Source organism: Eupeodes corollae, chromosome 3 (genome assembly GCF_945859685.1).
Source record: "Eupeodes corollae chromosome 3, idEupCoro1.1, whole genome shotgun sequence".
In the NCBI taxonomy this organism is placed as follows: Eukaryota; Metazoa; Arthropoda; class Insecta; order Diptera; family Syrphidae; genus Eupeodes; species Eupeodes corollae.
The window spans coordinates 80,547,717-80,691,895 of NC_079149.1; the positions used below are offsets into that span (position 1 = coordinate 80,547,717).

The 144,179-nt window shown below is 32.7% G+C and overlaps 4 protein-coding genes across 15 annotated transcripts; 1 reads left to right on the forward strand and 3 right to left on the reverse strand.

Annotated features, from left to right (window-relative positions):
* Positions 1 to 1,980: 1,980 nt before the first annotated feature.
* On the reverse strand, positions 1,981 to 18,288 carry LOC129950028 (serrate RNA effector molecule homolog). 4 transcript variants are annotated; one of them, XR_008782078.1, is made up of 10 exons: positions 17,995 to 18,288; positions 17,775 to 17,905; positions 11,691 to 11,839; positions 10,276 to 10,555; positions 9,626 to 9,692; positions 3,760 to 4,881; positions 2,762 to 3,480; positions 2,587 to 2,703; positions 2,240 to 2,427; positions 1,981 to 2,124 (listed from the first exon to the last, which is right to left on the reverse strand). XR_008782078.1 is itself a non-coding variant. In XM_056061793.1 (9 exons), the coding sequence occupies exons 2-9, from the start codon at positions 17,900 to 17,902 to the stop codon at positions 2,055 to 2,057; spliced, it is 2,652 nt and encodes an 883-aa protein (XP_055917768.1). In that variant the 5' UTR covers positions 17,903 to 17,905; positions 17,995 to 18,288; the 3' UTR covers positions 1,981 to 2,054. The 4 variants fall into 4 exon arrangements, 3 of the variants coding, with proteins under 3 accessions (XP_055917768.1, XP_055917769.1, XP_055917767.1); XM_056061793.1 differs by lacking the exon at positions 2,240 to 2,427; XM_056061794.1 differs by lacking the exon at positions 1,981 to 2,124 and having other exon boundaries at positions 2,167 to 2,427; positions 11,691 to 11,827.
* Positions 18,289 to 27,706: 9,418 nt separating this feature from the next.
* LOC129949263 (zinc finger protein ZFP2-like) lies at positions 27,707 to 87,205 on the reverse strand. Of its 9 annotated transcripts, none has more exons than XM_056060608.1 (13): positions 86,940 to 87,205; positions 60,587 to 60,951; positions 57,645 to 57,875; positions 57,444 to 57,588; positions 49,379 to 49,558; positions 48,217 to 48,387; positions 47,921 to 48,088; positions 38,213 to 38,383; positions 31,380 to 31,449; positions 29,772 to 29,933; positions 29,370 to 29,522; positions 28,730 to 28,842; positions 27,707 to 28,678 (listed from the first exon to the last, which is right to left on the reverse strand). In XM_056060608.1, the coding sequence occupies exons 2-13, from the start codon at positions 60,821 to 60,823 to the stop codon at positions 28,353 to 28,355; spliced, it is 2,127 nt and encodes a 708-aa protein (XP_055916583.1). In that variant the 5' UTR covers positions 60,824 to 60,951; positions 86,940 to 87,205; the 3' UTR covers positions 27,707 to 28,352. The 9 variants fall into 9 exon arrangements, with proteins under 9 accessions (XP_055916583.1, XP_055916584.1, XP_055916582.1 ...); XM_056060609.1 differs by having other exon boundaries at positions 27,707 to 28,666; positions 47,921 to 48,091; XM_056060607.1 differs by having other exon boundaries at positions 38,213 to 38,380; positions 47,921 to 48,091; positions 86,940 to 87,204.
* A 4,576-nt stretch (positions 87,206 to 91,781) lies between these two features.
* LOC129950638 (focal adhesion kinase 1) lies at positions 91,782 to 113,173 on the forward strand. The gene is made up of 19 exons (XM_056062566.1): positions 91,782 to 92,126; positions 94,959 to 95,062; positions 95,123 to 95,550; positions 95,626 to 95,897; positions 95,967 to 96,076; positions 102,857 to 103,137; positions 104,024 to 104,318; positions 104,385 to 104,642; positions 104,708 to 104,840; positions 104,895 to 105,027; positions 105,097 to 105,238; positions 105,299 to 105,503; positions 105,563 to 105,696; positions 105,764 to 107,292; positions 108,751 to 108,837; positions 108,908 to 109,003; positions 111,865 to 112,337; positions 112,410 to 112,520; positions 112,582 to 113,173. The coding sequence occupies exons 2-19, from the start codon at positions 94,999 to 95,001 to the stop codon at positions 113,171 to 113,173; spliced, it is 5,343 nt and encodes a 1,780-aa protein (XP_055918541.1). The 5' UTR covers positions 91,782 to 92,126; positions 94,959 to 94,998.
* An 11,891-nt stretch (positions 113,174 to 125,064) lies between these two features.
* LOC129950988 (mitochondrial inner membrane protease subunit 1) lies at positions 125,065 to 125,753 on the reverse strand. The gene is made up of 2 exons (XM_056062968.1): positions 125,607 to 125,753; positions 125,065 to 125,545 (listed from the first exon to the last, which is right to left on the reverse strand). The coding sequence occupies exons 1-2, from the start codon at positions 125,706 to 125,708 to the stop codon at positions 125,105 to 125,107; spliced, it is 543 nt and encodes a 180-aa protein (XP_055918943.1). The 5' UTR covers positions 125,709 to 125,753; the 3' UTR covers positions 125,065 to 125,104.
* Positions 125,754 to 144,179: the final 18,426 nt, after the last annotated feature.

Genomic DNA, 144,179 nt, shown 5'->3' on the forward strand with positions numbered 1-144,179 from the left:
TCTCCTGCTATCAAGAGATGGCTTCTTTGGTGCGAAAAGGTTGGGATCAATCCTAGATCCCCTAAGGGTTCTAGCTTAGCGAGATATTTGGCCAATCTTTACCTGAAGGATAAATTTGCTTCCAGTACTATCCTTGTGCACAAGTCTGCGATTGCAACCTTTTGTGATCCAGCGTTAGTTGATAGTCTAACAAAAGACTTTTTTGTACGGCGTATTTTAAGAGCTATCTGTTCTTCTCAACCACCTTCCGAGAAACCACCCATTTGGGATCCAAGGTGCGTGTTTAATTGGTTAGCAGAGAATGAGTTTAAAAATGAAAACTTATTTGAGGCCTCGAGGCGAACAGTTTCCATTCTACTCTTAGCGTCAGGTAGAAGAGTTCATGACCTCACACTTTTGAAAATATCATGCGATAACTACATAGAGAATGATGGCAATATAATTTTGCATCCCTCATTCGGATCCAAGACTGATTCAGCCAGACACAGGCAGTCTAGTTGGCAGTTAATTTGCCATGAAAATAAGAATGTCTGTCCTGTTTTTTGGATAAAACAGTTGATTAGACTCTCTCAAGCTAGGAGGGCTCTCCAGAGCAACTTAGATAGCTTGTTCATAACCATTCATGGACCGGTAAAGCCGGCATCAAGAACAGTAATTGGAAGCTGGATTCGCACTGTCTTAAAAGATGCGGGCGTTGGTGCTCCTCCAGGAAGTTTCAGAGCAGCGGTTGCTTCATTGGGTTGGCTAGAGAACCAACCATTAGATGAAATTTTATCAAGAGGAAACTGGAGTATTGAGAATACGATCCGAAAGCATTACTGCAGAGAGATAAGTTCAAATACTAACCTAAGTTCAACTTTTCTTTTTAAAAACTTTAAGCCAATATAATTATAAAATTTTAAGTTATGTTATATGATAGTCACGGAGACTTTTATGTTATTAAAAATGAATTTCTTTATTTGTAATTAGTTGAATTATTTATAAAAATAAAAAAAAAAAAACATTCATCATAGCGTTGTGGGCAAACACCAGCAGATAACAGACAGGTCTTCAACAACGACGCTGTGTGTTTCGGTAGGTAAATAATATGTCGGTTTTACACTAAAATAAAACCGATATTATTTGCCGCAAAACACACAGCGTCGGAGCAAGTTCCTTGCTGGTGAAGACACTATGAGGAAATTGCCGCGATGGCGCAGCTGGTGAGTTTGACATCTACAGCAGCTCCGTCTATGCTTCAGATATTACAACAGAATTAGTAAGATTGGTAATAATTAAAGGCGAGTATACATCAGCTTCTTCAACAACGACGCTGTGTGTTTTGCGGCAAATAATATCGGTTTTATTTTAGTGTAAAACCGACATATTAAAGTTGTAATGATCCCTAACCGACCGTGATTTTGCTTTTTCTTATATTTGAAAAGTTTCCATATTACAGCTATTTTATTTTTTTTAATGATCTTTCAAATTTGGTAGTTCTGTGAAGTGGTGGTTGGTGCGTAGGACTGTCATACCTGTTTTATTATAAGACAAAATAAATGCGAAACAAGAAATTAAAAAGAATGTTAAGATTTGCTAATTTGGTTGTTCTAGTTTTAAGTAGATTTAGTTAGTTTTATTTTTTGTTTTAGAGACCTAATTTTAAGTAAGTTAAAAAATGAAAATGTTCTCACCAAAAGAAATGAATTTTTGTCTACCTTTAAGAATGAATTAAAAAAAGTTCTTTTGCGCTCAATTTCTGACTGTGCCACCTAAAGTTATTTTTTCACTGGTACTACCTCTTGCGAAAAATGTACAAATCCTCAAATTAACCGTTCGGATTCGGCTTAATACTGTAGGTCCTCTCCATCCCTGACAACAGTACTCGCACACAGGAATGGTTGAGGGTTGTAAGTCACTAGGCCCTAGTTCTCAACGGGCAGTTGCGCCACCAATTTTATTTATTTATCTTTCACATTTGATTAAATAAAAGAAATTACGGATTACTATAAGCTTCGAAGCTTGTCACAATACTTTATTTGTTCATATCAAAGTAATAGAAAACATCATTGAAATTAATCTAGGGCATCACGTGGGGCATCCAAGTCTCTATATTGAATAATTGGCCGATAATCGTTGAATGGTCTGTAAACATAGTCAAGAGAAACATAATTTTAAAGCTGTAGCTTCATCCGAGTTTATTAATGTATATTTTATTGTTTAAAAAGCACTCAAAAGAAAGATATAATACAGCATTTACATAACAAATAATGAACTTTTTTTAGGGATTCATTTTATTGTCAAATAAAATCGAATCAAAAAATAACATCTTGTCTGTCTATTTGCATTTATTCTTATTCATTCATTTAATCAAATATGTCAAAATTAGTTGGGGCATCCAGATCATGGTAACCTATTACCCGACGTTGGTGTTCCAATGGCAATTCTCTGGAAAATTGTAGTGTTGCCATAATCATAAATTTGTTTATAATATTTTGTTTGTAAGAAAAAAACAAAAAGAAAGTGGAAAATAATCGTAAATATACACATACTAATTTACACCATAAACTTAATAATATTCATTGAAATGAAAAATAAAATATTTACCTTCTGCCACCACCAAATCCTCGTCCACCACCTCTAGAAGGCAAAATCAATGGTGGAGCATACGCACTGTATGGAGTTTGATAGGATGCTGGCATATATCCTCCCCCTGGTCGAAATCTTTTGAAGAAATTTTATTACTGTCAAGCATATTAAAAAAAAATAAAAAGTTTTTTACCCCGGAGGACCCGAAGACTCTGAATTAGTGCGTCTGGCGGTTCCAGAATGCTCTGGCAGTTGCGGCCGCTTCGGATCTTTCAAGTAGTTGTTAAAGTATTCCACTTCTTTACGAACTTCATCAACCTTATCACCGTGCTTGTTAAAAATGTGCTTTCTAATAAATTCCGGACCCTTGAACTTTTTACCCGACAAGGGACACAACCATTTATCTTTCGCAAGTTCCTGAGTGTTGGCTTGGACAAATTTCTCCACTTCCGTTGTTGGATCTTTAAGCCCAAGATTCTTAAGTTCATCTTCTTCAATTGGTGTTGGCTTCGTCAAAAATGCTTGCATTTTGTTTTCAAAGTTTTTAATGTAATCTTGAATGTCATTTATCGAAACTTTATTCTGTGGGATTGGTCCGCGTGTATGGATTATTCCACAACGATTAGGCATTTCGTCTTCGTACGGATATTCACAATGATTATAAAAGTCAACTGAATGTACAATGCGCAAATATAATATTAGCTTATCTAGAACAGATAGTATTTGTGGCTCTCTTTCCACAAGTTCTCCTTCAGAAGAATCTTTATTTTCAACAGCAATTCCAAGAAGTTCATCTTCTTCAGCAGATGCTTCTTCGATGAGAAAGTCTGTTATGTTTTGCATAACGGGATTATTTGATTTGAATCCATATGAATCCTTTCCATTAGAATTCTCATTGTCTTTCTCTTCATCCTTTAAAGATAAAAAGAAGTGCAGGTTTTAATTATTGCATTTGACCTAACAAGCTTTAGATATACAAAATTGGAACGGAACAACGGTCCACTCACAAATAGAAACATAAATAAAAGAAAGTGTATGATTAGAATTCTAATTTGTTGTAGGTCGCATAAGGCAATAAAGTTCTAAGAAACTAATAAAAGAAAAGACCATGCAAGAACTTAGAACAAATTGGTTTCTTTACATTTGTTTCTCGTACATATTCAAGTTCTCATTTTCATGACCCAAACTTACCCATAGATGGAATTTTTCATCCAGATTCAAAGCGATTTTGGCACACAATTTTATATCACTTCGCACAATGGTCTTGTGAGCTGTTATTCCATTAATCGGCCTTACTCTTCGACTTAGATCTCGGTTCACAATTGCTCCAATTTCACAATCCCTTAACCGTGTATTATTTAAATTCCAACAAATTTCCTTGATATTAACATCCCGTTTAAATGTGACCCAGCCTCTACGAAACCACCGACGCTCTGCCAAGGGATCAGCTATTGCAACCCGCAAAAAACCAGCAAAGCGCTGGCATATAGCTTCAATTTCAGCTTTAGTTATGGTAGGGGCAAGATTACGTAAAAATATCGAACTTGTGCGATGGAGCGCCTGCAGTTGTGGAGTAAATTTTTCTTTTTCCACATTAATTGTTTCCGTAGTATCATCAATTTCTATTTTTTCAATGCTGTCTTCAGTTTTTTCTGGTTCTTTCTCTTCCGGTTCTTTATCAACTTCATTCTTTTCCTCATTAGAATCTAAAGTTTTCGTTTCATTGTCGGGAACTGCCTCCTGGGGCTTTTCATTTTCTTCAGCTTCATTTTTTAGTTCTGGTTTGACTTCAGATTCCTGCTCGTCAGCAGAGTCAACTTTTTTGCTTTTTTCTTTCTCTGTTGTTGAGCTATCTGGTTTAGTATAATCAAAAGCATCATTTTCGTCACCCGAGTTTGAAGATGATGAATTACTAGATTCTGAACGCGATCTTTTTTTTTCTTTGTCTTTATTAAACTTGGAATCAGTGGATGAGGGTTCAGCGGCCTCATCTTCATCCCAATTTTCTTCGTCGTCATTAGTTGGAATTTCTCGGCGTGGTGATACTCTCTTCGGTGAACTTCGCACCTCTACTTTTGGTTTCACTTCTTTAGATTCATTACTTTCTTCAAATGGATTTTCAACGGTTTTATCGGGATATTTTAATTCCGGCAATGGTTCATCCAAAACTTTTAGATCTTCGTCTGTACCACCTTCTAATTTAATCACAACCGTGTCAAGTAAACGCAATAACTGATCGGATTGCGATGAATCTAGTGTTACACCAGAAACTGTTCCATTTTCTAATAGCTCGTTGAAAACATCAGCACGTCTCTGTAAAAATGTAAATCAAACTATTACTTCGAAATTAAATGTTTATTGATTTCTTTATTATATCGAGTTTTTGTCCTTAAATATTATTTAAACTAAAATTAATCAAGTATTCTCATTCAATTGTAATCCCTAATACAATTATTTTAAAACAGATTTAGATAACAAAGTCAAACATGTTTAATGTTTTTTCAATTATAAGCGCACACTCATTATACAAAGGCACAGTGCGAACACTAGAAAAGGAAAAGGGGGTTGAAAGGATTTGTGTGCAAATTCTAAATTTCTGAATATTGCAATGGCTGGGAAATAAAGAACGAATCTCGGTACTTGACAGTACAACCGAAGTTGGGCTCTAGGGTATACTGAAAATCATTCCTAACAGAGAGTATTACGGTTGAACTGTTAAAGAGGAGGAATGCAGCTGGCTATATATATATATAAGTACAAACCGTTAAAATGAAGGTAAAACAAGAAACTTTACGACCATTTTCGAGCGACGTAAATGATCCGATGATGGTACAACCACCAATCAATCTAAATACTCTGTATTTACTGTATAATACTGTATAAGAGGTTTAAGTAAGTTGCAGGAGTACTAGCCCACAGAAGGAAGTTATACTCAAGCTTTAGACGTATATTAGTCCTCTAGATAACAGCCAGATCAGAGGGGGAGAAAAAGTGGGTTTTCGAAGTACTAAATTCAACACGATTTTTAATTCCCCATTGAACAATGTTGTTTAGGTCGAAATTTAATCAGCTTATCATAATTTGTCGTTGCAGTTCCACATCCGAAGAAGATTTATGTGAGTCTGAAAACGAATATGAAAAGCTTAGAGTACTATCATCAGCGATCGAAACATTGTATTGGAATAGACATTGGAATTATGCATGTAGGTATTTGATTTTGTATTTTTTTTAGAAACATTTTTTATTCATTCATTTTTCCATTTCCAACTTAAAACTAGTACAATAGCAAGTGTAAAAAAGGAATAAATAATAGCTATCATTCTTTAACTTGAGAGTTAGTATTGAATGATACATTGTGATTTAATTTTACAATAATTAGAAACTGTTGTGGGGTGACAATCAGCAATACAAATAATAAAAAAATGGTTCATTGAGTTAAGTAAATCAATAAATATTTCAAAGATAGTATAACTGAATATAAAAAGAGTAGGTATATACATATATTTATAGGTACTAAATAATTCATTATAAAATTCTGGCAAAAATAGCAACAAAATGGTACATTTTATATGATTATAAAACTATGATACAAAATTCAATAATAGTTATCAATAGAATTTAAATCAATTGTAAAAAGCCAGTCCTTTACTTTTTGTAAGAAATAGTTTGAGTTTTGAACATGTCTGATAGACAAAGGTAATTTATGAAATGAGTCTTATGGGCAGTGGGTTCATTGACAAGGTGCATGTTGTTTATTCTTAGATTATATAACTGCGAGTTTCTACTAGGAATATTACCGCTTTGCTTGAAAAATTCTTTAAGTACTTTGAAAATATACAGATGTCTCAAAGGTAGAATTCGCAATTCCTTGTATAAAGGCCAACTTTCGGTTTAACGATTTTTGTTGGAAATAATTCTAACAAGATGTTTTTGGGCAATCAATAACGGTCTTAAAGTACTTGGATAGGAACCACCCCAGCTAGATAACCCATATTGTAAATCCGAATTAGGCTGGTAGGTAAATGATATATCATCAGCAAATGTCGTTGAAAGGCCATTTAATCGAAGCTTAAAAATTGAGTTAATATATATTAGGAAAAATAAAGGGCCGAGTACAGATCCTTGTGGTACTCCGTTTTTTAAAAAACGAGCTTCACTTATTGTACCGTTGATAATAACTTTTTGAACTCTTCCCTTTAAGTATGATTTTAACCACTGAAAAACCTAAAAGTAAATCGTGGTCAACCATATCAAATGCTTTTATCATATCAATGAAGAGAGCCATTGTAGATTTATTATTATTCAAACTGCCATAAAGATGACTTCATAGCCTAATATTTGCATCTTCGGTTGATTTTCCCGAACGAAAACCAAATTTATTTTCACTAAAAAACCTATTTTTATTCAGGAAAGAAGTAATTCTTTAATCATAAGTTTTTCAAAAAAATTTTAAAAAATAGGAAGAATAGAAATAGGTCGGTAGTTAACCATATTTTTCTTATCTCCCTTTTTAAAGAGGGGAATAACCTCAGCGCATTTAAATTGTTCAGGAAAACAGCCCTGTTCAACACTTAAGTTAAATATGTAACTCAAAACATCTGAAACATAGAATGCATTTTTTTAAGTACGTTACTAGATATTCCATCTGAAGTGCAAGAATTTTAATTTTTTTAAGTTAGAATTATTTTGTATGTTTCAAAAGAGGTTATAGAATTAAACGCAAAGCTATTTGATTGTATGAATTGAGCATCTGGACAATATTGATTATAACAATCACAATCATCACCGGTATTACTAGATGGCTTCAATATTTCAGATATTTTAGAAAAATATTCATTAATTTTATTTGATATACAGTTAACATCAGTTTCTATTACGTTTAGCTTTTTTGTTTTACCTAAAATGCTGTCAACAGCCTTCCATTCATGTTTTATATTGCCTTTTGATTTTTCAAACAAGTTACAATAATACTTTTCGCGAGCCAATTCATCATTTGTACTAACAGCTTTACAAAGTGTGAGGTAATACTTTTTTAGCTTTACATTAATTGGATGTATTTTCAGCTTAATACTAATTGTGTTCTATTTTTAATCTGCTTAAGAAGACTCTTATTCATCCAAGGCTTTAGACATTTTTTTTATTAGAATTTTGTATCGACACAGAAGTACATGACTTTATATGTTTATGCAAGATTGTGATAAGAATAGCAAACGAAATTGATGGGTCCGTTTCCGAATAAACCTGATCCCAAAATTCATGCTTCAAAATATTCTGCAATAATATGTAATCGGTGGTATAATGCCCTTTTCTTTGTGTTACTGAAATAGAATTCTGATTATTTTGTAACTCATTAAATAAAATGATCGATTTATGATCAGTAATATTTAGGTCAAGAATACTTCCAAAAAATTTGGATTTATTGCTGACTTTAAAACGAGTAAAAATGTGGTCAATGCAAGTACTTGAAGATTTAGTTACGTTGGTTCATTAATAATTCCTTTTAGACCATTAGAAGCCATAAGAAACAAAATAATTATCACTGTCTTTGTCGGATACGTTTAAGATATCATAGTAATACCCCCAATCAAAATTAAATTACAAGTCTTATTTATACAAAGAATTTTTGCAATCTGTAGAAACATAACATTGTATAGTTTTTTTGTTATCAAAACGACAACTTTACAACATCCGCGCTGCAAATGTCGATTTTTTTAAAATTGGTGAACGAAATTTGCATCAATGTAAACTGCAACATCTAGAGGTTGACGTTTTTCTTGACTTGGACAGCCATCTACTAAAAAATAGTAATTCACATGATTTGATTTTTGAAAAGCTTATTTGCATCAGCTTTCCGAACACCTGTTTGCTTGTGATATTGAGAATATACCAATTTTATCCAACTTAAGGTCAAAAAACGTTCATCCATTGCAAGAAATACAGTTCCGTCAAATGTTCACAAATCTTTCATTGATTATAAGAATTTCTTTCGGACTACCTTTAATAATGCTTAAATGGCATTAGAAAAAATCATTACATTTATTGGTCTTACTTATTATTCCTCTGAAAGCGAAGGAATATGGAAGAAGGCATTTAAAAAGGGTAACAAGTCTGACATTAGTCAAAACTCTAAACTGCCCAGTATTCCCAAAGCTTTTGAATAAGTTGTTTGTGATGGTTTAAAATTAAACTGCAAGAATATTATATGTGAACAACAACAACAAGAACGTTCGACAGTTACTAATCTCTTGATATATTATTCTAAAGTTTTTAACCATCTTTATTAAGATGTAATCACATTTAAACTGAGAGCAATTGGGTTTCCTCTTGGATACATCACATGGATTTTTTCTTGTATTTAAAATAGGTCGTATTAAGATAAATTCAGACGATCTTTCTCCAACCCTTTCATTGCCAAATCAGGAGTTCCCCAGGGTGGTCATTTAGGACCTCTACTCTTTATCTAAGTTATTAATGATTTATCCTTTTGTGAACGACAAAGTATCACTTTGTTTTATGTATTTTGTTATTTGGTGGACAAAAGTTTCACCCAATTACATGTCAGATAATGATTTTCTTTTTAAAACCTAGTTTGATTGATTGTAAAAGATCTTGGATTTCTTTTTGATTGAGGGAGCATATTAATTGGATCGTTATCTAAGCCAACTCTTTGTTAGAATTTGTACGATTCCAGATATGCACACCTTTTTATGAAATCGACAAAAATAGAATAGAATCTGCATAACGCAACATCATACGCTTCGTCTTAAGAGGGCCACCATGGTCTGATCCTTACACCTTTTCCTTTCTCCTTATGAACATCGGATAAAGCTTCTTCAACTGCATTGTTTTTATTCATCAACTTTGAACATTTTTAAATTCCTAAAAACACAATGAAGCCCAGTGTACCACACACTTCATTGTTAGTTTACCTTTATTTGTAATTTAATTTGTTTGTATTTAATTATGTTGTATTCCATGTTATTGTATTTTTAAAGTGTATTATTTTTGTAATGTATTATTATAACAAGTGAAAAAAAAAACACTAATATGGACTTACTTTTAAAAATGATCTTTGCTCCTCTTTACGTTTTACCGACTCTGTTGGATGGTATTTGCTTTTGAACCTGTTAGAATTCAGAAAAGGGAAAATTAGATTATTATTGATTTTTTTAATATGTTTTATATTTTTGTGCTCAGTAAGTTTTTTTATGGAAAGCTTAACACAATAATATTATATTTTCCCGCTATTCATTTATGGATCGATAGGACTGCACCGGTGCAATCGACAGATTATAAATAAAAAAGTACATCTGTCTGATCATATTAAGTTTTTTACACTCATACAAATAAAGTGAACAGTTAAAATAAAATGTTTATATAATTAAAAGATTACTTCCCAAATCTTACCTCAACTTCAATTATTTTAATTGCTTATTAAGTTTTTTTTTAATTAATTATTATAACGAAATGAAAATGTAAAACGCGATTCATTCAACACACTGTGGCATTGCTCGCCAAGTGCAAATTATCACGGTGCAGCAACAAATACATATTTCAAATGAAGTATTTTATAACCATACTAACGGCAAATGATTAAACATCGATCGTAAGTAGCTGTTGGGAGAACTTTTTATATCTTTTATACAACAAAATAAGAGACTTATGGATCTTTGGTTATTAAAAGCATATTTCTGCTAAGTTTCTTACCATTCTTCATCTTTGTGAGTTATAAAAAACTCATTAAGCTGTTGACGTTTGAAATCCAACTTATATTCGCTATACTTGCGAAGAACGTCCGAGTCGGATATGGTGTCTTCTTGAGTGTCAAGAAATTGTTTAAGCGTGAGCATTGCTGGTTGAGTTTGTAAATCGTTCATTGACGCTGGTGCTTCTCGAGGATGAACGTTTGAAGGAAGATGGTAACCATGTAATCCATGATTGGGATAATGATCATGACTCCAGTTGTGCAAAAGATACTGGTCATAGCCTGGAAAAAAGATAAACAAATTCAAATACTTGTGTACTTGGATATAGCAAAATGTAAGCCTTCTTAAAACTATTTTTCAATTATTAAGTCTTTATCTTTACCTGATAAACTAAGTCTTTGGATAAAATTAAAATATTATTGAGTGCTTTTGTATAAATTGTGTACTTTTATTGTAATAGATTGATTAAGTAGCACTAAACTACGAAAAGATTGTGGTTGCAGCTAATTTTCTTTTGATAGTTAATGTGAAATTTAGCTTTTTATGGTTTAGAGGATAAGTTTAAGTCGTTGCAATTATCTTAGCACATTTCAAGAGTCAAGAATCACTCTTTCTCAAATTAGCGGTTTGTATTCGGCTTAAGACTGTAGGCACCCTCCATCCCTGACAACATTACTGGCACACAGGAATGGTTGAGAGTTGTAAGTCACTAGGACCTAGTTCTCAACCGACTGTTGCACCAACTAATTTATTTATTTTTGTTTTTCTGATGCATAAATAGTAATTTCGGTTACCAAAATATTAACTTTAATTAGCTGCAGGCTTAAGAAAATGCTGGCCATAAAAATAGGAACATTTGATTTAAACTCAAAAAACAAAACTTTTCACAATTTATTTTATTTAATGATAAATTATATTTGAAATTTAGTTGAATTTTTTTGTTTCAATTTAATTAAATTAATTCTAGTTTGCATATAGCCACCTTGGAGCTTGAGTTTTTGTAATTCATTTTCCTAGAAATTGTGTCTTAAAATCTTTCCTGGTGCGTACCAAGTTAGCAACGTAGACATTTAAGACAGAGTCATATTTTTAAAAGCAGATATAATGCAAGCAATTTGAAACTATCAATTACGATGGGATTTGTTATTAACCTGACTAAATGAACAATAAATGTCTCTTATTTATTTATTCTAAAGAAATTTGTTTTTGAAATATTCATTCTGAGGATCCAATAAATCTTCTTGTAAATAAAATAAATATAAAATCTTCTTAGTATTTCTACCAAAAAATTCACAAGTTTCGAAGACGGTCAAATGTTTTTGAGATACAAATATTAAAATTTTGTTTTAAGACTGCTTTGTTAAAGCAAAACATTTTTTATATTTATATTATATTTGAAATAAACTTTAATCTTACCACCATAACGCGGGTTCGGCCGAATATCTTCTCCCCAATCCGGTCTTATTCTCTTAGCAGGTGGAAGTTCTCTGCCAGGTGAATATTTTTCTCGTGGTCCTCGATAATCACGATAATCTGGTCGTGCTCTGCCACTTCTAAAAGGGTTTCTAGATATGAATATGAATAAAAAATAAAAGTTATTTGTTGCAATAGACCCTCTCAACTACGTCCAGGTTTAGATATTCCATTTGTTTTTAATTTTAGTGAAAAAAAAAATAATAAAAAGATACTGAAATTATTAAAATACTAACTGCAAAATAACAAACGTTTTATTGCATCATTCACTATTTTTAAACTATTTATTTGGACAGATAAAGAATTGGCCAATGATATATGGCGTATGAGTAAGCTCTAAAAAAAAGTAAACATTTTTTGAAGTAAAAGAGTAATGTAAGAGCTGACTTTTTGTCATTTATTGGGAATAAAAAGAAGCTAACTTTGGTGTACTCCGACCCATGTTAACGGTAATTGTGATATTAGTACTAATTTTCAATTTTATTAAAGAAAAAAACCGCCCTCGTAATTGAATACAATAAATTCGATATCGTGCCTAGGTAATATGATATCTAGTTTCTAGCATGGGCCGTGCTAATTTTGTTTTCCTTCAGGGCCATAAATTCATAAACACAACTTTTTTTTAAATTAATATACAGAAATGGACATTAAAATAGAAACACCAAACAGTGTTTTAAAAATTCAAATTTTTAATTTAAAATAAGAGATTTCTTTTTTTAAGTTAGGTCTTCATTTTTGTATTTATTTTTTAATTCCAAATTAAAATTACCCTTTATTTATGGTTAAATTATAACTTAAAATATTTTAAATACATAATTGCAAAAAAAAGAATACATTTCTTGGACTTTAAATAGATACAAAGATTTTAAAAATTTAAATTTAATGCAAAGCTATTCTGGATTTTAAAGTTATTTTAATATCTGGTAGCCTGGCCCTTAGCTTTAATTACAGTGTTACATCTGTTGAACATAAAATAAAATAAATTAGGGAACGCAACAGCGTGCGAGTAATGTTTTCAGAGATGGAGGGTCCTTCTGTTTATATGTTGAATCCGAACGGCTAATTTAAAAAAAAAAAACACTTTTCATGACAAGAATTACTCTTGGAGGATTTGTCAATTCCTCACAAAAGGCAGTACCCGTGATTTTTTTTATTTAGCTGGCACAGGCAGGGTTCGAACCAAAGACCTCTTGCATGACAGTCCAACGCACTAACCATCACGCTACGGGTACTACATCTGTTGGACATTGAGTCAAATAATCTGCGACATCTATTGAATTGAAAAATTGTACCAATCCTGTTGAACAATTCTCTACAGTCCGGCTTTTTTTTTGTTAAATGTTTCCAAACCGCGCATTTTAAATCGCCACCAAAATGTTCTATGGGATTCAAGTGAGGCAATTGGGATGGCCACTCCAATATGGTGATTTTTGGTCTTTAAAATACTTTTGAGTAGATTTAGATGTTTGCTTAGGGTTATTGGGATGGCCACTCCAATATGGTGATTTTTGGTCTTTAAAATACTTTTGAGTAGATTAAGATGTTTGCTTAGGGTTGTTGTCCTGCTGTAGAACACATTTGAGAGGCATGTTCTCACCGCATAAGGCAGCATCGCATCGTTCATGATATTCGCCTTCATATTTTGATCCATTTTACCCTCAATCAAATGTATTGGTCCAACGAAATACCAAAAAATTAACCCCAAAGTATGATACTGCCGCCACCATTCTTGACCGTTTTCTGGTGTTTGGTATTTGGTATTTAGTTCTTTTAAAGGAAGCTTTCTAACGGTTTGTCTTAAATCACTTCCGAACAAATGTATCTATGTTTCGTCCATCCACAAAACATTTCTCCACTTTTTCCTTCCTTTAAGGCCATTCCAATTAAAATGATCGTGTGCGAATTGAAACCGTGTTGTTATATTTTTTCTTCCTTAGAAAAGGGTACCATTCTTGGGATCCCTCTGAGCAAGTTAGCTTCAACAAGTCTTCCACGAACAGTTCTGGAAAGTTATTGGAAGCTTTAGTTTGTTTTTTTATTTTCCTTAAAGACTTCTTAGGATCTTTCAGTCTTCTCTTGGGGTTGTTTTACTTGGTTTTCTCTTCTTTTTTTTTGCTTAAAGCGGTCAAATTGCTTTTGCAATTAACTTGAGAGATCTTCTCATTATTCTCAAAGATTTTCCCTCACTTCGTAGAACTAAAATTATAGCTTTATTTTCTAGAGAACAATGCTTACCGCGACTAATGTTTTCCTTAGAATCAATTGTAATATTATTGAAATAATTTTAATTTACGTCTTAAAGTGAACTTATTGTTTTATAAAAGTAAAAAAAATATTAAAAAGTAATATTTTTGATACTAGTTAAATATTAAGGTCTGTGTTCCAATGTGTTTCTATTTTAATGTCCACCAAAAGCACAGTCTTACCTTAGAAACGATTCATCTCCAAACAATCAACAAGCAAAAAAAAAAATAAAATCCCATGTTATTTTGCATAAGAGTCTAACTTTCTTTTTTGATAACGGTTAAAACTACTTCTAATGCATGTTGTTGTTGAAAACAACACCAGCGCTGAGATCAAACTCAGAATAACTCTTGCTAACCGCTGTTTCTTTGGACTAAGAAAGCAATTGAGTGGTAAAGTCCTCTCTCGAGGGACCAAAGTGTTGCTATATAAGACCTTTATCATCCCCGTCCTGCTATATGGTGCAGAAGCATGGACTATGACAAAAGCGGATGAAAGCACCTTGGGTCGCTTCGAGAGAAAAGTTCTTCGTGTGATCTACATCGAAGGGGAGGGGAGGAGAAAATGGAACGACGAGCTGTAGGCTGTACAGCGAAGAAGACTTAGCGAGAAGGGTAAAAGTCCAACGACTAAGATGGCTGGGTCACGTAGAGAGCATGGAAACCAACCTTCCGGCCCGGAAAGTCTTCCAATCCACACCCACAGGACAGCGCAGTAGGGGAAGACCGCGGATCAGGTTGCGCGTACAAGTGGAAGGTGACATCACCCAACTTGGAGCGCGAAACTGGAGACATCTAGATAGGGACCGAGCTAGATGGAGAAGTTTGTTGGGTGAGGCCCTAGTTCATACAGGACTGTAGCGCCACCTTAAGTAAGTAATGCATGTTGTTGTTTTAATTTGGTTTTACTCTTATCAACTGTCTCTGTGTCTATTTTAATGTTCATGTCTGTATATAGTTATTAACAACGTTTTGAAATCCTTAAAAAGTAATATACATGTTCTATGAAAACGAATACAATTATTACTTAATTATAAAAAAAAAACATAAGAAAAATTTAACCCGTTGTTGTGACGTTCAGTAAAAATAGCTCCTGTTGCTGTGATTAATTAAAAAAGGAAAGACAATCAGAAATAAAGCAATACATTTCAATTCAAAAAAACGCATAGAGGGTAATTGTCTTAAATATGCTTTATACATTTCAAATCACAATCTATTTTTTTTTGGTAATTTCTTTTAACTTTTAAATACAATTTTCTTATGATCTTAAAATAACCAGAGTTATGAATGTTTAAATAAAACACGTAATACCATTGACAAGTAATAGTTAAACATTGAGATTAAATTTCATTGTTTGCTTTACAATATAATTTACAGATGTGATTTAATACAAAAGTTGAGATAGACCAAATGAGAGCTTTGAATATGTTTAAAAAAAATCGTATCTTAAACAAATAAAAAGAATTATGAAAACAAAAATTCATTTTAATAAATATTTATAGATCACTGGCCAAAGGTTTGAAAAAAAAGGGTTTTGAAGGTGCTTGTGTTGTGGGTTCTTCTAAGTTTGACAACAAGCGAGCAATAGAAAAGTAAGGTAGGATTATAAAGGAGATACCGATGAACAGTAGTTTTAAATTTGTATACGTTGTAATGGGTGAAAAATATTGAGACGTGTATTCCACGTTCGTCTGGCATAACTTTATACCAAAAAATCTGAGTTGAGTTAACAGTCAGAATAAGAAAGTAAATCTTAAAATACATATAACCAACTAAGAGCTCTATCATTGGCAAACCAGTTAAATGCATATTAGATTTAAAACAATTCAATATTACTAGAAATTAATGATCTCAAAGGTAATTTATAACCCACCAAAGGAGAATCTTGATACCGTATGTTCGTATTTCTGGTATGGGAGGAGCTCAATCAAATGCCTTTGAAATATAAAAAAATAGATTATTAAAAACTTTACGACTAAAGCGATGCTGGTAAGAAATACAATATCGAGAAAATAAGGAATGTTCAAAGAATATATAGTGTCGGCCACAGGAAACCTACTACTGCACCTCTTCCTTAAACCTCAGTGAAAATTTTAATGTCATCTTTCCTGTCAGATAGTATTGGAAGGATAACATAGTTGCGAAAGACTTCGATACTACTATCTTTAGTGACGAGTGTGGAGTCCGTAAATATCTCTCAGTCTTTTCGGCTACCTAATTGTACCAGTGTATTCCAGGCCGAATTACAAGCAATCAGAGAAGCAATCAAAATACTCAAATCAAACTTAAACCAAAATAGAAACACGGCTATCTACACTGACAGCCAGTCGGCTATTATAGCTATCAATTCGTACACAACGTCCTCTATACTGGCCCAAAAATGTAAAGATGAACTATCCAGCCTCAACATCAACCTCATTGTCACTCTTACTTGGGTTTCAGTTCATAGTTGCATTGATGGAAATATACAGGCTGATGAGTTGGTCTGGCAAGGATCGGTCCTTCATATCTCACTTGCGGAAAGGGTAAATATGTACCGGATATTGGCCTATAGGAGACCATGCAGCAAAGCTGGGTATCCCTCACAATACTCACTGCCATAGCTGCGCAGACAAAATTAAAGTAGCATGTCCATTTGAGAGTACTTCTACTAGTTAACTCTCTAGAGCAACTTTTGGGAGACTGTCCATTTGAGAGCCAAATTTTTAAAATTTTGCTATGACGAGCTCTCATCTAGAATATTGATACATGTATTCTTACAAGCGAAGGGTTGCAGCTGGTTTAATTATCAGTACTGTTATTAAAAAAATAAAACAATGTTGGGTCAAACCGTGTGTAGATAGTCTTAACCAATTCGGTGCGCGGTCTGGTCTTTCAAGAGAGCTTCAAATGGAAGATCCTTAACAACATAATTTTTTAAAAAGTTACCCAATTAAAGGAAAGTATACCCGAACGCGAGCGTATACTTGTAACCCTTAGAATTTTACAGACTTATAAGCATATGAATCGCAAAACTAAAGGTTAATTGTATGATGGTTGGTCTACAATGTCCACTGTTTTGCCATGTTCACTCTCGACAGCTTTTCGCAAAATAAGAACTGTGTTGGTATTCCGTGAGCTTATCTCGGATAGTGTTAAACACATCTGTCCACTTGCGAGTGACTTTCAAAAAGATCGAATGTCGAGAGTAATTAGTCAACTCTCCGCGAGGTACTCTCCAGCCTATGTCCACTTGTCCTACTCTGGCCAGTTCTAGAATGTTAAGCTTCGGCGGGGCATTTCATAAATATCTTTTGGAACTTTCCGAAATGAAAATCCCCTGATTTTTTTTCTGAATGCGGCGAAATAGCTCAAGGAATCGCTGATTTTATCAATATAAACTCGTCATATTATCTTTTAATTTTTCAATTGATCAAGTTTTAACGAAGTCTCAAACAAAATTAATGGTTTAAATAGGGATGTCCCTTATCGGCTACTTCTTGTTAGAAGGAATTAGTACGATCAAAACATACAAGACTGGTCATTGCTTTCACGCCGATGACGTATACATATTGTGTAGTCATACTCCAAAAGAACACCAATCTCTTATCAGAACTACCGGGTTTAAAGCAAGGTCTCTTTAAATTCAAATGACAAAGTTACTAAGCTCTACATAATAGTCTTATTTATATAACTTCACTTTTAGGTGAATTATTTATTTGTTCTTTCTGAATTTCAAAAATAATTTTTGTTGGTTACTCATCATAAATATACAAAATGAAATTTCTGACAAAACCGAACTTACCTGTCTGACCATTCATCACGCCGGCGGTCATCGCCCCGACGATCCGATCTGTAACTATCACCCGAACTTCTTTCTCCGCGGAATTTGTCGCGTCGCTTTCTGTCGTACTCATCATCAGAATCTGCCATTTTCTGTAACCCAATTTATTTCATTATATTATTTCAATTGACCACTTAGAAGTAAAATTAGAACATAGAGAATATAATACTCGGAACTTTACCTTGATTTGTAATTTGTATTCAACTAATACAATATGCTTGCACCTTTTTCTATAAAAAAAATTATTTCAAAAATTCATGCGCATACATAAAAAAGTACACTCAATAATATTATTCTTTGAATTAATAAATAGAACTGGTGATAAAAAATAGCTGGGACTCTGATTTTGAATTTTATATATCTCCAAAATTATATTTAAAAAGAAAGTTTGAAGTTAGTGTTTTTTTTCTAGGAGTTTCAATTTCGGCTCGGCGACTTGGCGTGTTTTAGATGAGGAGATGTAATCTGTAATCTTAACTAGAGTCAAAGAGAAGAGTCACAGACACTAAGTATAAAGATCTCAAGCCTGGGCTGTCATTCCATTTTCCCTTCGCTTCGAATCTGAAAAGTCATCAGACACGCACACATCTAAAGCAGTGACAATTTCACCTCACCAAACATACGTTCTCTGTATTACATTCCATTTTAAAAAAATATAAATAATGTAAAGTGATGAACGCCTTATAAGGAACTTGCATATGTGACCAACATTAATCGCTTCCTATACCAACCATAGAGGAAATATATTATCTAGAGTCCCGACTTAATGGGTTTGCTCTCTTTCTGCCTACAAGCTCAAGAGCAGCTTGAATTGGGAGGATTTAGACCACGCCATTCAAGTTGTGTATTTGTGACCACATTGCTCGACCGCGGGGGAAAAAACTATGAGGTGAACTCAGCCGTTCAAAAAAGAGATCCGCTGAATTTAAAAATTGAAAAATGAATGCAATATTTTAAGAACAATTAATTTTGCAACTTCTTTTTAGAGAAACTGTGCTAAAAATAATATTTGACTGCTTTTGGCAAACAAATTCTATGATTTTTATGAAAAGTTTAGCTAAAAACAGAAAAAATCATGCAGAAAGTATAGGCGCACCCTAGAACTGCAACGTGAACGTGGCCTAACTTGAGTTGTTCCCAGTTTTGTCAGATCAACAGCGAGGTAAGTATTTTGACAACGAAAATAAAAAATAAAACAAAACACAATTTTTGCGAATTCAATGAAATTAATGAAAGTGAAAATTAATGAAAACAAAAGTGATATTTTACAGATCAAAATAGAAATAATTACAAGACTAATATATTTGCTGTTTGGAGAACTTTTATATTTATTTTCAGGTAAGTTTTGTTAAATACACAACCATTTATATTCAGTTTTGTTAATTGATTGTCTGTCAACAAGTATAATTTTCTTAATTTTATAACCCTTTCTTTTCTTTTTTAAATTTGCTTTCATCTGCAAAATTAATATCTTCTCACCAAATTTAACATCTTCTCTACATATCTTAACTTAAAATCTAAATATTTTTCTACTGAATTCCAGTTTGTTGGAAACATTTACTGTTTTGCAATTTTATAGGTGTTATATTTTTATATAGGAAGATAGTCCTGGTGATAGGGAAATGACCACTTTCGTATACGTGATCGTAGACTACCATGATGATATTATTACATGAACCATAAACTTGTCGCCAAGCGAATTACATTTCTCGCCCTGTACTACAACTATACTGCGACACTTTGTCACAACCATCGACTGAATTGTGTGGTGTGGTTGTTATAGGGACGGGAACAGGACGACACGACACACGACGAGACTTATCACTGGCGTATGTACGTACTGTAACCAACCACAGCCAACAGGACACTCGACAACACGTTCATCTAACCGACAGGCAGAAGGGCCACTTAAAGTGTCTGTTCCTGCACTCGCCTAAGCTTCTTTCGTATGATATTAGGGTCAGAGATGGTGAAACGAAACCCCGGTCAACATGGTTTGTTGGGGTGTTCGGGTGGGAAAAGCTGTGGATTTGAGTGTGGCTCCGAAAATAGTTAAGAGGTTTTTAAGTTCTTATTTAAATAGATTATTATTTTTGACAAACATAAAACAGAAAATTAAAGTAAGCCAATTTATACCACAATCCACACCAACAACCAACCAACCTACTACCTCAACCCACATCGAAGAGAATGTGTGTCCTGAAGTGTCTTGACTACCATTCTCTTCATAGATGCCCGCAGGACGATGCAAGGTAAATTATAATACATTCATTATATATTTAATATATTGATAATATATTTCCTCTATGATATCAAAAGAGAGAAAAAACTAATCGAAAGAGTCAAATTTCCTCGTCTCCGTATCTTCGAAACCCCTTAAGCACATTTTTTTATAGCGTGTTGAATTCGTATCGTTTACATGTTTTCACCTCGAAAAGCATAGAGAGAGAAATAACTTTAGTTGAGAGATTGAGACATTTGACATTTCTCGGCGAATTAGAAAACAGAACAATTTCGTTCATATTTTATTTTAACCCATTATTTAAATATATTTGAATGTAATAAAAAAAAGGAAAAAAACACTTTTTCATTGTGTATATCACGTAATAAGAAAATACCACTTCAAATCATCACAGTAAAAGGATGATACCTTTGTATTAACCACAAAAAAGGAAAAGGAGCAGAAGCAAAGGCAGCACCCAGGTCGCACCACCAGCTAGGCCTAGGAGGTAACAAATTTAGTTTTCTTTGTAGCATTTTGTTGGTGGTATTCCAGGTGGCATTGCAGAGCTTCTTTGCATGTGAAAGATTTGGTAAATTGCCGATGGCTGGGAACCTTCAGCAGATGTGAAGTTATCAGTTTGGGTCGCATACCAGCCACTTTTTTGAATTTTGTATTGCATTAAAGAACAAACGAGTCAGAAAAGTAAATTATATGCTAACCGTATGTGTAATGTGAATAATAGGATCCAATCCTACTACAGAACAATATAAAACTTACCTTTCATCTTCGTCGGGAACCTTAAAAGTTGTTTGAAAGTCTGTGCAATTCAATGCATATCATCTTTTCCTCCTTTTTGAATGTTCATGGCTCATTTTTATTTATTTATTTTTATAAGAATCACTTCACTGAACACTTTTTAATTTAAAACTTTTACTCAAAAACGTTTTAACAAATTAATTCTATCAAACATTTTTGTTTGTCAATAAATTAGGTAAAAGTTATAACGGTAGACCGTGGTGAATTTGTTTTTTCCTTCTCTTTCTCTGAGTTGCAGATAGATGGCAAGAACAACCAAAATTAGAGAGAATGTGTTTAGAAAAAATGTAACAAGGTTAAGTTTTTAGACTGTATTTGTTGTTACCAAGCCCAGAATGAATTAAGCATCTTGCACATGAGCTACGAACTACGAACTGCGGATGTTTATATAATTTGACTTTTCTTTAAAAAGAGCTTTATTTAGATTCGCAGACAACGACGAATTGTCAGTTCAAAATTACCCTTACAAACAAAACAAGAGTGGTATAATTTTTAGGTTAAGTTGAGCGCAAACAATTTATCCGTTGCAGAGTGGATGGTATGTGGAACGCGAATAGAGTTTGACAGTTCGTAACAACCATACTGCAATTCGTTACTACCAAATTATTTTTACAAAATTGTCTTGTTTTGGAGAACAAAATGCAAATTGTATTATACTTACATAAGTGTCAATTTGTTTCTTATAATATAAATGTGTTTTTGTTTGAAATGTGTAAAATCACGTTTGTTCATCCAATCGTTCATTCGTTGTTCTCACTCATGTGCAAGGCCCTTTAGAAATACAACCAAAAATACTCCATTTAACAAGATGGGAATCTTAGACTGACATTTCGGTTTTCCTATAAGCTGCTGAGGACTAAATATAAGAAAGTGTGTGTGAAATGAAAAAATTAAACACATTCTCATATTTAGTCCTAGGCGTATCAAATTGCTTCATTAATAAAGTTTCATGGCTGCGTTCAAAAACGAAACAATTCTAACCAACCGAATATGAAGTGCTGACATGGTCTTAAATAGAAGATTTGTAAAGCTTTTTAGTTTCAATCCAAATAAATGTTGTAAATGTATATTAAATTAATTTAAAATGATTATTAGTGCTGTATTTTGTTTCTATGCTTGCGTAAAGTTTTTTTATCAATAAAGTATTCAAACATAGCAAATAATTTTAAGCACTAAGGCAGTGTGGGAATGCATTTAATTGTATCTTTTGACTAATTATACATTCAATTTTTTAAACTATGAACAATAATTTTTAAATTGAAGGTAAGTTTTTAGTTATAAGGTAAGTTAAGAACATCTATGTGTACTTAAAACCAATTTGAATATTTAAAATTAAACTCAAAACCATATGAATGAGCTCAATGTTGTCGTTAGAAAATAACATCTTGCATTAAGTAAAAATGACGGGAAAAAGTTTTTTATTATTTTTGGTGAAGTGGGTACATAAATCATTTTGTGATTGATTGGTTGAGATGTTCCTAAAGTGCAATTTTAGACTTAAAAGTAATTACAAAAGCTATTTTCATTGAAAAAAAAAAATTATATAAAATTATCTGTATTAAAAGTATTAATTATATTAAGAAAAACAAAAACATATACGTTAAAGTCATTATTCTTTTCTATTATTAGCAGCATTTTTACTTGAATTTTACTATTAAACAATAATTAGTAAACTTGAACTTTTGCAACTAAACATTTTTAAGAAAAGAATGATAATTACATTTTGCGTTTAACTGTATGAATTCATTTAAAAATACTTCTGTACGTAAACAATAAACATTCATGTTGATTACATGATCTACTGAATGAGTTATGCATGCATTCAGAATTTTTTTTAATTTAAAATTTATTAATCAAAATGCAATTGAAAAATAGTTGCAAGCTTAAAATAGTAAACTATTAATATAATTGGATTAATTAATTTGATACAGATTTTATTCACTTGCAACAAAATGTTTAGGCCGTTCACTAACGAAAATTTAATAGAATTCAATAAAGTGCGCTCGCATCCTTAATAATCCGAGGTGAATTCTGAAATTAAAAGAATTTTGTGGTGATTATTGTTAATTAATGAATTTACTATAATTAACATCCTTTTTCAAGGCAAAAATGTTCGGTTCGGTTCGCTATCAACAAAATAACTGCAAAAGTAAATGGATCATTTTCGATTCAAACTAACCGAAACCGATCATCCTTAAAATATGCAACGAAAATAATTCACCATACAATCTAAAAATAATCGTTGTAGATACGGAGGCTGTAAAGTGGAAATGTTGGTTGAGCATCTTAGGATGAGTGGAGTTTTTAGGACGCAACATTTCCACTTTACACGAAAATATCAATCCCCGCTTGGTGTGTTGGTGGGTTAGAGAACCATCAACGGGATAGGAGCTTTGCTGGATGCTATGAAGCCTAGACTCTTTTTAAAACAGAAAGCGTTAGAGTAGCATCCGCAGCTAAAACCACAGTCGTTCATATGACCAAATGTACATTTGAAATATAATATATAAGTCTAAACCCTTTGTTCAATTTAATAAAGTTTAAGAGTTTTTTTTTACGGAAACATTTTTAAAAATTTCATTATGTGTTCCTTGACAAAAAGAAAAAGGGAATTATCTAACTGATAAGCTTCCAAAAAGTATCCTGAAGGATAGGATTAAAAATGAATAAGGTTTTTCTCGAAAACGATCGCTATATAGTAAATCCCAACAAGATCACGTGGCCAAACTCATTTTGAACCTTCAATTCGCAATCGAGAAATAGTGTATTTTATTGATTGGGTAGAAAAGCATAATGGTGAAGGAGAGGAAAGCAGAGGTATTTGCTGAAAAAAAGCAGCAAATAGATGCCAACAACCAAAGCAGCAACAACTACAGCCAAATCCCGCTACCGAAATCACTGGAGTGGAGAAAAAATGAAGGCTTCACTACCAGTGACAGGCTCAATGTTTGAGGGCTCATCCACTTCGGCTAAGGCCAAGCAGCAGCAACAACAACAGCTACAACCAAAACAGCAGCAGAAACAGTAACAACAACAGAAGCAGCATCAGCAGAAACAGCAACAATAAAACATCAATCTATTGATTGAGGAGAACTACAGGTTATCAATTAACAAGTACTGGGACCGCGAGATCCGTTCAGTTAATTCCTGCCCTAGTATGTTCCCTAAAATCAACAAGATATTCAGAAAAAAAAGAACGGTAATGACCTTCCGTGTCTGAAACTTCAAAGAACAGAGACAGAAGGAAAAAGTGGTGGGGGTGGGAGCTGCTTTCCAGCAAGTGTACAAGTTGAACGTTAGCATTCGCCCCAACCACGACCTGGAAAACAGAGTCCTACTTAATCACTTTCACCTTCGAAGTGATAGAACACAATGCGGATCTGGGAACCACAGTTTCACGTGGTTCAAGACGGTTCCTTGGCAAATGTCATAATCACTGAGGAAACGGTACCAAGTCTCTTGTTTGTGACGAATGTTGCATTTTAGCTCATCTTTAATTCAATAAAAACAAAAAGTCAGCAGGTGTCCATGGTACATCCAACGTTGTTTACCGTTTGAGGCAATTGACATTTATACCGCACTCTTCAATAATGCATATTACTGAGGCTTAAGCGGCTTCGTTCCACTTGCGGTAGATGCGTTCTGATACAGGGTAGATTGGCAGTTCCGCTAATCTACCACGTCAGACGACGAACCGTGGATAGGCGACTCCTGTTCAATCGGGACGTCATGGCACAAGGCAGAGCAGAGCTCCTTCGGTTCAGTAGGGCTGAGTCCGGACGGGACTGAACTGATAGGGGAACCAATTTTGGTGGCTTCAATCGGCACTTGATCGTGGGTAGTCGGGATGGGGTTCAAAGCCTTGGCCGGCTTACATACTTGTTTTATGGTTTTGTTTTAAGTGAATAAGTACGAAGCAACAGTTATATTTGTATTAGTAAACAGCTGTGTAGGACATTTAGAATAAGGGCACCATCTAGTGGTTAAGAGGAGAACTCCCTCGTTTTGAGAGATACACTAAGTCAAAAAAGTCTCCATACTGCAGCCTAAATTTAGTGTTTTTTGAAAAAAATACTAGAAATAAATGTAAAAACCAAAGTGGTAATATTGAAAAATATTTAGTTTTCACCTTCAACTTTTTACCAAATTTAAAAAAATTGGGATTGTGATTTTCAAAATTCTTGTCTTTAATTTATTGTTTAGTAAATACTTATCTCAGAATCAACAAAAAAAAGCTGCAGTATGGAGACTTTCTGGACTATGTGTATAAATAGGTGCTCGGAAGTTAACTGGGCCAATATTGATTGTGAAATATTATAAAGTAAAGATACTGTGTTTGAAAAGTAATAATAAAAAGTGTTAAATAAATAAGTTTGTGAGCGATTTGAATAAGGGGAAGTCTCAACTTTCCATTACCGCAGCACGAATTTCGACCAGCGGTTTTTTTATTTGTTAGATATGTGCAAATAAATAATAACTAACAATTTTAGAGCGAGGAAACATTTATTTCTATTTTTAATTAATTTTTAAAGATCACTTTTTTACATACAAAAATGGTTGATTTTGACATTCTTGTTTTTTTTTTGGTGATTTCTTTTATTTTAGTGCTCAAATGAAAAAGTACTTTGCATATACCCAAACTCGCACCCACCCCAAATCCTCTAGTGATCCCAAGCAGCTGTTAGTACGCCATGATATCAACTAAAAAATACTTGTTTAAGGGCCAAAAAATGCAATACAAAAAAAGTAAGGTTAAGTCCCAAAAAGAATATATTTTTTTCTATGACTTAAAGTTGTTTCTTCGCCTTAATTTTTAAACATGTTCTATTGAGACCCCTACCTAACTGTAAGAAAAAAGCAGACGGAAATTCGTGCTACGGTAATGGAAAGTCGCCCCAAAGTGAATTTGTCTTCTATTTACAAAGTGTGAATAAGTTTTAATTGACAGACCAAGTCTAATATTTAAATAGTACTAATAGATTTTACATAAACAGATATCGTTTTCCAAAACGTATATTTCCAAGATTTCAGAAATGTCAGAACAAAATTTGTGTGATTCGATTACTCAACAATTCTTTATCGCAAAACAGAAAAAGGAAGTTTATTTATTATATAATAATATCCTTTAACTCTCTCAAACAGTCCACGATTGTCGATCACCTCTGAATGAGATGAAGGAACAGTTTAACATTCACCTTATTTGGGTGACGGGCCTCACAGACATTCCGGGAAATTGTAAAGGCGATGAGCTCGCCAAAAACGGAACACTTCTGCCTCATGTTAGACAAAACTATAACATAGGAACACCACTTGCTACATGCAAATATCTTCTCAAGCAATATGCTCTAGAAACAACAAGTGCTAGATGGTCACAAAGTACCACCTACCTAGCAACCAAGCAAATGTGGCCAAGTATTGACTTAAAACGGTCAAAAAGCTTGATATTACTGAGCAGACAAAGTATAAGCTCTACAATTGGAGTAATAACGGGACACTGCCTCATAGGAAGACATGCTCTGAGGCTAGGGGTCTACACAAATGACTTCTGTAGAAGCTGCATGGACGAGGAGGAAGAGGAAACTGTCCAACACCTTCTATGTACATGTCCAGCACTCTCCATTAGGAGGAATAACTTCCTCGGTAATCCCTTCTTCGATAACACCAGTGAACTGGCAACGATTGACACAAAACGTCTCTCTAACTTTATTTAAAGTACAAAATGGTTTGTTTAAATTCATTACTCTCCCATGAGTAATCTCATTAGTGGTATCACAATGGACCCTTGAGGTCTACGTGCGTCAATGACATCTGGACAGCCATTCTAACCTAACTTAACTAATATCCTGTAAATTCTTTTTTTCTCAGAAAACAATGTTACCCTTAAAATGCTATTGAAAGATGTCACGGACACATTTGTTTTAAAGCTTAAATATTGCAGTGGTAATTTAAGGTATTCTAAATTCGCGTAGTACGTTCAAAGAACGAATCTCTGTACATGACAGTACAGAAATTGGGATCGAGGGTATACTGATGGACATTGCTGAATAGCCAGATGAAAGATGATTCCACCTCAAAATGAAGAGTTCATTGCACTCCTTTTTCAAACTTGAAAAATGTGTCCCTAAAAATTAATCCGTTTTGAAAAAAATGTCTTTTTTACAGTTTGCCCACAAACAAACCAGTTAAGGGTAATTTGCTTATCTCTTTTCTAAGTTTATAATGTTCCTTTATTATTATATTTAATTTCCTTAATTTTAATAATTATGTACAAACATTTTTTTAAAATCTGTTTCTAGCATTCTTTCGCTAACTTACACACATCACATAGATTCAGTGTAGAGTGTTCTATTTCTGCTATTAATACAATATCCTTCTTCGCATGCATATCCGTTAAGTCAAAACTATATCATTAAAAAATTTCGCAAATAATATATGATTTTTGCAAAATTTGTGCCCACGAAAACAGATTTTGCATTCGAATAAAAAAAAGGGTTTACGATAGGCTATAGAAATCCACATTTCAATTGGTTTCAAAAACTTTTCAAAATCAGGCAATTCATCAGTAGTACGAGAAGATATTTCAATGTAAAATCGATTTATTTCGAGTTAAAGAGAAATGAAGAAACTATCTTATAGACTTAGTTCACCCAATTTTTGTGATTTGGATAAGTCTTTTTGCATCTTTATGTTTTAAAAATACTTACATTATGTTGCTCTGATTTATTAAATTAAAATGAATGAAGAACAATCAGAACCAAAAATTTGTTGCCTTATGAGTTTTTTTTATAGTCAACATACCCATTCAAAGCTGTCGGTCTTTGGACCTGTAGTAATTTTAAACATCATGTTGGTATCTATTAAAAAGCATTTTAGTTATATTGCAAATAGCTTAAAGCATTTTCAATCAATTTTATGGGTTATTAGTAAGTAATTTTCAATATAATGAAAAATCGTTTTCAAAAAAATTAAATTTTTCCTGTGAAAATATTTTTCTTATAAATATATAATACATACATATATACAATGTTACTTAATATATGTCAAGCTTTTACTTTCATTAAATGAAATAAAAAAAAATACGTTTTGAATTTGCTGATCTATATAGTCTTGGAAAGATATAAAATAACAACACACGAGTTTAAATACGAAGTGTATTCTATATAATTTTTTTTTAAAGAAAATAACTTAATAAAAGACCATAGCTACTAGACTACATATTTTATAGATAACCGTTAGCCTGGATGTCTTTCAGGGCTTATTTTCTTTATATTTCCTCAGTCTGGATATAGAAAATGCATTTAAGTTAAGGACTTAGCTCTTACAAATATAAATATTGATGAATTTTTAGTGTTTACTTGTTGTATTTTTGTAAATTAACCTTCCGTTTTCTATATAGATAAGCAAAAAACGTCTTATAATAAAGTCTACATAACTAAACACTCGTCTAGAAGAATATTCAAAATTTGTGTGACTGCCATTTTATTTTATATTCGTATAATTTAAACTGAACCTGGGCTGATCACCGTAGATTTTTCTAATATATTGTTACGAGCTAAAACATGGCCTTGCTGTAAGCTTAATGATGAATGGGCAGCTGCTGTTTGAATGATTCGCTCCCCGTTTGCACTCTCCTGGAGAAGTCTCTCTTGAATAACGTGTTGATCCTGCAATGCACGTTCCTGAAATGCACTCTCTTGCAGTAGTCGTTCTTGATTAGCCCTTTCTTGTATGGCACGTTGTTGTTCTTGAACTGCTCTTTCATGAATCACCCTGGCATCTTGAATTAAGCGTTCGCTTATATTCATGCTTCTTACTTCATTGAGGCCTGAAAAAATATAATGGAACCATACAAGAGGTATGTTTTATTATTTTGTACTTATTTGACTGCGATTAGCTTCCTGATGATTCATTGATATTGCATGGTTACTTTCCGATGGAGATAACTGAGAGACTGCTGGTGATCTATTCATCACCAAGTTCGGGACGTACCTTAAATTTGGAAAAAAATTTGTATTAATTGCAAAAAAAAACTTGAATGGCTTTCTTTCTAAGAAAGAATATATATGTATGCACGTTTAAGTACGCAGATCACTCTAAATTTCTTCTTTCATACAAAAAATGAAGCAATCTTAAATTCAGCTAAGCAATTAAGAGGTGAATCGCGACCAAGTTCTAATTTAATAGAAACAAAATTGTGTTGTCTCTTTTTGTTTAAATGCTAAGGCAAAAGGAAATACTAAGTTCTTTGAAAGGAGTTAATTAATTGTTGTGTTGCAGTTTTATAAGCCCTTCACCTGGAAAGATTTTATGTCGGAACTTAAGATCATGCAAATTTTAGCTAAAATGATGAGCGATCTGCGAACTAGCTTATATATAAGGACAATGAAAGCACCTCCTGCTTTATAAAAAAGGATATTTAATTGAATTAAGAAAATAAAAACACCTGAGGCACACAAGTTTTAAGGGCCTCCATTAAATAAAACTATCTAAAAATTGCTTAAGAAATAAAAAATAACCTTAAATCACAAACTTGGGAGCTGTTTGTTTCGAAAACATCCACACGGTCGGGTGTGTTAGCATTACCAATATCTTCTCCAGTTGCCACGCTATTTATAGTTGCTATACTGTTTGCAGTTGTACGTTCTTGACGATGTACTCGATTATGATGTCTGTATATAAAAAAAATAATAATCAACAACACATTTTATAAAAGAAAACAACGTTCGATACTTAAGGGGCCTATGCAGACGGAATGCAAACATTAATGTTCAGTCTTTTTATTTTACTTCAATTTTGTGCGGCTTAATATGCCTTGTCTGCACAGGCCCATAAGATTAAAGCTCGATTTATAATAACGATAGTTTTTTAAAAAGCCAGAATGGAGCTTTAATCTTCCTTTGAACATATTATAAACAAACCTTATAAGGTAACTATCACGAATAAATGCTCGCCCACAAACATTGCATTCGAAATTTTGACCTGCCGAATGTGTACGAATATGAACAGCGAACTGCGATTTACTAGTAAAGGTCATCGAACAACGATCACAGCTCAAAGGTTTTTCTGAGACATGCGACCAACTAAAATAAAAACGAAATCAAATTACTATTGTTTGTCGAATACTTGTTGGCTTGAGACTAATTTTATGATCTTAGACAAAATTAACAACGTAATGAAAAAAATGTAATTCGAATTTATGGCTAAATCTACAATACTAATTTTTTTTTTAAATACATGTTGTTAACTTTTAACCAGGTACCATTTGATGCAATTTCTTTCAAAATATGTAATGATGTAATAATTTTAAACATTATAATTGTATTAGCACAATACTCGTAATATTTATGATTTTATTATGTTTTTTTGTTGTCATGATCTTAGGTTAATTTTGAATTACTTAACCAAAATCATTTATTTAAGGTGTCGATCAATCCTAGAGCAACACCTGCTATAACCAAGACAGTAGCCAGTTAAATTTTGAAATTTAGTTAGTTCTGCGGAAAACATTCCAACTGCTCATGATAGTGTACCAGAAATAGCAAAATGATAACAGACTGATATGTGGTCAGAAATTAAGGACCAAATGTTGTTCCAACATGATTATGTCTCTTGGCCTACACCCAACGAAACAATGGGCAGGTTCAGGGACTTGAAAATAAGGCAATTTAGGCGACTTTATTGGAAAGTTGACTGCGAAGTTAGCCAAGAAAAATTTCCCTACCTACTAAGTCAAGTCAACTTATCTCAAAATGACAATTGATCATGTTTTTTCACTTAACTTAAAGTTAAACTTTATTACTCTACGATTTATTTATTGTTAGCAAAATTGCATGTAATATGTGCTGTACAAAGAACAAGTAAAGGTATGAGTTTAAAATGTATGACACTTGAAAAACTAACTAGTTGACTTGGTCAAAATTAAGGTTAAAGGAATGCAGTTCACTGCAAATGAAGTCCCGTGTATTGTCTGAACCTAACTAATGGATCTCACTCTCCCTCTCTCTTACACGAGAAGAGTTCAATTACTATGTTATCTTATGCCGTGACGATGACAAAGGGTCCCCACGATCACGGGTCTTAAAACTTTTGGATTAATTTTATTGGGTATATTTTAAAGATAAAGTTTGCGTCAGATAGCACCGAAAAATTCAATTAAAATATAGACCATCGGATAGAGGTATGCCACCGGAGTAGACATTTTATTTCCCGCATAATTGTTATAATAATAAAATAAGATACATCTGTACAAATTGTTTAGTTTATTTACAATAATTGATTGAATTAATGTCGTGGATTATTTATGGACCATCCTTTATTTTAAATAACCATTAAAGAAGCCATGTGTACCGGCAGAAAGGAGGTTAGGACGGAATTAACTTCTTTTAAAAAAATCTGACTTTTAAACAAAATTATTATTATTGTATTTTTTTGTTTACCTTCCTTGATATAAATAAATTATGTATTAATTCAAATGAAACGATTTACATCTTCACAAAAAACATACTCATTTTGTATGTCCTACTTACCGATGTGCAGTAACATAACTTTTAACAGCAAACGTCTTGTTGCAAATATCACATGCATACGGCCTTTCACCTTAAAAGAGAATTACAAAAATATGTTACTCGGGTATTGTACAATTTAAATGTACTTCAAATTTTTTGTAAACTATAAAATGGGTTGGGTATATCCATCATAATCGAACTCATCATGTCCCAACTCATCGCAACACGGGGTAGATAACTCATCACAAATCATGTTTCAACATTTACAATAAACAATCAAAGATTAGTCGTTCGATGTGATGAGTTATCCCATGTGATGAGTTGGGATAAGCCTTTGACAAATATTTCAAAAACACTCAATATATATCGAAATTTATGTTGAATTTGAAATTGAATTGATTTTAAGCACCTTTACTGTTAACAACAGTTTTAATTCTTAATACAAATAATAAAAAGAGGAACCCAATAATTAATTTAAAAACATTACAAAAGATTGAATTAAGATCAAAATTAAGCAAATTAGAATTATCTGAATCTGTTTAAAACGATGAGTTCGAACTCAACTTATTTCAAAGCCTAATTGGTTCACACCATACAATATACAAAAGTTGTAGTAAATTATAAATGGTTCTTTAGGACATGAAAATAATAAAATTGTTGTATGTGCAACAAATCGGCTAGGTTCCCAAAACCCAGTGAAAATAAATCGAAATTGAAAATAAAGTAATCAAGTTCTATCATTTGAACACATTTGGAAATCACTTTTAGTGAAAGTAAAGGACCAACTATAATAGGCATAAGCTAGCATATGCGCGCATAAGTAAACGTGCGAATACAAAGAATCTCAATACGAATGAACATTATGGAGTCTAGAGCTCAGTTTCGTTAACTTAAGCAAGAGCGATCAAAGTCGCTCGCCGCATAAGTAAAATGTACAGAACATCCTCAAATACAACTTCAGCTAACATTATGTATCTTTTTGTATACCAACAAATACAAAAAGCTGAAATCAATCACGTTTCTTGAAACCATGTTCAGCTGTTCTGTCAGATACCTACATACTCTAGAAATTCTTGGACACCTTTTTATTCCTTTCTTGACATCTCGGCTCTTTTTGATCAGCTGTTATTTGACACGTAAAACATTAACAAAAAGGTATCCGGATACCCCATCTGTTTGAGATTGAACGCAGCCATTGTTCTGGTGGAAATGACAGCTAGCTGCAGATCTGCGTTCATCCGTTTCCAAATATCAGTTGCGAAAGACTCGTATCGAAATCTAGTTTTTACAAGAACATTGTTTTAATCAAAATGTTATGGAGAAGACAATATTGTTGTGCTGAAAAGCAAATACAAAGTAGAAGCTGCAACTTCTCATAAAGGGACTTGAAAATAGGGCAAGTTTCTGGTATCTGATTGGCTAGCAGCCAAAAAATGTCCTTTCAATTAAGGCAACTTTATTGGAAAGTTGACTGGAAATTTAGTCACGAAAAATCTCAATAACTATCAAATCAAGTCCATTAATCATGTTTTTTTATTCAACTGAAAGCTTTACTTTATTACTCTATAATTTATTTATTTTATGCACAATTCCATTTGATGTTTTGTGAAAAAGTGTTCCTTGTCAAATTGGAAAAGAATAAGATATTTTTTTTACAATACAAAATACAAGTTATGATGGACTCGTCGCTTGCCTAAGAAGTGTTTTGTGGACAATAATTGTTTTTCCCACGACAATCTGAAGGTAGAGTTTTGTGAAGAAAAGGTAATTAGTTGTCTTGTTAATTTTGTACTCTAGAATTACTTATTATTTTCTGAATCTTCAAATTGTTGAAGCGTATATTCTTTTATTTGAATATATAGAAACTTTTACAAGGTTCTGCGCCAAGCCAGATAGAAAGAAAGTCTGCGAAAGAAGCATGAAATAATCTGTAACGAGCTTTTAAGGATTCACGACTGACGCACAGAGTTGGATTGCGGACTTTAGTCTCTTATTAAATATAAAACAACTTTTAACATGTTTGGTCGCAATTTAAGTTCAAAGAATGCAGTTGGCTGCAAATGAAGTCCCTTTTGTTGTCTGAATTTGCCCAATTTCAGAAGTCCTATTCATAGCTTAATTCTTTTGAATTTTATTTCGAGTGAAAGTGAAATGTTGTTATAAATTGAGCATTTGTTTCCAGATTTAAAAGATATTTTTAGTATTTAAATAATAATAATAGGAAACAATAAGTTGTAGAATTGTTTTAGTAAAAAAATACTTTATTTAACCCAGATATTTTCTCTTAGTTCATTTCTAATTTTTCAATGTTGTTGATGTCACATTTAAAAAAAAAATCGTTTCACTAAAAGCGTACATTTATTTTGCATTCCCACCTGTCAGTTTTAATTTTAATGATGAGCTCTAACCTCAAATGTTTACTTCCAATCAAGAAATATTTATTCAATGACAGAAATTTTCAATGAAAGCTCCATAAACAAATTGTCAAAAAATTAAAATCATGTGTTTCAATGAAAAAGACAAATGATAACTATAGCTGGCCCCTTTATCACATTAAAACTCCATATTAAGATCCAAATTTTTCGTATGTTTCATTATCTAACACCAATTTGTTAATGTTGTTGTATTTTTAATTTATTTATTTTTAAGACTTATTATTACGCGGGTCCTTAGTTAGTTTTGATATACACTTAGTCCAAAAAGTCTCCGAAAAGCATCCTAAATTTAGTGTTTTATGGAAAAAAGTACTAGAAATAAATGTAAAAACCAAAGTGGTAACATTGAAAAAGATTTAGTTCCCACCTTCACCTTTTTACCGAATTTAGAAAAATTGTGATTGTGATTTTCAAAATTCTTGTTTTTAATATATGGTTATAGTAAATACTTATCTCAGAATCAACAAAAAGAGAGCTGCTGTACGAAGACTTTTTGGACTATGTGTAGGTTATAAATGAAAAACTTTAGTTTGATTGAAACTTTATTAGCATATAAGAACATCAGTTGCATTGTTCTTAAAATGAAAAGTTTACCAAATTTTAAGGAGCCAAAAATATGAGTCGAAACAACTAACAAACAAGTTTCCGCAAAAAGTGAAGAGTTCAGGTGGAATGGGCTATGTGATAACTGATTTTCACATATTTTATGTGACTAACACCAAGCTTTGAAATGTTCAATAATATATCGAAATTTAAATTACCAAATTGCCTACCATGTGGTGATATCCTTACTTTTTCTTATCACTTTTCTTTATAAAGCAAAAAAATTGTAAATTTAAGGTCAGGTAAGCATTTTTAAATTTGTTGTTCTCATTTTGATACTTTTTGAACACTGCCATGAATTTCTGATACATTTTTGGAAAATTCATTTCAACATTAGATGGGCGCTTTTATATATACGTTTCAGGGTTTTGACAAACCAGAATGACAGTTCTGTCAGTTCAGACCACAGCCTGAACTATCAAACAAACAGAGCGCGCTCTGATGGCAGAATAAAATAACTGAGTAGTAGGAGCTGAATGCTGATGCTGAACACAAACATCAGAATCTTCAAAAAATAATGGAATGCTTGTTCCATTATAAATTATTTTTTCCATTTTAATTTAAGTTTTAAATTGGTATTCTTCTTTTTGTAGCAGAAAATAATAAGTAAATTGACACCTGTCAAAAACAGCTGTGTTTAATAATTCTGAGCGCACTTTGTTCAGAGCATGTTAATAATAAAATATAACAAGGCATGTTTGAAGATTCCAGGATTTTTTTTTCCTTTAAATAAAAATTAAAGTTTTATACGGGAGTTATAATTGTATTTGGACACTTCAAATTAGTTGAACCTTTCATCAGCCTTAATAGACGATAAATTAATCGTTTGAATACTTACAAGAACTTGATTGTGCAACCATAAGGCTGGAATTACATATGCTATACTGGTGCCAACCGATAATCAGAATCCTTTGTTTGTGGCACTTAGTCTTTGGTTCAATTATATTAATAAATTTTCAACCGTCATTCACTGGGATTGGAACCCTGACGATGCACTACGCATCATGCCATAGTAGATTATTGATTGAGCTCCTCTCAATGCAAGTTTTTAAATTTTTCGATTGCAAAAACACACTATCATTTTAATTAGCTAGCACAACTTTCATTGTTGTAAATTCGGGATATTTCTATATTTTTCTCTTTTTTAAAAATTGATGTATGTAAGTCAATATTTGTTTATTAACCAAGCCAATATTTCGTTGCAACGGACAGGGAGAGAGGTTTTTATCGAAATTTATTCATTTCATTAATATAAAAACGTAAATTAATTTTAATACACATATGGCAATAACGGTCTTGTTTTCCATTTATACTGCATACTTCTTCATCAAACTCCACCCAGCAGCACAAAATCAATAGCTTCATCTTCCTTTGTGTCCTTGCTATGCAAGTAACTGTTCTCTAATTCACCTACTTCTCTCATTTTAATAAGGAAATTGGTCTTTTTTTCCCATGTACTCTCAAAGATTTGTTTATACTGTATTCTCGTGCTACTCTTGTCGACGTATCTTTCTTCCGGTGTAAACTCGTTAAGTCAAAAATTTCTTAACCAGGTATTGCGTCCGTAATCTTCTCGTTATAGTTTTATAGGCTTATATCGTATCCGTTTGGGAGATCTTAAGTTTATAGAATTTATTCTGTTAATATTAACAAAATCGTTAAGAAAAGAAATGTTGCTTTGTTTTGATGCCCAAAGTTGGCATCAAATCAATTGTACAGCTCTTTGATATTTTGTTCTGCTTAAAATGTAAAACATCACCACATGTAAATAAAGGACAATGTATACTTAGTAATCCCAGAGCCGACAGCAAGTTCTTACCCATAATCTTACTGACTTCGAAATCATTCGTCTCGCAGTTTTTGTCACCGTTGCAGGAGGTTTGAAAACATTATTGAAACTTCATTATACCAGTTTAACCTCACTATGCCTGGAAACATCTCTCTCGGAAAAAACATAACAATGAACTAAGTTTGAAAATATTAAAGTGTTCTTAGTGACACAATTTAAATTAAATTAAAAGAAGAATGTTTGTCATAGTTGAAATAAATTTGATTCCAAGTATTTTTTAGAGAAATTGTTTTCGGAAGCATGCAACTTTTGGGGCAAAACACATTCCGAGGCAAATCTATCTCATCAAGCAATAAAACAGTAATATGGACCCAAAGCTCAAGTTCATTAATTTTATTTTGACAGCCTTTTATAAGCCTTAATTAAACAACCAAAACTAACTTTATATTTTAGTGGAATATTCCTTTAAATTTGCACCACTATTTTAACTCGTTTCAGCTATCATCAAGTGATTTATTTTTAGCTATCTCAGTTTAGATATAACACTAACAATCAATGATAACCTATCCAACACGAAATTGAACGCAGCCATCACTAAGGGACTACGTAGTCAAGTCATTCTGATTGTTTAAATAAAACTACAAAATTAGTTTAAATTTTACATCAGACGTAGTGTAAATATTTCGTCTACAAAGTCAGTGGACATTGAGTTTGACACTGACTAACTAACTCTTATTAGGTAGAGTTCGTATTTGTAATTTGATTTTTTCACGTTTATTAAAAGTGCAAGATTGCATTTACCATGTAAAATCCACATCTGGCGTTGAAGCCCAATCCTGTAGCACCCTTACATCCTTCTTTAACAAATTCACTCAGTGACGAAATTGAAGAAGGTAATCCAAAACCTGTTGTACCAAAAACAATAGATGTTCTTCAAAATCTGGTAATGCATGATCGAAAAGCATTTATTAGATATTGCTATAACAGTTATTTACACATATTAAAACACTCGTTCAAAAAATTACTAACATTGATTGGCGTTGGAAATGCTCAAGAAACTCAATTGAAGAGCCGTGTACAATATCATCACATGACTGTATGTGAATCAGCGTGAAACTAAACAGCTGTCTACTTTATAGGTGTTTCAAGAATGAACAGAATCTAACAAAGGTTCCTTGTTTCGAAACACTTCTAAACTAACCTTCGCCTACTTCCTGACACGTGATCACCATATCAATTGAGAAATGTAAAAAGATCAATTCGAAATACATTTGCTGGCTGAAAGTGTGGTAAAATTAATAAAACCAAAAAGGAAAACGATTTTCTACCCCCAATTAACATGTCTTAAACATCTCTCACGCGGTTTAAAAATTTGGTAGAAAAGCAAAATTTATTGTGAATATGCGAAAAGTAATGACATTTAAAATTCAATATTTTGTTATCATTATTATGGTATTATGCAAGTACTTAAAAAAAACATCTCTGAACAAACTGACTAAGTCGACACATCAAATTTAATTTCTCATCTAAAAAAGGACAAAACATTAAGCCAATCAAACCACAAAATGCTAATGAATTTCGTTTCGAAAAACCAAACACATAATCATCACTTGTCGGTCGACTTGAGCCAATCTCGATTAAATACAAATTAAGCTGGTAAGTTATAAATAATTTTGAAGAATAATAAATAAAGAGTTTAAAAGTTACATGAAGTGTTTTTATTGCATAAATTAGGGTATTAATACATGTTGTCTTTTTACCGATCCTTGAAAAAGTATTTATAATATTATAAAAAAAAGTATTGAATTTGATAGTTCATTTACAATTTGTTTATTTATGGGTATGAAAAAAATTAATCTTTAAATAAATACATACATTGTATTAAAAAAAAGCTTCTACCAAAAACATATGCAATACAAAATAGTGAAAATATTTGCTTTTCCTATGTTCTTAGTATTTAATTTTTGGCAAAGTTCATAAACAATGAACCAGTTATAACAATTTAAAAATTTTATTTTACAACTGACCTGTATGAATTCGTTTATGTATATTTAATGTTGATCGTTGTGAAAATCGTTTGGAGCAAATTTCACATTCAAAAGGTCTTTCTCCAGTATGAGTTCGCTGGTGAATATCAAGATAAGGCTTCCGTACGAACGCGGCCGGGCAAAGTGTGCATTGAAAAGGACGTATGCCTACTAAAATTTGAAAAAAAAATCAAAAAGTAAAACATGAATACATGATTAATTGAAACGTAGAGGAAAGTTATGCATTTCTGAATTTACATTTCAATGTGAATCTGATTTGAATTCAAATCAAGAATAATTTTTTCTTTTATAAGCAAAAGGAACTGGATGACCAAAACCAAAAAAAAACAAAAAGTCTGGGTATAGAATTATCTCATAGTAAAAAAGTAAGAAAACACTTTTCAGACAATTATTTTAAACTCAATAAGTAATTCATGATAATTAATTATTTTAATAATCATAACCTCATATGAATGGTATCAATTTGCAATACTTTTATTTTAAAATGATTCAAAATTCATAAGTTAATTTATTGGAGTTTTTGTTCGACCGACATTGGAACTCAAGATGGGAAACATTTTATTGAGCATTTTCTCTAGTACAGGATTGCACATTTTTTGCATAAAACGGCAGGGTGAAGAATAAAGTTGCTACATTAAGAAACTTAACTAACGGATTTATACATAAATAGGTCGAATATTAATATCTTATGCAGCACAGTGTACATGTGCATTACATTTATAATTTGATGCCGATTCACATCTGAATTATGGTATTTATTTTACTAAGAACAATATTATCTTTATTTTTAATCGTATCTTTTGAATAAATGAGCTCATTCATGAGGACACAAGCGTCCACAGGTTTTTTTTTCAAAACCCGCCTCTGTCTATCAACTCCTACTCTCACCTCCCCGCGGTGGGCTTCAGGTGCCTAGTACCTCAACTGGAGATTGGGTTCTAACCCCAGTGGAAAGTTCTAGGGGGCAGCAAGGGGGGGAGAGGTGTTTCCACTAAGGCATCTCTTCTTAGCCAGACGGCAGCGGACGAATTCTCAAGATGGACAATACAGTTCCAATAAGGTTAAACTACTAAGTGAACACCTTATAGGGCTTCTACGGCTTATTCATAGTCCAGGCCTATAAGGAGAGGTTTATTCGGCTCCCCGTCCTTGGAGTTATACTAAAGATCTGGCCCTTCAGGTTGGGGGTTGTGCCGTCGAAGCACCAACAAGCTTCGGATACGAACGGATTCACTGTTGACAACCCACGTAAGCGAAATAAGGACAACGAACTTCGGATCTGTACGTGGAATGTTAGGCCCCTTAACAGACCACGTGCAGCCGAACAATTAGCGGACTTCCTAAACTGCTGCCAGGCAGATATTACCGCCATCCAAGAAGTGCGAAGGCATGGACGGGGAAAATGCAAACTAAAAGACTGCGATATATACTACGGCGACTGCTACCGAGAAAAAAGACAGCGTCTATTTGGGTGTGGATTTGTTGCTGGAACTAGACTCATGCAAGAAGTCTTGAGTTTCAACAATGTGAGCGCATCCGCATCCAGGCTAAATTCGCCAACATAAGCCTAATAGGCCGCATGCCCCAACAGAGGAGAAAGATGAAGACACCAAAGACATATTCTTCGAGCTCTTGGACAAGACATATGAGCAGTGCCCTGGCTTTGACATTAAAATTGCCTTAATAGATTTTAACGCCAAGCTAGGAAGAGAAGACATCTTTGGTGGCACAATCGGAGATACAGCCTGCACGACACCACCTCCGACAACGGATTCAGGCTGATCGATTCCGCTGCGGGGCGAGACGTTCTGGTAGCTAGTATGCAGTTGACACATCTCAATATCCACAAGAGGACATGGAAATCTCCTGATCAATCAATCACGAGGTTTACACCCAAGTGGTTTGTGGTGTCTTCATGTCATTTCATGAGTGATAAAAAGGATGCAGGCACTTAATTAATTTATGTAATTGAGCAAAGCCACACATCGAGACAAAAAAAAGAGACAACTGGAATAAATGATGCTAGAGTTTGTTGAAGAATATAATAGTCATTAGTAGATCCGTGTTCTTAAGAGGCTAAATCCAATAGGTATAAATGTTATAAAGGCAAAAGAATCACATAAAATTAGAGAGATTGGAATCACATTAAACTTTGTCTTTGTAAAATTTGTCTAGTTTTCAACATATTCTGTTGTTTTGTGCATACAGTGTGAAATAAGTAACATAAACGATCTAAATTGTATTGATAAACGCCATCTATGAAAGAGTTTCGGTAACATTTTTGTCCGTCAAACTCGTCACAAAGGGTACAGTACGAGAAACGCGTGTTTGAGAAATTCAAAATTGTATTAAAAAAAATATAAAAATAAAATGTAGTGCTTGAAAAAAAAAAAAATACCAGTAAAGCAAATAATATAAATATTGTTAAGAATGTGAATTTTTTCGATTTTATGAAATTACAAGTACTTATAAGTTGAGAAAACGGTTTGGATCAAATATGGCACACCATGCAGAAATATACGTTCATTTTATACCGAGAAAACAGAATTCAGATATGGGCCCACATCGGTTTTACCGAGGTATCCTACTTCTATACAAAATTTTCCCGACGACAGCAGTGCCGAAGATTTTTACGATGATGAGCACGAGGTAAACAGATGCAAAAATATTCCGCCTCTATATATTCCACAGTCTGATGTACCCGATTGGGATTTAGAAGATAAAGTTTCTCTATTTTAGATGGTATCTCCCTCAAATAGAAGTGCGAGAGTTGAAAAAACTCAGAGGCGGGATGGGTTTTTGGAAAAAGGTGATAACGAAACCGCATTCACAGGTGATACGCAAATACAATTCTACAAGTACTAATTTACAGACGAAATGTTGAAATATATAGAACAAGAAACAATCAGATACAGCAATAGAACTTGAACAGTTTGTTGGAATATTCACACATTTCAACACCAACTCGACGCAAATACCCAAAGGACAACCAGGACATGAACCCCTTCATAAAATAAGACCATTCTTGGATCAAACAAGGCAGAGACTCCTTACTTCGGATTCCGGGTTATAAAGTTCCTACCGAAAAGGAATTGAAAAAGAAAGGAAGGAAAAGCTGGCGACACTTGACAACCTGGATATTTCTGTAGTAACATGGTTTGACAACAGAATTGTGAATCTTGCTTCGACATATTTCGGCAGCAAACCGTCTTTTGAAATCCAACGCTTCAACAAAAGAGGAAAAGGGCTACCAAACTGTATCATGTCTAAAGGCTGGTGGAGTTGATCTTTTGCTCTTCTTGGATACTATAGAATACAAATTAGATCACAAAAATGTTACCACATTATATTCTTCCACATGATCGACATAACAGCCTTGAAGGCGTGGCTGCCACTAACAGATTTCAAGTGCGCGGTAGTCAAAGATCTATGCCATGTCAGCAAACTAAGCACAACTAACAAACGTGGACGACGCTCTTTTATGTCATGGAGAATAATTTACAATTCAAGAAAATGAAGGGATCTGTTGCCATAATGCCATCGCAGGACGTTCGATTAAATCAATTAGGCCACCTTCCTGTTTTGACCACAAGACAGCGGTTTAAAGTTTCAGAATGCCATGGAAGATATTATGTGGAGTGCCGAAAATGAAAAGTAAATCTTTGGTTGAATGAGTAAAGAAACTGTTTCACAATATTCCATACTTTTTGTTACTTTTCTGCTCAATGTGCCATATATGATCCAAACCGAAAATCACAAAATAAATTCCTGAAACACGTGTTTTTTTAAATTATATTTAACGATTACATATATTTTTTCATGAAGAAAAAAAAAATCATGCAGAAAGGGGTTAAATGTCATTAAAATTATTATTTTTTAAATACTATTTTGGTTTGATTGACATCTATGTAAGTCACATTAAAAAAAAAAAAATTGAAACTCAAAATCCCTTAAAACCTACATATGTACACAAATATGTTGTAAGAATAGTTTTGAAGAAACTCAATAATATGGGCGTAACAGTTCATGAACCATACCCCTAATCTCCAGTGGTTTTGAAACTTGTGTGCCATATAATAAAGTAATGCACTAGTAATAAGCTTATATACAAATTTGTTTATTCTTCTATTTCTTTAAAATTAGTATAACACTCATTTAGTGAATTTTTTTTATAAAAACTATTTGCAGTAATCACCCTTATTACTATAGTCGTTTTATGTAAAAGACTGGAAAACGACAAGACTCTGCAATAATATTGTTTTCACTACAATGGAAAGAGGGGTGAGAAAGGTAAAAGAAAACCGAAGTTTTTATTTGATTTGATAAATGTTTAATCCTTCCCTATTCCGCGTTATTAATTTTGCTATCTTTAAATTATGGGCCTTTTAAGTCTTGTCTGGCTTCCATGACTGTACAATGATTTTAGGGTTAAGCTTTAAGTAGAATAGGCATTGTGGCACAATTTTAAGAACTTAATCTTAAGTAGTATTTAAGTAATTTAAAAAAAAAAAAAAAAAAAAAACAAAAAAATTAAAATATAATACAATTTAGATAGATCTTATAGCCGAAAGGCATTAGTATTAAGTATTATAGTTTAAGTGTCCGTTTGGGGCCAGTGAGTTAATTGTAAATTATGATTAATCAAGCTGGTTATAGCTATCATTAAAAGTTGTTTTTACAAGCGCATTCAATCACACGATTTATGCATGGATTTGTACACTGCTGTTAAAAATATATTAAATTTATTTGTATAAAACTATTCAAATGTATTTGCATTTTTATATATGGTTTTGTAAACAACTTAAAAAAATATTACGACCGTATTCTGTACTTTTGTCATGTATTCGATGGAACTTTGAGTCTGTCATACAAATATATCTGTAATGGACTTAATTTCTTTAAAAAAAAAAATTGTTTTGTTACCAACACATTTTTACTTTTTACAACATTAAAAAATACTTGATACGGAAAGGTCACAAAAAACTCAAATTTATATTGTTGTCTTAAAATAATTGCATTAACTTCTTGTTTTCCTTGCGAAATGTTACTAAACCTAATTAAATAACATAAACTTTCAATAACCAATTAGTTCACATGTCAACAGCCTTAAATAAAGTATAAATACTAAATTAATCGAAGGTTTTCACTCTACCTCATACATACAATAAATACTTTCTTCAACGTTGTGCTGTCTATTGTGTTTATCGTTCAATTAACTGAGGACTAGATCCTTCGTTAGTACCCGTGGCATGATGGTTAGTGCGTTGGACTGACATGCCAAAGGTCTTGGGTTCGATCCCTGCCAATGCCATCTAAAGTTTTTTCACGGGTATTGCCTATTGCGAGGAATTGACTAATTATCCAAGAATAATTCTTGTCATGAAAAGTGCATTCTCAAATTTGCCGTTCGGATTCGGCTTAAAGCTGTAGGTCCCCTCCATCCCCGACAACAGTATTCGCACACAGGAATGGTTGAGAGTTGTAAGTCACTAAACTGAACATGGTAGTAAACGACCTACTTACAGCATTGGAAGCAGAGGGTTTTAAGGTGATTGCCTATGCTGACGACGTTGCGATATCTGTATCTGGGAAGCACCCCCAAGTTCTCTCGGAACTCCTTCAAAATGCCCTAAACAGGCTAAGCAATGTGGATTGGACGTCAATCTACACAAAACAGAATTAATACTCTTTTCGAGAAGATATACAATTCCTCAGATTAGCCCACCCAAGATTAGAGGAATACCATTAAGCTTTTCCGACCAAGCTAAATATTTAGGCCTCATTTTAGACAAAAAACTAAATTGGAAGGCAAATATTGATGAAAGAGTAAAAAAGACTACTGTAGCGCTTTTTACTTGTAAAAAGGCCATAGGATCAAAATGGGGCTTCTCCCCAAAAATAACCCACTGGCTATACACTTCGGTAATCTGGCCGATACTCATTTATGGAGCTGTCGTATAGTGGACCGCACTGGACAAGATGGTAAATCTAAATAAGCTCATCAAAGTTCAGCGGTCAGCAGGTATGTGCATCACAGGAGCACTTCGCTCAACACCAACCGCATCACTGGAAGTGCTTTTAAACCTAACACCACTTGACATCTTCTCCAAAAAGGTGGCTGCCAACTCATGTGTAAGGCTTAGAGCCACCTCTCAATGGACCAGTAACAATACTGAACATACTACTATTCTAGACAGTTTTAGATCTATCCCAGATCGCTTAGACTATACCACCCCAAAAATGGTATTCGGTAAAAGCTTCCATGTGTCCATCCCTTCAATATCCTCCTGGGAAGAAGAGAGACCCCTGGAAGACGATGTGGTACACTTCTATACAGACGGTTCAAAGACCGATCACGGAGTTGGAAGTGGTATCTTTTCGGAACAACTGAATCTTAGTCTATCCTATAGACTTCCCAATCAATGCAGTGTATTCCAGGCCGAAGTAATGACGATTAAAAAAGCACTATCCTGGCTCAAAGAAAACGTTATATCTTGTAAGGATATACGAATCTTCTCAGACAGCCAAGCCGCTCTTAAATCTCTCGCGTCTGTCTCCACAAACTCTCAAACAGTCCACGATTGTCGATCATCTCTGAATGAGATGACGGAACAGTTTAACATTCACCTCAATTTGGGTGCCGGGCCACAGAGACATTCCGGGAAATTGCAAAGCCGATGAGCTCGCCAAAAACGGAACACTTCTGCCTCATGTTAGACAAAAACATAACATAGGAACACCACTTGCTACATGCAAATATCTTCTCAAGCAATATGCTCTAGAAACAACAAATGCTAGATGGTCACAGAGTACCACCTGATTAGCAACCAAGCAAATATGGCCAAGTATTGACTTAAAACGGTCAAAAGGCTTGATATCACTGAGCAGACAAAGTATAAGCTCTACAATTGGAGTAATAACGGGACACTGGCTCATAGGAAGACATGCTCTGAGGCTAGGGGTCTACACAAATGACTTCTGTAGAAGTTATTAAAAGTACGAAATGGTTTGTTTAAGTTCATTACTCTCCCATGAGTAACCTCATTAGTGGTATCACAATGGACTCTTAAGGTCTACGTGCGTCAATGACATCTGGACAGCCACTCCAACCTAACCTAACCTAAGTCACTAAACTGTTGCGCCACCCAATTTATATTTTATTTATAGATCCTTCGTTTACAAGAGGAACCGTGAAACATGGAAGAGGAAACATCATGGTCTAGAGATGCTTCTCTGGATAGAAGGTAGGGCCTATTATAAAAATAGATGGGTTAATGGATTGCTATGTATACAACGACGTTTTGAGAAACATCATGCTCCTCTACGCATAGGAGAATGTTCCTCTTTAATCAATTTTCCAACACAACGATTCAAAACACACCGCCAAGGGTTTTTATTGTAATTAATTTTTTAAGGATTAAAATATTTATGTTTTGTTTTTATAATTTTGATTTTCAAAGTTCAATGATTTTTGTAAACTATTAGCGAGATATCTCTATGCAATTACAAAGATTTATTTTAATAAAAAAAGTTGCTATATTTTTTTTGTACAACACTGTATACATACAATACATATTGGGATACGTACTTTCTTCAACGATGTTCCGTTGCTTAGGATTTATATTCAAATTAAATAGAAGTTTATGTTAGTTATTTACAATAAAAAGAACATATTTGTTTCCATTTAATACATTTTTAATTACACTCATCTTGCGGAAAAATGGGTTCACAGTTCTTGACAATATATAGTCAAAATCGGTTATAACGACATCGGTTATAACGAAATATCGGTTATTACAAATATATCTCGAAGTCCCGGCCGAGGTTTATACAAAATGTACTAACCAAATATCGGTTTAAACGATATCGCCTATAACGAAAAAATTTATCGCTTATAACGAACATATAAAAAAAATAAGTAGGCATTGAAAATTTCGCGCATTTAAAATGATAAATTATTTAAATTCCCTTTTTTTTGTTGTGTTTATACTCGAATTTCTGTTTCTGAGAGGAACTGGAATAGTCATACTTGGTTAAATGTGTTACGATTTTTTTCAAAATTAGTTCAAAGCGTAGAGTTTTTACGATTGAAGAAAAATCTGCAATGATTTCAAGGCTCTAAGTTGGTGATTCCAATAAAAGTTTGGCAGCAGAGTTTTCTGTGTCGGCGTCAACAATCTCTACCATTTTCAAAGACCGACAGAAAATTAAGAAGAATTTTGAAGAATCCAACTTAAAAATAAAAAAAGTTGGATGCAGTCAGCATCCCGACATAGATGAAGCTTTGCTAACATGGTTTAAAGCCCATAGAAGCTTGAATACTCCACTTAGCGGACCAATTCTACAAACTGAGGCAGAAGACCTTGCAAAAGGGTTGAGCAAAAATAGCTTCAACTGCTGTACAGCTTGGATTCAACGATTTCGACAAAGATTTAGAAAATCGGTTTTAACGAAACACCGTATATAACGAACGGATTCTCCAGTCCCATCGAGTTCGTTATAACCGATTTTGACTGTATGTGTTAAGTTAATTTTGTTTTTCCTTTTGAATATTCAACTTCCCTATTATCTTCATTAAAATTGACAGAATTCAAATAAAATACAATAGGGCAAGTAATTTTTTAAGAACGCCACACTTACAAAAATGTAGGTTTTGTAAAATATACATAGGTATTGCATCTCAACCTTACCAAGAAATGTATTGTTTGATTTTTAATTAAAAACAAAAAAAGATGGATTAATTTAGATCACCACATGTTTTTCAATACGGTCTACACAAGTATACGATATCAAATTGGATATTGAACACCTAAGAACCTTATCATTTTATAAAAATGTCACATTTGTATGTGTACCAAAAGTAATAAAAATTAAAATGAATAAAGTAAATACTTTTTAAGTATGACTTCTAGAATAGAATTTTTGGACTTTTTACAATCAGGACAAACAAATTATTTTCAATAATGTAAAGATGAATTATTTCACTATTTAAAACATATCACATTTTGTAGTCGCTCGCACTGTGTTCAAAAATCAAAAAAGGACACATTAACTAGTTTATTTTATGTCTTTTGGCATCATCTGGAATAAAACCATACTTAAACCTAACACAATGAACTACGAAGTTATGAAAATTAGCGTTACATTTTGTTTGAATTTTTACTCGGTCATCCTTGTTTCAAAAGTTGTCATATGCAAATAATAAATAAATATAGCTAAATGTTACATTTCATAAACTTATTTCAATAAAAATTGAATTATTGCAACCGATCAGAAAAGCTAAAAACATATTCGTGATATAAGCGTTTCTGTCTTCAAAAAAAAAAAAATGGAACGAAAAATGTTTAAGAAGTCAAGTCCTAGTGATTTTAATGAATAATAATAAATAAAGAGATTTGCTGTTACATGAAATGTTTTCTTTGTATAAGTATGAAATACTTAACAACATGTATTTACATATTGCAAAATATTCGAAAATGCATTCAAATTTTGTTTATGTATGAGCAGCAAATATGCATCATTTAAAAAGGTATGTATGGAGAAAAAAAATAAAGGTTTTAATTTACGCAACACGAAAATTTGAAAACGTTTGCTTTATCTTCTTTTAAGTACTTAATTTGCGAATAAGTGGAATAACCCAAAAAATGAATCAGTTATAGCAATTTAAAAATTTGATTTACAACTGACCTGTATGAATTCGTTTATGTATATTTAATGTTGATCGTTGTGAAAATCGTTTGGAGCAAATTTCACATTCAAAGGGTCTTTCTCCAGTATGAGTTCGCTGGTGAATATCAAGATAAGGCTTCCGTACGAACGCGGCCGGGCAAAGTGTGCATTGAAAAGGACGTATGCCTACTAAAATATTGAGAAAAAAAAAATCAAAAAGTAAAACATGATAAATTGAAACGTAAAGAGAAGTGAAAAGATAAATTACCTAAAAAAAATATTCTCAAATTTATTGAAGTTTAAAAAGTTCTTACCGTTGTGAACAGTTTTGTGAATATTAAGTGATGACTTCTGAGTAAAGCGTTTAAGACACACATCGCATTCAAAAGGACGTTCGCCGGTGTGTGTCCTCATATGTATATCAAGATAAGGTTTACGTGCAAATGTTGCTGGGCATTGTTCGCAGTGATAAGGTCGATCTTGAACTTAAAAAAAAATTGCAATTTATACACAAGAATAAGGAACATTCTTCTTATGAAAAAGAAGTTTATATTACTTTATACTATTTTCGGATGTAACGCATTTAGGGTATGAAATATCTTCGTACATTTACATGTTTTAGCTTTCAAAAAAGTCTAGTTTAAAAATGACTGCTTATTTGAGGAAGTATGATATGCAGAAACTTGCAATAACTTCATATAGAGCTATTAACTTGTTTTTATCCGTCGTTAGGTATAAAAAGTGGGGTTGTGTTCTAGTTAGGTCGTATTTAGAATTATTTATATGCATGTAACAGATTAAGCTAGCATAAGCAAAACTGATCACCATTGTTTTAGAACCAATGTTTTTGAATTGTTAAGTAGACCTAAAGTTTCTTTTGCTATTGCAATGCTGAAAATGTTGCACCACACTGCATAAAACAATAAATACAATTTATGCGAATAATAATAATAATGGTATTGGCACTGTGTTAAAAAATATTTATTCACTTTTAAAATATGATATATTTTTTATGTTGGAATTGAAATTGTGGTAAAATATTTTAATATAATGAATTTTATTGCAATTATAAAGCACCTGTCTCTATAAACTAAAAGATGCAACTTAACTAAGCTTTACAATTAATTTGTATACTTTTCAAGTTTTAAAAAATCAATAAAATACTTTTGCTCATCTTTAGGGGTTGTATTAATATGATTTAATTTTCTATTGAGGATTTAAAACCCTATTAAAACAGAACATATGATCATAAAAGCGAAGAAAGCGATGTTTTTTTTAATTGGTTTAAGCACACAATTAAAAAATGAAATTATTTAATACGTAATGTCAAAAACACCCGAAAATAGTCAATTGTAATAATGAACACAAAAAAACACACAAAAAGTTTTTAATTGTGAGTGAGTGAAGACTATCATTAAAAAAGAAAGTGTATTTTTATAGCATAATTAAGTAAACTGACAAGTCAGTGAAACTAACCCGAATGAGTCCGCCTATGGATATTCAAAGTAGATTTTTGTGTAAACCGTTTCAAACAAATATCACATTGAAATGGTTTTTCGCCAGTGTGTGTTCTCATGTGGATATCTAAATAGGGTTTCCGACAAAATGATGAACTGCACTGGCTGCACTGGAACGGTCTATGAATGCTCCAATAACCTAGAATAAATAGTAGTAGGTTAATATTGACAATAAAAATTGGAAGATTTTATAAAACTCAACTTTTATTTAGAGTTTTTGTTTTAAGTCTCTATAAAAGATATTTTCGAATTGGATACAGCTTGTACTAATTTTCAAAAATTGTTTTTTTAGTACTAAAAACTATTTATTCGTCATATCATTACGATGCACTAGCTTAGCTCACATCATTGTTCAAATGCTCCCTCCAATTTATTTCGTTTAGAATTCACTTGTAAAATACTTTGTATAACATAACTCGAGAGACATTTTTAAATGAGGTTTGTATTACTTTAGTTCAAACGAGTTTAATGCATACAGATGCAATTTTAAGTTTCAATAAATTGGAAATGAACAACTGATCCGATAAACAATGTGCAGTTTTATATTTTTAACGTTAATTTTATTTAAGCCTTTATACCCTATTTCTGTGCATTTAATATCTCATAGGCGAACGATCAAGTTAAAAACATGAAATATTTCATGTATCTAAAGTGTTTCAGAAATGTAAGGGCTTTAAAATAAAAATTACTTCTTTTTAAATTTAAATATACAGTTAATGATTTATAAGATCGTATTGGGATACACAAGCGCATTAAATAATTTCTCGAAAACAAAAGGAACATTTTTAAAAAGGGAAAATTAAAAAAAACGCAAATTTTCGTCTTAGAAAAATATGCTGTTTTTTCATGCAGTTCCTTATTTGAACAATTATTATTTTTAAATCGATGGTTTGCATCATTAACGCTCGAACTGTCTTTGATCAACATAATACCATTTAGCTGTATCCACACTGTGCCACCCGACATTGTTCAGTTAAATTAAGGTTTATAATAATTAATGGTTAGTTCTTGACAATATTTTCTTTATCAATCAAGCCTTGTTCGCTTTATTTATATCTCGTCACAGCTTCTGCAAAAATCATTTAAGAATACGCCTAGTCGCGTGGCGTGCTTTCCTATAAGAAAGTGTCCCGTAATAGCACCTATTATCGATCTTATATGCGACCTGCTTAGAGATAGCAAGCACCTTGAACGTTTTAAATCCAGTTTTGGCCAGATGTTTTTTGTGACCCGACACGTGGTAATGTTGTTCCACCTGGTGCCTGCCCTCCTCACAGCGTCTTGCATTAGCAACAGTTTATAAGTACTGATTGGTATGCCAGTACGTGCCAAACGTGGTAGGATGGGCTGTACTGTTCCGTTCCTGGCGAGTTCATCTGCCTTACAGTTACGTGGAATGTCTCTTTGGCCCGGCACCCAGCAAAGATTATTATTAAACTATTGTGCCATCTCCATTAGAGATGATCGACAGTTATGGACTGTTATAGAGTTTGTAGACAGAGTCCAGTGATTTGATAGCAGCTTGACTATCTGAGAAAATACTGATATCAGATGTTGATATCATGTTTCTTCAAGTCAGGAAGTAGTAACATAAAATTATTTACAATGTATTTTGTGGAGCAATTGAAATATGAAATACAAAAATAGCCTAATACCTTCTATGTTCATACTAAAAATATGGCAACAAAACCTACAGGTTAAAGGTGATCAAAGAGTCTTAATAGAGAACAACTTATTTTAAAAGTTCCTTAATATAAAAATTATTACGATTTGTTGAACTGTCAAAATGAAATATTTGTTTAATGACAAGTAATTTTTATTTGTTTGGGATTATGTCTATAAACTGACAATTAATGTGTTTCGTTGATTCTTTCTTTACTTTTGGTAGGTTGACAGATCTACAATTTCTATTCTTGATAACTCTTAAATAATTCTAACAAATGCCAAAGGTTCTTACAATGACACTTTATCAATTTTTTTTGACATAACGACAATAACGCATTTCAACATGTCGTAAGGTGTTAAAGCGAATTGCTGTAAAACAAACTTTTTCCAATTGACTTAGCTCATTTCTGTCACATCTTTGAACTTTGGTATAGTCAAAGTCAAAATGGTCGAGTTTTTACTTTTCGCTAGTGAACCAATCGCTTTCTAGGTTCACAGTACAAACTTTAAACGACTAAGGACCGATTTTGTCACGCCTTTTTTATGAATGTTCACAATTTTGGTTGCTGGTACGTGTATTTGGCCTAATTGGTTCTTATTCACACTCTTAGACTTATCTAATGCTTTTAATTTATCATGACTTTTTTGCTTTTCTGATTACATATTTTAACGAATCGTAAATTGCTGGAACCCAATTACGGCCTCCGTATTCGTATTATTTTTTTGTTTTCAAAAGGTATACATAAGTTATATCAGAAAATTAAAAAGCAACAGCTGTGTGAGTAATAAAGAAATATACAGCGGTGGAGAAATCATTAATTTATAATTGTTAAGTATTAAAAAGGGATGCAAAAACAGAATATTCAGCAACTTGCTCTTAAGTGTATTTTACATGAATTATTTGAATTGTTTTTGTGTGAACACCTTTAGTTAGTTTATACTCAATTATTAATAATTTATTGGCAAGAATATGATATGATAACTTAGTTTTATTGTTCCCTAGAATGTTTGTTTCCCACAAAACTATTATTTTCCATATTTGCAAAAATGCTGATTACGCAAAAATTTTAACGAATCTTACGTTATGCATAAATCTCAAACTTTCATCCCTATGACAAATTTGTAAAAGCGGCTCTTATTATATTTTCATAATAAGTCAATCTTTCTGAAGTGGGGCAATAAAAATTGACTTACTGAGTTTCATATTTTGAAGATACATGTGTCGAAGTTTGTTTCCTTAATTTTTTTAAAAGTTAAAAACAAAAAGTATTTGGTCAAATTAAATTATATTTTTTTTTAAACAATTGACCATTTATTCACATTCTAGGTTAGATAAAACAATACTTTTTTTTAATTCATTGATTATTTACTAAACTTTATATACAAACAATTGTATGCGCTATCCCATAGTAAAAAAGTTATGAATTTTTTATAAACCAAAAGGTAATTAAATTATATATATGTACATTTTATTCCGTAAAGGATGGTCCAAACTGATTATGGTGATAGGCCAAATTTGGTAACTTCTTCATGCTGAATCATAACGGAATTCTAGTATCGGATGTTTTAACGAAATTTGAAAAACACCCACCTTTAGTCGGTTTTCACTAACATTGTCCAGAATTGTTTTTTAACACTGAAGTACACGCGCCCTATTTTTATACAACAAGGCACGCGTCGCCTACTATGGTAGACTATTTAATAATAAAACCTGATTTTGTCCTAAAAAAATATGACAAACATTTCGACACGCGTTCAAAAAAATATAATTCAAATTTAACAAGTACATTTTTAGTGACCCACTTCAGAAACTTTAACTCAATAAGGAAGATAATGAAAAGAATGTTAGTAAATGTGCAACTCATGCACGTTTACAGGGTGTGTCCGTCAGCAGATTTATATTTCCAAAATTTAAAGTAAACAAAATTATTTAATATTCATTTGAAATATTAATCGACAGATTAATAATGCGGATTTCTTTTTTTTTAACATATTTCATCCAATTATTTTCCGTCGAGTTGCACGCACTGTTTGTGCAGTTACCTTGATTGGATTGCGCTGATTTCTCGTCAAATTTTTTCTTTTGGGTTCACGGATTGTTGCTGTAAACTCTCTCTTTGAGGTAGTCCCATAAAATAAATCCATAAGGGTTACGTCGGGGGACCTCGGTGACAAGGTATGTTCCCAAAGCGACTGATAAGTTTTTGAGGGAAAGCTTCCCGAAGCAAATTCATCGCACCAAACAGTTACCCTGTGGCATTGCAATGGCTTTTGTTATTTTAATCGAGGGTTAGGGGTTCTTGGAGTCCAGTAACGGCAGTTTTGGTTATTATCGTGCTCAATTAAATGAGCCTCACCGCTCTTAAAAAAGGGATTCACAGTACGAAAACGCTCCAACATAGTCTTGCAAAAATGTTTGCTTGATACAAAATCAGTTTCTTTGAGTTCTTCAACGATTTGAATTTTGAATGCATGAAACTTTAAATCTTTTTTAATATTTCATAAATAATTGCTCTTGGAAGTCCCAGTGAGGCTTCCCTTTTCCGTTTGAGAAAGTCGTGGATTTTCACACTCACTTCACTTGCGACTGGTAGCGTTCCTAGATATTGAAGGAGCTTTCAACAACGTCAGTTACCAGGCGATCACAACAGCAATGGATAAGCTGAAATTAGAGAAGTCACTCATAGATCTTATAAGTCTCATGCTCAAAAGCAGGACAATAATTTCTAACATGAGAAGTTTTACTACCACCAGATCGGTGAATCGAGGCACTCCCCAAGGTGGAGTCCTTTCGCCTCTTTTATGGAACATGGTAGTAAACGACTTACTTACAACATTGGAAACAGAAGGTTTCAAGGTGATTGCCTACGCTGATGACGTTGCGATATCCGTATCTGGGAAGCACCCCCAAGTTCTCTCGGAACTCCTACAAAATGCCCTAAACAGGCTAACTAAATGGGCTAATCAATGTGGATTGGACATCAACCCACACAAAACAGAATTAATACTCTTCTCGAGAAGATATAAAATTCCTCAGATTAGCCCACCCAAGATTAAAGGAATACCATTAAGCTTTTCCGACCAAGCTAAATATTTGGGCCTCATATTAGACAAAAAACTAAATTGGAAGGCAAATATTGATGAAAGAGTCAAAAAGGTTACTGTAGCGCTTTTTACTTGTAAAAAGGCCATAGGATCAAAATGGGGCTTCTCCCCAAAAATTACCCACTGGCTATACACTTCGGTAATCAGGCCGATACTCATTTATGGAGCCGTCGTATGGTGGACCGCACTGGATAAGATGGTAAATCTAAATAAACTCATTAAAGTCCAGCGGTCAGCAGGTATGTGCATCACAGGAGCACTTCGCACAACACCAACCGCAGCACTGGAAGTGCTTTTAAACCTAACACCACTTGACATCTTCTCTAAAAAGGTGGCTGCCAACTCATGTGTAAGGCTTAGAGCCACCTCTCAATGCACCAGTAACAATACTGGACATACAACCATTCTAGACAATTTCAGATCTATCCCAGATCGCTTAGACTATACCACCCCAAAAATGGTATTTGGTAAAAGATTCCATGTGTCCATCCCTTCAAGATCCTCCTGGGTAGAAGAGGGACCCCTGGAAGACGATGCGGTACACTTCTATACTGACGGTTCAAAGACCGATCACGGTGTTGGAAGTGGTATCTTTTCAGAACAACTGAATCTCAGTCTATCCTATAGACTTCCCAATCAATGTGGTGTATTCCAGGCAGAAGTAATGGCGATTAAAGAAGCACTATCCTGGCTCAAAGAAAACGTTATATCTTGTAAGGATATACGAATCTTCTCGGACAGCCAAGCCGCTCTTAAATCTCTCGCGTCTGTCTCCACAAACTCTCAAACAGTCCACGATTGTCGATCATCTCTGAATGAGATGACGGAACAGTTTAACATTCACCTCAATTTGGGTGCCGGGCCACAGAGACATTCCGGGAAATTGCAAAGCCGATGAGCTCGCCAAAAACGGAACACTTCTGCCTCATGTTAGACAAAAACATAACATAGGAACACCACTTGCTACATGCAAATATCTTCTCAAGCAATATGCTCTAGAAACAACAAATGCTAGATGGTCACAGAGTACCACCTGCCTGGCAACCAAGCAAATATGGCCAAGTATTGACTTAAAACGGTCAAAAGGCTTGATATCACTAAGCAGACAAAGTATAAGCTCTACAATTGGAGTAATAACGGGACACTGCCTCATAGGTAGACATGCTCTGAGGCTAGGGGTCTACACAAATGACTTCTGTAGAAGCTGCATGGACGAGGAGGAAGAGGAAACAGTCCAACACCTTCTATGTACATGTCCAGCACTCTCCATTAGAAGGAATTACTTTCTCGGTAATCCCTTCTTCGATAATACCAGTGAACTGGCAAATATTGACACAAAACGTCTCTCTAACTTCATTAAAAGTACAAAATGGTTTGTTTAAATTCATTACTCTCCCATGAGTAACCTCATTAGTGGTATCACAATGGACCCTTGAGGTCTACGTGTGTCAACGAAATCTGGACAGCCACTCTAACCTAACCTAACCTTGCGACTGAGAAATCCGCACTATCACTGATTCCAATGACACCACTCAACCCGCATCGTTTGTTACTTTTTTGAAACAATAGTATTTAAAAGCATAAATCTTCCTCCAGACACCCTTAAGCTAGTCCGGTCATGCATGGAGTATATTGGACTATTCTTATCACCTGATGCTCATGGTGTTAGAAAGAAAAAAGGAGAAAGTTATGATGTCTTTGAGTTTATTCTATAATATTTCAATTTGTCGGATAGCATTGGGTTTACTTTGTGTTGGATGCGCTTAAAATGTTTGATGTTTGTAACATCATTATCATGGATTATTCTTCGAGATAACAATTTTTTTTAAGGAAAAATTCATAAAAATCCGTAATAAAATGAATTGAATACAAATTTAATTTTGTTTGAGAAAAATAATATTTATTTTAAATGTTCATATTATAGTTTTCATTTTAAATGTATATTATGGACAAATGCGATTCCCGTTTTATCAGAACATGTTTTTTTTTTATTGGAAACAACAATCTAAGAAGCATTTCACATTTAAGAAGAGAACTTTTATTTCCATCCTAAAATTTATATCGTTATAAAGAGAATATTGATGCCGACAATTTATTTATAAGAAGAACATAATTAATTTGATAATTTTTTAAAGGAAGCAGAACAAATGCAATTTAGAGAGATAATGGTGCAAGTAAGTGTACATTAAAAAAGTTTGACTCTAATATTACTCAACATTTATCTATTAACAAATATTATTAATTTTCGTCTGACGGCAAAAGCTAATTAAAATCATAGAAATATATTTCTCCTGCTACTTTTAAGAATTGCATACATTAAAAATGTACGACTGAAATAAGAACTAGAGAAAAATGTACTTCAAATAAAAATGATTGGTATAAGTTCGATTTCTTGATCTTGATGCTTTCAGTATACAGATACACTATATTAAAAATAATGTCAAATACAGAGTGAGATTATGTTGTTTCCTTATAAAGCATGTTTTTTTTATACTCTAAATATCGACAGAAAATCAGTATCATACCTCTACGCAACGAAATGCGAGTTTTACGTTTTAACAACTTTGGAAAATATAAAACTTAGTTTCGAGTGTTAGTACCCCAAATAGTGCGTTTTTTGTTGCAAAAAGTTTATGAGACTGGTACGACAGTGGAGAACATTAATGGACCCAGTCGCTATCGTTGAATCGTTCGCACAGACGTACATAAATGTGGCTGTTATACCCGAGTGTCAGGATCAATTTAAGAACATAAACTCATGACTTCTCCACATATCTCATTAGACTGGCCTTAAAAGAATTATGCACGAAGATATCGGATTTTTCGCTTACAAACTGGAATTAAAGGTACACGACCAATTCGCTTTGGTAGCACTTTATAGTTTGATCCTTAAGGCAGCTTGAATTCGACAACGATTAACAAATAAAATAAAAATGTATTCGGGAACATTTCATTGATTTTCCTCATAAAGACAACCCAAAAAGAATAATTTGTATCTATCTATTAAATTGTGTCGTCAAGCGATGCCTATACATGGCCCAAGCTTTTATAACATCTTTGCAAGTTTAATTGTATATAGATAAGAATCTTAGGGGGGAAACTGATTTGAAATAGAGCTGTACAGAGGTAGGTCTTCAGTTTTAAAATAAATGGGATTTAAAAACAATCAAACAAACAATATTTTCGAGTTTTTGTTTTTGGTTCATGTAGTTACATATGTTCCTATTAAACTTAAAAAGTATGTTAGTTCTTACCTGTGTGAATACGCTTGTGGGTATTTAGTGAAGATTTCTGGCTGAATCGCTTTAAGCAAAGTTCGCACTGAAATGGTCGTTCGCCTGTGTGTGTACGCATGTGCACTTCAAGGTAAGGTTTTCTACAGAACGCTGCTTCGCACACCTTCAAAACAAAAACATACATTTCACATAGAAAAAAATATAAAATTTTTAGCTTACTGTGCACTGAAAGGGTTTAGTTCCTGAATGAAGCTTCATATGTACGTAGTAACTGCTAGCTGATGAAAGCATTTTACCACAAACTTTGCATGCTTGAGGTTTACTTCTTGATTGTCCTGATCCAGTGCTGTTTGTGGACGATAATGATATTGACATTCCATTATTTGATTGAATAATTTCCGGTTTCAGTCCATCAGCGACAACAGATAAGGGAGTACTTGATTGTTGTGCCTGAAAATTTATAATATTAAATTTTTTATCACTAATAAATAAATACTTGTGTGATACGGACAAAATATAAATAAAAATTTGTATAACGAAATGAAAATGCAATACTTAAAATTTAAAGGAATTAAATATAAGAAAAAAAAACTTCGGCGATGACAACTTATAGAGGCTGTGATTTTAATAGTGAACACAAGTGACTAGGAACTTATCGGTCTAGAAGAAGCTTTATAATGATGCCTAATCTATTTAGAGAACTCTTTTCAATTTTACTAATATAAGCTAATCGTCGACGATTTTATTTTTTATTTTATAAACCGCTCATTATCGCTGTAAGCAATAAACACAGGGAAAATTATTGTCAATGAAGGAAACAAATTTATTAGAAATTTCTAAATATTTAATGATTTAGGGTATTATGAATGAAATTGGGATAACTTTAAATTGAAGATGTTTTTCTGGCTAACATTTAAACGTGGGATTTATTATACATATGTGCATAGGTAAATACTCGTATGTGCTTGTAGGAAAGTGGAGAAGACAAAGATTTTTAATATCGAAGTGACCAAGTTGTAGTTATTGGTTCCTTGGAACTAATTGAAATTATTAGCAAACAAATTTAGAGCTCGTTAAAAGGAGAGAACAGTATATGAAGGATAAATGTAAGTATGTAAGAAGATATTTTTGCTTCATACTACCGAATCAATGTTTGCTTATGTTTAACAATTTTTTAAACTAATTAGAATTACATACATTTTATTTGTACTAATATCGTCGTCGTTCTATTAAAACTCCCTAAGTCCATTTTTTGTGTTTTGAGATAATTGTATTAAAAGTTTGAAATCACCATGCAAATTAATAGATTTTGGGAGTTTTAATTCTTTATAACTTAAAAATGATGCATCGTTAAGCTTAGGGAGTTTTGAAAAAATATAAATTTTGTCATTTGCATGAACTTAGTGTATTTATTTCATTTTTGCGGAAAATGGACTTAGGGATTTTTCATAGAAAGACGACGATATTATCTGTCTAGTTAATATGTGTGCAACTTAGTTCTCACTGTTGATAAATAGATGACTCTGGCACTAAATGAGATTTTAATTGCACACCTACATAGTTCAAATCAAAGATTTGTATTCTTCATGTCAAGGAACTTAAGAGTTTAACATGTAATCCGAATTTGTACATTTTTAGGGAAAACATTTTGTTTTTTGGGAGTTTTTAAATTAAATAAAAAATAATAAGTTATTACAAAAAACTTCAACTTAGGATGTTTGAATAGCAATAAAAAAGAGGTTTTCGATTATCAACTTAAGTGAATAGTTAAAAAGGAATGTGCAAATATTTAGTTAGGTAAGATTAAACAAAAAAAAATAAGATGTCGATAAAACGCCGTAGACGGAAGTTTATTAATGCAGGCCGTCATTTCTTGTTTTTGCATTCTTTTCGAAATTTGTTTAATTAACGAACCTACAAAATAATTTATTAAACCAATGAGTGGATACCCCAATTCGTTTTATAACTAACGCTAAAGAACTTATCCCACGACATTTGAATTTGGTTAGAAATCTTAATCTTAGGAATATACATAAGTCAGTTTATATTATAAATTATTTACAATGAGAAGTACCTTAACAAATTAGAGTACATAAATATGTCCTTGCATGATATTAAACAACGAATATTTTATTTAAATCCCATCCAAGAAAATATCAATTTTCTCTTTCACTATGCAAAATGCTTATAAAAATACAATACTTTAAGTCTACAGCCTAATACAAAAAATTATGCATATGAATATGATTTACGTGTCAAATCATATTTTTAAATTACTCATTTAAAATGTATGTTCTATAGAAAACAAATGATTTTACTTTGTGAGGAGAACACTTTAAAATGTGACCTGCGGTAATATTGTTTTCTGTAATCGAAACCAGCAGATTCCCGAAAACCCTTCCTTGCGATAACGTCGATAACTACAAAATGCGATATTTAGATAGTATAATGAGCAATAAATAACATCCATAGAACAAAAGGAATAATATGAAACACAATGAATGAAAATAAACTATTCGAGAAAACTTGTGCCACAACAAACAGTATAAATGAGATAGAAAAAGGTGTGATATTATTTGTGCTAAATTGTGATGAGAAGGAGAAATTCATGGCAGAGCTTTTTATTTCATCAGATCGTGTTCTTGGTTTCTATTTAACTTTCTAAGATGTCGCTTTTCGTTTTCATGCGTCTCTACTTTGCAGTTATTTCAATTTCTAACGACTTTTTTAGTATGGGAATCATTATTTGTGATATTTCCTCTATTTAAAGTTAGACAAATATGGTAAGCATGGACACATATATATGTAAATGAATGTTTGAATTTTGGCAATGAATAACAACGGCTTTTCAATTTATGTTTTGTAATGTTAATTAATGAATGCAATTTGGAGAACCACTTTCAAAGAAACTATCAGAACTTGGAAGGAATATTTAACGTTCTATGCCAAATTATATTTTAAAAAGTTGTAAGTTTTGATTTGGAGTTAAATACAAGATTGCTTATTACTAAAGTCAGTGTGTTATTTTTTGAAATTATTTTTTACATAAAGATATAACTTTATTTTATTTTTTGTTCGAAATATGAGTTCAAAAATTCAGATAATTTAACCTAAAATGTTTGTAAATGCTATTTCAAGAAAAAAAAAAAAAACAAATTTACCAGCAAAATTTGCGAATGTAGCACGTTGTTTTTATTGTCAATTGCCGTTATAACAGAACGTTGTTGCTGTTGACCACTTTGTTGACCCTGCTGTTGCTGTTGGAGATCATGATGTGAATTTTGAGTTTCCTGACCAGGAGGCGGACATGCTGAATAATAAGTCAATGGTTCCGATTTGATTTGCTGTTCGAACATGCTAATAGTAGCCAGTAAATCAGTTGTAGGAGGTACGGGCATTCGCCCGACCCCCCAGTGAGCTGGGTAACTTATGTTGACTTCTGTATATTACATTCTTTATTGAAATTCACCCTAAATGCATTCCCGTCAAGATGTAATAAATGACCACTGGGAAGGCTTCAGGTTTTCTAAATTAAAAAAAAAAGAACACGCATTCAAATGTTAAGTTTTAATTCAATTGTAAAAATGTTATTAATGTTAAATTAATGTAAGTGCTTATAGCGAAGCTATTAACCCATAAAAGATTTGGGTCTTTATGTGCAAGAAAGAGGCATCTTTCTTTAACTTTCTCATTTGACAAAATTCATATTCGAGCAAGGACAAAACAAATTCAATAAGATCGGAATTTTTAAGTGCTCCATAATATGAACATAAATTCGGTTCACCTACAAAATCAAGTTAATTGAGAGACCTTTATTGGTAGATGAAGATAGACAGCGTTGTCATTTGACAAGAATCTTAAACTGAACACTACGTGTATTATTAAAATTCCCTCAGTTATTTACAAAATAAGACTACAGACAAACACTAATGATGAAATGAAATCAATTTTGTTAGCGTTTAAAACAATTATTAAAAACTCTTCTCATTCTGAATAAACAAATATTAAATTTAAAAGTTCGATTTTATTACTGACCAAAAACTGCGATGAAAAAATACACAAAGAATAATTTCATTAAAAAATCTGGCTCTAGAAGAAAGTTAAAAAAAAACGTCTCAAAATCCCTTCATGTTGTGTTGTATCCAATATTTAATTCTTATAATTTTGTTGCTTTCATTTGAAACTAATTTATTTAATTGGTTATGCAGAATGAAATGCAATTAGTCAATCAATTTATTTTCAATAATCAAACTTTTCCTAAATCATAATAAAAGGCACTGGGTCACTAGAGTGGTCTTTAAGTTCAAGCGGATCGAAAAAAAATAAATACAAACCAACTTTTAAAATTGATCAGATCAGATCAGACTACGAGTATCTTATGCATAATAAAAAAATGTTACAATTTTGGAGTATTGTTAATTACTGTTTAAAATATTTAATATACATAGATCCATATATCTTTATGAAATAAAATGAATCAAAGGTTAGACGCAAATATTTTAACTCTTTATTTTTAATAATTTTTAAGCGCCCGCACATATATTATATGGAGACTAAGCAATAGGTGGCGTTACTAGTATTAAATCTATATTTTTAACTTGTCCTAACTTTAAAAAGAAACAAAATTGGTAAAATAACATTCAAGCCAAGGTTTGACTTGATACACACTATTCAGATTCCAAAATATATAAATCAACAACTAAAATATATAATGCCAGCAAGGCGAAATGAGAATCGACAACGAATTACGCAGTGGACGCCCAGCATTAAAAAAGTCCACAACGCAGTACTGTTTCAGTAAAGCAATGTACCGTATTACAAATCAATAAAATCAGTGGTTAAATAGTAAATATTAACCCCCCGCAGCGTTCACCATATTTTGCAGAGATTAGTTCCAAGCGATTTTTGTATGCTCTCAAACCCCAACAAGAGAATACAAATCGTACTACACAACTTATATCGACAAAAATTGAGTGACACTATTATCTTTGTATTGCTCTCGAAAGCAACTATGTATAATAATTTTACTTAAAAATTTTTTTCTTATGTTAGTCATGAGCTTTTTAGCATTTATATTTGTATTACTACAGGGTCCGGCAAAAATATCTCCCATATTTTAAAAGTGAACGCCGTGAAGTGTGTGCTGTGGTTCCATCTTGTTGGAACCAGACTTCTTTGTGGTTCCTAGTAAACTGATTTAAGTTTGGTTGGAGGAAGGTCTCAATAATGCGACAGTAGCTATCCGCATTAACCGTAACTTTTTGTCCATTTTCTTCGAAAAAATACGGAAATACGGATATATTCCTCTACGACAAATGCGCGATGCTCACCGTGCCATTATATTATGATTACTAAAAACGGCACGTAGACCTCTATCTATCTATACCCCGAATACCATTTTATCTATAAATAGCTTTAAATATAAACGTTTAAAAATACGAGAGGTTTTTTTTTGCCCGACCCTGTACTTTTCAAAGCCTTTTTCCGTATATATACTGTAATTTTTAACGGTTTTCAAGAATTTTAGTACTGGTACCGTAATAGCTGTCATGCCTTTCCACGGATACTGTTTCTTGTGAGGATCTTCCAAGATTAATTCTTGTTGTGAAATGTGCTTTCTTAAATTCGCCGTCCGGATTCAGCAATAAAACTATAGGTCTTCTCCAGCCCTTTGAATTACTCGCACTCAGGAATGGTTGAGAGTTGTAAGTCACTAGGCCTTTGTTCTCTGAGTTGATGCGCCAACTAATTTTATTTAACTTATAATTTAAGCTTCTGAATAAAAAAAACTTGCATAAAGAAGACTAACTAGTTGTTTTGAAAACAAAAAAGTTTTAATTAAAAGAAGATACAAACAATTTTTGCAACAACAAAATAAAAGCGTAAAATTTGTCTTATTTAATTACAAAGCAACATTTTTCAAGTTTAAATTGCGATTAACGAAATACTAGCAAGTAAAGGTAAGCAGAATGGATGTAAATAGCTGGTCGCCATGAGTATTTCTGGACCATCAACGTCAGTCACAAAGCCAGAACATGTGTCTCAAGTTCAAAATGATTTTTTTCGAAATCCACGTAATAGACAAGGAATATTGCGGTCTCCACATGAATAAAAAAACGAACAGTGCATTTTATTTTGAAAATAAAATTTTAAGCTTCACTGGCAAAAAATCCAAATTGTTTAGTATCTCAACAAAAGAGAAAATGCTACGTTTTCGGACAGCACTTACACTTGACAAAATTGTATTCAGTGACGAAGCACATTTTTATATTGATGGATAGCACACAAAATATGCGATACCTAACGACCCTAGTGAACGCCATCAAAAACGTTATAATGCTATTTCAGTGAGCATGGTAATGGGCCAGGGAGAGACAGTCGCTGCTCCAGTGTATTGCCGTACGATTTATGAGTTTCAGTTACCGCCATTGCAGCTGTATTCATGTGCAGCTAGGGTATCGATGGAAAGGCTAAGGACAGTATGTAGACCGCCTTAGTCGCCAGAACTCGCACCTTGCGATTTAATGTTATGGGGATAAATCAAATCAAAGGTAAAAACAATCTACATATAATTCCGGCACTGCAAGAAAAATTTGGATATGAAATTCAAAGCATTACTCCACCGCTTTGCCTACAAGTAATCGCAAATGTAATGATCTGACTGCAGGAGTACATTGAAAAAAACGACATCATTTGAATGATATCGTTCTTAAAAATAAATTCGGTGTGTAATTGAAATAAACATAAACAAAAACGATGTAGTTTTTTTAATATTAAATCATATAACATATATTGAATTTATATAACCAGCCACGAAATAATTAGTGGACTTTATAATCTCCTCGTTTTCAGAAGCAAAAGAGGTGCATGATCAGCATCTACCATACGATTACGTACCGCTGCAGTTCAGAGTTCAAATTTGAACGTTAGGATACCCAAGTTCAACACTCAACAAACAAAACTAGACCAACAAAATCAAGTATTTCAATTCAAAAAAAAAAAAAAACGAAAATATTTTTAATTTCCAGTATGATAAAAAAAGATGGTAGTCACAGTTTTTAGCGTTAAAACCCGTTTTTCAGGGTTAGCGATATTTTGAACCAGAACATCCAAATAATTAAAGCTTAACTATGGGTGAAGTCAAACATTTTGAAAGAAAGTTTATTTTTCTAAGAAAAATGTCCCAACACATGTTTTCATTAATTTTAACCTTCACAAGTTAGTCACCATAAGGAAGGTTTCTCAAATGATGTTTGATTGATTCGAAATTGTAAATGTGAATGCATACCAAAAAAATTTTGATATCGGTCCAACTCAATTGGAAAATGTTGTTTAACAGCATGTTTGCCAAATGTGAACTTAAATCGTATCAATCCGTCAAATATTCATCAAACCGTATTTGTTCAACGTATTTGAATGTGAAACAAACATGTGAAGCATTCATATAGGGAGAAATATCGTGCATTTTTTGTATGTACTTAAAAAATACATGCTAAATAAATTAGGTGGCGCACCAGTCCGTTGAGAAGTAGGTTTAGTGAGTTACATCTTTCAACCATTTCGTAAAAATAAACATTCATGCCAAAAAGAGAATCCATTGCATGAGCTACGTGTAGATTCAAAGTGACCCCTTGTCATTTTTATTATGGTAGAAATATAAAAATTGATTTCTCCTGCAATGTGATTACTTTTCCTTTATTTATTTATTCATGGTAAAACATCGACTCCATTAACGAAGGCTTCAAGTTATTTTGCAATTTGTACTTTAATAAAGGGTATTTTTTAGGTTTTTATAGTTTAGTGTTATTAATGAAATTAAGGGTCATTTGCTGATACTCTTTTTAAATCTGTGCCGTAACTAAGTACATCTTAAATTCTAAGTATAACACAACTTATTTTTGGCTGTCAGAAAATTTTTATGTTTCACTTTACTAAGTTACACATAAAATGAAACGTATCTAATTTTGTTTAATTTGTTTGAAGATGAATTAAATAATAACTGAAATAAAGGGGTGTAGATCTTCTTCATATGACGCTATATTTTTGACACAATTTTTTTTTTTTCAAAATAACAAACAAATATTACATGTAATCTTAAACAGTTTAGAAAAATAAAACTTAATCTTTAATTTTTTTAACTAAAGATTGATGTTATGCTAAGCAAGGTTGAAAACCAGAATGCGAAGCAAAATTTGCATTTTTTATCTTCTTTTTTTGAAGACTTTCCAAGATACATTTAAGGTTTTATTTTGAAAGGTACTGGTACTACAGCTGTTACGGATTTAGGACACAATTTTGTAGGGCTAAAAAACTTGAAAACATGGATTTATAAAAGTTGGATCGTAAGCTCACAGAAAAAACACACAAGTAATTAAATAAGCAAATAAATTCAAAAAAAATTATGTCGAAATATCAAGAGTTCATCTTGTCTTCATATTGTTGTTTTATGTTGAATACTTTTCTAAGAACTTATCCATCGAGCCTCAATGATGTATCAAACCTATGTATGTATGTATTAAATCTGATTCAAAATGTGGGGATTATAAACTAAATCAAAAGGCTTGAACTTTTTTGTTTCATTCTGTGTGATTCCTTCTTTTTACATTACCTTTAGGTTTTCTTCTTAAAAATCAAAATATGATTACATTTATTTTCATATATTATTGGCCCAACTGGAAATTTTCAACTTAACAACTATCCCTATTGCAAATTGTTCAATCAAGTTAAATTTACATTAATCATTACAAAAACGGAAAGTTTAAGACTATTAAAAATGTGATTATCATTCATCAGCCGACATCTACAATTATTTAACAGAACTTAACTTTCGTTACACACACTTTCAAATATAACGGATGCAATCTTATGACATGGATCTATTTTTCTCACTATGAAGTTGATCTACATATGTCTTGGCTCTAAAATATTATGGATCAGCACCAGAGATGGCAGAAATGCGATTTTTTTTTATTTACTACATTTGTTACGTCTGCTACATAAATAAGGTAGTTAATGTAGGTCAATGTAGTTAAATGTAGCAGACGTAGGGGTAGACGTCAAATAGTTTAAAATGTCCACCACCAAATTGACAAATTGCATCGAAAAGATAACTGTGAAAGTGTGAAAAACTAACTCTTGTCGTCGGATACAGTATACTCTGAAAATGAACGACAAAAATAAAACATGATTATTAAAATTGGATTTTTCTCTCATAAAACTTCGAATTCCTTGATTTAGTTCATTTATGCAACATATTTGGTTCTTATGTATAGTTCAGTGTTTTTCACTCTTTAGTCGTTACTTATTCATTTTTTTTTTTTTAAATTCTTTTTGAAATTTAACGTTTTTTTTGAAGGTAGCACACGTAAAAAATGTAAAGTAGTAAATGAAACAAATCAAACGTGTAGTTTATCCAATTAACTACACGTAGTTTACCGAGTAGATTACCTGACGTAATCTACTCTGCCATCTCTAGTCAGCACCCAAATGTAAAAAAAGAGGCTGGGATGCGACCCAAACTGATAACTTCCCATCCCGTATGTCGATTTGTCTTGCTCAAAAGTTTGTCTATATGTACTCGTATCAATTTTTACCAAATTTGCGTACTATTTCTTGTAGATTTTATTTTTTATGAAAAAACGGATTGTTGGATTTTTATGTAAAAATTACTGAATATCGAAAACAATATTTTCTGTGAAATAAAATAAGTTTGAAGCCAATATTTCAAATTTTTGAAAAGATATTTGAGTCGAAAATCAATTCTTACCAACTTTTGTTATTTTTTTGTAAAAAAACTGTCAATTCGATTTTTTTCATAATTTTACTAAATGTTGACAACAATATTTTTTGAAAGATAAAAGTAAATTAAAGCCAATATCTAAAAGTTTTGAAAAGATATTGGAGTCGAAAATCAATTTTTACCAACTTTTATTAATTTTTTTTAGGTTTTTATTTTTTGTAAAAAAACTGTCAATTCGATTTTTTCAACATTTTTCAGAATGTTGAAAACAATATTTCTTATAAGATAAAATAAGTTTGAAGCCTAAATTTCAAGTTTTTGAAAAGTTATTTGAATCGATATACAATTTTTACCAACTTTGAGTAATGGTTTTTAAAATTTTTATTTTTTATAAAAAAAACTGTCCGTTCGATTTTTCTCAAAATTTTATCAGATGTCAAAAACATTATTCTTCGTTGCACTAAATTGTTTTTGAGATGAAATCATATTTTAGTCGTAAAATTTTGGAGGTTTTTTTTTCGGTTTTTTTGATTAATTCGTAAGATATTTATTGTTAACCAAAATGTTCACCTTTTTTCAAACTGCTATGGTAAAAAAAAACCACCCTCGCAATTTTCTTGAGAGCCCTTTCTGCATCTTTCTGCCTTATTATCTGTATAACAAAATTTATTTGAAATCGATATCTCTTCTTGTTTTCGAGCTATGGACGACGAAAAAACGTAGCGAACGTACGATCGTACGTACACACGCAAGCACAGACATCTTTCTAAAAATCTTTTATTTCGAATCTAGGGGCCTTGAAACGTCGAGAAATGTCAAAATTTTCAATTTGATAAATCGGACCCATTACAATAACTTCCTATGGCAAGTTAAAAACTACAAAACATAACGCGTTGATACGCAGACAGAGAGATGCCACACAAATGGGTATTTTAATAAAATAGGAAAAAAAACACACAAATAGAAAACCAAAGTGTTAGTCTCGAGATTTTAACAATGATCTTGTCCTGCTCAGCCTTTCGACCTAAATCTAATATAGAATCTGTGAGTAGATATGAAAGGGAAGATTTGGAAGACAAAACCTTAAATATTAATGTGCTATTGGTCGTATTTAAAAAATCATAGAAGGAAAGGCCTAAATACGTACAGTAAAGGATTCATAGCAAAATATTACTAACTTACTTATTTTTATTTTTTATTTAATTCTTGTTTTTAACTTTTTTTCTACGAAACTTCTATTTTTTTCTATTGCTCCCTTAATTAAGATTTCATTTCAACTTTTCTCATTATTTCCATATTAAAATTAGAGCTCTATTTATAAATGTTAAGCAGATTAATCTTTAAAAAAAAAAAATGTTTATAAAATTAAAATAAATTAAACACAGCACATTTTTTTCATAATTGAGTATACTTGAAAAATCACTATTTAATTGCGCGCTATTTTCCAGATGTAGTCCCATGAATTTTTTCTGTCGATTTCTGGGCTGGCTGTCAAATTCGATTTTACGTTCACGGCAAGTAATGACAGAAGAAAAAAAACGTGTGGTGCCTATTGACTAAAGGTTGCCCAACTAATTCTTTTATTTTCATTTTAGTTTTAATAAATGTGAACATTGTGCATATTTACTATTTCCTTTAATTAATCAAATAATTTTCATAAAATTTATATCTGTTCATAAAACTGTTACTGAAGAAGATATGTGTAGTAAAAAATATATTTATATTTGTCAATATTTATTGAAAATTGTAAGGAATATTTTTTTTTTCCTCTCAGGCCTATTCTGCATCTGTGTATGTCGGTAACGTCGGTAATACAGCGCGGTATTCTTCTATTCACGTGAAAGCATTCAATTTATACAATTCAGATCCGCATATAACATGCAGCGGATTTTTCATTTGATGCCTGGTTTGTTAATTTTTGTAAGCAAAATGTAAGTAAAAACTAATTTATTGCTAAATTTAGAATATTTGATTTATAAGTAAAAGAATATTAACATTTTTAGGGGAAGGAAGACAATTTTTAACATTTCTTCTAAGCTCTCTGTTTGAGGATTCTCTTATTCCTCTGCTTACAATTGGAATAAAAAGCCCAATACTGCCCAATTCCAAAAATTACAAAAAATATTCTGTATTTGTATGAATCAAAACAATTTATCCAACATTCCCAAGATTTTTACATGAACAGCTGTTTATTTGAATGTCAAATTGTTTTGGGATAATGTGGTTCACATGATGGATAGCAGAATGCAGAGGCAGTGTGAAAGGGAATCGAACGGGTGAATCGAATATACGATCCACATGAATAGCAGAATAGAGCTGTTTTGTTGATATTTATTTTATTGGATTCTTATTCGTGATTGAGTTTGATCTTCGGTTACTATGTTCAAATACATACAAATTTGACATTAGACCAACTTTTAGTGCGAGAAATGTCTGGAACAGCTAGTGTCAAAATTACAAATACAACAATGTGACAAATGGGCGTTGAAAAGTGATACGACCGAAAGATTAAGAGGTGCAATTTGCTAAGGTGATTGTTGACAAATAACATTCAAAATAATCGAATTTGATCTATATAAGGTGATAGTCAAATGGAAAGCTAAAAAGCTGTCACAACAATAACTTGATATTCATTTTCCAACAAATATGTCGATTCTGAATAGAGCTACCCGACGCTTTCACAAACGAAAGGAAAATTTTCGTATTCACCTTTTTCATATAATAAAAAAAAAACATTCTTGTGACCGACAAACATTAAGACATTCAAAACCACAAGAAAAGTAAGAATGTTATAAAAACACAACCAATTTAATACTTTTATTTAGATTTTTTTAAATTGTAGTAGTACCCGTGGCATGATGGTTATTGCGTTGGACTGTGCCCCTTCCCAGATGGAGAAGTTTCGGGTGTTCGAGCGGCTACAGCTGGCAGTGTTTTCGACGCTGTACCGGCTTATCGAACAGCCGAATCTTCTTACGTGCATTACTATTCGAGGATTTAGAGAGTGCACGCTTGAGCGGCTTCATTCCACCAGAGGCATTCCTCTTTTTAGGTAGATGCCGACTGATACAGGATAGATTGGCAGTTCCGCTAATATACCACGTCAGACAACGAACCGTGGATAGGCGACTCCTGCACAATCGGGACGTCATGGCACAAGGCGGTGCAGAGCTCCTTCGCTTCAGTAGGGCTGTGCCCGAACGGGACCGAACTGATAGGGTGAAGCAGGAGAACCAGTTTTGGTCGCTTCAATCGGCACTTGATAGTGGGTAGTCGGGATGGGGTTTTAAGCCTTGGCCGGCTTACATAGTTGTTTTATATTTTTAGGGTTTAGTAGAATGGGCATGGTGGCACAAAAAAAATACAAAAAAAAAAAATAAAAAAAACATGGAATATAAAAAAAATTCAAAAAACATAAAAACAAAATATGAAAAACTAAAAATGTTAGATAGTTAGATTTGCTGCTGTGGTTGTTCTAGGTTTAAGTAGTTTATAGGTAGAATAGGTAGTTTAAGTTAGCTTTAAGTTTTATATTAAGGACCTTATTTGAAGTAGTTTTAAGTAAAAATAAAAAAGGATATTGATGTTAGTTTTTTCCAAATTTTATAATAAAAAAAAATAGATAAAATTGAATTAAAGTAAAATAGATCTTATGGCCGAAAGGCATTAGTAATAAGTGCTATAGTTTAACTTGGAGTGTCCGTATGGGACAAGTAAGTTAATTGTAAGTTATAGTTAATTAGGCTAGGTTGCACTGTCATGCGAGAAGTCTTGGGTTCGATCCTTGCCTGTGCCACAGGTACTGCCTCTTGCGAGGAATTGACAAATTCTCCAAGAGTAATTCTTGTCATGAAAAAGTGCTTTCTCAATTTATCCGTTCGAAATCGGCATATTAACTGTAGCTCTCCTCCATGAGAGTTGTAAGTCACTAAGCCCTGGTTCTCTCCGCACTCTTGAGCCACCTAATTTATTTTTTTGTATGCAATAAATTGTGACAACTCTAATTTGAAATTTTGTAACCGAATTGAATTGAGTTGAGTCATCTTAAACACGCGGAAAGTAGTTAATTTGACTATGAAAAATGTGAAAGTCACTTATCATCTCACCAGATTCCAGCCCAGATCTTGGTTTGAAGTATCATTGGTTATAATGCAGTAGGCATTCGAAATTTGGAAAAAAATGATAATTAACATTAAAGTTCCTCAAATCAGCAAAAATTCGTCGGTATCTTTACTTCAAGGACATTTTCAAAAGCTTTTAAATCATGAGTATGTAGTTTGCTTCAGGCGCCTTTTTTATCGGCCACGATACGCTTTTTATTGACAAGAGGGAATGTGACATTGAAGGAACTTGAGGATGGAAAAGCATCAGGATTTGATAAGATCACGATAGGGTTTTTCGAAATATGGAACCGTAAACTTTTCCAATACAACTTACTCAGGCCTTTATAGAATTTATTCAAACGGGAAATATTTTCTTACTTCCTAATAAATTTTTTAAGAAACTCAACGAATTAAAGGTAGAATTTCTTTAAGTTTAAAAATTTCACTTGTGATAATATATAAAGTATTGCGATATTTTTTTTTATCTTCAAGTTTAAGAACTAATTTTTCAAAAAATATTCACTCAATAAAATTTATTTGAAAATGAAATAAAAAATAGGTTTCGAATGTATGTACATAAAATAACATATCGATTAAAATCAATTTTTCAGTGACGTATAGAAAAGACTAAGATTATTGCAACAGTTTTATATATAATGTATGTTGATTGTTTTTGAATTATATTTTTGTATGCTTATTACGCTGTAACTACTTTTACTTTCCACTCTCTTATTTTATTTCTTGCACTTCTTTTACTTCAATAACTTAATTTTTTTTTCTTGGCTGTCCGTCAAAATTCAATGTATATATATACATATTTGCGAATAACATTTGTTATTAAATGGTTCAATAACTTTTTTTAGAGACAAATTTAAACAAACAATTAAATTGGAAAAAAGTCAAAAAAATAGATGTCATTTATATTGTTTTGCATGTGTGGTTGTATCATTTTTTAAAATGTTATTAATATTATTGAAGTTTTTAATTTTTTAAAACGATCTAAGAATAAAACACCGAAATAATTAACAAGAATAGTTAAATAAAAAATTTGTATTCATTAATAAATTAGAACTGTGTTAATATTGAACAAATATAAGTTTTATTGCAAATTAAAAAAATTGATGTAGAATAAACGAAAGCAGTTATTTTAAAAAAACAGTTAATTTTAACAACAGTTTTTTAGTCTATAGATAAAAAATTTCAAGAGAAACCCATGAAATCGTATAAAAACATTTTCTTGATAACGTATAACGATATTTTTAAAATAATAAAAATACTTGATTAAATATTCCTTTTTTATTAAATTTTGCTGTAAGGGTTAAGTGTATGACTTACAGTTTAAGCTTATGTATCTGTTGCGAATTTTTTGGGCAGTATTAATTAAAGTAACATTTTCGAAGGAAAGAAAAATAAAAAACTTTACTAAGCCATACAGGAACTCATTACAGAATTTACTAGAACCTGGACTATCTAGTCCTTCCTCTAACGCTAATGAACTTGACAACAAAGTCAATGACCTTACCTCAGCTATTAACAGATCGCTAGGAATTGCTTGTCCATTTATACACATAAGAGGAAAGACAAAACCACAATGGTGGGCCTCAGAGCTTGACTCGCTCAGGAAGGAATGCAGGAAACTTTTCAACCGGGCCAAAGCTGCAAGACTAGCCTCTCATTGGGACTCCTATAAAGAATACCTAAGAATCTACAAGAAGGCACTAAGGAAATCCAAGCGATCTTCTTGGCGATCCTTCTGTGGCATGATAGAAGAAACTTCTGAAGCCTCTAGGTTACGCAAAATTCTTTCAACTACTCCAGCTATGCCAAGCTGCTTGAAAAATACCGACGGCTCCTGGAGAAATTCAATTAATGAATCGCTGAACTCACTTTCCTGGTATTTCTCTTACCGAAACTTTCAGCAGTTATATACGTTCAAGTTCAAATACAACATATCCACAAGGTCTGATCACAAACTATAAGCTACAATGGGCTCTCAACAGCTTCAAACCATTTAAAGCTGCAGGACCAGATGGAATAATACCAGCCGAATTACAAAACACTTCTGATATAATTGCACCAATCCTTGAGGCAATATTTACCAGCTGTCTTTATCTCGGCATGGATATAAGTTAAAGTTGTTTTTATACCTAAAGCAGGTAAATGCTCAAAAGTCAATCCTAAAGATCTACGACCTATAAGTCTATCATCATTCCTTCTTAAGACCCTGGAAAGATTGATTGATATTCATTTAAGGGCACGTATCGATACAAGACTTCTGTCTTAAGCCTAGTACATACTTCCTCGCGAAGTGAACGTTCGCCAGTGGAGAAAGTGAACTTTTGACATTGCTCACTGGTACACACTTGTGAGTACACGTTGTGAACATGAACAAACCAAATGTCAAAGCTTTACCAACAGTTCCCGTACATTTTGCACGTGAATTGCCCGTGAACGAAAACTCTCCACTTTGTTCTCCACTCAGCTTCACGAGCAAGTTCACGGGTGAACCAAAAACTGAAATTTGTATGGGTTCACGAGATGGTTCACAAGTATGTACTAGGCTTTAGTCTCAACATCCCTATTGTAAAGGTAAATCGGTGGAAACAGCGTTACACACTTTAGTACGCACCATCGAATATTCTCTCCATCATAAAGAGTTCACTATGGTTGCTTTCCTTGACATCGAAGGTGCCTTTAACAACGTGGACACATCTGCACTGACATCTCTAAATGTAGAGAGTTCGCTTCGGGAGTTAATTCATTTAATGCTTACTAGCAGAATAATTAACTCAAAACTGGGCAACTCTTCTAGCAGACGATTCGTTAGTAGAGGGACACCGCAAGGTGGTGTTCTATACCCTCTCCTCTGGAACCTAGTGGTGAATGAAATCCTAACTAGTCTGGATGCGGAGGGTTTCAGAGTGATAGCCCATGCGGACGACGTTGCTATAGCAGTTTCAGGAAAGCATCTTAATATCCTAAAAGAACTCTTACAAAATGCCTTGGACAGACTAATACTTTGGGCTGATCGGTGTGGACTGGGTGTTAACCCACACAAAACCGATCTGGTCTTATTTTCGAGGAGATACAAAATACCATTTGTCCACCCTCTTTATATTAAAGGAATCCAATTAAAATTCTCAGACGAGGCTAAATACCTGGGTCTTGTCTTAGACAAAAAACTAAATTGGAAACGCAACGTACAGGAAAGATTCAAAAAAGCTACTGTAGCTCTCTTTTCTTGCAAAAAAGCTATTGGTAATAAATGGGGTTTACAGCCCAGAATCACTCATTGGCTATACACATCGGTAATCATACCGATTTTAACGTACGGTGTGGCAGTATGGTGGACTGCTTTAGAGAAAGGTATAAACAGGGATAAGTTAAATAAAGTCCAACGTTCAGCTTGCCTATGTATAAGCGGATCGCTTCAACCCCGTCTGCAGCACTGGACACCTTGCTCTACCTTACACCTCTTGATATAATTAGTAAACAAATAGCTGCAAGCTCTGCTATTCGCCTCAATGCTTCGTCGCAGTGGACTAACAACAACATTGTCCACTCCGTAATTCTAAGGTACTTAGAATCAATTCCAAAACACACAGACTACACCATCCCCCAACTACAATTCGACAGAAACTTCCAGATTTCTATATTTACCAGATCTTTTTGGGAGGATAGGACATTCTTGCAGGATGAGTCAATCCATTTTTACACAGATGGCTCAAAAACCAAAGAAGGGGTTGGTGGAGGTGTGTACTCTGAACGAATGAAATTAAGTCTCTCATTCCGCCTTCCCAATCATTGTAGCGTGTTCCAGGCGGAACTTTTGGCGATTAAGGAAGTCTAGTCTTGGTTCAAAGAAAACGTGATATCAACATCTGATATCCGTATTTTCTCTGACAGCCAGGCCGCTATCAAATCTCTGGACTCTGTCTCTACAAACTCTATAACAGTCCATAACTGTCGATCATCTCTAATAGAGATGGCGCAACAGTTTAATATTCACCTTTGCTGGGTGCCGGGCCATATAGACATTCCAGGTAACTGTAAAGCAAATGAACTCGCCAGGAACGGTACAGTACAGCCCATCCTACCACGTTTGGCAAGTACTGACATACTAATCGCTACTTGTAAACTGCTGCTAATGCAAGACGCTGTGAGGAGGGCAGGCACCAGGTGGAACAACATCACCACGTGTCAAGCCACAAAAAACATCTGGCCAACACTGGATTTAAAACGTTCAAGGTGCTTGCTCTCTCTAAGCAGATCGCATATAAGCTCGATAATAGGTGTCATAACCGGACACTGTCTAATAGGAAAGCACGCCACGAGACTAGGCGTATTCTCAAATGACTTTTGCAGAAGCTGTATGGACGAGGAAGAGGAAGAAACGGTTCTTCATATTCTCTGCACATGCCCTGCTCTAGCTCGAAAACGCAAGAATTACCTAGGAGAATTCTTCTTTAACGATCTAAATCATATCGGTATAATCAGCCTCTCACGTTTCGTAAGGGACTCAAGCTGGTTCCATTGAGCTTAGGAGGAAGCCTCAAGATTCATTGGCAACTTAAAATTTATAATACCGTTCTTTTTCCAAAGGTATTGGATACTGTCACTTCGATCCGTTATTACTTTAATTTTTTTAGTCACATTGTTGCAGATTATGTTTCGTAGGGGCCGTGGAGTTTTCGAAATTTGGGATAATGAAGTCCAACCGATTTTGATGGGTGACAATACTGCTTGACGAAGAAGATCAGAGGCTTCTCACACAGGATGATGACCAAGGGGTTTTTGATGTTGAAATTGAAGACATGACTCATCAACTGCAAGAGCCAACAAGCGAATCAAAAGAGCCTTTCAACATCTACAGGATTATCTGTCAGCGGTAAGCATCAAACAGTTTTCAAGTGAAACCAACTTACAGCCAAATGTTTTTCGTAAAGTTGATTTTGAGAGAAATGGCCGATCAATTGACACCGTTTGGAATCTTCTGTTCACCAACAGATTTCAAGCTACTATTTGAGCATTTAGTGATAGAATCAGTTCGATACGCACATCAAAATGGACGGTAATTCACCATCGAAAGTGATGAAATGAATGCATTTCTTGACATGAATTTGGTTATGAGGTATCATATCTTGCAATTATTGAGGGATTACTGGTCTACAGAATCTGACATGGGAGTACCTTTCATAGCCAATGTAATGCCAAGATTTCGATTTGAAGACATACGGAGGAACTTGCATTTTTACAACAATGAAGAAGACATTATAACAGAGCATACAAAATTCGGCCAGTGTTACAACACTTCAATAAGTCAATTCAAAATGCCCTCAGTAACACCCGACAGGAGCTTTAAATATGGTGTAGATGTGATTAAGCAACAGGTAAACTATTTGAGTAAGATATATATACAGGTAAAGGAAGTTTTGGAATTGAATATGGCCTGGGTGAATCAGTTGTATTTCAGCTTCCAGAAAAGCAGGAAGGACTGGGATGCCAAATATACATCGACAACTTTTTCAAGTCACCTTTGCTTCAATATCAGGTTATTGGCCGGAATACGAAGTCGTGCAGTACGGTTCGAACAAACCGAAAACATCTTCCAAAGACTGCACGAGTTGATAAAAAAATGAAGAGGGGATATTTGTCCAAAAAATTAAAAAAAAAAAAAAAACGGTTACAATTTCTCATATCTGTGGCCACAAGCCATAACCGCTAAAGTCGACTTTAGACGAAATTGAGATTTTCATGCCATTATATTCAGCGTACTTAAATCTATTTTGTAAATTTTTTTCAGCGTTCTATCTTTAAAAATGTGGCCACAATTTCAAAAAAAAACATAATAGCTTAATTCACTTTTTTAAGTTGAGATTACGGAAAAACAACTAAACACAGAAAAGACGAAATTTATTATCTAAAGTTGAGTTAAGATAATATTTTTGTAAGACTTACATCAAGGAATAAAGATTAAATTTGACTTTAGTTGTTTTTCCTCGTTAAATTCATACAATTTTTACATTTGTTTGTGGCGGAAAAATAGCTAAACTTGAGTTTAGCTGTTTTCCGTGTTAATATTTTCTATTTTTTTCATTTTTGTAAAAGGGAATAACGACTTAACTCCAGTTTAGTGGTTGTTCCCCAAGAAAGAAAAAGAGTCTCCTATCTGCAGTTTAGCGCTTATTCCAAAATAAAATTCTGATGCACGAAGAACCTAAATTGACTTTAGTTTTTATTCCCGGTCAGTAATTCAGGTAGTGAAAACCTTGTCTCGAGATTGGTTGTTATTCCGTAAGACAAAATAAATAAAAGTGTTTCTTAAGTATAGTTTAGTTCTTTTTCTATATCTTAATATAAGAATAAGTGTTGTCTAAAGTAGACTTTAGTGCTGTGTTTTTCCTGTGTTCTTAAACGAGCTTAGTTGTCCTTTGTGTTGTTCCTAGTGTTTTTATAAATACTAATTTAAAAAAAAAAAAAACTTAATTTAAATTAATAATGTCTCGATCGCAAAGACTTTTGGCGCTGGCACGAATGCAAGAGCTGAAGGTAACCTTTTGAAGATACCGGTTTTTGATATTTTTGATATTTTTAACGTATGTACTTGATTTTATGTGGAAGCAATTGATAAGCTTGCCTTAAATCGGAAATAAAATTACGAATCTCAATTCCGACCTCATCACAAAATAGTTACAAAAAACAATGAGCTACTTTGTTACCATTGCCTAGACACGCCAACTTTTTTGATGTCTGATTTCACAACGGCGCGATACGTTGGCGCGGCGTGCGCGCCGTCGCCGTTGCGTTGGTCGCGTTGACACCGAAACCTTTTGCTCCAAGGTCGTTCAGCTGAAGCAAGAACTTCTCGCAGTATAAGCGATGTCGTATGAATCAACCCTTATCGTGGTTGGCATTTATATTTTGAAAGTTTTTCTCTTTTTTCCTTGAATGTTTGGTGTTTGAATACAATTTTTTTTTACAGAAAAAGAAACTCATTTAACCCTAGAAAGATAATCTACGTCTGCGGGACGTATGGCGCGGGGAAAAATTGTTATATCTTTTCAATTATAAGCCGTATTACATTAGTTTTTTATATTTGCTCAGGACTAGGTCAGAGCTTGCATGGTGTATCTTAAAATTCACGCTGAAGATGCATTACGGCCAGTAATGACTATGTTATACGTCTGGGAGACGTATGATTATCTTTTATGAAACTTTTGTGCACTGAACAAAAGTATATGGGGGAAAAACTTTTTTTCTCAAAAATTACTAATACTATTTTTTATAGTTAGCTTACCCTTCAATGAACTAATTTACCAAATATTAAGACTCAAAGTCAACTCAAAGGTTTCTTTAAAAAATAAAGAATTTTGTTCGTTCTGTTTTCAAAGGTGGTTCAGATTTTTTATAAATTTTGCTCAAATTTTACTTCTTTTGTACTTAATTATTGATTCATTTTACTTAAAATAACCCAAATAAAATGAATTAAAATACAAAATAATGATGAAAAATCAATTGTCATCTTTAAACGCGCTTAATAAGTGCCATACGTCTCTAAGACGTATGATTATCTTTCACGCACTAAAAAATATGATTATCTTTCTAGGGTTAAGAAAGGTTTTTGTGATGCAAAGAACTTCCACACCAGAACCAAAGAAAGATATTGGTAAAACGATGTATATTTTAATTTTTATTAAGGAAATGTCGAAGTTTTTTTTCTCATTTGCACAGAAAACATTGAAACAAGTTCTTTCATATTTCCTGTATCCCCGGAAACAAATTTCACAAAAAAGTCGATATACCAATGGCCGCAAAAAAATTCAATTCATCAATATTCGAATTCGATCGACGAAATTATATCAGAAAAGAATGATTACTTTCCTTAGATACCCAATGAAACTAAATCATCGATGAACGGATTTGACTTCGACATAAATGTATTCAAACGTAAGAACGCTATTTTTTTCTTTAAAAACACTTTTCAAGTTTTGCATTGTTTTGGGTCATTCAAGTGAGTTCAACGTTGAAAATAGAAATTCAATATCTCCATCATTAAATACAACATATGATAAGTTGCCAGAATGGGAAAATTCCGATGATTCTGCAAAAGACCCTGATTATATAATAAATAATAATGTTACTTCTTCTGATTCGCACCCTGAAAGTGAAAATAGCGAAGTTTTGAATTTCCCGATTAGCAATGACGATCCGAAATCAAAAATAAAGAATAAAAAACGCTTTCGTCAGAAATTAAGGAACGCTGGAAAATCATATAAAACAGATAAAATTTCATTTACAACGATTATTTAAACATTATTGGGCTTTGGGAACCTATGACCAGAGAGTACTTTATATTGATTCTAGAAGATAAAAAATGTGAAACTCTATTTAACGTAAGCCAAAGAAAGCAACGTCGTGAAAAATCTGTCAAGTACTTTTTAAAATATGATGGTATGAGAACACAAGTTTGCCGAACACATTTTACGATCTGTTTTTCTGAAACGGAGAGTTTCATTAGAAACGTAATGGCAAAAAAAGTTTTAAGTCCAAGCGTACCGTTTAAGAATTGTCGGGGTAAAGGGATTCCTATGAACAAATTAACATTGGATCAAGAAGAGGAAGTGCGCAACCACATAAATAAGTTCCCATCGTATGAAAGCCATTACAGCGGTCTTCACACATCTAAAAAATATATTCATGGTAGTTTAAATCTCTTCATAATGCATCGGATGTATAGTAATGAAGCCTTACCAAATATGCTGAGATATTTAAAACAATGAATTTAAAATTCAAAGCTGCCAAACTTGACACTTGTGCAACTTGCGACGGATTTCTGTCAAAGATAAAAATAGCCCAGAATGAAACAGAAAAACAAGTTCTGGTGGAGCAGAAGTTAATTCATGTAAAAAAGGGAGATTTTGGGTTTAAACAAAAAAGGGTCGATAAAGAAAATGCTAGACAAAACAACGATATGGCAGCGTTCGCGTTTGATTTACAACAGTGGCTACCAACACCATTTTTAAGAAACTCAGTTAGTTTTCATAAAAGGCAGCTTTGGACCTTCAATCTTACAATCCACGACTTACAAACGAATAGTTCCGGCTATTCCGGAAATGAGATTGCTTCATGCGTTTTCAAACATCTACAATCTTTACCTTCTTCCGTCAATAAAATAACGTTCTATAGTGACTCATGTTCAGGCCAAAATAAAAATTCCTTTGTCTCTGCTATGTTCCTTCTGTTCATAAAAGAAAATCCTTTATTGGAATATATTATAGATCATACATTTTTGGAACCTGGCCACACACACCTCCAGTGTGATTCTGATCATGCGTTAATTGAACGAAAAAAGAAAACATCCAGTGTCGAAATTAGTGTGCCAAGGGACTGTATCAGTTCATCGGAACTATAAGTTCAAAAATTAAAGTTGTTGAAATGAAAGAAAGCGATTTTTTCAACTTTAGTGAAATTTCAAAAAATAATTTCAACTGGAAAAGGTGTAACTCAGATGGCCAAAAGTTTATATGGAACTCGGTAAGGTGGATTCGCTATACGAACAACTACAACCAAATTTTTTATAAAACGAACTTAAATCCTGAAGAACCGTTTAACCTTTTACCATTGATCAAAAGAGGAACATCGACACTAACACTGGGTAATCTAAAAAATATTGAAGACCCACCAGTATTATCTTCAGACAAAAAAAAAAAGATCTTATGGATTTATTGCAGTATATAAATCCAGTTTCATTCATTTTACCTTAAAACGAGTTCCACTGAGCTCAACATGCATCCAGATCTGCGTAGTGACGATGAAAATTGAAGAACACTTGTTTAATCTTGGTTGTTAACTGAATTATGTCCTATATTTTACTATTTTTAATGAATTTACATTGCATAATTGCATGAAGTAAAGTTTTTTTTTTTTTGTATTTTTAATTCTATGTGTTTTTTAATAAATAAAACGTATTGTAACTCGAAATTTAAGTTGGTTCTTATTCTCTGCTGAGAACATAGTCCATTATTTTTCATAATTAATTTAGGAATAGAAACTAAAGTCGACATAAGAACTGTAAATTTGACACAATAGAAGAGGAATAACAGCTAAAGTAGACTTAAGAGCAGAACAAAACATTTAAAAAAAAATAAACAAACATTTTTTATAAAGCCATTAAAAAGTTAAACTGATAAATGCACGATTTTTATTTCGTCAAAATACTTATGCCGACTAGTGTAGGTATATTGATTTCATTTAAAGTTCAACTTATTAATAAATTATATTGATTGATGGACACACAAACAGGATAGTTTTAGTATTTTATTCATTTTTTTTTCAATTAAGTCAAGATTTAAGTCATTAAATTGCCAGCAAAGCTAATTCTGCACCTTGGTGATTTTGAGCCATATACATACAAACATACATTAACGTTATTGCTATTTCGACTGGTCTAAAATTCCCGTCTCACAGCTTACCTGTGCTAGCTGAATTAACAATTGTATTTGTATTCAATAGTGCAAAGGTATTTCCAAAGAGTCATAAGTTCTTTAAGAGACTCATTATAAAAGACATTTTTATTACCAGGTACCCCCACTTAACCCGTTGAGTTGGGAATTATTAAAAACAAACGGAAACATTTCGCCGGCTGAATGCTTAAATGCCCCATATACAAAAAAAATTATTCCACAGAAAACGAATTTTAAGGTTGAAACATAATTTCGTAATTTTGCATTTGAAAATTTGGACCATGATGAATGGAATATTTCTTTTTTTTAAATTTGAAGCCCTAGGGTTAAAAACATTTATGGTTATTTAAAAAAAAAATAAAAGTTTAGAAAAAGTCAAAGATGAATATAGAACCCTTTCCATACGAATGTTAAATCTATGAAAACCAAACTGCAAATTTCCTATGGATATAGAACCTTTATGCTTTTAACATTGGAAATTCAACGATAATAAAAATAATAATAAAATATAAAATTTCTAGCACTTTTAATTTTTTAAACTCTATTTGTAGTGATAAAAATATAAAACAAAGAGGAATATTAATATAATGGCTTAGCCCTTCCCTATATTACATTGGCTTAATTTTAAGTCGATAAAAAAGTATGAAAAATGACAAAGTATTTTCACACTTTACAATTAAAAATACCCAACTTGATCTTTGGTTCTTAACATTTACTAAAAAATACATTCAATTTTATGCGGAATTGCTTTAAATAATAGACCTTAGAACAACAGGGTTCTTCTAACTGACATTTTTTTCAAAATTGAGTTATACATGCGGTCGTAGTAAATCGAGTATGCTCTTTCGATTCCTTTCATCCATATTTGTCTATCTCTTTTAGTTTCCTATATAGTCAATAAAAATTAAGGAAACAAAGTTCTAAGTACCTCAATTTATAAAAAAACTAAGTCCACAAAGTTCTAAGTGGAAAATAGAACCTAGTTTACTTAATTTTTTTTTTAAAAATGCAGATAGCACTTTGTTACACAACAAGATGCAGATTGAACTTTGTTGCTTTAAAATATTTAAACGTTTCCCGTACTTAAAACTAAGTAGGCTATGAATTTGGTAATAAATTTGAATTTTATCAGAAATGCATTGTAAATTAAATCTTTGTACAATTCGGTTTTATAAGTCTGTGCTGTGTGATTTTCCAAATTTGTGATCCAAATATTCATACATTTTACTAAGTAAAGGTAGGTATTTCTATTTTAAAAGTAAATAGTAAATCAATAAGTGTACTGTGTTAAATATACCACTCATTTAAAATGTCCTCTTCTTCAATAACTTTATTCAGATGACTTCGCATTCGCAGTTTCTTTTGGAAGGAGAAATAATAAATTTAGAAAATGTTCCACTTGTCATCCAGGATTTTGTAATTGTTCCTTAAGGAGTAGAAGAAAACTTAGTCAGGGAGAACAGCTGTACGTCCGTTGCGGATGTGCACGATGAAAATAATTCTTCAACGCAAGCCGAAGATTTAAACGAAAACGTTGAAGTTGAAGCTAATGAAATGGTAAGTGCGTTTGTTAAACAAAAGACTCGTAAGCGTAAAAGCAATGAACAAAATTGGAAAAAGAATATCTTAAAAAGAAAATATCAGGCTGGTGAGGCATACAGAAGTTCGCGGGGAAAAACGGTACCAAAAGAAGAACTAAAAACGACAAAGAATTGTTTAACTAAGTGCAAGTTCCACTGTGCCGAGAAATTGACAACATCAGAACGTCAACAAATTTTTGAATCTTTTTATTTGTTAGATCGTGATGGTAAAATTAACTGTATTTTAAAATCTACAACTAAAATGGAAACATTTCGAAAAACAAAAAAACGTCTCCTTCTCGACGAAATTTCACTTTTGAGTATTTTTTGGAGGTACTTGGAAACAAGATCCAGGTCTTTAAATCGTTTTGGCTTGGAACATTTTGTATTTCTCAAAAATCCGTCTACAATGCGCACGAAAACAAAAATATAAAAGCTGGTATGGCCAAAAAAGACAAACGAGGAGCTAAGTCTGTAAAAAGAATTAGCGAAAATAGGGTAGAAGAAATAAAAGAGCATATACGATCTTTTCCAACAATAGAGTCACACTATTGTAGAGCCAAAACAAATAAACTATATTTAGATCCAAACTTAAATATAACCAAAAAGTATAACTTATACAATGATTCTGTTCTTGATCCTGTAAAAGAAGGTTTTTACAGGCATGTTTTCAATACTAACTTTAACCTTGATTTTCACCATCCCAAGTCGGATGTGGCCAATGAGAGGCCTATAATGCAGCAAGAAAAGAAGATGCGTTAAGTGAAAATTTTACAAAGGAACATGAGATGCATTTAAATTTAAAAAAGATGATTAGAGAAAAAAAAAGCTTATGACAAAGAATCAGGAATTCCCATTTTAACTTTTGATTTGCAAAATGTTTTATCATGCCCCAGAGCTGAAATTGGTCCTATATTTTATTGTTCAAAACTCAACGGTTAAAACTTAACAGCTCATTTATCCACAACAAAAAAAGTTTACTGCGCTATTTGGACCGAATATACCGGTGGGCGAAGTGGAAACAACATTGCCTCAGCCTTCTCAAAAATATTGGAAAGGTTATTCGAAGAAAATGTCATTACAAATTTAATAACATGGTCCGACTCTTGCGTGCCACAGAACAAAAATTCAATTATGACATTCGCTGTCCAAAATTTTATAAAAACTCCCCCTGATATCGAAAAGATAACCATGAAGTATTCCTTACCAGGTCATTCAGGATTGCAGGAGGTTGACAATGCTCACAGCCAAATAGAAAAACATTTGTCTGTTAATGAGTATTTTTTACCGATTGGACTCATCCGGCTCCTTAAAACTGTGAACAGAAGGAACCCATTGGTGATAATGCAAATGAAACTTTCAAAAACCTGTTTTGAATATAAGAACGTACCGTTCACGAAACTTAAAATTTTAAAAATAACCCAAGTAGAAAATGAGGCGGGTTTTCATTGAGTTACCTCGATGATGACGAAAACATGATTTGTGTTTCAATGCGAAAGGAGACTTTAGCGAAAACCCGAAGAAAAAAACAATAACAACTGCACATATAGGAACACCAACTTCCTTACCCATAGATAATATCGAATGTGTTCCAGAAAGAGTCGGTATCTCGAAAGAAAAGGAGAAACATCTTTTGTCGATGTTCAAATACATGAGTTCGTCTGATAAAGCTTATTACAAGACAATTCTTAAGCTCGGTATGTATAAAAAAGTATACAAATGTTATTTTAATTTAATATTTAAAACTTTGTTTTTAAGATGATGGAGGTGAACAAAACTAAAACTTTTTCCACTTTTTATAAATTAAAATTTTAAATATCCCCTTTTTTAAAACAATGAAATGCAATAACAACAACTACTAACTATGTATTCTTTAATAAATTTGTATTTTTTATTCTATAAAAAATAAAAACTTCGTTTAACAAAAATTTGTATTTCATTTAGCTAACAGGGTTCTATCTGATCAATTAAATTTTTTATCATGACGCAAAGTTCTATCAGGTAATTAGAACCTTATTGTTCTATGCTCAAATGCCTTAGCATTGAGTAACAAGTTACGATCTATTTTTTCAACTACGTTTTATTACTAAATTATGAATTATGTTGTAAATTTTTAAATTCAGATCAACATTGCTTAGTAAAAAAATTGTGTTTTCAAAAACTCGTGTAGATCCAAACAAAAATATAAAAGTTATAGGCAAACCAAAATTCAATCTCTGTTTTCTCAAAAGTGACTTGAGTGCAGTTAGAACCCTATTGTTCTAAGGTCGCGATAGGGCAACGGGAATAGCACCAAACGAAAGAGAACATACGAATTAGTATAACTGCATCTTTAACTCAGTTTCCCGAAAAAGTGGTCTGTGGGGCATTTAAGCATTCAGCCGGCGATTTGCAGCGAGCACCAAGTTTTGAGTTTAAGTTAATATTTTATTTTAAACATTTGTTGCATATTATGGAGAAAATAGAATTGTTTATAATTATCAGTCGAAGGCTTCAGGTATAGATAGCAAAATAAACAAAGTCAGAATATTTAAAACAACAAAAAAAACATTTTTGGGTGTTTTATTAAAAAAGTACTAATATATTATAGAATCAGTCTGAACACTTTATTAATCTGTTTTTAATTGAATCTTAAAACTTAGATATTCATTTTCTCGCTAAATTAACAATCAAAGAATCAAGCGTTAAAAAACAACTTAAGAAACAAATATTTTCAATTTTTGTCAATGTAACCGTTTAAAATGAGGTAAGAAAGGTCGCTGATAGGTATATAAAAAGAAAATTAAAGAAATAAAATAGCGGTGTTTAAAAGGTCATATCGCAGTAACATCATGCAAAGAAAAGTTGGTGAAAATGCCAATAAAGTCCGAGTCTCACTTAATACTCTAACAAATAATATTTATATTTAGTTTTTTGATATCAGAATTTTTTTCAATGAAATTTATTTTAAACAAAATTTTTATTATAAGATTCTTATTTATTTAATACCTTCAAAATGTGTAATGGAACTTCGTTTCAAAAATATGGCTACCAATTGGAAAATTTAAGTCTGAGCAAAAAACACCCATTAGACTGAACTTAAAAAATCCATAAAACTCATTAATAGAAATTAAAAACTAAGAATCCAAGTGCTGTGTGTGAAGCCTTCATTACTTTTTAAGTAAATGTACCTATTCCAAAATCTAATCAATATATACCTGCCTATGTACATACATACCAAATACATAGACAAAATGGTAAGGAAATTTTTTCTTTCATCTGAAGTTCTTAACTTTTTTTGAGTGTTTTTGAAAACTTTTAATGTTAATTTTTCAAAAAAAAAAGAAATTTTAAAATAATTATTGAAAAATATTTTAATTAATAAAAGGAGTAAGAGGATTCTTCAGAGCGCAATTTTATATGGGTGTGATCATGTGCTTTATGAAAGGGAATACCTACCCGTACTAAAAACGAATTAATATATAATTACTATGCACTTGTGTTCTTCATACGGTCATGCAGTTTTAAACAAATTGTGCTGTATTTAACTAAATATCGTTTTCAATCAACATAAAAATACCAAAACAAATATATAAAAGCATTTTATACATACATATATTTATATATATATGAATAATAAACATACATACATTTCATTTCTTGAGCTTTTTGATGTCCGCTTCTTACTCCCAGCCGTTCATTTATTTAAAGAAAATAATTTTTATAAAATACCATTGCACTATCATAAACAAAAGCAAATTGTTGAATATATTTGTTTATGGGGAATTTTCGGTATTTTATCGGCTTTTTTTTAACAATATCTTTAGTGCCCGTAAATTTACCGAGATTTTATTCAACTTCCGCTTATATTTTAATGACAGGCTTATCCCTATTTGTCTATTCGCATATCAATTTATATGCACTTTTCCATGTACATATTTATAACTCAAATATATAATATACAAATCAAAGCTCATATCAGGGGATACTAAAATTTCCAGTGCATTTAAAAATCAACTCGTATATATTTCCAATGGGGAGTTCCCTTTCTAATTGACGTTTGACCACCGGGAATTTATTGACTCAAGTTTAAAAATATGAACGCATTCATCCAAGAATAACGTCAAATATGCTAGATGATTGACAGAACAGGAAAATTAAATGTAAACGTAGCAAACATATCAGATTTGCATTTCTTTTCCTCCTTTTCGCTATTTGCGATTAAGAATTCTTGAGAAATGTTATGCTAAACCTTCTATTCTCAGATTCTTGACAGCAAAAGTGGAAAATTTTGTGTATTTTTTTTTCAGATTAAATGTGAACGCATTCTTCCAAGAATAACGTCAAATATGATGGATAATTGACACAACAGCAAAATGAAATGTAAACGTAGCAATCATATTCAGCCCTATCAGAAAATTCACCCGAATGTCATTCCAACCGACAAAAATTTAGTTTTTCTTTCCCCTTATTTTGAGTTTTACCCGAAAAAATGTTCGAAAAGATGTTCGAAAAATTCCCCTTATCAGGAGCATTCAGTTCGGGCGAAATATCAAACAATTGGCAGCTTAAATTTTCACTTAAATTCTTGCAGTGAAGAGGAAGGGAACAACTTTAAAATGTATTATTAGGAAACATTTATTAATTTTTGTTTTATTTTCAGGAGTAAATCAATAAACTCAAATTAAAGCGATATACTCTTGCTGAAAATGCAGCGAAACCCTGAAATTGCGAGGGGTTTCATGAAAGAAAACAAAACCAAAATTACTTTTATTTGGAAGCAGCTAACGTCGGAGCTCAATCGCGCTGGGCCTCCCATTAAAAGAGATTTTGAATGAAAGAATAAAACAAATTAGTTCTGAGTTATGAATGGAATTAAAATCCATGGCTCCAAGGGGTAATCAGCGTCTCCTAGCAAAAATAAAACAAATTAAACATTTAAAATTGTAAAGTTTTGAATAACAACCTAACAGCCGGTCTATATCATTATTTTGCAAATAATCATTTCCCATTTTGGATCTTAGGTCACTGATTTAATCCTTGTCAACAACAACTGTCAAAGCAAACATTCAAATGGCAGGTTTGTTCATTTTCTGAATACGAAAAGTCACCCTACTCAAAAATTTTTGTTTGCACTCATTGTTTTCTCATTCTCGTGCAACACTCAATTCAACTTATTCGTTTTATACATTTTTTTATTCAAGCAAAAAAGTTAGGATGAGATTTCATTCTGTGTCTGTTTCCATAACAGAGATGTTAATTTTATTGAGAGGTATTTTAACATATTTATATACCTATATTTAATAGTTACATTTAGGATTTCTGCAGACTTAGCAAAATAAGAAATGTATTCTTTTAATGTTTCCTTAGGCTATGGGAGCGATGTTTGGGCAACTAAAGGTCGTACTATTTGGTTTCGAAAAAGTTGCATGTGCGCGCCTAGCCTTAGCATTCAAAACAGGTAAGTATAAGTACAAATGAAAAGTTTTGTTTGACCATATTTAAATTCATCAAACCATTATTATCTACTTATTCGAGAACCCCCGTTTTATTGGAAAATTAAAAATCTTCTTTGACTTGACTGACAAAATAAATTTGAAAATAAAAGACTTGCCTAAAATTTGCCAAGAACAGTAGCAAAACTTAAGGATTTTCCAATAAGAGAATCCATTTTGAATAAACTAGGGCAGCAGTCAATTTTAATGCAATTTTTATTATTCAAGATTTTGATCGGCACTGGTCCATTTGTAGCCTTGGTTCTTTTGTTTTTTTTTTTTCATAAATTTGTTAAATATTGTTGTTACAAGCAAAAAAAAAATGTTCAAGTGTCATAAGGAACCACTTTTTAAAAAAATGTTAAACTAAAAAGAAACATATTAAGAAAATCACATTTTTATTGCTAACAGAAGTTATAAAAAGGATAGACTTCAATTGCCACACACGTAACATGCTCTGCAACACCTAATTTCCTTCATCATCTCAACATTACAAAACATATGCTGCTATCCAAATAAGAATAACGTTGATGAATTTAACGTATTAGGCCTTGAAAAAAAAACTTTAATATCTTGGTTCTTTTCGAGACTATAATGAAATTACAATACTTTTCAGAAGTGTCATATGTGAACAAAGACATTAATTTCTAATCTTTCTAATTGTTAGACATAGAACTTTTATAATATAAAGCCAAACGGTACTTTAGCTAGCCATACGCGACAGAGCCAATGATCCAAAAAGAGCCGATTCAATCTAAACTCGACTTAGTTGGATCGGTTTGGCTCTGTCGATCCATTTGGATTTTCATCAAATCGAAAATCACCTAGTCAATGAGTTAATCAAAGAGCCAAGTAAATTACAAAATCTTCTCTGTCCACTTATTAATATCTAACTATCTCAGTCAATTTCATACAAAAAATCAAGGAAACTAATACTAAATGTCTCTCTCCCCCTTTTTATATTTTCTTAGTCAGTTGATAAGTTTTATTACTTCAAGTTACCATATTTGGTCATGTTTTACTGCTTACAAGCTTCACATTTTTAAGATATTTCTTTGAAGAAATAGTCTCAAGTTTTGTATTTATTTTATAAAACCTCTTTTTTGTGTTGATTAGTATCCATTTATTTGTTGAAATGAAAAATGTTCAATTTTTCAAAGTGACTGTTACTCGGTCTTGTATGCCGGGGAAATAAGAACTTGGTCCTCCAAATTACTCGGAGGTCGCAGCTAATTGGCTCGGTCGTGTATGTTCAGCCCGATGGTAACCTTCATTCATTTTTCAATGCCCTAGGATGCGTTCAAGTTTACTATCCCAAATATTTTTGAAAAAATGGTTTGATAAGTATTTGGCGGATTGAAAACAATCATCAGTTATATTGTCAAACATCAATTCATATTTGAAGTATAATGCATATTTAGGGGCCTTGCACATGAGAGCGAACAACGAATGGACGAACAAACGTGATTTTACACATTTCAAAATGTCAATTTGAAACAAAAACACATTTAAATTATAAGAAACCAATTCACACTTATGTTTTGATAATAAAATTTGCATTTTGTTCTCTATAATAAGACAATTTTGTAAAAACAATTTGGTTGTAACGAATTGCCGTGTGGTTGCTACGAACTGTCAAACTCTATTCGCGTTCCACATACTATCCACACTGCAACGAATAAATTGTTCGCGATCAACTTTACCTCAAATTTAAACCAATTTTATTTTGTTTGTTGAAAGGGGTAATTATAATTTGACAATTTGTCGCTGTCTGCGAATAGAAATAAAGCTTATTTGAAAGAAAAGCCAAAATATCCACAGTTCTCAGTTCGTAGCTCATGTGCAAAATGCTTTATATATTTGTGTGAAAAGGATAAATTTCTATAATTTTATTTTAGGTTTTTTTATGTTAAAAAAACACTCTTGAATTAAATAAACCTTTATTCACAAAAGTAGTAACAATATTTTTGAAAGAATGTTCACTGTTTGAAATTTTTAAATGAATTATGCTTCAGGATTGACAAGCAAGTATTCTTTTTCTCAAATACGTTTGTCAAACCAGCAAATTATAAAACATATTTGATTTCCATCCAATGTACTTGACAATTCGAGTCAATCGAACTATGGCTGTCAATCATATTACAGAATGTAAAGCTCTTCTTTAAAAAAAAATGACCATTCAAATTCTCTAAGCTATATTTAAGATAATTTAAATCGTTCTGCAGACTTGGAAAATATTATTATTTCATCATCTTTTTAAGTTTCATATTTATTCCGAGTAGGTACACAATTGGCCAGTTCGTATATTTAAGATTTCTGAGAATTTTCTCAATGGAGAACAGAAGAATGATATATAACAGTATTCACATGAGCGCGACCAACGAACGACGAATGAATTACAAAATATGAGCTTATATATTTTTGAAGACATATTTCCACACAAATTTTTAACAAAACGATAGCAAAATAGTTTCTTTTTGATTTATGATGCTCTATGTTTTACTATTCAATTTCATATATTAATAAATTTAAGAAAACTAATTTATTCGTCGCGAACAAAATTTTAGTTGATACGAACTGTCAAACTTTATTCGCGTTCCACATTTTCCACACTCGCAACGAATAAAATGCTCATGTAAATAGTGCTTATAAACACAAGAAACACAATTCATTATTTATTCTCAGCTAGCAATCAAATTAGCTTTGCATTTCTTTTCATCCATTTTAAATTGTGCGATACAGAATTCTTGAGAAATCGTATCATAAAAATTCTGTTCTCAAATTTCTGACAGCTGAAGCAAGAAATGTTGTTTATATTTTTGAGGGTACGGACAATTCTTAGATCATAAATTTATAAACTGGCCAAATACCATATCTGTCAATTATTTTTGTGAGAATGAACCCATCCGAAAATGAATTTTGGACTGAGTTTTCAGAAGTTAGTTTTTGAACGTGCCCATTTATACATAATGTATCCCTGAAGTCCGAATATTTTTGCGGATGATGTATTGATGACAGTGGTGTCCCCGCCTATTATGGTAAACTTTAATTAATTAAAAAGTTAAATGTTTTTTCTAACAATTATCGGGATGTGAATGTGAAACTAAAAAAGAAATGTGCAAACAATTTCAATTTGGAAACTATACTTTCAGTCAACACCAGTTTTATTAATTGCTGGTTTCTTATTTATTAAAATGCAACATCATGTTATCGATTGGGAAAATAATAATTTATGTGAATGGATAAATAGTATAGAGAACAGGCATCCCCACATCAAAATAAAAACAAGTTCAGTCAAATATTAATATAATATCCATAAATCTATAACAATCTCTCATAAAGGTGAGTGGTTATTGTATATGGAGCATTGTATTAAATTTTCATAAAAGGTAATCGCCCTAAAATATACATTTCTTCAGTATTCTCAATTGAAAGTATTAAAATTTTATTTAACATAAATTGAACTATCATTCCAAAGAACACTATGTAATTCGTTTTAATTTGATTATTTAACAAACTAAGAGCAGACGTAGAAAATATTTCTATATTTTGTATAGGAGGAAATGGTTTTGCAATCCACCTGTCAAGGGAAACTTATTTGCAACGAACCAAGTAAACTTTATATGGACTTTTGTAATAATTAAGTGACCAACCAACTGGAAAGTATAGAAAAACAATAGTTATATAGAAATAGAGATTATAACTTTCAATTTAATCGTTTTGGTATATTTTTAAAATTGCAGTGTTCTGTTAATATTGTTTATTGACATTCAACCCATGTGTTATCTCCTTTTGAGTCCTTGATTTGATTCTTATTTCTGTAATCTGAATAATTTGACGCTATCAATCCTCTGTCGCCTAGTGGTTCGTCGAACTTTGTCATTGTGAATTATCATTTCATTCTTTCAATATCTAGTATTTTGCAAGCGTATTAAAAATAGAAAAAGAGTGATGTGCAAATAGTTTAAAGTAGAAATGTAAATCAGTATTTTTCCGTAGATAAAATACCTAAAAATTAAGTTCAGGATTAGTTATCAAAAAAGTCAGTTTATCGATTTGGTATTGTTTTTATCTTATCAAAAATATTCAGCTATTCTCAGCGCAATATGGTAAACATGCTTATTTGTTATATTTGAACTGCTATAAATTCCCAAATATTTTCACATTATGTGGGCGGTTGGGTTACTCAACACCTCTAGAAAGTGAAAAGGTAGATTTGGAGTAACAGCAATGGGTTTTCCAACTAATCTTAAGCTTGTCTTCTAAAGTGAATATATTTACCGGAGCTTTTCATCTCTCTTTTTGTAGCATAAAATCTGTTCAAAAGAAATTTTGCGTAGCAAAAGAGTCGTTTCATCTCCTTTTGGAATCTCCTATCCACAACTCCTGATTATATTAATTGTTTCCTAAGTATTCTTACCTTTTTGTATCATTTTCTAGGCTCACGTTAATTCTACCTCTTTGGATGTGGAACTGCAACACAATTAAGAAACTGGGTTAAATAGAATGATTCAATTATCCAATGATGTAGCGATACCTCCATGCCAATATTTATAAGTAGCAATTGCATCAAGGAAACAGAACATCCAGATATTCTCGGTAAGGGTATCTCCAACCACCTCATCTGGGAGAATGATCACATTCGCCTTGTTGTCAAAAATGTTGCAATGCGTTTGCATTTGAGACGATGCAAACGTATACACGTCCAAAGCTTGAGCATAACTCCCATTTCTAACCTGGTGCTTTCGCAAACTACTTAAACATCTTGGACCGTATTCAGAGAAGATAATATAAAATAACTGGTGCAACATCATTGTCTCATTTGAATAATATTCACACACCTTGTTAACAAACTCTGCTCTAACTGCATTCCTTCTCTTAGACAGTTTAAGCGTAACTATTATTTGTGTTTGTTATTTTAATTCATAAAGTGAAGTTCAAAGCTCGATTTGTATGCTAATGTTTTGCTGCTTTACCACGCCCTGTCTTTTTCTGTTATTGCAACGTTCAATATCTTCACGCTGGCATAAAACGGATAAAAGAGACTTGAATTTGCAATAATTAATTGAAAAATAAACTCTTTTAAAGCCTATAGCTTACGCAGCTTAATACTCAGTATCCTTCTTACACATATTTACAGCTTGACTTATGTTACATTTATTTTATAGTTTTCTCTACGATTAACTTAACCTTATTTAAACATTTGACAATTAAGTAAACTTAACTCAGATTCGAATAAAAATATAAGATCTTTTTTTATTTCGTCAAATTTCATGTTTGCTGAAATCCAATTGTTTTAGTTAGTATTTACAATGATTAGTTTTTATAACTTACAGATTAAATATTCAATTTGAATCCATCGACAAATCTCTAAGACATGATGTAAGCTTATAATGGCATAGAAAATCATCACCCACAAAATGTATTTTCAATGTTTGGTAACAAGAAAAAGTCGTTGTTTATATCAAAAGCCGTGATATGTCTACAAAAATTAAGTTTTTTCAATTAGTTTTTAATGCTATGACGAAGAATGATTGAACCTTTTTTAGTTTTCCTTATTTTACCGAAAAACAATTGTTTTTACAGCATTTCAAGTTGATCGTTCTACGTTCCTCAAATAGTAGGGCAACGATATGTCCAATTTTGCCAAATAATCAAGCCATCATTAATTAAAAACAAAAATAGACATGAAGAAATTTAGTTGGGTTTAGTTCATCTTCAAAAACTGCAGACACAGTGGACTGCTGTTTAGTTTCAAGCTTAATGTCAAATATTCATGATTGGTCACCTGTGATGATATTGTATTCGCCTTTTGAGTCATCACAATTGAACTTCTTTGGATCAATAGTTTCAAGTCCTTTTTTTGTTAGTCATATTATTGCTTAAACTTGACTTCATTCTAGCTTTTTATGAAAACAAAGCTTTAATCCTGCTGTGAGAATAATAAGTCCTACTCGTATGCTAAATTGACCTGATCATAGTAATTTTTAAAAATGACAACCCTAACTAAAAATTAAGTTTTTAAAATTTGTTTGTTTTTTTTAAGGCAAACTACTTATTAATTATTGGTAAATTTTATTGTTATGTGGAGAAGAATTAAAAGAAAAATATATATTATTGTACTTTACGCATTTAATAAATTTGAATTTTCTTTGTCTGTTAAACTATATAAAGGTTCACTTACTAGACGAAGGCCTCATTAGATGAATCAAAAATGTCAGAATCGAACGTTAGCCGATGTCACCCTCTCCACTTTAGTTCAGCTCAACAGAACAGTGGTAAGTTATTTCATAAAAAATAACGTTCCTTTAATTTTCATTAAAACGATTTTATTTAAGGAAAAATAGATACTTTACATGTTTATTTACCAAATAACGGTTTCCGTACAATCAAATTCAATGAACAAGTTGACAATGTACGCAAAATCATTGAGAGCATTGTACAAAACATAGTACCGGGACACAAAGCAAATTCACAAAGCTATGCATTGCGCTTGCGAAATGTTATTACCAAAGAAGTTGTCTGGATATCCAGGGACACACCAATGACTCAAGTTGCAGCTCGAATTTCGAACCCCTCGTGTTCGAATACGGAATGCCCATATAAAACGATGAGTAATCGAAAAAAGGAACAGCAAAAGCCAGATATTGTTGATACGCATATTAATAGCGTTTGGAGAGCCGAACTCAGAGTTCGTTATATTCCAAAAAGCATTAAGGAGTTATATGAAAAGGATAGAATAACCTGCCATTTTTATTTCGATCAAGTAAGTTAAACTCAAATAACTTTTTACTCTAATTGAATAAGCCTTTTATAATGTTTTTTTTTTGAATGTTTTTAGGTAAAACAAGACTACATTAATTCTAGCATTACAACTATTGACCTCGATGTGGCAATTCAATTGTGCTGTTTAGGAATTAGACATTATTTCAGGGATGTTATTAAAGCGGAAGATAAAAAACATCATGTAGACTACATTGACAAAGAGATTGGTTTTAAATCTTTTTTACCACAAGCTGTGATACATAGCACTAAGCAAAAAAATCTTAAGAAATTGATACAAACTGGTTACAAAAAAGTTTACAACTACAGTGATATCGAATATATCCTTAAGTATGTTTATTTTGTCATAATATTCATTCTTAAGAGCATTAATTTTACTTTTACTTATTATTACTTTAGATTTTTTGAACTCTTGCAAACTCAGTACACGTTTGATCAGGAGCAGTTTTCGGTAACTCTAAGTTCGGCGTGGAATATTTCAGGGATATTATACATTGGACCTAATATTGGTAATTTAAATACATTTAAAATAGATCCCTTATTTATCTGAAAGAATCACATTAATACAAAATATTTTTATTTATTTACCTATTTCAATTCAATTCAATTTATTTTGCATTCATTTCACTTATATCTAATTAACAAATATAAAGTTATATAATTAAATGATGGAAACAGAATGCAATAACATCAATCTATAACTATAAAGCTAATGCTGATTGATCTAAGATATAATTTTTAGCTGAGAATAACTTTTTTTATTCAGTAATGAAAAATAATTTATTATTTTATTATAATTTAGTATTTTGTAGGAACCGAGAAGAATCTTTGTTGTGTGTGTATTTATATGTTTATGTATCTATGGTTCTAGGAAGTAAGTCTAAAGAGTAACTCAACATCATGATCTGACGTTTTTAAGATATAAGTTAAAATTACTATTAATTCTGATAGATAAGGGAAGCTGAACAGTTTGGCCGAGGTGGTTAGATAAAAGTTTGTGAATAGTGATCTAAGTGCAAACGAAACATTGAAGAGTGCTAAATTATTTGCTCGTAAGTTAAATACGGACGAATTTCTAGATGGTACATTGCCGCTTTGTATAAAGAATTCTCTCAAAACTTTGAAAACATAAAGATGTCTAAGAGGAAGGATGCGCAGATCCAAAAAAAAGGCCAGCTATGTGTGAATCGATTTCTACCGCATATGATTCGTACGATATGCTTTTGAGCAACCAAGAGGGACTCAAAAGTGTTCATGTAAACACATCCCCAATTAACTATACCGTATTGCAGTTTTGAGTTAACAAGTCCGTAATAAATCATTGACAAAACACTACGTGATGAGTAAGGTTTTAAAAGATACATCTGTCGAATCACTAAAGTCAAGTAGGTTCTTACTTCAATATGACACTTCCAGTTCAGTTTTTTGTCGATGAGTACCCCTAAATATTTAAATGAATCAACATAATTAATTTTAAAACAGGTTTTCGAGCAAAGATTAGAACCTTTGAAATTGTCTCTTCCACAAATATTTAGCGGTAAAGTACATTTTTTACAATCGTATGAATGATAGAAAACTTCTTAGTCATCAAAAGTGTATCCTGATGTCTCAAAATGCATCAGTTTAGTTTTTTCACTCATTATTAGTTGGTGAGCTGCAAACCAGATTCTGAGCATTTGAAGGTCCTCATTCATCCTAACTATACAGTCGAAAGGTGTTTTTTCCGCATAAGTGTAAACGATATCATCAGCAAAAGCTATTTGATTACCGTTAAACCTTTGTTGAAATAGGGAGTTCAACCCCTGAACCCCAAATCAATCAAAGAACAAAGTTTTCTTATACAATAATAGATATCAATATTTCAATATAACTGCAATAATATATACAAAAATAAAAACAGCAATAATATATAAATATATACAAACGTCAAGTAGATCTAAGTACATTTAAAACATACATTTTAAAGGTATCTCTAGTGCAAATTCTAAAAAAGTCCAAACTAGTACTAACTTTGCTTCCCTGATGCAACGAAAAATCGGTTCATTACGACCATAGTTATATCTATGAAATTGCTCGTAAAAAAGAATATTATCTCTAGAATTAAAACCAAGAATATGAATAGATATAAGTGCAAGAGGTTGAGCACATTTAACATGATTATTAAGTATATCTCTAATAAACATTATCGGAAAGTATGCCACCGATTTGCCAAACTCTGCATACCAAATAAGAGACATCTATAGTTTCATACAATGGAATAACAATACCCCAATGAAGTTTATAATGCATAAACCCTGAAATATTTTCTGGATTTTCTCGATTCTTTCAATTGAATTATTATAGTTATAGGGTTGCAAACGAGAGAAACTCAAGCAAAGATCGAACGAGAGAAATATAAAAAGAGTTTTTATGGTATACGGATCTGTGAATTCCTTACTATTTCTTTTGATGAACCCTAACATTTGGTTTGATTTATTTATGATATAGTCAATATAAGGAAGAAAGCTTAGTATCAAGGATAACACCTAAATCTTTCTTTTGTGCTACACGATCCAATATAGAAGAATTTGATACTCGTAAAAAATTAGATAAGTCGTACAAAAGCATGACATTACTTGGCATTTTGAAATATTAAGATAATAAGGAGATATAAGAGAATCTTACTTACTTACTTACTTAAAGTGGCGCTACAGTCCGGGCGGACCTGGGCCTCAACCAACAAGCGTCTCCAGCTAGCTGTCTCCAGTTTCGCACGCCAAGTTGGTAGAGGTCCTCTCCCACCTGGATGCGCCACCTGAGTCGCGGTCTTCCTCTACTGCGCCGTCCCTCGGTATTGGATTCGAAGACCTTCCGGGCTGGAGCGTTGATGTCCATTCGCTCTACATGACCTAGCCATCTAAGCCGTTGGACTTTAATTCTGCTTACTAGGTCAGTGTCGCTGTACAGCCCGTACAGTTCGTCGTTATATCTTCTCTTCCATTCTCCATCTATGCGTATGGGACCAAAAATCACCCGAAGAATTTTTCTCTCGAAGCATCCTAAGACGCTCTCATCTTTCTTTGACATGATCCAGGCCTCAGCGCCATAAATGAGAACCGGGATGATGAGTGTCTTATAGATGGTGATTTTAGATGCTCGAGAGAGGACTTTACTTCTCAATTGCCTTCTAAGTCCAAAGAAGCAGCGATTTGCAAGAGTTATTCTTCGTTTGATTTCAGCGCTGGTGTCGTTGTCTGTATTGATAGCGGTGCCTAGGTAGACAAAGTCCTTAACTACCTCAAAGTTATAGCTGCCCATGGTGACGTTTTGTTCAAGACGTCGTTGTTCAGTGTCGTTTTTTTATGACAGCATATACTTGATCTTGCCCTCATTGACCACTAAACCCATCCTCTTCTTCCAATTCTCAAAAACGCTCCACTGACATCACGCTTTGATCTACCAATTATGTCAATATCATCTGCGTATCCGAGTAATTGGATGGACCTTTGGAAGATTGTGTCTCTAGTGTTGACGGTTGAGTTTTGCACAATTCTTTCCAGAACGATGTTGAAGAAGTCGCATGACAGTGCATCGCCTTGTCTAAAACCTTTTTTGACATCAAATGAATCGGTAAGATCTTTTCCGACCATTGTCATTCTGCACAAACGGGTAAGTTTGACAGGGATGCCAAAACTAGACATTGCTCGGTAGAGCTCTTCCCTATAGATGCTGTCATACGCGGCTTTAAAATCGATAAATAGATGGTGGGTATCGATTTGAAGCTCCTGGGTTTTTTCCAAGATCTGCTGCAGTGTGAATATTTGGTCGATAGTGGACTTTCCTGGTCTGAAGCCACACTGATAAGGACCAATCAGGTTGTTGACGAATGGCTTCAGACGTTCACATAATACGACAGAGAGGATCTTATAAGCAATGTTAAGGAGACTGATGCCTCTGTAGTTGGCGCAGTTTAGAGGGTCTCCTTTCTTATGTATCGGGCACACTATGCTAAGATTCCACTCATCGGGCATGCTTTCTTCCGACCATATTTTGCAGATGAGTTGGTGCATGCTCCGTACCAAGTCATCGCCTGCTGCTTTGAATAGCTCGGCAGGGATGCCGTCAGCTCCACCAGCTTTGTTTGACTTAAGTTTAGATATAGCTATCTTCACTTCATCAAGGTCGGGTAGGCGGAATTGTTGATCTGCGTCGCCGAGGTTGAGTGGTTCTATATAATTTGGAGAAGTGATCTTTCCATATTCTCAGCATCGACTGCGGTTCTACTACGATGTTCCCCTGATCGTCTTTACAGGCTTCGGTTCGTGGCTGGTACCCTTGATAGGTTTTTTTTACCTTTAGTTAAAATTTACGAACCTCATTCCTGTTGTGACATCCCTCTATCTCCTTGATCGCGCGCTTTTCATGCTCTCTTTTTTTCCGTCTAAGAAGCCGGTGTTCCTCTCTCCTCTTCTGCTCGTAGAGCTCGCGAGCAGCTCTAGTCCTTTTGTGCAGCGCCGTTTTGTATGCCTCTTGTTTCGCTGCGTGCGCTTGCCGGCATTCATCGTCAAACCAGGGGTTTCGCTGTGGTGGCCGTGTGAAACCTAGCACTTCAGAGGTGGCATCTCTGATGGCTGCAAGGCAATATTGACACTGGTTTTCAATGCTTAATGCAGGAAGCATAGGACTGCTTAAGATGTTATTAGAAACACGATCGGAAAAGGACATGGCAGTCTCTTGCTATTGTAGCCGTCTAACGTCGAATCTTCTCACAGTACTTCCTTGTTTTGGCTTGGATCGGGATATCCGTAGCCTTACTTTGGCTACAACGAGGTAGTGGTCCGAGTCAATGTTGGCCTCTCGGAATGTTCGGATATCCTGGATACTGGAGAAGTGTCGTGCGTCGATCGCAATGTGGTCAATCTGGTTGACGGTTGATTGATCAGGAGATGTCTATGTCCCCTTGTGGATATTAAGATGCGTGAACTGCGTACTAGCTACCAGAACGTCTCGCCCCGCAGCGAAATCGACAAGCCTGAATCCGTTGTCGGAGGTAGTGTTGTGCATGCTGTATCTCCCGATTATGCCACCAAGGACGTCTTCTTTCTTCTTCTTCTTCTTCTTTGAACATCTATAAGAGAATCTGCCAATTTATTTAAGTCATCATTTAATAAAACACAATCATCACAACATTTAATACAACGATATAATTTAAGGTCGTCCGCAAAAAGAAGACACTGAGAATTTTGAAAAATGTTGGGAATATCGTTTACAAAAAGCAGGAATATTAAAGGGCCCAAGTGGCTACCCTGAGGGAAACCAGATGGAACCAATATTTGATTAGAGTTATATTCGTCAATCTTAACGACTTAAGTTTGACTATAAGATTCAAAATTATTAATTATATAGTTAGTCATTAATGTAATGTAAAAATCAATTGAAAAGTGAGCTTGTCACCGACTAATTTCTCAAATAACTTAGGAAGAGCAGATATTTTGCTGATTATTCTATAATTTTTAATTTCTTGAGATCCAAATTTAAAAATTGGTGTAATATAAGGCAGTTTCCAACGTTCTAAAAATTCACCTTTCGAGAGCGATAGGTTGAAAATGGCTGTCAATGGAATAGCTAAAGATGAGGCATATTTATAGAAGAAACTCTTGGTATACAAACAAACTCCACTATTAGTTTTAAGTTGGGCTTGGGAATTAGCTGCAGATAAGTCTATTGATTGGGTTATGACCTCATGTTTCATAGTTTTGAATTCCTCTGTAAAATTGGAATCTTCTGAGTATTTAGACCAGCAATGACCAATATAATTACCAATGTCAGTGGGATCTGAGAGTGGGCCTTTTGGTGAACTAAGGTGGTTGATGGCTAGTGAAGTGGGATTGCCAGTTAAAGAACGGATGCTACTCCATATTTTCCCTGGTGAGGTTTCTGGACTTATTTTTGACGTAAAGTCCTCTAAGCTTTTTGCTTTCGCGATTTTAAGCTGTCTTCTGAACTTTGAATTAGCTTTTTTGAAGGCAATCACATTTTCTTGATTTGTTTGTTTTTTGAATTTCTTCCAGGCTGTCATTTTGGCTTTGCGAAGTTCAGCTAATTCAGAATTCCAACACGGTGTTGTTCTTTTATGCTGTTTTGGGTATGTCTGAGGTATGGCAGCAGATCTGATTGCTTTTAGGATCAGTACGGCTTTCTTATTAATGTTAGAAGAAGAATGTTTGTCCGTTAGAGATTTAGTAATTTCCATTTTGAATATGGCCCAGTCGGCTGAATCAATTTTGAATTTGGGAATACGGAGAATGAATTTCGTGTGGTGATCAAGTTTAATGGTTGTGATATTTATAATAAATGTATTTACATCTCAAAAGAATTGTATGGCTTTCATTACTCAAAGTGGTTCACGAATAATGGTGCCAAACAAGAGTATCTGCTCAGTACTCTTTTGTTCTCATTCTTCAATAATGACATAGCTTATAAGATACGATATAATTGGACCTTTAACGGCAAATCTTTAGAAATCGCTATCAAATACACTTACTTAGGAGTGAAACTTAATCAGAAGCTTGATTCTTAAAACACTTAAAGAAATTCTTGTCCGAGTATGTTCTGTCGTGGCGTAATGTCTTCCCGAATAAACGGAGTTTGACTAAAATTGCTATTTTACAAAACGAAGAATGCGGATTGGTGGATGGCGAATTGGAAAAAGAAGGCAATCAGTTCCCTTGAGGTGGCTTTCCATGGATACGAACAACCTGATTGATTTAAGGGAATAGTTGTTTCGAGTAATTGGAAAGCTTCATACGTGATGCCTTCAAAACCAACGCCCTTAAAATTTGTTTATAAATATCAAATTAAATCTAAAACTCCCTAAGTTCCATTATTAATCCGGAAGTTTTAAACAATTCCACACCTTATGTAATTGTAGATTCGAAAAGGATTGCTTTTATTTCATGATCATATGTCTCATTTTTCACATCGATGTTCATGTTTTTAAAAAAGAACCCTGTCATTAAAAGAAACAATAAAACTTTTGAACGAAACTGATTGGAAACCCCTCGCCTCATTCTTGAAAGACGTTTATAAGCATATGATGTTGAATATCTCAAAATTTAAATAGTTTTATTTATATATTATTTTATTATTTATTATTTATAAATTTGATAACCGAGCTGACGGTAGTGCCACTGCATATTCATTAAAATGTTAACATGTTACAAACAACGAATCAATAAATGAATTAGTTACTTACTTACTGCATTATATCTAATATTGGTTTTATATATTTTGTTTGTTCTACTTGACAGGAATCTCTTATCTAACTCATCCACAAACGGGACTTACAAAAGTTACTGATTTTCATAATATTGAAAGAATAAAAACTTGCATCTTATCAAAAGACAGTCAACAAATAGATGATTCTCAACAATATTCAACAACAGATCGATTAAAAAATTCACAGAAGTTAGCAAACAATGACAAATCTGCTAAGAAAGAGAACTGCAATTGTAGAGATATTAAAACACAGTTAAAAATGAAAACCAGTAGTAACGAGGAAGAATTAGTTATAAATTGTGTTGGACTTAATGTAAGTAAATAAACTTCGTCATGTATCAAATCATGTTCAAAAATCTTGAAAACCATACATTTTGTTTGTACAACTAAAATACACGTGCATACAGGGGCGTGGTTATTTCCTTATCTGAAACTCTCGCAACTGAGAGGCTATTAATAGTAGAGCGTTGGTTTATGGCTTGTTCGAAAGCACCTTATCTAAGGTTCTTCTAGTTCAGTGGACAAAGCAAGAGCTCGCGTTCTTCGTGGAGGCTACTTTTTTTCATTCTTTCGATCGTCGCAATTCAGCGTGCTTTCAGAATCCATTTCAATATCGCATCTGCAGGTCGGGTTTGTTTGTGAGTGGACACGTTCAGGGATACCGGTGGTGTGTAGAAGAAGAAGAAGTCGCACAATGAGACGAATTCTTCAATTCAAAATGAAATGGGGGGAAGTGTGGTTTCAACAAGATGGAGCGACAGCTCGCACGACAAGAAAGTCAATAAATATTTTATTTGAACACTTCCCCGAACGGCTCATCTCTCTAAGAGGAGATCTTCAGTGGCCAGCATGATCTCCAGATTTAGCCCCATGTAATTTTTCCTGTGGGCCCAACTTAAATCGTTGGTATACACTGATAGTCGAAAGACCCTTGTCATCTTAAAAATAATATTCGTGCTGCTATCGCCGACATAAGCACAGATATGCTGGAAAAAGTGGAAAACAATTTAAAATTCCGACTATCTTAGTGCATTGCTGAGAACGGTGGCCCCCTTCGAGATGTCGTGTTATTATTTTGTAAAATAAGAAAGTAACCACGCCCCACACTGTATATGTACTTTCTTCAATTTGTATTCTTGAATATTTACTGTACCTCAAATCATAATATAAATTTAATATAATATACATTTTTATTACAGACTGCAGATAGTATAGCAGATTTAGTCGATGGCTATTGCAGTTTAGTGAACAATAGTGATATTTCCCTTTGGGATCGTTCCAACGCGTCTGGAAATAGTAGTAGTACTAAAAACTCCCTAGAAAGATCTAAAATTGTTTTGTCCAAAGACAATGATGCGTCAAATGTTGCTAATCTTAAGCCCGGCAATACAAGCACTAAACAAATTGACCAGCAAAAGAGTATACCAAAATTAAGTGATGATTATGCTGAAATTGGTTTGGTTGATGAAGAAGGAGATTACTCTACACCTGCAGGTATTTTAAAATTTAATTAATATTTCTCAACAATTGCGCTAATGGTAAATATTAAAAATATTTAAGTTCGAAATTATGAACTGGATAGATCGCAAATTGTGCTCAACGAAATCATTGGAGTCGGACAGTTCGGAGACGTTCACATAGGAACTTATTACATTAAAGACAAACCAAGTCGAGAAAAAAGTAGTACAAATGGAAATGACGAAAATGGGGCAAACAATACTCAGACTGATAACAAGGCTGGTGCAATTCAAGTAGCGGTTAAGACCTGTAAAGCGGATGATGATCTAACTAAAACCGAAAAATTTCTTCAAGAAGCTTGTAAGCATTATTTTATTTATGTGCATTGTATTTTGGGACACTTTTAATTCTTTTTTTCTGGTTAGATATAATGCAAAAGTTTGACCATCCTCATATAATACGCCTCATAGGCATATGTAGCAGCGCTCCCATTTGGATTGTCATGGAGCTAGCTAAGCATGGTGAACTTCGAGCATTTCTAAAATCAAATACTGAAAAGTAAGCGATGAAATTTTCTAGTTGGTTGTTTTCTAAATTTTGTATCTGTTACAGGCTTAAACGAGGTTTTCTTCTTTTGTATTGCTATCAACTTTCGACTGCCCTTAGCTACTTAGAATCGAAAAAATTTGTTCATAGAGATATTGCAGCAAGAAATGTACTAGTCAGCACTCCAACGTGCATTAAGGTTTCAAATTTTGAATGCTTTAATTTATTTATTTAATACATTTGTGTATATTTTGATTTGGTTTTAAAGTTAGCGGATTTTGGACTTTCCCGTTGGGTTTCAGATCAATCTTATTATCATTCAAGCATGTACATGCTCCCTATAAAATGGATGGCACCGGAATCTATTAATTTCCGGCGTTTTACAACAGCTAGTGACGTCTGGATGTTTGGTAAATTGTCTCTATTGTTTAATCGCTTAATCCTAAGTAATTTGGCGTTTTTTTTGGCAGGTGTCTGTGTATGGGAGATCCTTATGTTGGGTGTAAAACCATTCCAAGGAATAAAAAATAATGATGTGATATTAAAACTAGACAATGGCGAACGATTACCATTGCCTAATAACTGTCCCCCCCGTTTGTATTCCCTTATGTCCCAATGTTGGTCATATGAACCTCTGAAGCGACCTAATTTCAAGAGCATCAAAGAAATTTTATAGTATGTTAAAAAATATACCAAAACTGTTCAATATATTTTCAATAAATTATGGTTTTTAGTGAAATTTTAGTCGAAGAAAAATTGAGTGACTCTGAAACGATGCGTAGAGAAAATAGAAGAGTAGCGGCTATGTCGTGGGGTGCAAGCGAAAATGCACCACCACCAAAACCTACCCGAAATACTCCTGGAAATGGTATTACATATACTTTGTGTTTTATATTATTTTTTAATTTGATTAAAAAACAAATCACTTTGTATAGATTTTTTGATGCCAGCAGTAGAAGAGGATCAAGGAGCTCCATTAACATATATAATTGCCCAAAACTCAACCGTCCTTGCTCGCCTTATGATGGAAAACGAAAACCGCAGCATCAACCCGTCTTGCTACACCACACCAGCATCGGTATTTAATACTTTAGCAGTAGATGTAGATAAAGCTAAGACTAAAATAACAAATAACATAAATCCGACTGAATTATCTCTCAAAACGACAAAAATCCCTGCTTCAGAACTCCAAAAATTGGATCCCATTATTGACGAAAATATACCAGTTCTAAAATCCCATCCAACAATATCAGATAGCTTAGGAACTGATAACTTACCCATGTTTAGATCTAACACTCTTGACTCACACTTAAGCTCCTCCTCTTCATTGTCCCCAATGTGTGATACTAGTGCTTCTAACATTTCTAATTCTACTGACAAACACATGCATGATCAAAAAAAAATTATGATCGAATTAAAAAATAATCATTGTAATAAAGAACCGCAAATGTTTGCAACACAACATTTAAAAAATTGTGAAACTAATAATTATCAGCAGTATTATGATCACCAGTCTATGATTCATCAGTATGTATTAGACCAAAAACAACAGCATTATAAAATTAAACCGCTGCAATCATCTAAGATATGCTCGCTCATTCGTGAGACTAGTCCTTCTAGCACATTCGATTCCAATCAAAGTCTTAATACATCTGAAAATTTCGAGAGACAAGCTCGTACATTTTACGGCAGTCTTGAAAGAAATCAACAAGTGCTTAAATCGGTACAGCAAATCTGTATGCGACCAAAAGGTGGCAGCTTGGAACGAAACCAATCTATAGCAGACGTAAAAAATATATTTCGTAATCGTATCTTCCGCGGTGGCAGTCTTGAAAGAAATCAACAGATGAACAATCATCGTTCGGGAAGTCTGGAAGGCAACCCTTCTTACCATATGTATCGCCCGCCAATGGGAACTACTCTAGAATCAGAACAAGAAGGCATATATGACTTTGGTGGAGCAAATGTAAAAAGTTGTGCACCACCTACAATGAAAACAGTTACAGTTCCGTCCCAAGGTGGAGGCATCTTGCAACAATTTGATAACGAACAATCCCTTCAGCACGAGGCTTCAACGACTAGTCAACATTCTTCTGCTTCGTCTTATATACATCAGCCAACGCAACCTTCGCACATGCATTATGTCCAAGGAAAGGGCAATATGAACTGTGCTCAGTCTCCTCAAAACAAAATGTACACATCAATGATGCCTGCTAATAGCTATATGAGATCCTCTGAAGGTTATCAAACTAACTCAGTGCCCCAGCCAAGTTCTTTGCCTATATTGCCAGAAAACAAACTTGTAGATGGCTCTGTTTCATGTCCCTATATGATACCAAATACTCTGCAGCGAAACCAAAAAAGAAATCGTCATTACTACGAAGCTGGTCCTGGTGAAACAATTGCTTTTGAATCTGGACATAATCACCAAGAGTGTTATGTTCCCAAAGATGAATGCATGCAGGTTTGCACATATCTAGCTGATTACAATTACATTTTGTTTTCTTCAATTTTGAATTTGTTTATTTTTCGATTTCGTGATTGAGTTTTTTTGATCTTTTTGGTTGGTATTCTTTTTTTCGTTTGTTTCCATTTTATAGTATTGTTGTTTAATCTGTTCCCCTCCCTTTTTATTTGTATAATATAAAATAGAGAAACATTTTTATTTAAAATTGGTACACACTTCGTTGTTGAAAGTGATTGATTTAAATAATAAAATGACTTAGAATTTACAAACATTTCCAAAGGGCATACGAATAGTAACAGGAAAACTAGTTTTTTTTACATTTAATATTCATGGATTTGTTTCCTCATTGCAAAAGGCATCTCCCAAAAATAAATAAATGTTTTCTTAAAGGAGAAACTTTCACTAAGAACCCAAGTTCACAACAACAAAACTAGTCTATCATTGCTATTGATATATACATAAAGCTTGCATTGCGAGGACCTCAACCAGCCAACTGCGGTGGTATGGTGCATCGGCTGCATAAGCTGTTCTCAATGAATACGGTAGAAAAGTTTTTCAATTAATTCGAACGGACCACAAATAAAGGAATCTTTTGATCGGTTGACTACCGTGAAACATACGTTATTCTAGTCTTGTGGTAGCACAATCAAGTTGTTGTTGTATAAAAGATTACTTATGTTATGAGTTGGATTTAAACTTAAAACTTCCAATATGATACACACCTCACAGAATATAAATTTTTACTACTACCACTATATCAAGAGGTAAAACACCATTAAACTGAAAACTCAAACAGCTTATCGCTTCCTGCGCAAGTGCAGACGGTTCTTGTAGCCCTTCCAATACCAAGTGAGCTCTTGCCAGCCGATGTATGACATCGATGGATGACATCAAAGTATTTGTAAGAAGCATCCTGGGCAACCCAGTAGGAGTTGAGTACCCTCAATCCACCGAGTCTGCGACTGACACGTTCCTCAGTAATAGATTGCAGGCAACGGGAAGGCTTCAATTCGTGTACCCATGGCTCTTGGGCTTACCGTAGGTGCAACCCTTTGGCACTGGACGGTTACGACCTCCACGACGCACACGGATTCTGTAGATGACGAATCCTTGTTTGTTCTTGTAGCCCAGACGACGTGCCTTATCGGGACGAGTCGACCTTGCCGACTGGTGCAATTTTGTCAATTGACGGTATTGCCAAAAGCGAATACGAAGCAAATAGCGCATAACATCGCTCTGAAGTGTTAAATTTGTATCAAGATTATTTTTTTTTATTTTTATTGTTTTTAAATCACAGATACCATTTATGTTTTGTTATTGTACATATAACGTTAAATTGTTTAAAATGAAAGAATTTCTAATTATTATTTATTTTTGTAACTGCATGTCGTTTTGTTTCAATATTATTTTTGTTTTTAATATATTTTTTACTGATCTGAGCTAATTTTTTTGTAGGTACCAGTCACAAGGGATGTTAATAGAGATCAACGTATTGAAAATGAGGTCGAAAATGAATGGTTTACACAAGATGAGCACTTATCGGTACGGTATATTAGTCAAAACACCAAGGCAGATGTAAAATTATATAATTTTATTAAAAATTTCCTTTTAGAAATTCATTCAAGAAGACATTGATAAAAAACTTCTTAAACAGCAAATTGAAAGTGAAATTGATAGCAAGTGGCTTATTCAAGAAGAAAATGTTTTGGTAAGTATGCAAACAGTGAAACTCTACTATTATAAGGTTAACGAATTTAAAATGCCAATAATGTCGTGTTTTAAGTTTCACTATTAAATCGATAAATTCAATTCCATCGATGTAACCTTTCAATTTTATTCTACATATATTAATAAAAAATAACTAATTTATTGGTTAAAAAACTCTTCCATCTAGCTTGGTCCCTAGCTTTTCAATTCTTTCCAGTTTCTTCCGTTTAAAATTTCTAATGTTTCCATTATTGTAAAACGTTCCTTTCCTTGATATGCAAGTCTTAGGTGTTTGAAGATTAGACAAATGCTTATAAAATGAAAATTGTCTTCTTTGGCCTTCATATTGCACAGTGTGCAAAATTGGTCGGGTGCACCATTGTATGGACTGCCGTTAAGGTAGATGAGCTCACATCTCGATTCAAACAGTAGTGATATTTCTGCGTAGATAAGGTTATGCTGAAAGTTGTTGTTACTGGAGAGGTGATAATTTAATTGTGAATATATAATTATGCTTTTAGATTGTCTTGATTCTGTTTGTTTTTTTAAGGAGTCTAGGTTTCTGAAGTTCCAGTCTAAATTGACGTTGTAATAAGAGGCAATGTTATGCCATTTCATCATCCACTAGTCGATGTTTCTTTGTTCGTAGTGCAGCAATTTTTTCGTTAGACGAGTATCAGAATGTGAAGCAATTTTTAAAATGTAGCTGCTTGAAACTTAAGGGTATTAGTAAAAATCTAAGGCAACCCTGTTTCAAGATATAATGCATAATTTGGGGTGTTTACCCTGTTTCAAGATATAATGTATTATTTGGGGTGTTTCTTACACTTCAAATTCATCTATTCCCCAAATTTGAGCAGCATAACAGAGCGTTCATTTTACTAGATAGATAGATGATGACGGTTAATCATCAATTGCAGGTTTTCAGGTGATTCCAATAGTAAAACTAGTCATCCGCATACAAAAGCACATTAACATTAGTATCAGCAATATGAATTCCACCGGGTATACATGAGACTATGTCATTTATATAGAGCGAAATTAATAGAGCACTTACAGGCATCCTTGTTTAACTCCTTTCAGAACTTACATTTTGTCGTAAGAACTGCTTGTGACAGCTTGTATAAAAGTGCATTCCGGTTAACAAGCTCAAACGCTGCTTTTAAATCAAAGAAAAATGAGTAAACTTTCTTTTTCCTAGCTTGAAATGTTTTTATTATTGAAGTGAGACAAAATATTTGGTCAACAGCTGTGTAATTTTTTCTGAAACCGGCTTGAAGCTCCGTAAGAATTTCATGATTGTTAACCGAATTTTCAAGCCTGCTCACAAGTATACCGCAAAAATGTTAGCCATCGTAGTTATGAATGAGATTCCCCGGTAGTTTTCAGGGTTATTAGAATCACACTTTTTATGTATTGGAAATATCGCATTTTTTGAATGAGTTTGGTATTGTAGCTGTTGTTAATATCGTATTTAAAAGGTGCTTTAAATTGTTGTTCAAGGTTGGGCAGGCGTCTTTGAAAAATTCATACGGTATACCGTCTTTTTTTGCTTTAAATATAACTTTTTTGATTTCATTAAGTGTTATTTCTAAATCTAGAATTTCGTCCAAGACTAAAGGTTCTGCATATGCGAATGATAAATTTGATTTGTTGAAAACTAACCCTTTGAAGTGCAAGGCGAGATCATTTGCGGATATAGTTGCACCTATCACGAAGTTGGACCTTTTTATTTTCTTGGCTGTTTTCCAAAACTATTTTGAGTTTTTAATGAGGCCTTGCGATCGTACCTGGTTCTTTTGAAATTCAACTTTTTTGAGGAAGCATTGTCTTTTATACACAGCATTTGATTCTAAATACAATCTCTTCAGTTCTTCTGTGTAGCATTTGCGTAGAGAATGTAAAAAAGCGAATGATTTCTGCCTTGCTTTAACACATTAATAATCAAACCATTTCTGTTTAAATTTAACTGAGGGAGTATGATTGTGGTTTTGTGAGGAGCTTCGTATGCTTGATGTTACCGCATTTGAGAATTTTTCTGTGAAATTAAGGTTTGCAGGAATTTCGGACAGATGTTTATTTAATTTGTTTTGATAAGAAAATAATTCATTACAGTTCCATTTAAGTTTCGGTAGAAGTTTAAGTTCTTTTTGTCGAGTTACAATTTCATTAGTCCACTTCAACACTACGGGCATATGGTCGGAGTATGTTTTGCACTGTACTTCAAAAAATGTAACTAAGTCTATCCAGTCACCATTTACTGCCCCATAGTCAATCGTTGATTTACCCTGTCCTCCAACAAAAGTATAGTTCCCTTCATAATCTCCGTTTGTGCATCCATTTAAGATGATGCAATCGTACATTTGCAGCAAGTCTAAGAGGTTTTCCCCATTTGTTTTACAAACATCATCCTTTGATATCCTGAAGGATGATGGTATTTGCGGGTTGTTCATTGAATTTGATGTTGTAATTTGTGTATTGCATGTTCGGGCGTTAAAATCTCCAATTACCAAAACGCTTTCACAGGACAGTTGACACATAACGTTGCTCAATTTTTAAAGTCTTCGTCCCACTTATTCCAATTGATGTACACAGGCTATATGAACATGTTCTTTTTTTTTTTTTAATTCTGACTACTGTTACTTCTTCATATTGAACAAATACTTGAGGAGGTTCCTGATAGTATCATTACTTCTTCTCCCCATAATATTAAAAAATTGTTCAACTGATCCTCTAGAGATTTGTTGTTGTTTTTTTTTAAAGCGATTGCAAAACGACAAACGTAATAGAATTTATTAAATTGATTGTAATAGTAATTCATTTGATTCTCACATTTCAATTTTTTTAATTTTTACATTGTAGAAAAAACGACTCAGTCTTATTAACTCAAATGCAGAATCTGGCACTTATGGGCATGATGATGATAACAACACTTCACATACAAATTGGTCTCAAAATTCAAATAGCCTAAATAGGTTATCTAGACCGAGTTCACCAGGCTTAAATTCAGGAACTCAGCATTCAAACACCTCGCCGGGAATAACAGAACGAAGGACCGGTGCAATATCATCTTTAGGTGAAGTTGATGAAGACAAAAATAAAGTTCCTCCATCTACAAACAATAAAAAATCACCACAAATTACTGATCGTACAAATGATGAGGTTTATGCGGCAACAACAAGTGTTGTTAGAGCAATAATGGCATTATCACAAGGAGTTGAAAAGGCCTGTGCTGCAGAATACTTAGATTTAGTAAGATATGTTGGAATTGAACTTCGAAACCTTCTAGTTTCGGTCGATAAATTATCCACTCAATTTCCACCACAAGTTCACAAGTAAGCCAATCTCAAGAAAAGCTTTAGGTTAGTTGAAATGATTATTAATTCTATATATATTTATATTTTTAGAGAAGTTGAAATGGCGCATCAAGTTTTATCTAAGGACATGCATGAGCTGGTATCAGCAATGCGCTTGGCTCAGCAATATAATGAAACCACTTTAGATGTGGAATATAGAAAGTAATATATATATATAGATGTATATAAATTTTTTTTGTATTTATACCTTAATTTATTTCAGGAGCATGCTCTCAGCAGCCCATGTTTTAGCAATGGATGCTAAGAATTTACTGGACGTCATTGATTCAATACGAATACGATATTCAGTTGTAAACAAATGCCATACAAAACCACAATCTTTGTTCCAAAGCAATAATACATCATCAGATGAGACAACCCAAAACGATGTTTCACAATCTCAAAACTACCAGTGTTCTCCAGGTTTTTCATTACAAGCTTCCCATACAAATGAAGAAGGTTACCAAATAATGTCAAAAGAGACCTATGAAAACAGTATTGGCGCTTACAATCGAACACCTGTCCAGACTTCCAATTCATCTTCTATAAGTTGCTCTGGAATTTATGACAACGATTGCATTATCAATGAGCATGTTAAAGACATAGAACCAAATATTACCAAATCTGCTTCCAATGAGTATGACACATCGACTGATATAGGAGCTCGCTTTTCAGATAAATCTATAGAAAGTTTTGAAATTGAAAATAAATCCAAAGAACCCCCTGATGAATCGCTTAAAATTGTGGAGGAAAATACACATTTGTACTGTAATCTATCAATAGCCTCTGGAACGGAGCAGCTTGTTCACAACTAATGTATAAAATTAATTCATATTTATTTTAAACCAACAGCAAATAAGTTTAATTCAATTGCAAAACAAATTTGATATAAACTTAATCGTAAAGACCCAAATATTATAAATTCTCACTTTAGAACTATGTATGACCATAAAATGAATATTAATTAAAGGAATGTTTTTCTTTTTCTATCAGCTATATTGTCTCTATAAATATAAGACATATAAGTTTGGGTTGGTTACTATTTAATGGGTTTCGTTCAAAGTATCAATACATATTCTAGAGACACTGGATATAAAAGCAGAGAGCACAAATCGCCGATTTATTCATACTCCATTAAATTTTTGGATTTTTGGTTTGTTTATATTCCTAAGATTTCTGAGAATTTTTGTCAGTTTGAGCGAAGGAATAAAATAAAAACAGAATTTATCAGTTTCAAGTTAAATGAGATTTCTATTTCTGTTCTCCTTATTTAAATTGTGCAATCATAAAAAATGGAGAATTTGTTTGAAATTCAAAAGTGAAAGCCAATTTGCCTCTCCCTTTTATACCCATGATATTCTAAATGAATGTGAGATTGGTTGAAAAGGATTTGCTATTTTATTAAGTAAATATTTGATATTACATATATAAAATATTCTGTATTTTGGTTAATATTGTTTGAGTTTATTGTAATTTGATAAAAAAAACAAAAATGAGTGCAAAAGCATTATAACTGATTGGCTCGAGTCTTTGTTATTGACGATATACTCGTAGTTTTACTCTTAATACTTAAAACATTCGCAAATTTGAGGCGATTATAATAAAATATCAACCCGTTATCTATTTCAACGATTACTAGATAATAAAACTGCTTACTTAAATGTCCTTCATATCCCCCGCTATGCTATAATTTTTAACTATTTGTATTAATTTCACAAAAATGTACACTGTAAACGTATTATTATGTATATTATTTAATATGTAACACGGAGTGTGTAAGTTAGGAATAATGTTTATATAGCAAAAAATATTTAGCAATAATGTTCAATACAATGTACCAGCGGATTTTTTTAAATTTCACGCTGATTAGTTGAAAAATAAAACCAACCATGTCAGTCCATATATAAATAATTGTGTCCGTACACATCCTCCCATTTTTAATCGGTTTTATTACAAAAACAGAATAAAATATTTAATTAATTTAAAAGTTAAAGTATTTTTTGCAATATTTAATAATTTTTGTGTACATTTCTTAACTTTAATCCTGGTAAAAAAGTTATTAAAATTTTGTGTTCAATCTTCAAAACTGAATTGATTTTTTGGTCACTTTTCTATCGAACATTGTATACAGCTTAATTGTACCGTCTGAAAAGTAAAAAACACTGCTAAATGCTTAGTTAAAATATAAACTTTTAGTTCAATTTATTTAATAAATCCCAAATTAAAGCAAAACTCTAAAAAGTCATGCTGAAAATAAACATATTTATTATCAAACTTACTGTTATAATATTTACCAAATAAATAATAACGGGTAGTACCCGTGGCATGATGGTTAGTGCGTTGGACTGTCATGCAAGGGGTCTTGGGTTCAATCCCTGCCTGTGCTACCTTAATTTAAAAAATTAATTTTCGCAAGAGGCAGTATTGCGAGGAATTGACAATTCCTTCAAGAGTAATTCTTGTCATGAAAAAGTGCTTTCTCAAATTAGCCGTTCGGATTCGGCCTTAAATTGTAGGTCCCTTCCATTCCTGACAGTAGTACTCGCACACAGGAATGGTTGAGAGTTATAAGTCACTAGGCCCTGGTTCACAACGGACTGTTGCGCCACCCCATTTGAAATAAAAAATAATGTATACAAAATAAATCACTTTATAACAAAATAATGCAATCACTTACATTAATACATGAACTGCCATGGATGGTTTACTTTATTTTTGAGGTAAAGTCCAGAAATTCTTAAAAATTCGACTGTGTTGTTAATTGAGGAGTAAGCGCTTCATGACATGCTAAAGTCGCTACCGCGATAGTATTTTCTAAGTCAAATTGTACGAACAAAAAAAATATTATAATAAAAATTAAAAAATTTAGAAAATTCGTTTTACTCAAATTTTCCGTTAAGATCTTCACTTAAAAATACATTTTTAGGATGTATAGGTTAAGATGGGTTATATTCAGGCCTATCACGAATCCAAGCAAACTTTTACGAATTTTTTTTTTAGGTATTCGTAAAAGTTTCTGATTACGAAAGAATTTGTAATAGGTCCGATTGCTTAAAGCAAAAATTGTCTTTAAATGTTTTTGTTGTTGAAATAATGTCATGAAAATGAGAAAGTTTTACACCTAATTTTTACCCATATAGTTACGCGTAACTAATTGTAATTAGTTTAATCTCATATTGATATATGTACATATATGAAAGGGCCAAGAAGGACTTTTATAATAAATTATGTATAATTAAAAGGGCTATTAAAATGTCTAGGTCGCATTCCAATCACAAGGACTTGCTTCTAGAAAAGCTACGATGAGAATGCCCCAATTCTCATCGTTTCACTTTTCTCTAGACGAAAATTATTTATTGTTTTTGTTTCATTTACAAACAATCCTTAACGACGCTTTTAAAGCTCATCGATCTGCTAATAACAAATTTACAAAGTGTTAATTTTGAATATCTTTATCTATCACGGCCATCCTGCAATATGCAGCGCTCTCGATGCATTTTATAAGTTTTGGTTCTTATACACAAAACCAATCATTTCAAATTTATAAATTTACAATGTATTTTGATTTCGATTTAATATGTCAAACAGTTATATTGAATCAACATTAAGGATAATATGTAATTTTAAACATCATTTTAGTACAACAAAAAAAATAATCAACATTTAACAATAAAAAAAAGTAACAATTATAATTTTTCAGCAATTTTAATCAAAAAAATTAAATTAAATTGAGTTCAGGTATAATCATCACAATGATTCGCATTCCCAGTTTGTTTTTAAATTGTTCCAAAATCTAAAACAAAACCAATTTAGTTACTATGCAATAACAACATTTTATCTTTATTAACAAAATAAAGAAAGCACAATCCAGGTTTAATACAAAAGCTTGAACATATTCACCATTGAGAACAACTACAATTTACTTTTACATTAGCTCAGAGGCAATTTTAAGCTTGTCTATTACGTAAACAATGTAATTTAATCAACGATATTAACAACAATAGCTCAGAGGCAATCTTAAGCTTGACTATTGTACCAACAACTTCAAAAGTTACAATAGCTCAGAGGCAATCTTAAGCTTGACTATTGTACCAACAACTTCAAAAGTTACAATAGCTCAGAGGTAATCTTAAGCTTGACTATTGTACCAACAACTTCAAAAGTTACAATAGCTCAGAGGCAATCTTAAGCTTGACTATTGTACCAACAACTTTCAAAAGTTACAACAGCTCAAAGGCAATCTTAAGCTTGACAATTGTACCAACAACTTCAAAAGTTACAATAGCTCAGAGGCAATCTTAAGCTTGTCTATTGCGTTATTTAAACAAAAACTTTCAAATGAAACATATTATAACTCAAACAGACCACAAATTTCTCAAATTGGCATTTAAATAAATTTACCTTGAATCTATTGATCAACCTCATCTTGAACAATAATAGGCCTAAGAGATTCTCGTGATGCGGTAATTACAGTATTTGAATTTCCTCGTTTAAGCTTATACCGGTCAAAAGGTAATATTCCTACCACTTCAAATACTCCTTGGTATTGAACATCTAACTTGGACTTTCGAATCTGATTGCTTTTATAAACAACTTTCGTTCCTATTTCTAGCCGTGTTGGCTTAGTTTTGTTTCGATCAAATCTAACCTTCATTTTAGTTGCATTTTCTTTAATATTTTTATCGGCTGATTCTCTTATCGAAATTATATCATCATACTCTGGTTCCAAATTTAACTGAGAAAATAAAATCTCAACTTGTGGTGTTCTGCCATTTATTCCTGTTAGTATTTTTAAAGGTGATAATTTTGTTGTCTTATTAATTGTTGTGTTCAACGTCAGTTGTATTCGACTAAGGTAAGTTGTCCATTCTATGTTTACATCAAAATTAGTTCTTAAAAGATTTGCAACCGTGTCAACATATCGTTCTACTTGACCATTTGCTCTGCTTATTCCTGGAGCAATCATGTGGTGTTCAATTCCATATGATAAACACATTTTCTTAAAGTCATCACTTGTAAAATTTGTTCCTTTGTAAGTGATAATTTTTAGAGGCACTCCAAATAAAGTTATAAAATCTTTAATACATTGTATTGTATGTGATGCTTGCAACGTTTTCAATGGACGTAGAACTATAAATTTGGTAAACGCATCAATGATAATAAGTACATAACGATCAACTCCTTCTGTTTTTGGAGCAAAAGGACCCATACAGTCGATGTGTATAATATGAAAAGGAATCGGTTGTTTATCAATTGGATGTAACGTTATTTGTTTCTTTCCAGATGGCCTTTTGGCTACCAAACAAATTACACATGATTCTATAAATTTTCTGATATTCCTTGCCATCGACGGCATCCAAAAATGTTCTCTCATTTTAAAAATAGTTTTTTCCCAACCTATATGGCAATTATCTTCATGGTATTTTCTAATAAGAGACAATCGACATTTTTGAGGAACGTATAACTTATTGCCACTTTTATCTTTTCGGTATAAAAGCCCTCTGACTATAGTGTACTTTGAAATAGCTTCAGTATCTTTATCTCTTACTTGATTCATTAAATCGATTGTCATAGAATCTGTTTGTTGTTCTACTTGCAACCAGTTATCTGTTAAACTTGAAAGTCTGTAACAGATTTTAGTGGGTGGATTTCTACTTAGATAATCGACATGTTGAACCATTATCCCCTTGCGATAAACTATATCAAATTCAAAATCTTGTAGATAAATCAACCATCGTGCAATTCTTGGCATTAAATCGCGTTTATCTTTTGTAGCTTTTATTGCGTTACAGTCAGTTACTAAAGTAAATCGAATACCTAACAAATAAGTTCTAAAATGTTTGATTGCATTAACAACAGCAAGTGTTTCCAACTCGTAACTGTGATATTTTGTCTCAAAATTCTTAGTAGCTTTACTAAAATATGCTACAACTCGTAATTTATCTTCAATACGATGAAAAAGCACAGCTCCATAACCAAGAGCACTCGCATCTGTGTGTAATTCTGTTGGTAAATCAGGGTTGAAAATTGTAAGAACAGGTCTTTGCGTTAATTGGTTCACAATATATAACTTAGCTTCTTCACATTCTTGACTCCAATCAAATTTAACATCATTTTTAATAAGTACAATGAGTTTTTGCACAAAATGCCCTTCAGGAGTAACAAATGCCGTTTTTTCAATTGAATCTTCAGCTATAGGAATCTGATAAAATCCCGATGCCATGTCCAAAGACGAAAAATATTTATTCCCAGCTAATTGGTCTAAATGATCATCTATTCTTGGCAATGGATAACCGTCTTTAATTGTTATTTTATTTGATGTACGAAAATCCACACACATCCGATGTTTACCATTCTACAGGGCTAGCAAAAGGCGAGTAACTATCTCTTATAATATTATGTTTTTTTAAATCCGAAATGATGTCCGATAATATTTTTTTTCTGATATTGCCAATTTAAATGGACGATAATTTACCACTGTATCCTTCATCAGGCGAATATTAAGGCAACCTGTTCTAACTTTTTTGTCCGGAAAGCCCTCTATCATATAACGAGAATATTTACTTAACATTTTGTTCAAACTTTCACTTTCATTAACTGATAATTTAGCCAAAGTGGATGAATCTTCTTTTGAGAGGCAATTCACGATATGTTTTTTTCTTAAAGCTGACCCTTTAGAATCTCCTACTATTTCTAAAGAACTATCCTTGAGTACTTCTCTTCCAATAATTAAGTCAACATCTAAATGTTCTTTTTCAACAACGTAAAAGGTCACCTCAAATTGAATGTCCTTGAACTCTACAAGCAATGTCAACTTTTTTGAAAGATTAATAGAATTTTGACTTATTCCTTGGATGGATTGGCTACATGGCTCCATAAATTTTTCATATTTAAAAGCGATTCTCTCATTTAAGAACAATCTGAACCAGTATCAAAAAGACAACCATAGATAATGTTCATTATTTATTACAACATCCGAATAATTTGATTGACATACTTTGTTACACGCATTAACTTTTATTTTATCCAAACGTTGCTTAGCCCAACATGAATTCTCAACATGACCAGATTTCTTACAAAAATTGCAAAGGTTTTTATTTTTATTTGTAACTTCTTTCAATTTAGTATTTGTTGTTATAATATTCGGACAATTAGTCCGAATGTGGCCTAGTTTACCGCAAGCAAAACAATTTTTTTCAATTTTGATACGTTTACTTGTAGATGCGTAAGAATCCGCAGATCGTTTGAGTGACTCGTGTGAAAATTGATTTTTAGGTTTTTAAAAAACTAGACGTATTTAAAGTTTCAATACGCCTTGAAGAATTACTTATTGAGGATAAATGATCAATAAGGCTCTGAACATTGTTTGGCATAACAAAAGTTAACGAATTTCTTAAACTTAAATCAGTTATACAACCAATAACAATTCGAACTATCATATCTTCAGGAATTTCAAATGGTAACTGGTGAATTTGAGCAATTTTTTCCATGACAAAATCGTTGTATGAGGTGGCTTCACAACTTTCAAAATTCGCCACCTTCTTCAAAACTGCGACAACATTTATACCACTTGCAAAGGTATAGATCAACGACGAACGTAAATCTACCCATTGATAATGCTGAAACCAATATTTTTCAAACCACGTTTTAGCTCTTCCCAATAATGCAGATTGAATTCATGGTATAATATCAAAATCTTCCAAACTGTCTCGTTCAACCCTCAAATCCACATCTTCACACCATTTCTTAATATCTACACGAGAACGATCAGGGTCGAAGACAGGAAACCCAGTTATTATTTTTTGTCTATCATTATCTTTGACTAATCGAATAATATCTCCTACTGCTTTTAAATTGATTAAATTTTGCTGATCGTATTCATTTTGTTTTATTTATTTTTAAACACAGAACTGGACAGGACTGAACTGGACAAATAAAAATATACGAAAAAAAAATAAAAAATTATTTATCTTTTCTATCTTGAAAAAAATGTTCTTCTTTTTTTTTCATTTTTAAACTCCAAATACCTGGGCTGTTCTTCCAATTATTTCTTTAGAAATATCTGGAAATTTTTCCTCAGCAACAATTCTGTCTTGAATTTTCTTTAGGATCCCAATAATCAAAATTCTTCTTCTGGCTTAGGATGTATCCCACTTCTGATGAAAGGGCCAAGAAGGACTTTTATAATAAATTATGTATAATTAAAAGGGCTATTAAAATGTCTATGTCGTATTCCAATCACAAGGACTTGCTTCTAGAAAAGCTACGGTGAGAATCGTTTCACTTTTCTCTAGACGAAAATTATTTATTGTTTTTGTTTCATTTTCAAACAATCCTTAACGACGCTTTCAAAGCTTATCGATCTGCTAATAACAAATTTACAAAGTGTTAATTTTGAATATCTTTATCTATCATATATATTTCACTAAACATTAAAAAAAAATAACATTTATGAGTAAACACGAATTTATTTTCTATACAAAACTAGCAAACCCGGCAAACTCCGTTTCGACACCAGATGGCATCGTTTTTTGTAACATTTCGTTTTGGGAGAGTTCAAAAACTCCGTTGGACAATTTACTACATCATCGGAATTTGTTATGAAATCAACCGATTTTGTATGTCACCAAATCGCCAGCTATTTTTGATTCAATGGTGAAATACAGTGCGTGTACATCGGCGAGAATTGCTCGTTGACTTAACCAAGCATAATTCTGGGAAAACATTTTCAATAAGAGCTAATTGAGAGACTACAAATCGGTAAAAGTCGTTGTAGGAGTAATTAATCCAGTAATTGTCGCATCAACTGGCGCTTTTCCATTTCCAACAGATAACAATTGTTTGGAAAATTGTGCAGCACTTTGATCATTTTGAAGTTAAACTCTCATATTAATAGTAGTTAGCGATAATGTTTTTACGCTATTCCACAAAAGTGATACCTTTAGGCAAGCATTCAATTCATCTGCTGGCGTTAGATCCAAAGGACGTCATGTGAAAGCAGTTATTGTATTCAAGGATGTGTTGAAGAAAATGGTTGGAATCGGGATCACTTCCATCGAACAAGTGGATGTGATGGCGTAAGTAATGGATCCAGTTTGACATTTTCACTTGCGCAACACAATCCAACCGTTTCTCTTTTGAACTTTAACGCATTGGTCCAATATCTAAATAATTGTCATCATCACTATAGTTCGCAGTGGGATCATATTGGAATGCCAAGCGATTGCACGATGCCAATGATCTTCGTATGCTCACGCGTTGTTGTAATCGGGCGTTTTGTCTTAACATATTTTGCCTTTCTTCGCTTAAGTTCTGTGAATACGCATTTTGCTGGCTTGCATGTATTTTGCGGCGGCCGCAAAATACATGCAATATTCTACGTGACATTATACCAAATTTGCTCAGAATGTGTAATACAGAATTGTATATAAGTGGATTTGGGGTCAACCAAATTTTTCACTTTTTTCTTAAATTGCTCTATGATAAACAAAAACACTCACTAATTTTTTTTTAAAGTCGTTTTTGCATTTTCTTCATATTATCTTTAAAACAAACGTTAGTTGAATTCGATATCTCTGACGTTTCTTGAGATATGGGTGACTAGTAAAAGGTTCCCAAAAGTAAGCTTTGGTTTAGAATATAGGGTCCTTGAAACGTCAAAAATTTTAAAATTTTCAATTCCACGATTTGAAACTTTCACAATAGCTTCCTGAATTTTGTCTGCTTTAAACCTCACGGAGCCCGAACCCTTTCCAACGAAACCGTGAAAATCGGTTCGTGCGTTCTGGAGTTATAGCGTCAGGAAAGAAAACCCGAATTATTTTTATTTAATAGACAATAAATAACAAAAGAAAGATTATTAAAGATTTCAGAGAACTTAAGGGGAGACCAAGTGGAAACTGAAACTGCTTCGGATGCTTGATTGTCTGCTGACGCTGGCTCGAAATTGGCATCAGCTCGAAGAACTTTATTCGAACAATCTGTCATGATTTCTACCCCATCTACGTTGTTATACTTACTGTTTCCTATCTGTCGATTAAATCATTGCGCTTGGAATTCACTAGAGGCGTCTTAAAAGTATTCGTAAAGACCACACTAGATGTATTATGTTTTCCATGGGTAAAATAAATCAATTTATGTTTGATCGAGATCTTTCAAAGAACAAATTTACCCTTCTTTTTCACTCCATGGGGTAAAATAATTTTATTTATCTGCAGAACTTGACTTTTCGGTAGATTTATCCCCCTTTACAATACACAAAAATGTTTAGATAGAAATTTGACAGCTGTACCACTGGTTTTAACACGTAATACAAAATAATTCCAACCGTGTTACATGCGTCACAAAAAAAATCATTTTTTGAAGGAAATCTGAATTTACCCATGGAAAATCTCATTAGAGCCACAATTTATTCCTTATACCCGGTCAGTATCGATATTAAATTAAAATATTTAATCAATTTCAAGTCAATGCTACTTATAGTAGAAATTGGCAATTCAAAACATGACCAGATCCGTTAGAAGACAAATTATAAACTTAGCTTAATTTTAATGAATCTGATTTAAAATCTCGAAAATAAATATAAATCAGCATAGAAGTGTTCATATATGCTTTTCGCCCCGATGTAATGGTTGGGCTCATCATGATCAACAAAATTTATCTTCTTTGAAGACTTGTAGCAACTATATAATTCGCAGTTGCTCTATGTAACTCGTATTATATGGAATCTCGATTTATTCGGGAAAATATGCGTCGAGACAAGGTGTAATGGTTATCTTTTGATGAGCCCAACCACTACATCGGGGCGAACACATATATGAATACTTCTATGCTGGTTTGTATATATTTTTGTGATTTTAAATCATATTAATTAAAATAAACGGTGTTCAGGAAAGAACAATTCGACTTTTAACAGTCAAATATTTCTTAATTTTAGTGATTTTGTGTCAAATTTTTGATAACAAAACGAGACAGCATACAGGTACCTCTAACGTTTTACACTTTTTGCATTTGATGTCTGTAATATTTCATAGAGACATGTTAATTGTTATAATTTATTTAAAAACAATTCATTTAAATTGGTTAAATTAACAAAATCTCATACAATTTTGAATTACGAATGGATTTCGTCACATGATTTCTCGAATTTCGTAAAAGTTTCCGATTACTTTGAAATTAGTGATACACTGAATTTTATCAACTACTCGTAGGTTCCAAAAATCAAGTAAATTAATTCAAAATCTAAATTGAAAATGGAGTGAAATTGTTTTCGGGGTTCTATCATAACATAACTTAGAATACTTTTAGGAATCACTTCAATTGAAATTAAAGCAGCTGACATACATTTATATTTAATCCGGTCAATAATTAATTCCGTTGATTGACATAATTTGTACAATTAGAAATATTAGAAATGAATGGAAAATAGTGAATAGTATACTTAATAAATCTCAGTGCAAAAAACAACCATCTGTTGTTAATGGTCGTTTGGTCTTAGATAAAATTGCAATTGCTAATACATTCAATGAATACTTTTCAACGATCTCACTCAATCTACTAGCTAGTTCTAGTCACCCATCTTGCACACTTTGCAGTCCATTCAGTAATGAACCTTCTCAAAGCCAAAGTTTTGTGTTTGAGCCTATATCTAGTTTAGAGATTCTAAAGTTAATTGGCATTTTAAAAACTTCAAACTCTTCTGGTTATGATGGTATTTCAAATGTTTGTTTGAAAAATGTAGCATGTTTTATAATTGATGTTTTGGCACATATCTTTAACAAAAGTATTTTTTCTAGAGTATTTCAGGTTGCTCTTAAATGTGCCAATATCTTGCCACTTTTCAAGAAAGGAGCAACTAATGATCTGGGTTACTATAGGTACATATCACTCTTGCCCTCGATAAGTAAGATTTCTGAAAAAGCTGTAAGAAATAGAATGGTGAGCTTTTTAAAGAGAACACAATTTTTCAGTGATGTTCAGTTAAGGTTTTCAAAGCAATAAATCAACCGAAGATGCGTTGTTACATTTCTGTTCTCTAATATTTGTAAGTCTTGATAGAAAAAAGAATACAGCCGGATTGTTTGTTGACATTTCAAAAGCCTTTGACATGGTTAATCACGAAATGTTGATGAGCAAACTTGAAAGTCCTGGGTTTCGAGGATTCATTAGTGATTGGTTAAGATTTTATTTAAATTTAAGAGCCCAGAGAGTGAAATTTTATGGTATTAGGACTGATATACAGACATTCGGTTTGGGAGTTCCACAAGATTCGGGTTTAGGACCAATATTTTTGTTTGGTATACATTAATTCTATATTCAGTTTGCCTTTTAAGGGTTCTCTGACAACCTTTGCAGATTATGTTGGTTTTTCGTATGGTACAGATAATTGTCTGAATCTTATATCGGCTATAAATTGGGATCTCAGCTTGTTAAAAATTTTGGTTGGCAGAGCACAAATTGATAGTTAGTTCTAAAACCAAGATAATGTTTTTCAGTTTGTCTGACCAAAAGATAGTTGATGTTGTCCAAAATTCAAGCTTTTTAACTGCACCTGTAATCCTATGGTTACTTCCATAACATCTACGGATTCCATGAGCTGTAGTAATAAATGCTTTAAATTAGAAATAGTTATTGAATTAAAGTATTAATATTCTTTTATTTAAATTTAAATTAGTTTATAGTTTTCAGAAAAAAAATAAAACTAATATTATATACTTAATAGGAACAAATAGTTTATTTAATAAATTTTATGTTAACATTTTTATTTCATTTATAGGCCAAAGTCTACATAAAACTCTACTTTGAACAAGGCCTTCAGGCACCGATCCGTAGAATCTAGAATCCGTACTATTAGATTTGTTGTCACCTTCCACCCACACCTGACCTTTGGGTACATAAGCTACAATTTTCTTTGGAACAGATCGTGGTGTTCTTTTGCAATCATTTTCGCTGTCCTCAAGGCCATTTACATTAACTTCATGATTTAGCCTCCCAGAGTAGGAATCTGATGTTGTTACCTTATCGCCAGCCATTCCAATGACTCGTTTACAGATATGCACACTTGGATTTGTTGGACATTTGGCAATAATTATATCACCTCTAGATATATTTGAAAATCTTGGTGATATCCTTTCGGTAAGCAAAATGTCATTCGAATAAAGAGTTGGCTCCATTGAAGGACCATTGCACTACAAAAAGAAATGATATCTTTGCATTGTTTAGAAGTTGGAATGGTCAAAAACAACTTACAATGACAACATCTCCGAGGTACTCAAATGTACAATGAGTTACACACCCGTATATTATAACTTTGCGTGTAAATCCCAGAATTCTTGAAATCCATAATGTCATATTAGGAAATACAATATTTTTATTTTCAATCAAAATCAAAACCAAAACCAAAAACACTCTATATAAAGATATAAACCTTCGGTTGCCGGCTTGGACTGTCAACAAGCCAAAGTGACAGCTGATTTATTAGTTGGTTCAATGTGTGCTTGACATTTGTGCCCAAAACCCAATTAGTTAATTTTTTATGAATGTGAAAAATTCTTATTGGAATTTGCATCTTTTATCGATATAACAAATACAATAAAACAAATAGGTTTTGCAGGGTGATCCGTAAGAAGGATTTATATATTCATGTAGGGTGTTTTTGATGAAACTCTACTCTTTATTTCTTCTTTTAAGGGTTAGAGAATAGAGAGTAATCGATAGTGTATCTGTATAGTTCTCAGTGATTTGGAAAAAAGTTCTCTTTAAAGATTTTAAGGAAAAAAGTTTTAAGTAACAACTTACCATTTTGTTGTTGAAAATTTTACCTTATCGATCTTTAATCCCACAAAGATTTTTTTTGAATAAAATAAAAAATTATGTTTAAAAGCGAAACGAATTGTTCCACTGATTTATGTTCCAATTCCATTGACAGATTTCTGTCACTAAACATTTTTTCGGTGAATTTCAATTAGGAAATTCAATGATAGAAATTTTTAATGATTGATTAATGATGAAAACCAATAAAAGTTATACTGGTCGGTTAATGTCTCGACTGGTAATCGGTTCGATCATCGTAGTTTGTCATGTTGAATAGACAAACACTTAAGATAAAACGTCAAGCCACACGTCAATCAAGTACAAGTACAACCACCATTTTGAAATGCCTTAGTTCTATGAGTTGATATGTGTTTTACATAGTTGTATCGTGTTAACTACTTTAAATGTGGAACTGTGGATTTTCGCATAATTTGACTTTTCTTTCACATGAGCTTTATTTCTATTTCCAGACAGCGACGAATTGTCAATTTATAAGTACCCTTTTCAACGAACAGAATAAGAGTGGTATAATTTTGAGGTTGAGTTGAGCGCAAACAATTAATTCGTTGCAGTGTGGATGGTATGTGGAACGCGAATAGAGTTTGACAGTTCGCAGCAAACACGCTGCAATTCGTTACTACCGAATTGTTCTCACAAAATTGTCTTATTATAGAGAACAAAATGCAAATTTTATTATCATAACATAAGTGTGAATTGGTTTCTTATAATTTAAATGTGTTTTTGTTTGAAATTAACTTTTTGAAATATGTAAAATCAAGTTAGTTCGTCCATTCGTTCATTCATTGTTCGCTCTCATGTGCAAGGCTCTTAACACATTTGAAGTTGTGTACACATATTGAGTTGGAAACATTTCTCTTTAAAAATTTGTCGACTCTCATTGTACATATATGGTTTTGTAATTAGAGGTTTAATTTTGAACCTTGCTGTCACTTTTGAAACTGTTATGTTTTGACATTTGACAAATAAATTTACTACAAAAATTCAGTTTTACATTAAAAACTTCCTGACTGTGTTATTTCTTGAAAGGGTTATTATCTTCCTATAGAAATATATTGTAATAGGTCCATTTGTCGAATTAAAAATGTTGACATTCCTTGACCTTTCAAGGTCCCTAAAATCTAAATAAAGGAGAGATGTGTGTGGGAGTGTTGGTCCATACGTCCATACGTTCGTTAACGTCGTAAATATCTCAATAACCGAGATATCAACTTCAAATTAATTTTGGTATACCTACAGATAATAAAACAGAATGATGCAAAAAGGACTCTCACAAAATTGAGCGGGTGTTTTTTTTACCATAACAATTTTAATAAAAATAAAAGTGAACATTTGTATTAAGCCAAAATATCTCAAGCAATAACGCTAGCGATTTGAATTAAATTGTATATACCAAACGACTTGACGTGATACCAAACAAATACAATTTTGAACACCAAATCAATTGACAGTTTTTCTTATAAATACAAAAACAAACTGACAAACAAAATTGTCACCTCGAATACTTTACGAAAAAAACTGACTTTATCTCCAAAATAACTGTATTCAACGAAGAAAAACGTTTTTGATATCTACTCAAATTTTGAGAAAAAACAAATTGACAATTTTTTTACAAAAAATAAAAACATTAACAATAGCTTCAAACTAATTTCCTCTTGTAAAATATATAGTTTTTAACATTAAACAGTCAGGTTTTCATAAAAATTAAAATCTACAAAAAAGAGTAGTACGTAAAATGTTTAAAAACTGATGTTTTAGGAAAATTCAATTTGTATTTGTATAGACTTGCTCTACAATCGTTTCAAGATCTTAAAGATACAGGGTCCAGCAAAAAAATCTCCCATATTTTAAAAGGCAATGACAAATAAATAAACCATTTACAGGAAAAATGTGATTGTTTTTTTTTTTTTTATTTAATACCATGCCATTACATTACATACAATAATTACTTAGTTTAAAACATTACCATTTTATCTTTAAATAGCTTTAAATATAAACGTCTGAAAATACGGGAGTTTTTTTTGCCGTACCCTGTATAATCGAATATGCAATTTCGAAAAAGGGACACCTCTCACAATTTAAAATGTTAAGGAATTGAAGAAAACTGGTAATCTTTCAAACTAGTGCATACATTTTATTTTTTTGTATGTACAGGCGATGACGTTTATATTAGAATCAATATCAGAGATGTGCTGTTTTCGATCTTAGGCCGTGTGTGAATTGCGTTAAAATGTGTGTTGAAATTTAACCAGCGTTAAAATTTGACACTAATGAGGTGTGAGACCCTATGACAAATGGGTTAAAATTTATTGAGCTGTGGAGCAGGTTAAAGTGTGTTAAAATTTGACGTTTCTATTGATAGAGAAATTTGGTCTTGCTTTTGCAATTTTGCATTCAAATCAAACGGAAATGGAGACAAAACAAAACGAAGGCAGGCTGGAAAACCATACAATAAATGTAAGTTTGAAATGAATTAATTTATATAAATTCAATGCTTTTGTTTTCTAGGGTCTCACACCATAGACAAATGGGTTAAAATTTATTGAGCTGTGGAGCAGGTTAAAGTGTGTTAAAATTTGACGTTTCTATTGATAGAGAAATTTGGTCTTGCTTTTGCAATTTTGCATTCAAATCAAACGGAAATGGAGACAAAACAAAACGAAGGCAGGCTGGAAAACCATACAATAAATGTAAGTTTGAAATGAATTAATTTATATAAATTCAATGCTTTTGTTTTCTAGGGTCTCACAAAGAAAAAATAAAACTTATTCAAACTAGGATAAGTTTGGATGATATGTTTACACCTAAAAATTCAAACATTAATGATGGATGGAGGATTGTAAAACAGTAACAAATTTCTGTTAAATAACGGTTGTTTTGTCTGCAAAATCTATAGCCAATGTCCTCATAGTTATTAGGTTGAACATGTTTAATGAGATGACCCATGGATCCGCAAAAGAAATTAAGCATTTTGTGCGCAATGCTCTTCACTGTATATCTGCTCATTCCAATAAAGCCACCAGCAAGTCGATAGCTGCAACCAGATGCCATCCAGTAAAGGAATACTCATTTGTCCAACCACTCCGTTTCCCTGGCATGAGGCCCACAATAAAAGTGGAACTTTTCAACCGCAAATGTTCCCGACATTTGATCTCATCGTTGTTGCATCGATGTCTTCTGAAAACTCTCGAAGTCTTCCATAGCTTACACGTGTAATCTGCCGATAGGATTTATTATTGGAAAACTTTTAACTTGAACGTCACCTAATAATTTACCCCACGCTCTCTTCTCTGTTTAATTGAATTTCTTGTTATAATGCTTTGATATTTTAAAAGATATAAAAGAATCACAGCAAAATACTATAAATTTGTCATTTTTCTGAACCAAATACGAATTAATTGTTTTGTTTCTTTTGAAATGTATGACAGATATTAACAATTTTTCAGTGTTACCACACCGAATAAATCAATTAATCAAAATGGGAATTTTGTTTGAATATTTTTGACTATTGTTTTAAAATATGACATTAGAATCGAGAACAATAAATAAAAAAGATTTTTTTTCAGTTTCAAAGACTTTTTATTAACCCTGTTTTCTTAAAAATATGTTTTGGAAGCGAAGTTATTTTTTTCGCGAAATAGAAAACCAATTTTTGTTCAGGGAAATTTCTTAAATTATCGATTTTAACTTGAGCAGAAATCTTGGTTAAAATAATTGTTTTAACGCAATTCACACAGCAAATGGCTAAATTTAATCCCACCTCAAAGAAGACGTGTTTGAAGTTTTGACGCAAATTTTAACGCAATTCACACACGCCCTTAATGGGTGGTAGGCAAGTATTTATGTCACATTGGTATAAAAAACGTACTCGACAAAATATCCGACATGTGTCCTTTTCGAAATTGCATATTCAATCGTGAAGTTATCAAGGACATACGTCCGCTAATGTGTGAATTAATCATGGAAAAGGAAACGGTACTGCAATAACTGTAACTCTGGCAGCCATTTAACTGATATCGTTTCCATTCCATTCCATTTCATTGATATTTTGCATACATTCCATTTAATAATGAAATAACCATTCGTCGATTTCTCTTGAAAAATATTAATTTTTGTATATACGTCCATTGATTAACATTGAAAAATGGAAACATCTCGATCCCGTCTGCATAGATGAAGAGTGGAGGAGAAGATACAGCGACGAACTGTACAAGGACACTGACCTGGTTGAACGAATATAATTGAAACATAAGAGACTGCATTGTATTCAAAGCCATACAATTTTGTTATAATTTCATATTACTGACGGCTTTCTGCATCTGGGCGGAAGCTGCTGCTGCTTGAAAACACAACAAACATCTTTATATAGTACCTGTCATTTGTATATGACTACTCATCCGAGAAAATTTTACATCGTAACCATACAAAGTATTCGTCCTTTAAAATACGTGCAAAAAAAAAAATGGGGTGGCGCAACAGTTCGTTGTGAACCAGGGCCTAGTGACTTACAACTCTCAACCATTCCTGTGTGCGAGTAATGTTGTCAGGAATGGAGGGGACCTACAATTTTATGCCGAATCCGAACGGCTAGTTTGAGAAAGCACTTTTTCATGACAAGAATTACTCTCGAAGGATTTGTCAATTCCTCGCAAGAGGCAGTACCCGCGAAAATTATTATTTTTTTTTTAATTAAGGTGGCACAGGCAGGGATTGAACCCAAGACCCCTTGCATGACAGTCCAACGCACTAACCATCATGCCACGGGTACTACTTAAAAAATACGTGCACCTGATTCAATTTTCCATGTTTTAAATTCACCATCGAGTAATATTTCATGAATTTATGAATAAGTCGAACAACCCTTTTCGTAAGTATCGGACAACGCTAAACCACAGTAAAAGCAGCTTAAAAAGGTATTAATCTACTATACCAAAACGTAAATGGACTTCGGACAAAGGCCAACATTGTTTACAAAAACATTAAGAATCTTCCTCACGATGTCATAATATTGACGGAAACATGGCTCAACAACTCTATCTCGGACTCGGAGCATTTTGACTCCTCTTATCAAGTCTTTAGACGTGATCGGCATAACGATTCAAACGCTGTTGGTGGCCAAATTATTGTTGCTATCAACAATACTCTCACTAGTTACCTGATTGATGACTTTCGATCAACAGACATCGAATAACTATGCCTAAAAATTAAAATGGCTACAGGACATTTAATTATTGTATCAGCATTATGTACTTCCAAGCTCCAAGAACGAGGTTTATGAAAAACTAAACAACTGTATAGAAAGTATTTATATCCTTTTGGAGCCTGAAGACGAAGTACTGCTTGTTGGTGATTTTAATTTATTCAATTGGATTCAAATTGACGACGATAACTTCTACGTTTCAATAAACGCGTCATCTTCAAACGAGTTTTTATTAACAGATGGTATGTCTTCATATGGCATAAGTCAACTAAACGGTGTGAAGAACCGTTATGGAAAATCACTTGATCTGGTATTTTTCTCCGAAACCATATGCTCTGAAGCAGCTGTGATTTCTTCTGCTACAAAATTGTTGGCAAAGATCGCCATCATCCTACATTAAACTTAGCATTAATTTAGATATGGCTTGACCTCATATGCTATCTAATAACAACAAACTAGAATTCAACTTTAGTAGGTGTAATTTTGAAAACCTTTTTAACTTATTATGTACGATCAATTGGGATCACTTATTTTGTAACTTAAATATTGACGACATGTGTAACATTTTTTATTTAACTCTTTTTGACTGTTTCTACAAAACTATTCCATTTAAAAAGACTCGAAACAACTTGAGTGTTCCACCATGGTTTGATTCTCACATTAAAAACTTAAAAAACAAAAGGAACAAAGCTTGGATAAATGACAATCAAAAAAGAACTGATGATGATTATAGGACTTTCATTATAGGCTTTTCACACCAAACTCAAAACCCGGTTTTCGGCAAAAAGTTTTCGAAAACACGAAAATCGTTCACACCGAACATTTACACGTTTTCATTTGACGTTTAAATTTTAAATGAATTCTGAAAAATTGAAATTATTTTTAATATATAAAAAGAAAGATGAACAAAATATGAAGATTTGGACAAAGGTAAGCTTGTTATAACAATTCAATTAATAGGAAGCTATGTATATATTTAAATATTTGATGCAGGTACGCACCAGCACTTTTTGGAAACATGAAATGTTAGAAAACGATGATGAGTATTTCAAACAACATTTCAGAATGAGCCGCAGAACTTTCAATATACTCTGCAATGAACTAAAGGATCTGGAAATGCAAGATACAAACTTTAGGAAGTGTATACCATTACAAAAAAGAATAGCCATTGCAATATATACACTGGGATCATCCGCTGAATACAGGACAGTTTCAGCTATCTTTGGGGTAGGAATATCCACAGTATGCATTATTGTGACAACATTTTGTCAGGAAGTTTGGCGTGTTCTTTTCTTTGATGAAACCATTTCCTTTCAGTACCACAGCTTCCGAAGAAGAAAAGAACTTCAACTACGCACTTTCGAAATGTCGAAGAGTTGTTGAAAACTGTTTCGGACACCTTAAATCAAGATTTAGGACAATCGGAAAGGGACTTGATAAAATCAACATCCAATGGTTGCAAAATGCAAACAATAATTCGCACCGGAACAATCAACACAGGTAGATGATACAAGAAATACACCTTCCATTATCCGAAATGCCATCAAAATGCAATTAGGTAAGATCACAAAATACCTGTACAACAAATGTACACATACTGCACATACTTAAGTATATACACATTACATATCTACAATACGCAACATATCGACGAACGCAACGTCGCGACGCATGGTGAAGTGGTGCTTTTGTATAGCTCACACTCCACCGTCTTCTCCCATCGCGCAAAATACTTCTTGTATGTACATACAAACATATGTACATATAACATTTTCAATATACTAAAAAAACACTAAACAAACATTTATTTTAAAAACTTTATTTTTGGAACAATTTTTACTTGCGACATATAGGAACTATATGGCAAGTTTTGCATTCGTGCAAAATTTCGAACTCGAGATTTTAATCAAACATGATATTACGATGGTAGAGAAGTCGAAAAAAGTGGGTCCCGCGATTCCGTCCGGTCGGTTTTGTCTGTCTGTCCACGCTCCTACAGCCTAAACCATTGGGTCGATTGAGTTCAAACTTGGAAGTTAAGGTTTTGAGCAGATTCGCGTTAGGCGTTTTTTTCATTTTTTTTTAAAGATCAAAACTAACAGTGGCCCCCATACAATTTTTTTGGTCAAAAACCGAAAATTCGAATTTTCTCAAAAACAAACCGATGGATTTTTTTTAAATTTTCTCTAAAATTTTATTTTTTAACTTGGCTTCTTTTTATAAGAAAACCATATTTTTGTATTGCTCAGGAAAGGTACCTCTCATAGAACCGTTATTTTGTTTTTTAATTTTCTCAGCAACTTATAAACTGATTTGAATAATTTTTTTTTCTCAATAAGCTCCTATATTGCGTTAACAATATTTGATTAACAAAAATGCAATTTTTAATTGTTTGGGTTTTTTAAAAAATATTGAATTTTTATTTTTCAAAACTCTATATCTCAAAAACGGGTCAACAATTTTTTACGAAATTCAAACTTAAGACGTATATTTACAATCACTAAACAACTGCATTCCAAAAATATTTTTAGAACAAAATTGGAAAATTTTATATATAAAAAATTAATTTAAAAAAAAACCGCTCTAACGATTTTCAAAATAAAAATTTGAAAAATCAACGGTTTTTTTATTTGTAAAATGGCATTTAAATTTTTGAAGACAAACTTATTTTTCAGGTAAAATTTTGAATCTTAAAATATTATTTTTTTAATTATTTTTAGTGTGCATGAGCCCGAAAGAGCGCATTATTTTAACAAAATTGTAATTACATTCCTATCTTTCATCCAAATTAATGCATTTGGTACACATTTATATGATATATTTAATCAACAATCTATTTTAAAGAGTCTATCAAGAAGTATTATCTTGGTAACCTTGTATATAATGATTTTAAAATATTATTCTTTACGAATAAGGTTGTTTCACATATGATTTACTGGCCTTCGCCTATATAAAAGAATAAATACTTTGTACCTACAAGTTAAAGAAACTGGCCAGAAAGAGTATAGATATGTATTTTCTATTAGAATCACTTTTTCAACGCATACACATTGTACCTATTTATAAAGTATTACGTACAACTTCTACAACTACTGCTTATTGCTTACGTGTCACTTCTTAACTAAAATCCAAAACGCACAAGAGCTTGACTGTTAACAACACATGAACAGCAATTCCTTGTACTTGTTCGTATGCTTGTTTTTTAAAACTTTAGTGAAAAAAATAAATTGAACGTAATAACTCCATGTTTGCGCTGAAAACTTAAGAAGGAATGTAGTATATACCTTCTAGCCACCAATAACATTCCTTCATTATCATCATAAACATGTCCTTATCTATCTATCTGCATAAAGCTAAGCACGCCAAGTGAACTATTCTATGGTCGTTTTAGACATCTACCTGCTACCTAACTACACAACCAATAGGCGATCGCCTTACAATTTAAACATTCATGGTCTGCCTCTTTCTTATCTTATTTATTTTCCATCCTGGTTCTTCTAATATGAAATTACAATAAAGCTATCTAAAGGAAAAAAGCTTTTAAGGAACAAGTTGAATCTATATGAATCGCATCGTAGCTTTATACATAATAGAAACCATTTTTCATATACAAAGATCGTACACAAGTAAAAGCAGACTTGTGAATGTAAAAAAAAAACAAATATCGGTAAAAGATCCTAAACAGCTGACGTAAGCATGCAAAAGTTTGTTTCATCCCCTTATTAGATACAATATGAAGCCATTTTGTTTGTTATATAAAGTACATTGATATAAATAAAACAAAAACAAATTTATCAACCTTCATATGGAAGCTCTTTTCTTAAAAAAACATATAAATTAAATTAGATTTTACTAATTTGTTTAAAAAAATTTATTTTGGCAGAGGTTCTGCTTTATTCAAAGTTCGAAATACAATTGATACAATTTACTTAATTTCTAAAGCTTAAATACTATTCAATTGTTGACTGAGCAATTTGATGGCGTGGCTATAAAATGATGAAATTGAAGATCGCTTTGTGGGGGATGTTTGTTGACTTGCAGTTTAAGTCACATAGGCTGCTGTGGTGTTGATCTCTATGAAATGTCTTCTGTTTATATTATCTGGTGTTTATGTTATCTGGTGAAGGGGAACAAATTGCTGAGTCGCATTTTGGACATCTCTTCATGATCGTCTGTTTATGTTTATTCTTGTTGACTTGTTTATGTCAATGGGATTAACTCGTCTGTTTATGTTTATTTATTGGTTATGGATGAATATGACTTGTTTATGTCAATGGGATTTGGATGTGAGGAGAATCAATATGTTTGGTGTTAACTCCTCCGTCATTAAATTTCAACGTCCTCGTTGAACATTAAAAGTATGGAATTTGGCTTGTACTTATAATTTTTGTAGATACAGGTATTTCTACTGTTGACAATTGTAAAGGTAGTTGTGTTGAAGTAGGAGTTTCTTCTATCTTTGATATGTTGGGTAGAGGTATTGAAATGGGGGTTGAAATTGAAGTTCGAGTTGTTGAACATTTTATTTTAACGAAAATTATTATAATTGCGAAAATAATTACAGTTGATAGACTGAATCCAGTGACGTAGCCAAATTTATTTTCCTTCTTTAATAGCTCTATTTCCTGTGTATTATTAATGTGAATTTCTTTCAAAATTTCTAATGTGAGTATTTCTTCGTAAGTACTATGAATTGAGTTTGGTTGCAAAATAGCTGGTAGTGGTTTCAATCCAGAGATTTCTTGTGAGAGATAGTTTTTGCCTTTGACAGTAATAGTTATGTTTGAGAAATGTATGACAAATGTTCCAGTAATGTTTCTAGTGGCGTTATTTATTGTAATAGAACCATTGTATTGATTCAAAAATAGTATTCCAGGTGAAATTTCTTCAACTGATGGGATGTGGAGGTTGGTTGTTTTCACGCATGATGGTTGTTGACTTCTTAATAGTGTAGTTATGCAATCGTCATCTCTTAATTCTACTATATTATTACTATTACATATATTAATATTGTTAATACTGTTACATTCTTTCTTTATTCCATATAATTTGTTATTACAATTCATTATTTTTTCAAAATTTATTTTATTCATAATATTTTTTATTTTAGTTGGTTTTATTAAAAACATATTACATAATGTGTTTTCCGACACAGGGATTCCAATTATATAAATAATGGATGAATTACTTGATGCTATTTTTAAGCTTGAAAATTCAATTACTTCTTCTATATTTATGTATGGAATATTATTTCTTTCAAAAATATTATTAACAATATTTATTTCTTTTTCATCTAACAAAAATGAATTAATAAGTCCGACTTTGGACCAATGCATAGCATATTCAATATTTATAATTTCTTCTTTTATTATTTCTAGTTCAAACTTAATATTTAATGGTATTTCATCAGTAATAATTTTACCTTCTTTCAATATTTTAATAACATGATTTGTAATGTTTGAATTTTTATTTATTCTTTCCAAAGCTAATTTATTAATTACAACTTGTTTATTGTTGTTCTTTAAAATATTATTTATTTTGTCAGTTAGTATAATAAGATCATCATGATCGGGATTTCCCGCGATCCATTTCCATGTTTTTCCAATTAAATCTATGGATCTTTTTACTCTAATTTTTGGCTTTAACCTTCTGATATGATTTCTTAATACATAAATTTCGTGGTTGAGGAAGGGATAAATAGGGTTATCATTATTTACCTTTGTATTTATTTTAGCTTCTAGATTATTTATAACATTTTCATATGATTCTAAATCAATGACATGGATTAACCGAAAGGTTCCTGTTTGAATTTTCGCAGGTCCTAAGTTAAATGCTACCGCTTGGGAGTTTGAGTAATCCAGAATTTGGATACTAGCAAGGCATGGAGCCAAGATTAACCTGGAAGGATAAATATTTAACTCTTAATATTATCTTTATGTATAATTTTGCCTGATTCTGTAATTACTGTACTTGTTTTATTTTCTTTAACTACTTCTTTTTTAAATCTTGGGGATAGTTTCGATCCTAATCTCTTATTTATCTTGACATAAATAATGTCTCCTGGGTTATAGGTTTTTATTCGATCTCGATTTTTATTATGATACTTTAAATCTTGGGCTTGTTTTTCTTTTAGTCTTTCAATGTTTGATTGTTTGGACTTTTCGTATGCTTCGGGGTCTGTTGAAACAGTTCTTCCAAAGAAGACTTCAATTGGTCGTTTCTTTGTTGTAGAGTGGATTGAAAAATTATATTCATATACGGAGCGGTCAAGGAGTTCTTCGAATGTTCGATGGGTTTGGTCGGTTTTAAGGCAACGCATAATTTCAGATAATGTCGAATGGAATCTTTCCACTTGTCCATTTACAGAGCTAGAATACGGAGGGGTTTTATAAATTTCAATGCCTAATTGATCTTGAAGTAAAAAGCATATGGATGCTGAGTTGAATGATTTTTCATTGTCAAAAACAATTAATTTTGGGACGCCAAAAGCGAAAAGGATTTGTCGTAAGGGTTCCCTTATATCTTCTATGGATTTAGATTTTAGTATACGAACTTGTGCGTATTTCGAGAACTTGTCTATAGCGGTAAGGACGAGATTTTTCTCAGTAGAATAAATGTCAATATGTAGAATATGACCGGGATATTGTGGTATAGGTGTTTGCTGAAGTTCTGTTTTATTAGGGTGCCTATCATATTTATGTTGCTTACATATTAAACATTGTTTAACTATTTTATCTATTTCGGATTTCATTTTAGGGAAATATATTCGCTGTATTAATTGATTTTTATTCTCAAGACTATTTCTGTGAGCTCTTTTGTGTTCATTAATTATTTGTTCTTCCTGTTCTGTTTTATTTGTGATATCTTTAACTTGAGTCTGTGTAAATCTAGATTTATAACATCTGAAATGATGCGGATAAATATTTTGTATTTGAGCCATTATTGATTCTTAAGTGAAGAGTCCGTTTATTACACTAGGATTTAAATATTTTTTTAATAATTCAGTTAGATTTGTTGTTGTGAATTCTCTTTTTATAATTATATGTCTATGATATGTAGGGAATGGTATTTCAAAAGTATATCTATCTTCATTTCCTATAGATAACATTAGTTGATTTTTAAAAACATTTATGGGACATTCTACCGTTGGTACAAGTTCATGAGATGAACTTTCGTCACTGTGTTCTGTGGGTGTCATTGAATTAACTTGGGATATTCTTGACAAAGCATCGGCCACAACATTGCTCCTTCCAGGCATATAATGTAGTTCATAATCATATTCTTCAAGTATCGCTTTCCAGCGTTTCATTTTAGCGTTGTGATTTTTTGAGCTTAATGCATATGTCAATGGTTGGTGATCTGTATAAATTTTCACCTTTGCTGTACCGTATAGGTAAATTCGTAGAGCATTTAAAGCCCATATAATTGCAAGTAATTCTCTTTCGTTTGCTGCATAGTTTTCTTCTGATTTAGTTAATGTTCGAGAAATAAATGTTATTGGTCGACTGTCCTGGGATAACACTGCGCCTAATGCTACATTTGATGCATCCGTTGTGAGTTCAAATGGTTTCTTAAAGTTTGGATAGCATAGTATTAAATCTTGCGAAACTAAAGTGTTTTTAAGTGTTTTGAAAGCTTCTAAAGCTTCAGTATTTAAAACAATGATTTTTTTGTTGGATTCAGTTTTAGAAATTCGTCCTTCTTCTCCTCTTAAATAAGAGGTTAGTGGTTTGGCAATTTTGGCATAATTTGCAATAAAACGTCTATAGTAGCCGGAAAGGCCTAAAAAGGATCGAAGTTGCTTAAGAGTCTGAGGAGTTGGGAAGTTTAAAATTGCCTCTACTTTTTGGGGGTTTGTCCGAATACCTTCGGATGAAACGATGAAACCAAGGAATTCGACTTGGCGTTTAAAGAAGCTACATTTGTCCAGTTGTACCTTCATGTTGGCGTCATTGAGAGTTTGAAATATTTCTAAAATATGGTTGAGATGTTGCTCCTCATGTTCGCTAAAGATGATTATGTCATCTATATAAACATAACATGATTTTCCTATGTGCAATCGGAGAATATCATCAAGGGCACGTTGAAAAATTGAAGGGGCGTTCTTCAATCCAAAAGGGAGTCGTGTAAACTCAAACTTTCCACTATTAATGGAAAACGCTGTTTTCTCAATGTCAGATTTTTTTAGAGGTATTTGATGAAATCCACTTTTTAAATCAAGCACTGTGAAGAACTTACTTCTTCCAAATTGCGCTAAGACTTCGTTAATGTCCGGTATTGGATAACGGTCCGCTATTGTGACTGTGTTTAATTTCCTGTAGTCTATAACCATTCTAAATTGTTTATTACCTTCGGAATCACATTTTTTTGGCACAACCCACACGGGTGAATTGTAGGGAGATCTAGATGGGCGAATTATTCCATCTTGTAAAAGTTTTGAAACTTGAGATTCTATTTCGTCTCGAAGTGAAGAAGGGTAAGGGTATGATTTTGTATATACTGGAGTATCAGTATTAGTGCGAATTTCGCCTATGACCCTTGTAGTATATGTAAGGCGTTCGTCTGGTTCTGAAAACAGATTTTTAAATTTGTTTGTAATGGAAATTAGTGAATTTCTTTGCGAGGCTGACATGTGATCTAGTTTCTGTTCTAGAGAGTTGACTTCAGGTGATCTTAGTTGTTTTATTCTTATTTTTGTATTTTTCTGTATTTCCATGTAACTTTCTTTTGCGTGAATCACAGCTGAAAGGTCTTTTAGACTATCATTTCCAAGGATTCCATGGAAGGATTTTAATGTGGGTAAAAGGAAAAATTTAAGTTTTACATCGTTATTTCCGAATAAATTAATAAAGGTGTGGTGACTTATTTCTACGTCTCCGGCAATTGATTTTGCGTAAAAACAACTGTTATTTTTTAGGGGGTTTTCTACGAGTTCTGGTTGGATATAATTTTTACTTGACCCGGTGTCTATTAGGAAGTTTAAAAAATGTCCACTCTTCGTTCTACATTGGAAGTAGGGTAACGAAGAGTCTGTTAACCTAAAAAATTCAAATCTGTATATTCAGGTATTTCATTATTTGATGAAGGATTAGAACATTCTTGAGATTGTAAATAATCTTTTACATTTTCTTCATACTCATTATCTTGTATTGCCAAGTTCTGAAAGTAATTATTTAAATTTTCTTGTTCGGCTTGTAAGTGATAGTTTCTTTGGTATTTATTAGGGATTGGATTTTGAATAGGAGGACCATGTGGTCTTTTCCCTGCATATTTAAATGGAGCTGATGGTCTATTTTGATAGTTTACTTGAGCCGATTGGATAGTTGATGTTTCCATTGGTACTGGCCTAGGTTGAGGCCTTGGTGGTCCCTGAGCAAAAGGATTGTATTGATTATTCTGATTAAATCTTTGAAAGCTTGTTTGGTTTTTTTGTGTTGGCCAAGTTGACCGATATTGTTGATTATTGTAAGGGAAGTGGACTAACTGTGGAAAAAATGGTTCTTTTTGCATTGGAGCTTGGTGCTGAGAATTAAATCGACGTGGTGGAATTTGAGGTTTTATTGAAGAATTCAATTTATTTGTAAATTGTTGGTTATTTGCATACGAGGACCGGAAATTTTGATTTTCCAGTTTAAGACATAAATGTAATGCCTGTGGTAGATCTGCTGGCTCGCGGATTCCTAGGAGTCTTGGTAGATCACCCTTAAGTCCCCGAATAAAAGTATCGAGAGCTTTATCTCGATAAGTTGCTGTTAAAAGGCTTGTTGATTCTGAGGAAATATCCATACAGGATATTTTGTTTAAAATTAATGATAAGTGTGTGTAAACTGCTTGGTAAAATTCTTGAATAGTAGAATTTCCTTGGATTAATGAGGTCATTTGATATTCTAATGTACCAAGATCCCTTTTGTCAGCATAGTGTAAAGTAAGGCAGCGAGATATGGCCTTCCAGTCTAGAGGTGTGTTATAGGATTCAAGAGCGCTGTCTGCTCTTCCTGTAATTTTATTTCTAATGACACTTAAAATTCCATAATATTTTGGGGTTCCTAATAAAGGTGTATAAATGCGTAGAATTCTATCTACGCTTTTCTTCCATGAGGAAAATTCAGTGGGATTACCTGAGAATTCTCGTAAGCTTTTTACGATATCAGGTATTTTATCTAATTCTGTTATACCGTTCGCGTGTTCAGGTCTAATTTCAAGATCTCGAGCGGCTGATATTTCGGCGTTGGGATTTAGTATCGAGTTTATCATTTGTCTTCCCTCATTGTTAAAAATTCGATTAACTACTTCAGTTACTAAAACAATTAATTGAGGAGTAAGGTGTTCTAAATTATTATCGTTGTTCGCCATTTTAGTATGTGTGTGTATTAAGATTATAAACTTTTATTTCAAATTTTTTATCAAGTTAATGGAAATTATATTTTACTTTTTTCTTTTTCCCTATTTTTATTTATTACTTTTCTTTTTTATAATTTTTTTTCTTTATTGTAATTATTGTTTCTTGTTTTCTTCGTTAAAAATTTTTTTAATTAGAATCATTTTTTCAGCTAACGTATATTTTGGAATTTTTGGATCTTGTTTCACTAATTCTATTATTTTTTTCGCCATATTTTTAATATATAATAAAAAATTATATTTATTTTATAATTCTTAATTCTAACTTACATAAAATACATAATAATCATCATCTTGGTAGAGCGGCGTGATACTTCTTATATCGTCCTTTTTTACTTTGGAGATCTGGATACTAAGGGGCCTCGTTCTCTACACTTGCACTCTTGCAGTTATTGTCTATGTTCTTTTAATTACACACGGCGGTTGCTTAAGGCGACTGGTTGTAATTTCAAGACAACGTTACACTTATTTGGCACCGGTTAGCACGTTTTATATTCTCTTAATTGAACACTGCGGCTACTTTAGGCGACTGGTTATAATTTTTTCTTTGAGAACATATGTAGTACTTATTGACGTCTGATTTTTGTTAACACGGCGGCTACTTGAGGCGACTGGTTACAGTTTATAAAAAGACGAACTTAGCACTTTTTTTTTTTTTAATTTAAGTTAACACGGCGGCTTCTTGAGGCGACTGGTAATAACTTTATTAACGCACTAAACCGGTCCCTGCTCGGGCGCCAATTAAATTAGATTTTACTAATTTGTTTAAAAAAATTTATTTTGGCAGAGGTTCTGCTTTATTCAAAGTTCGAAATACAATTGATACAATTTACTTAATTTCTAAAGCTTAAATACTATTCAATTGTTGACTGAGCAATTTGATGGCGTGGCTATAAAATGATGAAATTGAAGATCGCTTTGTGGGGGATGTTTGTTGACTTGCAGTTTAAGTCACATAGGCTGCTGTGGTGTTGATCTCTATGAAATGTCTTCTGTTTATATTATCTGGTGTTTATGTTATCTGGTGAAGGGGAACAAATTGCTGAGTCGCATTTTGGACATCTCTTCATGATCGTCTGTTTATGTTTATTCTTGTTGACTTGTTTATGTCAATGGGATTAACTCGTCTGTTTATGTTTATTTATTGGTTATGGATGAATATGACTTGTTTATGTCAATGGGATTTGGATGTGAGGAGAATCAATATGTTTGGTGTTAACTTATACGAGGATAGACTCAAATAAAATGAAGGAAATTGTGTTGACTTTTTGGGTCCAAAATTAATAATCTCCCTTATTCTGCTGGCTGCTTATAGGAATGGGAATAATATTTTTCTCTCTCTCCCGCTGAATTTCTCTACTTTCAAAACTAACGCCACGCCAACGACTCGGCATCTGGTCGCCCTAAAAATTTCTGCTCATGAGAGTACTATGGTTTTAATATACAAAGATCGTTCGGTTTTTTTGACAATTCATATAAGTACTTTTTTAAACAGACTCTTTGCATACAGAAGCAAGTTCGTGCGACCCAGTCGTGCATTTTATTTTTTTCTTTTCTTTGCAGCCCGGAGCCTTGACGGAGTAGCCCGCGATGAACTAGATGCAGACTCGGCCGACGGAGTTTCTACATCTTCTTCGTACTGGGATGAGGTTGCCCCGCAGCTCAGACTCCTTTTCAGCCCAGAGTTCGAGCAGGTACTCCTCATCCTGGCTCCCCCACAGTTTCCTTTTTTTATTTTTTTTTATTCCATATTCTGTAAATAAAAAAACAAAAAGCAATAATTCTTATTTTGTAAAGATAAATTGTATAAATAATATTACTTACCACGGCCAAATTGTTTTGATTGTTTGAATATATCAATATATGTATAATTGTTTTGAACAAAATTTCAAAATAAAATATTTGTTTTGACAGCAGCCTGTTTTGTTTACATTTATTTGATCGCTGAATGTTCCGAAAGGTTTGTTTGTTTTGTTCAACTTCGAATTCCAACTAGTTTTCGAGAGGTTTTATATAAAACATGTTGTTTACGAAACCTTGTCGTTTACAAAAATGTATGGGAAAACTTGAGTTTTCGATGTAGGTTTTCTCGAAAACCGGGTTTTGGGGTTGGTGTGAAAAGCCTATTACAATAAAACAACTTTTCACTGACTACTCTAACATCTTATATGAAGACTACACTCGGAAATTTAGCGCGGATAATGATATCAATTTATTTATTTATTCATGCATCGAGAATCGAACACCAAATTTTAACCGATTTTGTGATTTTATTTTTATGACTGAATGTCGAAAACAATATTTTCTGTGAAGTGCAATCAGTTTGAAGCCAATATTTAATTTTTGAAAATCGAAAATAAATGATTACCAAGCCTTAGTAATTTGGTTTTAGG

What these genes read in the sequence shown, in the direction of transcription:
- LOC129949263 (XM_056060604.1), bottom strand. Translation starts at nt 60,823, where the DNA reads ATGCCCGTACCTCCTACAACTGATTTACTGGCTACTATTAGCATGTTC. An exon ending in TACATTCGCAAATTTTGCTG is followed by an intron (nt 57,876 to 60,586) that starts GTAAATTTGTTT and finishes ATAAATTTTCAG; the next exon opens with GCACAACAATCAAGTACTCC. An exon ending in ACATAAACGAATTCATACAG is followed by an intron (nt 31,450 to 38,212) that starts GTCAGTTGTAAA and finishes TTCTCTTTTAAG; the next exon opens with GTGAAAGGCCGTATGCATGT.
- LOC129950028 (XM_056061792.1), bottom strand. Translation starts at nt 17,902, where the DNA reads ATGGCAGATTCTGATGATGAGTACGACAGAAAGCGACGCGACAAATTC. An exon ending in ATGAAAAATTCCATCTATGG is followed by an intron (nt 3,481 to 3,759) that starts GTAAGTTTGGGT and finishes TTATCTTTAAAG; the next exon opens with GATGAAGAGAAAGACAATGA. An exon ending in GAGTCTTCGGGTCCTCCGGG is followed by an intron (nt 2,704 to 2,761) that starts GTAAAAAACTTT and finishes TTTCTTCAAAAG; the next exon opens with ATTTCGACCAGGGGGAGGAT.
- LOC129950638 (XM_056062566.1), top strand. Translation starts at nt 94,999, where the DNA reads ATGTCAGAATCGAACGTTAGCCGATGTCACCCTCTCCACTTTAGTTCA. An exon ending in CCGAAATACTCCTGGAAATG is followed by an intron (nt 105,697 to 105,763) that starts GTATTACATATA and finishes CACTTTGTATAG; the next exon opens with ATTTTTTGATGCCAGCAGTA. An exon ending in TTAGATGTGGAATATAGAAA is followed by an intron (nt 112,521 to 112,581) that starts GTAATATATATA and finishes AATTTATTTCAG; the next exon opens with GAGCATGCTCTCAGCAGCCC.
- LOC129950988 (XM_056062968.1), bottom strand. Translation starts at nt 125,708, where the DNA reads ATGACATTATGGATTTCAAGAATTCTGGGATTTACACGCAAAGTTATA. An exon ending in ACCTCGGAGATGTTGTCATT is followed by an intron (nt 125,546 to 125,606) that starts GTAAGTTGTTTT and finishes TTCTTTTTGTAG; the next exon opens with TGCAATGGTCCTTCAATGGA.